We start from the raw sequence: 144,179 nt of genomic DNA on the forward strand, positions 1-144,179 counted from the left end.
GCCGAGTCTGTCCGGCTTTCTCCTCCTCTAGCGGATCCAACTCACCACCAGGTGGTGATCAGTGGACAGCTCAGCCCCTCTCTTCGCCCGAGTGTCCATAACATGCGGTCGAAGGTCTGATGATGCGACAACAAAGTCGATCATCGACCTCCTGCCTAGGGTGTCCTGGTGCCAAGTGCACTGATGGACACCCTTATGTTTGAACATGGTGTTCATTATGGACAATCCGTGACTAGCACAGAAGTCCAATAACAAAACACCGCTCGGATTCAGATCGGGGAGGCCATTCCTCCCGATCACGCCTCTCCAGGTGTCACTGTCGTTTCCCACGTGGGCGTTGAAGTCCCCCAGTAGAATAATGGAGTCCCCGGGAGGGGCACTATCAAGCACCCCCAACAGGGACACCAAGAAGGCCGGGTACTCCGCACTACCGCTCGGCCCGTAGGCCGAGACGACAGTCAGAGTCCTATCCCCAACCCGAAGGCGCAGGGATACGACCCTCTCACCCACTGGGGTAAACCCCAACACGAGACGGCTGAGCTGGGGGGCAACAAGCAAACCCACACCAGCCCACCGCCACTCCCCGTGGGCCACTCCAGAGTAGAAGAGAGTCCAACCCCTGTCAAGGAGATGGGTTCCAGAGCCCACGCTGTGCGTGGAGGCGAGCCCGACTATTTCTAGTCGATATCTCTCGACCTCCCGCACAAGCTCAGGCTCCTTCCCCCCCAGCGAGGTGACATTCCACATCCCTGGAGCCAGCCTAAGCATCCGGGGATCGGGCCGCTGAGGTCTCCACCTTCGTCCGCCACCCAATCCTCTTTGCACCGGTCCCTCACGGTTCCCCCTGCAGGTGGTGGGCCCACTGGGGGATGGCCTCGTGTCTCTCATTCGGGCTTGGCCCGGCCGGGTCCCGCGAGGAGCGACCTGGCCACCAGGTGCTCTCAGGCGAGTCCCGACCCCAGGCCTGGGTCCAGGGTGGGACCCCGGCTCCGCCGTACCGAGCGACGTCACGTGCCTCGATATGTGTGTCCTCATGAGGGAGCTTTAATCATATTAATCATAAATTCTCAACAACATTGCAGCTGGTGAACAAAAAGGTTAATATCAAGCTCTGCTGGTATTTATGGCCTAAATTATTCACCATATTAATTATCTTTTTAAAGTAAACTGTCATTCAAGGATGATTTCTGTCCTGATTAGGAGTTCAGTGTCTATAAATTATATAACTATATTTTATTTGTATTTCATGTGGGATTTCTAAATTAAAGCCTCATACACATCATATGTAACACATCACTGTATTAGAAATACTGGATCAGACGTTTGATGCTTTAATTTGTTTTTAATAATTAGACCAGCAAGTCTGTCAATAAAGTTATTTATACCCATAATCAGTTATTTATACAAGAGTAGACTGATTTACCACAGAGTGAATCAAAATATTTCATCTGCAGAACCAGAAATCAGGAACTAAAACTACATGTTGACACATTTTAACCTCATTTACAGAGAAGATCTACAGTTTGGATCATTGTCAGAACCTTATTGTTAATTCATTAAGAATTTAAAGTTTCTTGTTTCTATCAGTTTGTTAAATTTAATGACAAATGACGTATCTTAGAAATCACTATCATCATCACTATTATTAGTATTATTAGTAGTAGTTACTCTACTGGTACCAAAAAGCAAATAAAACCTTTACTCTCACCTCCTTTCCCAAATACTGCAATCAGAACCAGATCATAGTTACAAAAATAGAAAAATAAATCTCATGAAAACCAATTCAAGCAAGCTGGACCTTTTTCCTAAGACGACACCAACTTTGGGTTTCTTCCCAGCTCTACAGCTCCTTTCAGGACGGCTTCCTGGGGTCTAAGAGGACACAGAACTTTATACTGAGGTCCAAACTGATCAGTGATGTGCTGACGTAGTATCTGGCTCTCAGCAAAGCCCCCCACTAACACAATAGACCCAATGTTGAGATCTTTATGTAATTCTTCTCTGAGACTCTTGGTGATGCGCTGCAGACTCTCATCAAAGAAAGATCTCAGTTTCTCTCTGGAGATTCTGATGACTCCTTCATCCCAGGAAGCTCCTTCCACCGAGTCAAAGAACGTTTCAATCTCTTTCTTTTTCTGAGCCAACATTCTCAGGTTATATGAGCAGCTGATCTGAACATCTTCATCCACCTGTTTGAGACGGATAAAATCATACATCATTTTCTGAACCTCACTGGAGAAGTTTTCTTCATATTCTTTCCAGACTCCATCAGAGAAAATTTCTTCCAGGAACTGTTTGAACTTTCTGTCCACAGTTTGTCCTCCCAGACCAAAATAAAACTCCTGGTGCAGCTTCTTCAAGGTTCCTCCTTCCAGGACGTCAAGAACAGTGATGTCTATATATCTATCTTTTGACAAACAGGAAGAGAATAAAACAGAATAAAGGATAAATGTCAGAAAACAACTTATTGCACATTCAAACACATTCAGCAACACGAATCAAAAAGATGACATCAATCCACATTTATTGGTTCTCTTGGTGTTTGAACACAAAGATTTTAAAACTCGTATCTTGATAAACATTTGAATAACCGTGTGTAACAGTTACCTCCACAGTCCACAACAAGGTACCGTTTTCCGTCTCTGTTTTGGGTCTCCAGCAGGACTTTGGTTTCTTCTGGTTCCTTCTCAAAGTGTACTGCCACCTGACTTCCTGGTGGATCTGAACAAACACAGAAACCTCACTGAGTGATTCTCTGAAAAACATTCAATGGTACAACCCCTGGTAGAAATGATGGAATCACCAGTCCTGCAGGAAGTTCATTCAGTTGTTTAATTTAGTCTAAAAAAGTAGATCACAGACGTGACACAAAGTGGCAACATTCTGGCTTTAAGAAACACTAAAAGAAATCAGGAAGAAAACTGGTCGTCAGTAAAAGTCACTATTTTAGCTCGAACACAGAGAAAAAATTATGGTTTCATTCCTAAAATCTAACACCAGGCGTGGCGCTGGTGGTTTAGGGGTTAATCGCACCTCCATATATATCGAGGCTATAGTCCTCGATTCGGACATCCCGGGTTTGAGATCCGGCGACCTCTGACGAATGTCTGCCTACTGTCAAAAAATTGAAAAATATCTTTAAAAACTAACTACTGCATCTAATCTGGTCAAAGTCGAGGCTCCAACCTGCAAAACTGACCTGACAAAAGCAATCAGAGAAAGTTGGAGCCAGACTGATGAAGACTGATTGTCAGTCATTGAGTCAATGCCTCAGAAACTGCCAGCTGTTATAAGCCAGAGGTGGTGAAACAAAGTACTAGTGGTGTTTTGTTTGTTTCTTTTTCATTATTCCATTTTTTGTTTCTTCAAAATTTAGTGATTTCATTATTTTTTGACCTGTTTGACCTAAAACAGTGACGGTTACTGACTACCTTCAGATTCAGTTTATTTGCATTTTGCAGTAAATAAAACCTCATGGAAAAGAGGTGCAAGTAGCTCAGGTCCACGGTTTGACATTCACACAAGCAGAGAGACAAGAACAATATCCACCCAGTCAGAAACAACAAGAGGGTCCCATGAATAATAAAAAAAAACTTTTAAATGAGAACTAGAACCCAAATAAAACAGAGAGCCAAAAAGTACTAGTTCCAGTCATCATGAAGTCTTCGTGTTTAAAGTTATGGAAAAAGTTGTGAAAAAAGCTTTTATTGTGGTGCGATGTCCCACGTTTGATTGCTCGATAGCGCCTTCTAGAAAGGAGAAATTCAGACAGGTTCCTGGCAGGATGCAAAGTGTCCTTAATGTTGGCTGAAGCCTGGGAGCAAAGTCTTTGTTGGTGAAAGTCCTCCAGAACTGATGAGTCGGCACCAATAATCAGAATCAGAATCAGCTTTATTGCCAAGTTCGTGCATACAAACAAGGAATTTGACTCCGGTACACTTTGCTCTTTTGTTCTGTTTTTGTATTACAGAATATACAAATTTACAATTTACAATGTACAATATACACATATCTAATAGAAAAGGTGCATTTGCAACATTTGTATGCTGTTGTTTTGTACTCTATTGAATGTTCATCAGAGAAACAGCCTGGGGGAAGAAACTGTCTCTGTGGCAGCTGGTTTTAGTGAACAGTGCTCTGTAGCGCCACCTGAAGGTAAAACTCTAAACAGTTTATGTGCAGGGTGTGTGGGTTCTGCAGAGATTTTAGCAGCTCTTTTCTTGACCCTAGACCTGTATAAGTCCAGGATGGAGGGAAGGTCAGCCCTGATTATTCTCTCTGCAGTCCTGATTATTCATTGCAGTCTGGACCTGTCCTGTTTTGTGGATGAGCCAAACCACACTGAGATGGATGAAGACAGGACAGACTGAATGATAGCAGTGTAGAAGATGACCAGCAGCTCCTGTGGAAGGTTGAACTTCTTGAGTTGCCTCAGGAAGTACAGTCTCTGCTGGGCCTTCTTCTGAACAGTGTCTATGTGTGAAGACCATCTCAGGTCCTCAGAGATGGTGGTTCCTAAGAAACTGAAGTGGTCCACAGCCGATACAGTGTTGTTTAAGATGGTGAGGGGGGTGTATGGATGTGGTGTTCTCCGAAAGTCCACCACCATTTCCACAGTCTTGAGTGGGTGGAGTTCAAGGTAGTTCTGACCGCACCAGTGTTACTGGTTACTCCAAAAGACCTCAGTCTTCCCAGAAGATGGAGGTGATTCCGTCCCTTTTTGTACTGGGAATTAATGTTGTGAGACCAGTTCAGTTTGTTGTTTAGGTATTTGAAACTGTCAACTGTCTCAATGTTTTTCTCTTGTACTGTAACTGGTGAATAAGATGGTGTTTTCCTACTGAGATCTATTATCATCTCCTTCGTCTTGCTGGTGTTTAAGCACAGATGGTTGTGCTCACATCAGTCCACAAAATCCCTGATAACCGATAACCGCTCTCTGCAGCAGGTAGCTGACTGCGTCCTCCACTCCTACGATGGATCTGTAGGCAAACTGCAGCGGGTCAAGGGTGGGATCACCACACTTTTGAGGTGAGTGAGGATAAGCCTCTTCACATGTGTTGATCTGGGAACCAGAACTAAGCAGGATGTTTTCCATAAAACAAGGACTTTTTCCAGTCTGAGACTCGGGTTGTAAATATAGCTGAGGATATTACAGAGCAGGTCAGAACATGACCTCAGCAATCTAGGGCTGGTTCTGTCCGGTCCAGCCGCCTTCCTCTGCTGTTGTCTTTTCAGCTCCATCCTCACTTGTGCCCCTTTTCCACTGGCTCGTTTCAGGCTGCTCCGCTCTACTGGGTATGGTACCAGTTGTGTTTCCATTGACCCACTGAAGGCTGAAGTAATGGCAGCTGAAGCTCCACCTTCAGCTGTCAGTGTGGTGCTCAATACATTTCTGAACCAAACACGCTGTTTCATGATGGTTTTGTGTGTTTTGGAGGAATTGTTTGTGCGTCTGAACAGCAGATTTTATGTGTGATCAGCTGGTTTAGGATGTTATTAAATACAGCGCTCTGCCTGCGTGTAATTCAGAAAGATGATGTGTTATTTTTCTTTTCTTTCAGCCTTCAGGCTGGTTTATGATTTGTAAATAGTTAAATTATATTTCAATTTGATCCACTGCGGCCATTGTGGTCCCTTAATATTATTGTAGTCACTCTTGCATTTAATTAACTTTTCCTGCACTAAAACCTTCTCATTTCTCCTGGTCCCACAGCCAATCAGTGAGCAGCAGTCTGTTCACGTCACATGTAGACCCAACTCTGCCCCGGTCGGACCTGCTCAGGAGCAGGGACCAAAAAACTAGGTACCAGTACAGAAAAAACAGTAATGCAAAGCGAGCTGAATGAAGTTGAGTAGGTCCAAATCGAGCCAGTGGGAAAGGGGCCTTGGTTTGGTGTGAGGAAGAGGAGGTAGAGCTCAGAGGGCTGCGTATCCCATGTTGTTGGACCCGTTGGGGGGAGAACTGAAGCTATTAAAGTAGCAGTTTAATTTATTGGCCCAGTTCTGGTCACCGTCTGCTGTTCTACTCACATTCGGTCCAAAGCCAGTGATGTTTTTAAGTCCTCTCCATGCATCACAAGCCTTATTTTGTGTCAATTGTTCCTCTATTTTCTTTCTATATTCTTTGTTGCATTTCCTAATCTTCCATTGGAGTTCATGTTGTATTCTCCTTTCTTCATCTCTGTCTCCTGATTTAAAAGCCCACTTCTTCTGGTTCAGGTGGGTTTTAAGCTCAGAGGTCAACCAAGGGTGGTTGTTGGAAAAACGCCTTATTTTCCGGGTCGGCACGGTACTGTCCACATAGAAATGAATATAATCTGTAATACAATCAGTCAGGCCATCAATATCATCCCCATAAGAGTCGCACAGCATATTTCAGTCAGTGGCTTGGAAGCAGTCCTGTAGTCTCTCATCAGCCTCCTCAGTCCACACCTTCACAGAGCTTTTAACAGCTTTCTCCCTTTTAACTATGGGTTTGTATTGTGGGGTCAGAGGGGTTAGATTATGGTCCAATCTCCCAAACGGGGGAGTGGGGCAGAGGTGTAAGCGTCTTTTACATTCTCATACATTAGATCCAAGGTCTTCTTGTTCCTAGTGTGACATTTCACCTACTGTGTGAATGTGGGAGAACATTTGAGGGGAGGTGTGGTTAAAGTCATAACTACATGTCCAAACTCTCTCTAGAGGTACGTCCTCATCCCAACTATAAGCAATTCTCAGTCCAGAGTTCATACTTGCTCCTTCACATGTGTTTCTTTACACCACTTTTCATTCCCATGTTTTCATTCAGCCATGACTCTAAAGCATAAGATGCTACTCTCTTTATTGTCTCCGTATCGCATCAGTGCTGCCAGCTCAGCAGTTTTGTTGGAGGTGGCTTTACCTCGTCTCCTTTTCCTTCTGATGTCGGCTGGGATCTCCGGTTTTTCTGCGTGCAGGAGGGATGGCCACGTAGTCCTAGGAGCTGGTCCTGTGTATAGGTAATGGGAGCCCGCTTGAAGTTGTGAGGGTTCCCCAGCGCATTTTCAAATAGTCCCAAAAACATGATAAATCTGAATATTACCAGGGCGAGGGAAGGCCTTCCGTACGCCTTTTTGTACGGTCTTACGAATCCACTAAAGAAAAACAAGGATCTAAAACTAAAAACACATAAAAATAGGAAACATAAGAAGAAAGAAGACAGAGGTGCTGTAACTGGCGACCGTTCACACATCGCCATCTTGGAAGAAGGTTAAAAATGTAAAAATCTTTTTGCAAATGGCATCATTCAATCCAAGTGAAGTGAAGCGCTTGGATTGAATGAAGCCATTTGCAAAAAGTAGGAGCATGTCGGCCGAGCGCAAATGGAGAAAAAGAGCAAAAACCATTTCTGAGAAATGCTTTTTTTCGACAAAATGAAACAACAGAATGAACATCCTCAGAAACTGCTGATTCCATCATTCTTGTAGGGGTTGTAGCTTCAGGCTTAGCAGGAGGTTTTTAGGCCGGTTCATTTATCACCGTCTCTGCCTCCATTGTTTGTGATGCTGGAAATCTCTGGAGAAGTTTCCAGATTAGTGATGACCCTGTGTCAAAGCAGCTCCCTCAGACCATCTTAGAAGGTCACCAACAGCAATAAAAATGGACAGTGAGAGTCTTTTCTGTCTGAGAGACGCGTCTTTGACAGATACTAGAGTAGAACTGATGCTGAAGGTGTCATGATTCAGTGTTAGAGGTGGAGATGTTACGTCTGGTGATGAAGCCCTGAGACCTGAGTCCAGCAAAGTGGACGTGTCCACATGAAGCCTGATCTTCAGGATCTTCAGGATCTTTCCAGTATCTGGAAATCATGTCTCTAAGACCTCAGTGATCCATCATCCTTCAACTGATCATCTTCTGGATGCCAAGTTTTCAGCTAATGGCTCTTTGGACCTAAAATAGGTTCTGTATCAAACTGTTATGTTTTGTATTTTATCAGAAGCAGGTTATTGATTATCACTGATGAACATTTCAAGTTTAGGGGCTTTTTCTGCTGGTCAGAGTTAAGCTTAAGAAACAAAGATAAATTCCTCTGAAATGGTCAGATAATGGAGTGAAGGAGAGTAAAAACCACCAAAGTCTAAAACCTGGAGCAAACCTGGAGATCTACTGATCAAGACCACAGTTGGAGCTATTTGGTCTTTATAATTTTGAATATCGTTAAAGTTAGCGGTGGTTATTTTGGGTTTATTTTTTGGGTTATTTATGGGAGTTATTTGTAGGTTAATGATTATTTAAATACTTGTTTTGTTTTGTTAGCTATTTTTGTTCGTCAGCTAGGAAGAACTCTGGGGCCATTTCCTATAAGTAAAGGAACTGGTATAGGACCAGAATGCACTGGGGTGGGCCTGTGGTTTTTTACCAGAGCAGGAGACAAACAAAAATGGATCTTTGTTTATTGGTTGCCAAACTGAATAAATAAACCGTAAACGGCAACCTTTCAAAGTGTCGGACATCGACTTCTTTTGCCTGCGTAAGAAATGGACCCACAGTGAAGTCGAGGCTTGTTGATCTTTGATGTTGAATGTTTGGTTTAACAAACAATGGAAACGCCACTAAAACCACTTTAGTTTCTCCAATGTGAGATCAATAAAGTCAATCTTATCTTAAAATAAAGTCTGGCCTTGAGGAGGAGGTTTAAATCCTTAGTTAAGGTCAGAGTTCATGATCCAACAATTAGAAAGAGAAACTGGACCAAAATGGGCTCCATGGTAGAATTTTAAGGTCAGAACCACTGCTGACCAAATTGTATGACAGACTTTATAGATCCACACAGTACCATTACAGCTGGTACCAGCATCTGTTGGTCCTGGAGATTGATCCTGTGAGTCTCTGCTGTGGTTCTGTGTGAAGAAACCATCAGATGGAAGCTTCAAACACCAGGTCAAAGCTGCTTCTGGTTCCAGAACCAACATCAGTTTGCCTTTAGTGTCTTCTGTTACAAGACCAGCCTGGAAGAGAAATGAAAAGTCTGAATCTTCTGAACATCTCAGAGCTGCTGTCCTCTTTAAAAACATGATGTTACCTGAATAGCAGCTTCTATCATGAACCCTTTAGCAAAATCATTCCAGTGGGCAGGAACAGTCAACACCCAGGTGAAGTCAGAGGCTGTGAACTTTCCACCTGCTGGATGAACGTTGATGGTTTTCAGAGCATCGTCCTTCAGGAATCTCAGAACCTCTGTTAAAACCTTCAGGGCCTCCATTGACTTGTTGTTGGCTGCATCGATTCTCTTCCCCCAGTAGTACTGGAAACAGGTTTCAGTTTGTTAGTTTGTATCCAAACTCAGGTCAGTTTGTCAGGTTTACTGGTGGTAAACTACTGTCGTCTTAAAACCAGTCCAAACAGAAACTGGTATTTTTTCCTCTGAGCTTCTCTGTCTGAGTGACGGATTTAAAGATGAAGTAACAGATTTTACTGGTTTGAAAAACTAATCAGAGCTGGATTCTCTTTGTATTTTCTTTGATTTAAAATACTAAAGTATTTAGTTGTAGATGTCTTTATGGTTCAGTTTTAGTTCAGAGGTCAAATTTATCTATGAAGCTCATTTGCAAAGGAAGTTCCTGCTTTTCCAAACTGTCGTCCACAGGGTGAAAGAAACACAGCAAAGAAGTGGATCTTCAGCAAAGATTGAACATTTTCCAGGGTCTGAGCACCTCTGATATGGAGAGGCAGAACGTTCCATCATTTAGATGCAGCAACCAAGAATAATCCTAAAGGTTAAAGGTCATATAAACACCGGTTCCTAGTTCAGTGATGTGACCTGTCTGTTTTGATGCCAGATGCAGTCCTGATTTAATAAAATCAATTCAACAACTAAGATCCATCTCCAGGTCTCCTTTCTGTAGAGCAGATGTAGACAACCAGCTTCTTCATGCCTGAAATGCCAAGACAGGAAATAAATCATAAAATATAGAAGCAGTGACCAAAACATTATGACCACCTCTTGTTTCTCATTTAGAGGCTGGGACTTCCAGCAGCAGCTGAGATGTTGACCTCAGAGCTCCGACCAGAACATGATGTTGCAATAAATCTTATTTCTTCATGTTTGTTTCTTGAAAACATTTGCTGCACATTATATCCCAACACCAACCAGAGGACATTGTCAGTTAGATGCCAGAGACGTGAAGGAAACGTGGAGGTTTGGTCATTTTTGACTTGATCTGGAGAGTTTATCAGCAGCCACACCTTACCAGCTGCACAGGTCCCCATCACCATGATGCTTCAATGAGATAATGAGGACATTATTTTCCTCCACAAAGTTATTACTGATGCCTGAGCTTTGCTCTTGGAGTTGTTCTCCAAACTACACTGAATGTGAAATGAGACAAACGAATGAAGATAGAAATCCTCCATGAGTTCTCATGTTCATGAAGATGTGGTCAGTAAGCAGAGATGAAACATCAACAACTAGAAGCTGTAAAAACTGCAGCAGCTCAACAGGATCAGTCCTGGTCCAGAAGCTCATATGGATAAAACCTGTTTAAAATCCTCATTTTGTCTCAGACCGTCGCTGCCTCACAATAAATAGATTAGATGGAGGTTTTTCTGATGGATCCATTGAACTGAATTGAAACTGATGAAGCAAAAAATAACAACAAAAAAGAAACAATAACCAACAGCTGAAAATAAAATGAACAGAACCAGAAACTGATTGAATTTACTAATTTTGTAAAGAACTAGGAGGAAATTAAGGATTATCTTGTCAAATCATTTTTACTTTGTATTAATTACACTAAGTTATATTTTTAGTTGATGGATTGCCATGAAATTAAACATTCAAATTAAAACAAATAAATGATAATCACCTTTCTTTTAAAGTAATTTTAAAGTGCACCTTATTGACAAACAGGTCTTTAAAGCCAGTCATACAAAAGCTGAATTTTACTGTATCTGTATTTATGTATATCAGCAGGGCTTGACATTAACTTTTTTGTTCACCAGCCACTGAGGCTAGTGGTTTTCCAAAGTTACTAGCCACTCTGCATTTTCACCAGCCACAATTTTGTTGTTGAGAATTTGTTTAATATGATTGAAGCTGACTATAGCGTGCTAAAGTTTACTTTAACTAGATTTACAACATTTGTAAATGTAAATGACCCTTTTACACAATCATATCAAACTACATAAAATGTTTACCACTTCAGGTCATTATCAAGTATTTAGCTCAGGCAAGGTTCTGTTTTATATGAAAATGTGCAGTGATCAATGTTGCCAGGTCTTGTGAGAGAAACAAGCAACCAGCTCTATCAAAACTAGCCTAAAAGAAGCACAACTGGCTTTACATCACTGTGTAAAACATAGGCGCTTGTAAACAGCATAAATGTATACATTTATTATGGCATTATACAAAAGCAACAGCAAAATTATTATTAACACTTTTACCATAAACAGTTTGAATAACTTAAAATTTTGAATAACAATTGATCAAACAAAAAGTGCATTTTGCATTCCTAACAAAATGACAATAAACAGTCAAGAAAAAACTTTCTTTAATGTCTGTTTAAAAGAAAAGGCATGGTGAGCACATATTAATCTCAGGTCAGATCCAGTCTTGCAGTGCGCTCTCTTTCTCCCACTCTGTATTAAAATGTTTCCCATATTTTCCCCATTTACTGCATCTCATTCTGACGCTGTCTCATCACTCGGTTCCGTCACTCTGGGCTCTAGCGTGAGTGTGTTTGGGGTGTTCCGTCAGCTGTGTTGGGAGCTATAACCAGGAAACAATGACGTGGAAAGGACAAACTATCTACCACCTGTGTTTTGCTTTATTGTGGGAGCTGGCAGATAATTAAGGGGTTTCACTCGGAAGGAATGCCAAGCCCAAACTTCCCGTTCAAAAACAAGCCCACAAAACCGCAACCCACGAGATTTGCAAGTGACTTTAGAGAAAAACAAGCCCAAAGTCACTTATAATAAGCGGACTTGGCAACACTGGCGGTGAACAAAGTAGAAACATTACCGCCCCCACCGCTTCACTACTGTGTTCTCCACAGGGACCGTCTGTCTAAAGCAACGTCGGTCATGAACGGACCAGAGAGCAAACACTGTACGCAGGCAGTGCTCATGGGAGTTGTAGTGTCGTAGTGTCGCATTTCAACTTGCTTGTTATTTCGGATCCCATTTGAGAAAACTACAATTAAAAACTGTATACATAATTCAACCCGCCAAAGTGGCTAGTCGGAGTGGCTGTTACCCGCCACTGATAAAATTCACCCGCATTTGGCGGGTTGGCGCATGTTAATGTCAAGCCCTGTATCTGTACTGTTGAGGTATGGAGGACCAATGCTGCTATAATTAAGAATATATACAGAAAAAAATTAATGACTCAATAAAATAATTACTGGGCCAAAAAGAAGCCAGGGAGCGTTGTGGACTTGGTGGTAGATAGCACTGTTAGTCGGGATAGTTTACTGCAGCAGTCCCCAAAACCCAGACAGCGTTTTATCTGGACTGCAAAGCATTTTCTCATTTACTACGAAGACATAGACATTTTATTCCTGCCTGCTACTGCGTCTGACTTTTGAACCGGCGCAACGGGCAGCTATATGGGTCAGCGACATTCTGGTCCACACTCCAAGCCAGCTGGTGGCAGTAATGCACCACACTGCTGTATGCCAACCACCAGAAAACAACAAAGAAGAAGCAGCTATGGGGTCCTTGAACACTGGTTACTAATGACCCTTTTCCACTGGCTCTGTTTAGGTGGTGCTGCTCCGCTCCACTCGGTCTCTCTCTATTCGGTACGGTACCAGTTGTTTCCACTGATGGCTGGAGCTATAGCGCCTGAAGCTCCGCATCCAGCTGTCAATGTACTGGTCTGTGGCGCTGTTAACATTTCTGTTAATAGCTGCTAAGTTACTAGTTGGGGAGCTTATGCTTGCTCACAGAAGAATGTGATAAAAATCACATTTAAAGATGAATGGACAGAAGCACACATTTTCCTTTTAACTCCTGTCAGGTGTAAGGCCAGTCTGCCTTATATATTCTGAATCAATTGGACTTATAAAGAGACATTTATGACACCAAATATAAGAACTTCAACCAAGCCTGGGTCTGATGGTAGGAAGGAGAAAAAATTAATTGAGTGGACAGTATGAGTGAGCTACATGGCTGCTAACAGTCTCTTACAACGCAGCAGCGAGCATACGAGAGTTCACTGGGTACAGTGGATTTTAGGAAAACACAAAAAGGCCCGACTAGGAAATGATCAATGAGGGCATGGAAGCTGTGGCAGAAACACTTAGAGATGGAAAAGGACAACCTAAGGTGACAGTGAAGCAAATTGCCCTGCCTGCCACAAGCACAAGGAGAGCAGAATAGTTATACTAAGATCTACAGACCCAGGTTGATTTTGCCGTTCAATTCAATTTAAAAATACTTTATTCATCCCAAAGGGAAATTAACTGTTGTTGTAGCTCATATTATACAGGTTTCTTCAAAGAGCCGTTTTACAACCCCTGGCAAAAATTATAAAACCAGTCTCGGAGGAAGTTCATTCAGTTGTTTAATTTTGTCTAAAAAAGCAGATCACAGGCAACTACCGTCATTCTAAGTGGCAACTTTCTGGATTTAAGAAAACCTAAAAGAAATCAAGAAAAAACATTGTGGTGGTCAGTAACAGTCCCTGTTTTAGCTCAAGCAGAGGGAACAAATTATGGAATCACTCAATTCTGAGGACAAATTTATGGAATAAACCTGGAAATTTTCATTCCCAAAAACTAACAGCTGCATCAGATTAGATATGCTCATTAGTCTGCAGTGAAAAAAGAGTGACACACCTTGGAGAGCTGTTGCACCAAGTGGACTGACATGAATCATGGCACCAACACTAGAGATGTCAATGGGGGGTTTCCAAATGACCAAACAATGTCAATTGACTGAAGTGGGACAAACAGTGCAGTGCCCGGGTGGGTGTGGTCTCTTGCAATGTGTCTGGCTCTATGGACTTGTGCTGCATAAATCAAGTCCAGATCCGGTAGACGACATCCCATAATCTTCTTAAAGAAGGTAAATCATCATGCAATGTTGCAAAAGATGTTGGCTGTTCACAGTCAGTTGTGTCTAAAATCTGGATCAAGTACAAACATCATAAAAAAGTTGTTAAAGGCAAGCTTACTGGTAGACATCAAAATGTCAAGACAGAAAACTTAAGCGATACGTCTTGAAAACAAAAAATGTTATGAGCTGGACAAACTGTTGCGCGTGCGCGTGCTCAACGTGCACTTTAATTTTGTAAGTAGGGCCAGGCGGCCAGGGCCCCTGAAGTGTTCCCATTGGTTTATACAAAAGGGCGGGCATGCCCTTTGCGATAGCTGTTCTTTAGCTAATGAGGGACTGATACGAAATATAAATACAGTAGGCTACTAATGATGAATCGTGTGGACTACTTAACGACCGTTCAATTTTGCACCTTGCCATTTGAGGAGAAATTGGAAATTAAACGTTTGGGACCACATCGACCAGATGACTTTACCATTTTTCAAGAAGGTAAAGATAAAACAAGATCCTTTAACCAGGAGTGGTTCAAAAGGAAAACGTGGCTAACGGCTAGCATTTGAAAAAATCCCTGTTCTGCTTTCCGTGTCTTCTCTTTGGAGGGGAAACTGTCTGGACGACAACCGGATTTAAAGATTTAAAACATGTGGATAATGCTATCAAGTTAGTTTTACTAGGGACAACGAATGTTGCATCGCAGCTTGACAGTGCATACCAGCGTGGTATTGAACAACATAACCGACAGACTGAAGAAAACAGGTATGTTCTCAGCTGAATTATAACCTGTATAAAACTTTGCGGAAAGTGTGAGATTGCCCTGCCTGGACATGACGAGTCTGCTGGTTCCTTAAATCCTGGCATTTTAGATGCATATTTGAGACGATGTGCGAGGGAGACTCCAGACTCAGGAGCCATTATGATGCTCAACCCTATTTTAAGGGCACCTCAGCAGTCATTCAAAATGAACTTTTGGATTGCATGTACAGTGTTTACAAGGATGAGGTTTTTCGGCAGGTGACAAATGCACCCTTTGTTGCCGTGGAGGCAGATGAGACAACCGATGTGTCTTGTAAATCACAGATGGTCATCGTTCTGCGCTATATGGTAAACGGCACAGTGACAGAAAGGTTTTGGGAATTTATGGAGGCGAAAGACAAAATGGCTGCTGGTTTATCAAATGCCATATTTTCGTCTCTTGAGCCTCTGAACCTGACTGACAAGCTCATAGTGCAAACATATGACGGGGCTGCAGTGTGAAGGAGCGATACCCAAACGCCCATTTTGTGCACTGTTACGCGCATCAGTTAAACTTAACACTTCAACAAATCTGCTCAGCAAGGATTTCTGAATTAAAAGTGTTTTTTGCTGATCTGTAAGCTTTCGCCACCTTTTTCTCTTGTTCACCCAAGAGAACAGCTGCTCTTGCCGAAACATCAGATAGGCGCATCCCCAGACCTCCAGAAAGCAGAACTGTTAATGCTGTGTGGGAATGCCATGAAGAGATTAAGAAGTGTTTGGACCACATTCGCACAACAGAGGGATGGGACAGGGTGACCATCAGCGAGGCCTATGGTCTGTCTATGCACCTGCAGGAACCAAAGTTTCTTCACTTCTTGCAGTTCTTTTCCGAGCTCATGCCAGAAGTGGACATATTTTACAGTGTACTGCAAAAACGGGACATTTATGCACCTGGCATCAACCACGCTATGAAAACCTTCAACAGAAATGTAGGACGTCTTAGGGAACGAGCTGATGTGATTGTGCAAGAAAGTAATCCAGAAGGAAGTAAGAGGAGGAAAACCAACACGGCTACAGTCATGAAAGAGGCCTGCGACACTGTGATGAGTCAAGTGGAGGAGAGGTTCTCTAGGAGTGACCATTTGATGGCAGCAAAACCCATTGATTGCACACTTTTCTCCAAGTTTGTGCAGTCATTTCCAGAAGCTGAACTGGAATGTGCCATTAAACTATGGCCAATAACAAATAAGGCAAAGCTGAAAACCGAGTTGATGTCCCTATACCAGCACAGTGAACTCAGCAAAGACAACACTGCGCTTTCTTTATTGAAGTCCATTAAAGAAAACAACCTCCAAGAGGCCTTATCTGAAACCGTGACACTTCTCCAAATCATCATCACAACACTAATGACAAGCACTGAATCTGAGAGAAACTTCTCCACTCTAAAAAGGATAAAAACATTTACACGGAATACAATGGGACAGCAAAGACTGAATGCCCTGGCAATGCTGTCTATTGAAAATGAACTTATCCATGGACTGTTGGACTTTAACAGCAAGGTCATAGAGAAGTTTGCACACATGAAGGACTGCTGGGCTTCCTTCCTCTTCAAGAAGTGAACCTCACTGGTGAGTCTAATATATTGTTATGCTTAATTATCAAATGTTGACTGCTGCAGGGGTTAAAGCGATTTTTCAGAATATATGATGTTTTTTCTATCAGGGTCCTAATGTATCTTTAAAATACACATTACTTTGTTGCTGCTGGGTTTATTGTTTAATTCAATTAATCAAATCTTCCAAATGATGCAGGTGATGCGTTCAGTTTCCAACAACACAATGGACAGCAGCATTGTTTGTTGTGTGTGCTGTCAGTGTTCATACGACCATTTCATATGGTTCTGATTGAACAATCTGCTTGCAGTTGTTAGTTAGTAAAAAACGTGGATTCTTAAACACTTTGGTACTGTTGATAGAATAAATTATGTAATCACATCTTCATTATTGTGTGATTACGCACTTTGTGCACAGCAAGTTGTATTTGTATTGAGGGTAAGGTTCAGTGTTATATGTTCATGTTTGGATTATATTATCAGATTTTCTGGTATGAATAGCCTGGGCCCCACCAGAATTTCCATACCAAAATCTCCACTGCATGTAACTATATTTTATTTGTATTTCATGTGGGATTTCTGAATTAAGGCATAAAGATAGGAAAATTACCTCAATCAGCATTTTTTAACAAAACAGATGTGTCTTCCAGGACGATTTTTGTCTCAATTCAGAGTAAACAATTTATACACCACAAATTAACAAGTCATGGTTGGGGCTGCATGATATCACTGACGTACCCTTGTGTTTTTAGCCTCAAGCTAGCAGACTCTACATATGATAACAAAGCAATATAACTTGACCTGTTTAACATATCACTACGTGCTGCCAGTACATAAACACACAAAGAGATGGCCGTACAGTCACTGAATATAAACATGTTGCTAACCTTACAGAAGCATTTCTCTCCATGTTTCAGACAGTCACTCAAACATGAGTCAATATAACAACACATCACACTTGCTGCCTGGTCAAGTTTTCCTGCATATTCTACACACAACAGTAACACACATGAGCTAATTTAGCAGCGTTAGCGCAACCGAGCTAACTTTGGCCTGATGTTAGCAGCCTATTTACACCAGAAGTTATGAGGAAAACTTTAAGCTTCTTATAAAATGTATCACAAGCTGATTGTATTTATCTGATTGGTCAACAGGACTTATTGTAACTCAGGGGCGACTGTGGCTTAGGTGGTTCTTCCTGTAACCAGTGGGTTGTCGATTAAAACCCCCCATCTGTCAGTCTCAGTCGTTGTGTCCTTGGGCAAGACTCTTCACCCGCCGTAATTTCACGGAACGACGGAGCGCGCGTCCATCGGCGTAGCAGTTCTGAGCAGGAACGGAGGATGTGGAATCTGGGGTTTAGCCCCTGAATGCTCCCCGGGCACCGCACAATGGCAGCCCACTGCTCTCTATAAGGGATGGGTTAAACGCAGAGGACAATTTTGATGGAACAATTGCTATGACAAAATAAAGATTATTCTATTCTTACCTTTGAAATAATATCAGAGTGGTGAGCCTTCAGGTGCCAGTTCAGATTACTGATATTTTCCCATCTAGCTGTGGCCACATTTACCGCCGTCTACCGCCATCTCCCTCTTCAGTACATTTGGATTTTCTTTCGGATGGATCATAATAAAAATAAGTCCACAGATCCTTTCATGGTTTCCTTTAGAATGTACTGTGACCCTTATGGTCCATCAATGAATTAATCATCTCAAGATGGTGGTGGTGGGCGTGTCCAAAATAGGTGGAGTGGCACTGCTGATACTTCTTAGCTTTTGACTGATGTTTTACATGGACAGTAGGCAGAAAAGTCATGCATTTTGAACGTCTGACAGAACATCCACTTACATTTTCGTCTGGTCTTGTCAACGAAAACTCACAAGTCTCATCATGTTTTAGTCATCCAAGAGCCACGTTTATCTCGTCATCGTCTCATTATCATCAGGAAAATAGGGGCGTAAATGAAATATTTCATCATCGTTAACGAAAACAACACTGCTGGAAAGTTTTGTTTTTAATTCTGAAGTTATAAAAATACACCTCTAGTAATGACTCAAGTTGTTGTCATAGGATTGATTTCTGTTTTCATGCCTCCAGGCTCTTCCTGCATGTCTCTCTGCTTCAGTCAGCCTCATTCAGCCCACCTGTGTCTTGGCTACTGTCTCTCTGGTTCACCTGAGTGCAGCACTACATAATCTCTCTCTGGTCTCTGCCTCCCTGCCAGATTATGGACCGTCTGGTACCAGCAGCAGTCCAGAGGTTCTTCCTGCTCTCGTTTGTCTCCTTGTGATCGGCCTAGTTCATACCCTGGGATTATTTCCTCCTTGTCTGTGACGGATCTCTGCTGCTTCTCTGATATCTGGACATTGACCCTCGCTCTGACGTCCAACATCTGATTCTCACCTGAACCCAGTTGTGTGAAATTAATCTGAATGAATCTGTTCCCCTGACGGCTCCACAGCCAGAGAGGCAGAGTCTACAGTCTGCACATCATTTCTGATCAAGTTGTTGGTAAAACCACAACATGTAATCTTTCATCGTGTCCAAGTTATTTTACCTTTGAACCTGCGGTTCCCTGTAAAAAAATAAAACATGTTCTGGTTTTTAAAACAGTTTTTAAACAGTGGTTTAAAAATCCTGTCAGCTTGGGAAATTTCCTGATCACCTCTTCATTGTGTTCCCCTTTTTCTTTCTTTCTTGTTATCCAATGACATGTTTTCTATTGTCCGCCATTTGAGGAACTAATTACTGATGGAGCTAAAAAGATGGCAGCCGAGAAAATCAGAGAAATGTTTGGGTAGCTGCTACCTTTAAATTATTTTCTATCCCTAAAAACATGTTTTTTCTTCATGCAAACAAGTTCATTCAGAATCTAACAGCACAACAGCTTGATATACAGACATAACCAGGAGGATAAAAAAAACAACACAACACACAAATGAGATGATCACTATGCTAGTTCTGCCCTGGAGATCTCTCTGCTCCCTGATTCAGCTCTATGTTCACCTCTGATGAAGAAGGAGAAAATAAAGCCGACGTTCTGAGCTACAAGATGACATCATGAGTCTGGAAGCTGAAAGATTGAAGAAAGTCCTGAAAACCTGCTGCAATGATCAGAAGAAACGCTGACACCATCGAGGATCTCAAGGAGGCTTCAGAAGTCTTATTCAGAGAAGTCCTGGATATTAAAAATGATGCTGCAGCTGTTAAAGATTACAGTGATGATCACCAGAAGGTCATAACGTTCTTGGAAGACAAGGTGAATGAGCTGGACCATTAGAACAGAAGTTGGTGCAGGAAGGAGGTAAAACAATGAGTAAAAAAGATGCAAAACCATAGCTCCAGACATTAGACAAGATCCATGTGTCTACATTGAAGTGAGTCACCAAACTGGGTGGAAAGAAAGCAGCAAGAATCGGCCAGCGATAAGATTCATGGAAATCTGCAGAGAGCTCTGAGTTCCTCAGAACGAGAAATTTAAAATGTGGTGAGGATGTAACCATCAAAGATAAAGAGTTGTGCAGCAAATTATCGCCACATATTGGCCCGTTGGCGCCGACTGTTTGGCAGCCTCGCTTCTGTCAGTCTGCCCCAGGGCAACTGTGGCTACAATGTAGCTCACCACCATCAGTGTCGGTATGAATGGGTGGATGACTGATTGTAGTCTAAAGCACTCCAGAGTCCTTGGACTAGATAAAGCGTTATACAAGTGCAGGGCATTTACATATTGATGAGACACGCAAACAGGGGAACAGGGGCTCCTTCTTCGTTGGAGCCAAGGCCTTCACTGATGGGAAGGAAATCAGAGTGGATAAAGGAACTTCCTTGTCTTTTAAAACTTTATCTCTGATTTATGCAAGTTTGTCAGTAATTCAACTGTTAAGCCCTGAGTGGTTTCAGAGCAATTTCCACCTGAAATTACATAACATAAATAAATCAAGTATAACTCCACAGTTATAAAATCTAAATGCAAACTTTTGGTACCTGTGTAAAGGTAAGATATCAAAGAACATTTTTCCAGTGGAACCACTATTGCAAATGTTACTATGTCAGATTTAATTGTGATTAATCAAAGAAATAAATTAAATTTTTTGAGCCTCGTCAAAGTTTTTCACTAAAGGAAAGGTGCAAAACACCATGAAAATCCTTTTGAAATCCTAGGAGAAGCCTCAGGTTTTATCAATCAACATCTTGACTATAACTGCAGCAAATTTGGACTGAATCAGTTGAAGCATATTTGTTCCACAAACGTTTTAGTGGGCAATGTGGCAGGTGGAGCTGGCATTTTATCACAATTTAGCCAAATGTGCCAAAACTGTGCCAAATGTGTTGTTCACTTCATAAAAGGGAATCTGGTCAAACAAAAAAAACTGATTTCCATTGTAATAATCCTTCTGTATATGACATAGCCTTTGGTCATGACATTTATCCTGTGTATCATCAAAATGTTCCAACAATATAATGAAAATAAATCAAACTAAATTACATACTATTGTCTCCAGCTGGAGGAATTTTCCATGAAAATCCATGAAAACCTTTTACAAACCTTATCCATGATTTTGTTTACAGATTTACTACACAGCAATAATTACAAACATACAAAAACTTAAACACGGTTCAAATAGCAGACATGTAAAGTAAATCTGCTGGAAATAAGAAGAAAGACCTTAACTGACTTATGAAGCAGCCCCCTCCTTCCTGAGTCTAATCTTCATCATCCTCATCCTACCGACGCAACACGACAATATTCACTACACTGTAACTAAGGTTGATGGAAAACATGTTGACCTTGTTGATAGTAGAGGGCAATCTATTAACAAGGTCAACATTGATCACCTCTGTCACAGCAACACCACCACCTTCTGATGGTCCAGCAACGACACCACCTTCTGTCATCACAGCAACAACACCACCTTCTGATGGCACAGCCACGACACCACCTTCTGATGGCACAGCCACGACACCACCTTCTGATGGCACAGCCACGACACCACCTTCTGATGGCACAGCAACACCACCACCTTCTGATGGCACAGCCACAACACCACCTTCTGATGGCACAGCCACAACACCACCTTCTGATGGCACAGCCACGACACCACCTTCTGATGGCACAGCCACGACACCACCTTCTGGTGGCACAGCAACAACACCACCTTCTGATGGCACACCCACGACACCCACGACACCACCTTCTGATGGCACAGCCACGACACCACCTTCTGCCATCAACGCAACACCACCACCTTCTGGTGGCACAGCAACAACACCACCTTCTGATGGCACACCCACGACACCCACGACACCACTTTCTGATGGCACAGCCACGACACCACCTTCTGATGGCACAGCCACGACACCACCTTCTGATGGCACAGCCACGACACCACCTTCTGATGGCACAGCCACGACACCACTTTCTGATGGCCCAGCCACGACACCACCTTCTGTCATCACAGCAACGACACCACCTTCTGATGGCACAGCAACACCACCTTCTGATGGCACAGCAACACCACCACCTTCTGCCATCACAGCAACACCACCACCTTCTGATGGTCCAGCCACAACACCACCTTATGATGGCACAGCCACGACACCACCTTCTGATGGCACAGCCAGGACACCACCTTCTGATGGCACAGCAACACCACCACCTTCTGCCGTCACAGCAACACCACCACCTTCTGATGGCACAGCAACACAACCTTCTGATGGCACAGCAACACCACCACCTTCTGATGGCAAAGTCACGACACCACCTTCTGATGGCACAGCCACGACACCACCTTCTGATGTCACAGCAACAACACCACCTTCTGATGGCACAGCCACAACATCACCTTCTGATGGCACAGCAACACCACCACCTTCTGATGGCACATTCACGACACCACCTTCTGATGGCACAGCCACGACACCACCTTCTGATGGCACAGCAACACCACCACCTTCTGATGGCACAGCAACAACACCACCTTCTGATGGCACAGCCACAACACCACTTTCTGATGGCACAGCCACGACACCACCTTCTGATGGCACAGCAACAACACCACCTTCTGATGGCACAGCAACACCACCACCTTCTGATGGAACAGCCACGACACCACCTTCTGATGGCACAGCCAAAACACCACCTTCTGATGGCACAGCCACGACACCACCTTCTGATGGCACAGCAACACCACCACCTTCTGATGGCACAGCCACAACACCACCTTCTGATGGCAGAGCCACGACACCACCTTCTGATGGCACAGCCACGACATCACCTTCTGATGGCACAGCCACGACACCATGTTCTGCCATCAAAGCAACACCACCACCTTCTGATGGCCCAGCCACGACACCACTTTCTGATGGCACAGCCATGACACCACCTTCTGATGGTACAGCAACAACACCACCTTCTGATGGCACAGCCACAACACCACCTTCTGATGGCACAGCCACGACACCACCTTCTGTTGGCACAGCAACACCACCACCTTCTGATGGCAGCCACGACACCACTTTCTGATGGCACAGCAACATCACCACTTTCTGATGGCACAGCCACGACACCACCTTCTGATGGCACAGCCACGACACCACCTTCTGCCATCACAGCAACACCACGACCTTCTGATGGCCCAGCCACGACACCACTTTCTGATGGCACAGCCACGACACCACCTTCTGATGGCACAGCAACAACACCACCTTCTGATGGCACAGCCACGACACCACCTTCTGATGGCACAGCCACAACACCACCTTCTGATGGCACAGCCACAACACCATCTTCTGCCATCACAGCAACACCACCACCTTCTGATGGCACAGCCACGACACCACCTTCTGATGGCACAGCAACACCACCACCTTCTGATGGCCCAGCCACGACACCACCTTCTGATGGCACAGCAACACCACCACCTTCTGCCATCACAGCAACAACAACACCTTCTGCCATCACAGCAACCCACCACCTTCTGATGGCACAGCAACACCACCTTCTGATGGTACAGCAACACCACCACCTTCTGATGGCACAGTCACGACACCACCTTCTGATGGCACAGCCACGACACCACCTTCTGATGGCACAGCAACAACACCACCTTCTGATGGCACAGCCACAACATCACCTTCTGATGGCACAGCAACACCACCACCTTCTGATGGCACATTCACGACACCACCTTCTGATGGCACAGCAACACCACCACCTTCTGATGGCACAGCCACAACACCACCTTCTGATGGCAGAGCCACGACACCACCTTCTGATGGCACAGCCACGACATCACCTTCTGATGGCACAGCCACGACACCACGTTCTGCCATCAAAGCAACACCACCACCTTCTGATGGCCCAGCCACGACACCACTTTCTGATGGCACAGCCACGACACCACCTTCTGATGGTACAGCAACAACACCACCTTCTGATGGCACAGCCACAACACCACCTTCTGATGGCACAGCCACGACACCACTTTCTGATGGCACAGCCACGACACCACCTTCTGATGGCACAGCAACAACACCACCTTCTGATGGCACAGCCACAACACCACCTTCTGATGGCAGCCACGACACCACCTTCTGATGGCACAGCAACAACACCACCTTCTGATGGCACAGCCATGACACCACCTTCTGATGGCACAGCCACAACACCACCTTCTGCCATCACAGCAACACCACCACCTTCTGATGGCCCAGCCACGACACCACTTTCTGATGGCACAGCCACGACACCACCTTCTGATGGCACAACCACGACATCACCTTCTGCCATCACAGCAACAACACCACCTTCTGATGGCCCAGCCACTACACCACCTTCTGTCATCACAGCAACAACACCACCTTCTGATGGCACAGCAACACCACCTTCTGATGGCACAGCAACACCACCACCTTCTGCCATCACAGCAACACCACCACCTTCTGATGGCCCAGCCACGACACCACCTTATGATGGCACAGCCACGACACCACCTTCTGATGGCACAGCCACGACACCACCTTCTGATGGCACAGCCATGACACCACCTTCTGCCATCACAGCAACACCACCACCTTCTGATGGAACAGCCACGACACCACCTTCTGATGGCACAGCAACACCACCACCTTCTGATGGCCCAGCCACGACACCACCTTCTGTCATCACACCAACAACACCACCTTCTGATGGCACAGCAACACCACCACCTTCTGCCATCACAGCAACACCACCACCTTGTGATGGCCCAGCCACGACACCACCTTCTGTCATCAAAGCAACAACACCACCTTCTGACGGCACAGCAACACCACCACCTTCTGATGGCCCAGCCACGACACCACCTTCTGATGGCACAGCCACGACACCACCTTCTGATGGCACAGCAACACCACCACTTTCTGATGGCCCAGCCACGACACCACCTTCTGTCATCACACCAACAACACCACCTTCTGATGGCAGAGCCACGACACCACCTTCTGATGGCACAGCCACGACATCACCTTCTGATGGCACAGCCACGACACCACGTTCTGCCATCAAAGCAACACCACCACCTTCTGATGGCCCAGCCACGACACCACTTTCTGATGGCACAGCCACGACACCACCTTCTGATGGTACAGCAACAACACCACCTTCTGATGGCACAGCCACAACAACACCTTCTGATGGCACAGCCACGACACCACTTTCTGATGGCACAGCCACGACACCACCTTCTGATGGCACAGCAACAACACCACCTTCTGATGGCACAGCCACAACACCACCTTCTGATGGCAGCCACGACACCACCTTCTGATGGCACAGCAACATCAACACCTTCTGATGGCACAGCCATGACACCACCTTCTGATGGCACAGCCACAACACCACCTTCTGCCATCACAGCAACACCACCACCTTCTGATGGCCCAGCCACGACACCACTTTCTGATGGCACAGCCACGACACCACCTTCTGATGGCACAACCACGACATCACCTTCTGCCATCACAGCAACAACACCACCTTCTGATGGCCCAGCCACTACACCACCTTCTGTCATCACAGCAACAACACCACCTTCTGATGGCACAGCAACACCACCTTCTGATGGCACAGCAACACCACCACCTTCTGATGGCCCAGCCACGACACCACCTTATGATGGCACAGCCACGACACCACCTTCTGATGGCACAGCCACGACACCATCTTCTGATGGCACAGCCATGACACCACCTTCTGCCATCACAGCAACACCACCACCTTCTGATGGAACAGCCACGACACCACCTTCTGATGGCACAGCAACACCACCACCTTCTGCCATCACAGCAACACCACCACCTTGTGATGGCCCAGCCACGACACCACCTTCTGTCATCAAAGCAACAACACCACCTTCTGACGGCACAGCAACACCACCACCTTCTGATGGCCCAGCCACGACACCACCTTCTGATGGCACAGCCACGACACCACCTTCTGATGGCACAGCAACACCACCACTTTCTGATGGCCCAGCCACGACACCACCTTCTGTCATCACACCAACAACACCACCTTCTGATGGCACAGCAACACCACCACCTTCTGCCATCACAGCAACACCACCACCTTCTGATGGCCCAGCCACGACACCACCTTCTGTCATCACAGCAACAACACCACCTTCTGACGGCACAGCAACACCACCACCTTCTGATGGCCCAGCCACGACACCACCTTCTGATGGCACAGCCACGACACCACCTTCTGATGGCACAGCCACGACACCATCTTCTGCCATCACAGCAACACCACCACCTTCTGATGGCACAACCACGACACCACCTTCTGATGGCACGGTCTTCACATTTAATTAGTTTTCATGTTCAGGGGCTCGGTTGAAGCGGGTGCTTGTAGCTTTAAGAGGGTTTTGTTGTGGCTAGGTGCTGGAGGGGGTGGGTGCTCAGTTTTTCTGACCGCTCTGAATTGATAGTGTAATAATAGGTTAGTGTTTTTGTGGCTGTGTTGAGCAGAAAACGTAAACAGTCGAACATCTTGGTTTTTTGCTCAAAAGAACTAAGAAGACTAATTTTGCGTGGACACATTTAATGAAACGCACGTCAGTCAAATGCTCCACTGGATGGTTTTATTGGAAGACTAATCAGGGCAGATCAAACATACATTGTTATACAGTCTTACATCAGTGTCCATATTGTCCAGTATTGATGGTTTAAAACTAAGCAATATTTTGTCCCAATAATCTTGAATCTTTTGACATGACCAGAATACATGTAAATAGTCTACATCCATCAGTCCTCATGCTCTCCATCATGGTTGCTGGACAGCATGTTCCTAATTTTGGGAGTCATAAAAAATCTGGTCATATTTTTCCAATTAAATACTCTCCAGATCCTGGAGTTATTAAACCACTGTGTTATCAAACCACTCTTCCTCAGTTATTTGTTCATTTATTACTTTTTCTCATTTTTTTTTTTATATAGAGGGTAGAAGACTTTCTACTCGACATCAAGCTTTTGTATAGGACAGAGATTGCTCTGCACTTCTTCCCTTCATAAGCTTTCTGAAATTCTCCAACAACTTCATGTTCAGTGATAGTTTTTACCTCCTTCTCATAATAATCCCTAACTTGCAGATATCTATATTGTTCATGTTCCTCTAATCCAAATCTATCCCTTAACTTCTCAAAACTCTTCAGCTTACCCCGTTCAACCATTGTACATATTGCTGTAATTCCTTTTCTCACCCATTGCTTAAACCTTTTCTCATTTATCCCAGCTTATAGCATCCAATTGGTTGCCTAATTTTCTCCTCTGTGACAATTACTCCTAAATATTTTATCGATTATGATTACTAGCCCTTCCACTGTAGTATAACATAAACACGTCCATGAACAAGAGTACAAACAAACACAAAAACCTGAACTCTCAAGCAAATGAAGGCCCTGTTCCCCATAAGCCCTGTCTCCCTGTTGGTGGGATGACCTTTAAAAAACAAAGGTCGTCCCCCCCCCAACCCTAAAATAGGTGCTCCCATCCTACTAATAAAGTCCAACAGTTGATCTCTTGGTAGCTCTCCTTGTCAATTATTATAAATAGTTGAGAATTAAAATCATTTAGTTTCATACTATGTGTTCAGTCTGCATGTTTAAACATAAAACTGAGATTTAACATGTATAAGCCTTAGGGAGAGAAGTCACAGGGTCACAGCAGGCTTCAGGCTGGAGCAAGGGTGAATCCCAAGTTAGTATGTTCCCAGCAGCTGTAAGCAGTAAATGTCGGCTGTTGGGCATAGCTAATTTACAGCGCCGACACAGACTTCGTAAATAATTCTTGAAGGGGAGGGTCAGTCAGTAAGCTTTGAAGTAAAGGTATAAAATGTTTTAACATTTAGGGTAAGGCAAACCACTCGGTTGATAGAACCTCGCTTTGTTGACCCGAGCTCTCCCTAAGGCCTTAGGTAATTTTCTTTCTTTGTATCGTTCTTTATGTATTCATTTTTGCATTAAAAATCATTGGACTTATTATTTACCAAATTAAACTTGTGTTAATCTTAATTTCCTGCTCTTCACCTGTTCTTTCTCACGACATCCAGACTGGGTGAGGTTGAGGCTGCAAGGATATCGGTGATATTATTATTTTACCTCAACAATACACAGAGAAGTCTCATTTGTAGATGTGGGAGACGGGGGTGGTTCCAAGATTCTCCACTTTTTAGTCCCTCTTAGTGAAATCCTTTCAGTTGTTGTAAATAATATTTAGAATATAGTAAACTCACGTTATATATAAAAATAAAGGTTATCTGATAATGTTGGTGGCTCTACTTACTCACCCAGCAAGCCTTCAGCTTAAAAACACGAGACATTTACATCTTCTGGGTTCCAAGAGGACTCTTCTCCACTTTCCGACTAGTAGATCCTTATCCAACTCAGAGGCATCTAAAAGTGGATATTTTTTTCTTTCAGAACTTTTTCAGAACTATGCCGCCATGGATTAAAATCCTGCAGCGCACACAAGGTTCCCTGTTCAAGTCAGAGCATGTCCAGGCCCGTCTGAAGTTTGCCAGTGACCATCTGGATGATCCAGAGGAGGAATGGGAGAAGGTCATGTGGGCTGATGAGACAAAAATTTAGCTTTTGGTCTAAACTCCTCTCGCTGTGAAGAAGGATGAGTTCAACCCCAAGAACACCATCCCTACCGTGAACCATGGAGGTGGAAACATCATTCTTTGGGGATGTTTTTCTGCAAAGTGGACAAGACGACTGCACCGTATTCAGTGGAGGATGGATGGGGCCATAGGGAGATCTTAGCCAACAACCTCCTTCCCCCAATAAGGGAATTGAAGATGGGTCTTCCAGCATGACAACGACCTGAAACACAGCCAGGGCAACTAAGGAGTGGATCCATAAGAAGCAGCTCAAGGTCCTGGAGTGGCCTAGCCAGTCTCCAGAACTGAACCCAATTGAAAATCTTTGGAGGGAGCTGAAAGTCAGTATTGTCCAGCGACAGCCCCAAAACTTGAGGGATCTGGAGAAGATCTGTATGGAGGAGTGGTCCAGAATCCCTGCTGGAGTTTGCAAACCTTCTTCAAGAACTACAGGAAACATCTGATATCTATAACTGCAAACAAAGGTTTCTACACCAAATATTAAGTGTTGTTTTTCTGATGTATCAAATATTTATCTCATGCAATAAAATGCTAATTAATTATATAAAAATCACACAATGTGATTTTTGTTTTAGATTCTGTCACTCAGTTTAAGAGAACATATGATAAAAATTAAAGACTTCTAGACTCTTTGCAAGCAGGAAAACCTGCAGAATCAGCAGTGTATCAAATCCTTGTTCTCTCCTCTGTATCTTTGATTCAAGCAATGGAGGCCTACAGAATGGAGACTGCAATGACTCTACTCAGAGAAACAAGTATGTTTACATTTTTATAAACTACTGCAGAAAACTCCAGGCATTTCTTAAATCTAATATGTGCAGTTATAAACATGAAACATTAATGATAATATGGTTTGTTTGTCATGCTTTACTTTTTAAAGGATAACATCGATATTAACATCAATTTTAACTGAGGCCTATGAAGGTCCCTTGCTGATGCAGTACTATGCTTTACTTTCTTCACATCGTCTTTTGAAAACTACTTTACTGTTGACACCAACTGTAACGTACAACAGCAGCTTATCCAAATAAAAGATTGAAACATTACCAGACTAAGTTCTGCATATTATGAATAGTTACACTACTTTTTGTTTGTCACAAGACCAAATAATTATAATCCATATTATATCTGAACCAGATGATCTCAGTATGTTCTGCCACTACTGCAGAGAGGAAGAGGAAGAGGAGTCCTGGGAGACACAGTGACTGGGTGAGGTATTACGATAGTAAGATTGTGGCTGTTTATTTATTTGCATTAAGGGCTGACCCAGAGTAGTCTTCAGTTCTAGAGGTGAGCATTTAAACCTTTGTAAAGAAGACGTGATGAAATTAATGTTGACTTTTGTTAGACCAGAAATGTCTTAGTAAATACACACCAATATCTAATCTAACTTTATTATTTAAAATGTTTAGAAAAACGGTTTAATCAGTTGTGTGAGTATGATGAAAATATATATATATATTACAATAAATATGGCATGTCAGACATTATTTATACAGTATTTAATAATTAATATAAACTTCCATTGAGAAGAAACATGTTGGTTAAATTCTAAGAATATTTTAATAATATTTTATTCTAAATCTTCAGGATGATGAATAATTTAGGGCATAAATGTTAATTAAAATGTCAATAAAAACAACATCAGACTGCAGCTGTAGATAGACGATCTTCTCTAAAACTAGGAGCAAAAAGCTGCTTTGGAAATAACAGAAAGGTCAAAGTTCAGCTTTTTAAAGCTGTTGTACAGAAACCAGTTCAAAACCAGTCAGAGTGCAGCAAGAAATGAAAGAGGTGTTCATTAGGTTTGCTATATAGGGACCCACAGAGTTAAAACCTGTTTCCATGACTACAGGAGGAAAGCTGTGAAGGAGGCAAAGAGCAGCTTTAAACTATCTCAGATAATTCAGATGGAGACACAGTTTCAACCTGAGAAGACAGGTGAGTTCATAGAGGTCACAGCAGGACCCAAGGAGGAAGAACATCTGCTGATCTTTACTTTACTTACTAGGTAACGGATTCTCCACTTGAAGTCTTCATAGAAATAATGTTTCCTAGCTTCTTCTCTTCTCATCTTGTTGTACGCTGTTTTAGCTTCATAACCAAACTTCAGGAAGTTTTCATCTTCATCCAACAGGATGCAGGTTGGAGTCTCTTGGGAGTCCAGTCCCAGTTCTTCACCCCATCTCTTTAACTGGGTCCCACCTCCTTCCTCTCTGGGTCTGACATTGAAGGCGTAGCCACTGTATCCTGAACCAAAGTCTATGGCTATGATAAAAGAGTCAGCTCCAGCTGGTTGGAGAAGAGAAGAAAGTTAGAATCTGAACAAAGAGCCGTTACTGTTTTTACAAGAACAAGTTTTTACTGAAATAAAACCACAAAAACAAATATATGTTTCTATAAGTTTATCATTTTAACTCTGCCACTGAAAAACTAACCTGAAACAGTAAAGTTTAGTCATTTAATATTTAATTTTCCACAGATTCTACTGGTCCAGCTGCGCTGTGATGGACTGGTGACCAGTCCAGGCTGGACCCCACCTCTCACCCAATGGTTCTAGGCACCAGCCCCCTCCATGCCATCCTGAACGGATAGGTGGGTATGGACAATAGATGGATGAAAGGATGGATACTGGTACTCCTAAATATTCAATCATTTCATATAATACCAGGAAATACCTTTTGTTTCACAGCATCTATTATGAATAATGTTTCTATTCTTTATTACATCATTTTCTTCAGTATTAAAGATTATATTTCTGTAGCATGTTTCCTCATTCTAACCTTCATATTAATAACTCAGAATAAAGACCAACTCCCCTGGTTTTATTAAAGATATCATGAATAAAATGTGACTTTTATTTACAGTACTGACCTTTGACATTGAGCAGCACTTGTTTCTTAGTCAGGAATTTTCTGCTGTAATTGTAGACGGTGCAGGTGTAGATGTCTGTGTCTCTGTCTGTGGGGTTCTTCAGGGTCAAACTGAAGTCTCCAGATTTTAGTTTTTCCTTCATCTTTGTTCTGTTTCTATACAGCCTGTGTTCAACCCTGTAATTACTGTAGACCATCCTACCATAGCTGTTTCTCCACGTTACTCTGACTCCTTCAGGTAGACGGACTGTAGTTTTAAAGGGCAGCAGAACAGACTCCACTCCTGGATCCACCTCCACCTTGTAGACTGAGAAACAAACAGATCAGCTGCACTGACAGCAGTAGAACTGATGATGTTGATGTTCACAGTAATGGTCCTCAGTAATATTCCAGGAGAAGACCACCTCTTCACAACGTGTCACTCAGGGTTTTGTGACCATGCAGATGCAGAATGCAGCTGACAGAGCTGCATGTGATCAAAACTTCATTTCAACATAGAAGAAAAGACTCACTATCATCCAGATGTTTATTCATGAAGAGAAATCCCTCCAATCTGTTCTACTTTTTAACTAACAGATGATGAACCACATTACTGCTGCCTCCTAGTGGACAGGAGTGAAAACAGTTGACTGATGAGTCAAATGCAGAGAAGTGTTTCCAATGACCTCCAGGTCATCACCCTGTAACCTGGGATGGATTTGTGTTTAGTGGTGAGAGGAAGCAGCAGTAATATTCAGCAGGACAGTCAGAACCTCATGATGGTTCTGGTTCTGGGAACTTCACAGTGCTTCTCCTTTTATTAAACTCACTCTTCATCAACCTTAGAAGGCCCGGTTGGACGGCTTAAACATTACCTTTGAATTAGAGATTAAATGATAAAAGTCTGACATTCAAGTTTTAATTATTAGTGATTATTTCATCATTATTTTATTTGATGGTCATTTGATGCAGCTCATCATGAATTTATTTATTTCTCAGCCTCACAAATTAAATCACTCATTTATTCTAACACTGCTATAGAAAATGTTATTGGTCTGCAGCTGAGCTGCTGTGCAGGTTAACCAATCAGATGTTAGACTTTATTTAGCCACAAACAGAAGTTGTTTAAAGTATTTCATGATGTATTGTAAGAAGGGAATAAGAAACTAATGGAGAAGAGGGAAGGAGGAGAACTTTCTCCATCAGGGTATCTGGTCAGAGATGATGGGAAGATGGATGGAGCTAAAAACAGGACTGGAAGGAAACCAGTTAGAGGCTGAAAAGACTTGAGACTGGGAGGAAGTTCATGTTCCAGCAGAACAACGACTCTAAACATAAAACCAGAGCTACAATGGGATGGTTCAGATCAGAGCATATTTATGTGTTAGAATGGCCTAGTCAAAGTTCAGATCTAAACCCAGCTTGGTTTCTGTAGAAAGACTTAAAACTTGCTGATTCTAGACTCTGTTCATCCAATGTGACTGAACTTGTTGAAAAGAAGAATGGAAACATTTGAGTCTTTAAATGAGGAAACCTGGTAGAGACACGTCCCCAAAAGGCTTCAGGTGGAACATCAGAGAAAGATGGTTCTACTAAATATTGACTCAGAGGGGCTGAATACAAATACATGACATACTTTTTATACTTTTATTGTTTTTAATTTGGAAAACAATCATTGATTTCCTTCTACTTGTTAAATATGCACTAATTTATGTTGTTCTACTGCCTAAAATCCCATTAAATGTATTTATTTTTATAGGTTTAAGTAACACAATGTGAAAAAGTAAAGGGGTGTAAATACTTTAGCAAGGCACTAAATCTGTTTTAGCTTTGATAAACGCAGGTGAAACTGAAGAGAGTTGCTAGGAGGAAGGACTCCATCTTCACGACAAACGATGGATGAATGGGTGGGTTGCTGGAGTACTACAGTAGTACTACTGTAGTACTACAGTAGTACTACAGTAGTACTACAGTAGTACTCCAGTACTTTCCATTATAAACTTGGACATTCTTTGTATTCTCATTCACCATAAAGGTATATTGGGGTTAATCTGGGTTCAGTTTCTGATCATAGAAACACAGAAAACTGAGCATGTCAGGGGATCCATCCCATAATAGTAAAATGATGACTATGAAACCATGGCAACCCTGAAGCTTCCTCCATCTTTCTGCTTCAGCTCATGGTTCAGTGACTGAAATGGTCTCAATGTGTCGAATGAAAACTGTTAAAACCTCAGCATGTCAGACATCAGCATTGATACGGTTGTAAAAGGAACTTACCTGACATGAAATAAAGTCTGAAATGAAATAAAAGGCCTCCAGAAACAGCAAGAAGAACCAGCAGAACCAGTAGAACCAGTAGAACTTTGGCCCAAGCTGGAAATATTTCTATGGAAAAACATAAAGATCAGTTAGATCTTAGACATGAATGTTGTTTTATATGGTCTTAATATAAACGTGGGAAAGCATTGTTCTGTGGGGGTTTTGCTTTTTGTGTCTCCTTCATGAAATAACTTTAAATTAAGTTTTAAATGGTAAGAAATAAAGTATTCAAGTGGAATTTACATAATTAGAAAACCACATTTTGTCCAAATAGTTGCATTTTAAGAATTCAATTCTGGTATTTATATAATGTTGACTGACAACAAATATGTTTCAAGTCAGTTTGCAAGAAGAAAATCCAGTTTATATAAAGAAAGGTTACATAAGGTCAGATACTTTATTGTCCAATAATTGTACATAAAATGAAAATATTTTTTTAGCATCTAGCAAGAAAAGACCAGAGAAATAAATCCTACATTGCACAAAGAAAAAATAAAAAGTTAAGAATGTAACCCTAAATATACACAATGTAGTCGTATTCGTTGTCTTCTGCTTTTCTAGGACCAGGTCACGGGGGCAGCAGTCTCTCATCACCATAACGGACTGGTGTAGCATCCGCAATACTGCTGCAGCTGCACCGATCCGTTTGTCAATGTCAATTTAACCCTTACCCCGGGAGCTTTCTGGGGCTCAGGGACCCAGAGCTGCAGGCTGTGGGATTCGAACCAGGGTATTTGTGGCTTCTCCAGGACAATAATGCCCTCCTCTCTAACCACTAGGCCACCACTCCCCCCATAGAGTCATATTTAATGGAATAAAATGACAAGAATATAAGACATGTGGGAGACTTCCGGTTTGACGAGTGAGGCGATGGCAGCATAGGAGAGTGGCTCCCAGCATTTGGTGAAGAAAATTGTCCGCAATAACCTGAATATTAAACTAATGAAAGTATAATTGATAACAAGAGTGTGGGCCTTGAGAATGCCTTAAATATAAGCTGAAAAAGTCGATGCAGTCGGAGTTTACAGAGAGAGCGAAGTTAGTCAGACGCCCCGCGCTAGCAAAGAAACGGAGGACATGGACTCAGACCACAGTCAGGAGCAGATGGAAGATGTAGGACCTGGCCTTATCCTGAAAGAAACAAGAGAGTTCAGGAATGACAATAGTCAGCAAATGAAAGAGATTCGCGAAGAAAAAAATAAAACAAATACGAGAATAGAGGAGGCTGAAAATCGGATCGGCCGAAAATAGAATTCAAGTGTCAGAAGAAGCGGTTTCTGAGCTCCTGAAGCTACAGATTCACTTGGACACGAAGCTGATGGATTTAGAGAGTCGCTCAAGAAGAGATAATGTCAGAATCCACGGTGTTAAAGAAGGCACAGAGGAGGTTCTCCATCAATGATAGTTTTTGTTGAGCGTGTGCTTGGCTCTCCAAGGCTCTTTTGAATTACGAGAGCACCATGCCCTGGCACCAAGCCGCCAACGGGAGCCCCACCAAGGTCCATTGTGGTTAAATTGGCAAGCTGCAGGATGAAGGAGGAACTACTGAAATTGGCCTGGCAAAAGCGGGGATTTCTACTCCACGGGAAAAATGTTAACCTTGATCATGATTACGCACCAGAGCTGCTGAAAAAATGAAAGGAATACGCTGAAATTAAGTCGGTACTGAGGGAGAGGAGAATCCGATTTCAAACCCCGTTCCTGGCCCGGCTAAGAGTGTTTTATCCGGAGGGGACAGTGATGTACGGATCAGCTGAAGAAGCGACAGGAGACGTGGTAAACAGGGGTTTTCTGGTGCCAGTTATTAAACAACCGGAGTCCCTGCTGGAGCAGATTTAGAGGTTCACATGGCGTACGAGTGGAAGAGCGGGGAACCGTGGAGGAGCAGGCAAAGCAGTGAGCTATGTAGAAAAGTTGCTTGCCTTCAGACGTCAGGACCCAGTATAAACGCAGGGGGTTGGTAATCCCAGAGAAGGAGCGGTGAGGTCTCTGTTATTGTTTTCTTTTTTTCCTCTCTTGACGAGGCGTTCTTGGGGCAAACAGCTATTAGAGAGGAAAAGATAGACTGCAGACAAATTCTACATGTTTAAGCTCTATTTTATAGGCTAAGACTGAGAGGTTACTGTAACGTCGGGAAGTTGGTCTCCTGTCTTAAGTCACCGAAAGAAAGACAAGTACAAAGGTCTACAGATGACTGAGGGCCCTCATACTCTTGTTTGTGAGGGATGTTTCTCCTTCAAGGCCTCCTATCATCAGGGCTTAATAAAGGTCAAGATAGAGACCCCACTTTTGGAAGTCTTCTTATTTGTTGTTACTGTGTTTTTGGTGTTGTTTTTTATTAATGTTTTGGTGCCGTTCATTGCAGCTTTTGGGATGTTAATTGAAATTCGTTCGGTTATTAGTAATCATACAGGTCGAGGTGGGAAGATTTTCTCTCTCAATACAGGTCAATAAATGCAAGCAGTTAAAATAGCAACTTATAACATAAATGGCTTAGGCAATCCTATCAAAAGAAGTAATATCTTTACCAAAATGAAAAAAGAGAAAGTTGAGGTTGCGTTCTTGCAAGAAACCCATCTCTCAGATACAGAGCATGCTAAATTAAAAAGATTAGGCTTTAGGTATATTTTCTCATCATTATATACAACGGGGGATAGGCGAGGGGTGGCAATAGTAATCTCCAGAAAATTAGCTTTGAACCCGTTTTAGAACAGAAAGATAAAGCAGGAAGATACATCCTGGTGAAAGGAAATTTAAATGGATCATTGATAACTTTACTAAATGTATATGCCCCCCCCCCCAATTCAGACTGGAGGTTATATAGATAAATACTTGACTTGGTAATAGTGGACTCAGAAGGGGTATTAATTTGTGGTGGGGACTTCAATATTAGATTGAATCCTAATCTTGACTCTTCAAACATACGGTGGCCCAGTCCAATCATGTGAACAAAAAGTTCAAAATTTTTACAAGACAAAAATATTATGAGGGAGGAGAGAAATCTAGTAAATTGTTAGCTTATAGGCTTAAAATGCAACAGGCAGAGAACTCAATCCGTAAAATTAAAAACCCAATAACTAATATAATGAATTATAAATATGAGGATATACAAAATAGCTTTGAAATATATTTTCAAAAACTCTACTCTAAACCCAAGACAGATGGAGTACAAATTGAGGATTTCTTTGAGAAAATTCAACTTCTTAAATTGACAGATGAGCAGAGTAACCAACTTGCGATAGAGCTGTCAGATAAAGAAATTAGAACAGCTATAGTTCATCTCAAATCAGATAAAGCTCCCGGACCAGACGGGTTTCCTGCAGAGTGGTACATGGTGATGGGGGATTCATTGATTTCCATGTTGCAATCTACATTTAATTGGGTCTTTAGAAAGAATATAATACCCCCATCTTGGAGAGAAGCAGTAATATCACTAATTCCAAAAGAGGGGAAGGACAAATCTGAATGTAGTAATTATAGACCAATTAGCGTGTTAAACCAGGACTACAAAATCTTTACATATATACTAGCTAAGATAATAGAAGGACTGTTACCCCAAATCATTAGCCTGGATCAGACGGGTTTTATACGTCAAAGACAAACCCAGGATAATATCAGACGTACTTTACACGTCGTAAACCAAATAGTAGAACAGGACTTAGAAGCAGTATTAGTGAGTTTAGACGCAGAGAAGGCGTTCAACTATGTAAATTTGTCTTTTTTGTTTAGGGCGCTGGAAAAGTTTGGATTTCACAATCCATTTATTAAGACAGTAGAGACTCTATATGATAGCCCAAAGTCTAGAATCAAAATTAATGGAGTTGTTTCAGGATCCTTTTCGTTGGAGCGTGGAACAAGACAGGGCTGCCCAATTAGTCCCGTCCTATTTGCAATTTTTATTGAGCCCTTAAGTCAGTTGAATATGCAGAACAAGGACATTAAAGGAATTTATATGAAAGGAGAACAAAAGATTTCCTTGTTTGCAGATGATATATTGATACAATTGTCTAGTCCAGAACAATCTCTTCTACTATTATTTTCAATTCTGGATCAATATGGATGTTTCTCAGGATACAAATTAAATGTTTCAAAAACACAGATTCTTGGTTTTAATTATAATCCCCCAAATAATTTGAAGGAAAAGTACAAACTGAACTGGGAGGCTGAATTCATGAGGTATTTGGGGGTCATAATACCAAAAGACTTGGCAACATTGTACTCACTTAATGTCTTCCCCCTGAACAACAAATTAGAGAAGACATAAGAAAGATGGGACTGAGTGCCATTTCTCAACTTTGGTTCCCATATTGAATCTGTTAAAATGATGATTCTGCCGAGGTTACTATATCTTTTTCAATCCCTTCCAATAGATATACCTGATCAACAGCTCCATGAGTGGGAAAAACTCATATCGAGGTATATTTGGAAGGGATGAAGACCAAGAATTAAATTTTGCAATTTACAGTTGGCAAAGAAGGAGGGCGGTCTAACGTTCCTTGCGTCAGAGATTATTATTATTATTATATAATAATCTCTTGCTTCAAAGATTACTATACAGCTACGCAGCTCAGATCATCAGCTTGTTGGTGCAATCCAGAGTATAGGGCTAGATGGATGGAGATAGAGGGGGCTATAATGTCAGAGTTTCCAATTCAAGCAGCTTTAGGGGATAAGGGAAGGATGTATAAGTTAACTAGTCTGGGAAACCCATGGATTGATCTATCAACTAGGACATAAAAAAGGGTAATAAATACAAATCATTTGACTGAGGTGATAAAATGATCGAGATGGTGCTTATTTGATCCAGACTTTAGGGCTAGAAATATGAATGCTAGATTTAAAAGTTGGAAAACTCGAGGTTTAACAGCGTATTGTACTTTTTTGTGTAAAGGGTCGGTGAACAGTTTTCAAAGCCTTGAGGGACAGTTTGGTTTAATTAATGCTGATTTCTATAGATTCTTACAGGTTTGTCACCGTATTGAGCAAATCAGGAAAGAGATTAAATAAGAACACTGGGATAGTGATATATTGAAAATATTTATGGATGCATACGCTTCAAATTCAGGAAAAAAACGTATTGCAAATGTCACCCTTTTTAACCGAGTAGTCAAAAAAAAATCTTATGATAATAAAATATCAAAAGTATCAAACAGTGTTATCTTCAAAAATCAAAATCAAAATGTCAAAATCTACTCACTTTGGGTTCAATTAGATTCGTAAGGAGATGGCAGAGGTAAACCACTAAGTGAAAGATTATTCCAACCAAAATGAGACACTGACAACCATTTAAAACTTTTGAACAATTGCTATAAAAAAGAACATTGGCACAAACACTTTAAATTCACTTTGTTCACTTTTCATTTCAGTAACACCGTCCCTCTCTGTGTCCACAGGTACACTAAATAATACTGTCTGTTTCAGCTGAGTGAACTGTTCCTCACTTTTTGGTTTGTATTTCAGTTGAGTTTTTAATAATTCTGATGCATCAGTTTTTGTTTGTGGTATCAGATCTGACCCAAAAAGTAGCAACAAAAAATTGTCTGAGATCTAAAAAAAACCAAAAAAGTAGAAATCCGTGGAACAAATTTTGTCCTATCACCCTCCAGGGAACCAGGAGGCCTTCACATTGGAGACGTCCTACGTCAACATCTCAGGTGGTTCCTAATCCGGTCCGTGGAAGGAACAGCTCAGGCTGTAGCAACAGATTCTCAATTGTGCAAAGCAATCACTTCAATTGAAACATACATCATGTAATCACCCTAAATTAAATTGGTTTTTTATTACTTTCGTACAGAAAACATAAAAAATAAATACATCAAACAAAAAAATGATCAGTCTCAAAGTGTTGTCTTTCATTATCTATACAGTCATGGTCAATAATCAATATTTATACCTCAACACAAATACAATCCAGGAGACCTGTGAATATGGAAGCAAATAGTTACCATATTTGAAATAAAAAAGCATTTTCAGAAATGCTTTTTCATTTTAAGAATGTTGCTGCATTATTTGACCCATAAATGAAATTAGTAATCAATCATCCTATTTGCATTTTCTTCTTCACGACTGCACATGTTATGCCTTACTCAAAAAGAAAACAAAGCAGACATTGCTTTTTCGTTTTTGTGGTCTGCCCGCAAAGTACTGCCCAGAACTTGAAAATGAAAAAGCATTCTGAGTGGCGGGCGCAGCAGAGTGACGGCTTATTATCGTTAAAATTGTATGGCGTTTATAAAACTGACAAAGACAAATTAAGGTTATAAGATATATGCCCTTCATTTTGTGTTTATCAATTGTATTAAGCCTTATAAACTGATGTGGAAAGGGGAATTAGATTTTGAAAATGGTATCTAGGGTTGAGATTTAAAGCTTAAGTTCACAATTTAATGAATATAATAGTCTGACCCTGATTGAATCCTGCACCTTAAAACTGACTAATTGAGATATGAAAGATATTAAAACAATAGCAGCTAATAAAACTAGTTACCCCACTCTTACAAAATAAGGACTAACAGCATTAGGAAAACACAGATACAACTAAATAAGGCTAAAGTTGAATTAAAAACATCCAGAGTCCTTATAATCTTACAGATGGAAACAACTTGAATTGTTATGAAACCAGATGATTAACAGAGAACAGTTTTATCATGGCCAGATGAAAATGATTGTAGAGAGCAAACTTCATGGATAACCCCTTGAACTACACAACAGTGATACAAATCATGCATTTTAACACACACAGACACACACACACGCACACACACACACACACACACACACACACACATTAACAACACACTCAACAATCACGCACAGTACACTGCATGGTACTTTAACACACAAAATAAGGCAATACATTCTGATACAGAGAACTTTGCACATCCCTGTTAGGATTCAGTCCAGAATAGATTAATCTTCTTATTGAAAGCAACAGCAGGATGTTTTACAATAAGCAGCTAAAGACAACTTATAGATATGAAAAGGGGTACATGAAGAGGAAGGTTACTTATTTCAAGCTGATGAAACTTTAAACTGAAATACATTAGGCAAAATTTCTTTCCTTTAAATTATTGTAGCAGGAAACAAAAAGATAACTGATCAGTATTTCTCAGTCTACATTCTGAACAAAATGGGAATAAAATATTGTTTTAGGTATGAAAAAATTAGGAAATAGAGACATGTAAAAGTAAATAACCAATGAAGTTTTTTTTCTGATATAGAGAGTTAACCAGTTCAAGGAATCGTACCGTAAGGCGGTGATGAGTCCTAAATAGACAACACAAAAAATAAATCTACAGAGACTATTATATATACAGGGGTTGGACAATGAAACTGGAACACCTGTCATTTTAGTGTGGGAGGTTTCATGGCTAAATTGGACCAGCCTGGTAGCCAGTCTTCATTGATTGCACATTGCACCAGTAAGAGCAGAGTGTGAAGGTTCAATTAGCAGGGTAAGAGCACAGTTTTGCTCAAAATATTGAAATGCACACAACATTATGGGTGACATACCAGAGTTCAAAAGAGGACAAATTGTTGGTGCATGTCTTGCTGGCACATCTGTGACCAAGACAGCAAGTCTTTGTGATGTATCAAGAGCCACGGTATCCAGGGTAATGTCAGCATACCACCAAGAAGGACGAACCACATCCAACAGGATTAACTGTGGACGGAAGAGGAAGCTGTCTGAAAGGGATGTTAGGGTGCTAACCCGGATTGTATCCAAAAAACATAAAACCACGGCTGCCCAAATCACGGCAGAATTAAATGTGCACCTCAACTCTCCTGTTTCCACCAGAACTGTCCGTCGGGAGCTCCACAGGGTCAATATACACGACCGGGCTGCTATAGCCAAACCTTTGGTCACTCATGCCAATGCCAAACGTCGGTTTCAATGGTGCAAGGAGCGCAAATCTTGGGCTGTGGACAATGTGAAATATGTATCATGGCATTCCCTTGGCCCAATACTTGTGCTAGATGGGCGTGTCACTGCCAAGGACCACCGAACCATTCTTGAGGACCATGTGCATCCAATGGTTCAAACATTGTATCCTGAAGGCGGTGCCGTGTATCAGGATGACAATGCACCAAAACACACAGCAAGACTGGTGAAAGATTGGTTTGATGAACATGAAAGTGAAGTTGAACATCTCCCATGGCCTGCACAGTCACCAGATCTAAATATGATTGAGCCACTTTGAGGTGTTTTGGAGGAGCGAGTCAGGAAACGTTTTCCTCCACCAGTATCACGTATTGACCTGGCCACTATCCTGCAAGAAGAATGGCTTAAAATCCCTCTGACCACTGTGCAGGACTTGTATATGTCATTCCCAAGACGAATTGACGCTGTATTGGCCGCAAAAGGAGGCCCTACACCATACTAATAAATTATTGTGGTCTAAAACCAGGTGTTTCACTTTCATTGTCCAAACCCTGTAGCATTGAGAGGATGAAGTTAACATTGACATAAAATAACATGTGTCTTATAGATTTTGCAGGATCACTTGTGTAAAAACTCCTTTATGAACTGGAAGGAAAACGATAATGTAACGTAGTTAAGGTGACAAGCTTACAGATGACATTAAGATTTAGGATTTCAGCACAACCAGTTAGCCTTTAGCTTTGTCCGAATCCAAATGTTGGGTTTTTCAAAAACCTCACAACAAATAATTACAGTAATTAAACTTGGATAAACTTTCACCCCTTTAAGACTTACAGATAGGAGGACAAATGCTGTTCACTCTATAGTTTCAATAAGAATATATGAACCACTGCCTTCTGATCAGATTAAAAATAATGTTATATTTAAGACTTGGTTGTAGGTGCATCAAATGATACATTTGATTTACTTGATGGCATGAAAAACAATTGCACAGATTATTTATGCATAAAAGGTTAATTGTAACAGGTTTAAATATGAATTAATTTTTTAACTTTCACTACTTGACGACGCCAAAGGGTGACGAGATGCCACTGCTAGACAGAATAACCTTTTTCCTTTTCTGATGACAGTGATTCCCTTTATAACTAATCTATCTGTATCCGACATTCTAACTTGAATGTCAATAATATTTGTCTACTTTACATGTGGTAATACTGGAATTAACCATTATAATTACGTGTTGTGAAATGAAGAAGGGGAAAAAAGAAAAAATGCTGATTTCTCTACCCAAGTCCCAGTACAAATAGTTGTACTGGGATTTATTTTCAGGCTTTGCAGGTCACAATACTCAACAGTTAATGATTTTTCTGGAAAGTTTAATAAAGAGTCGTCCCATTATATTTCCTGATGATATGAGCGATAACCCTAAACATATAATTTTCTCCTAGGTAAAAAATGGTAGGTTTTAGTTTCTTTGAGCTTATTATATGTTTTGGGTTTTGATTCATAGTTGTGTTTGGACAACGAATGAACGTTTTGGAGTGAACCAAGTTCTGTTTTTTCTGTAATGTCGGTGTTGACCGTATGTGTTCAGATGCTCACAAGTTGAAACAATTATCTGGGTTTTAGTTTCAGAGGGTGAAAATGTAATTTGTTATGAATTTTCTCAAGGTGAAATTGGATCTAAGTGGGAACAGAACCCAGTAGAACCTCTCATTCTGCCATAGCATTCCTCCGAGGAACCATGTCACAAATCCAAAATTGTACTGTTGAACATTTAACCTGTTAACAGAACTTTCACATCTTTACAAACTCTATAAATACATCTGCACATATTGTTGTATTTTTTATTCTTTTTTTCATGTTGTTGCTTCAGTTTCAAGAAACTAATAGAATAGGGAGAGCTTCGACCAGATCCCGGGGGATGTTGGAGTCATAGAGTCCGAGTGGACCATGTTTTCCGCATCTATTGTCGATGCTGCTGTCCGTAGCTGTGGCCGTAAGGTCTGCGGTGCCTGTCGCGGCGGCAATCCCAGAACCCGGTGGTGGACACCGGCAGTAAAGGATGCTGTTAAGCTGAAGAAGGAGTCCTATCGGCTGTGGTTGGCTTGTGGGACTCCTGAGGCGGCTGACGGGTACCGTGAGGCCAAGCGTGCTGCGGCCCGGGTTGTGGCAGAGGCAAAAACTCGGGCCTGGAAGGAGTTCGGTGAGGCCATGGAAAAGGACCACCGGTTGGCCTCGAAGTGATTCTGGCAAACCGTCCATTGTCTCAGGAGGGGGAAGCAGTGCTTCGCCAACACTGTTTATAGTGGGGGCGGGAGACTGCTGACCTCGACTGAAGACATTATCGGGCGGTGGAAGGAGTACTTCGAGGATCTCCTCAATCCTGCCATCACGCATTCCGTGGTGGAAACAGAGGCTGGGGACTCGGGGTTGGACTCTTTCATCACCCAGGCTGAAGTCACCGAGGTGGTTAAAAAGTTCCGCGGTGGCAAGGCTTCGGGGGTGGATGAGATCCGCCCTGAGTACCTCAAATTTCTGGATGTTGTTGGGCTGTCATGGTTGACACGCCTCTTCAACATTGCGTGGTAAAAGGGTGGCTTGTCCTCTTCAGGTTGGAGGGGAGTTCCTGCCTCAAGTGGAGGAGTTTAAGTATCTCGGGGTCTTGTTCACGAGTGAGGGAAGAATGGAGCGGGAGATCGACAGACGGATCGGTGTGGCTGCCACAGTAATGGGGGCGCTGTGCCGGTCTGTTATGGTGAAGAGAGAGTTGAGCCGAAAAGCAAAGCTCTCAATTTACTGGTCGGTCTACGTTCCTACCCTCACCTATGGCCATGAACTTTGGGTCATGACCGAAAGAACGAGATCACGGATACAAGCGGCTGAAATGAGCTTCCTCCGTATGGTGGCCGGGCACTCCCTTAGAGATAGGGTGAGGAGCTCGGCCATCCGGGAGGGGCTCGGAGTTGAGCTGCTGCTCCTCCACATTGAGAGGAGCCAGTTGAGGTGGCTCGGGCATCTATACCGGATGCCTCCTGGACGCCTTCCTCGGGAGGTGTTCCAGGCACGTCCCACCGGGAGGAGGCCCAGGGGACGGCCCAGGACACGATGGAGGGACTATGTCTCTCGGCTGGCCTGGGAGCGCCTTGGGCTCCCCCTGGAGGAACTGGAGGAGGTGTCTGGGGAGAGGGACGTCTGGGCGTCTCTGTTGAGTCTGCTGCCCCCGTGACCTAGTCCCGGATAAGCGGAAGACGACGAAACGAGACGAGAATAGAATAATCTTTATTTTTGTCATTGCATTTGTACATTCTAATGAAATTTGTCCTCTGCATGTAACCCATCCCCTTAGGCAGCAGTGGGCTGCCATTGTGCGGCGCCTGGGGAGCATTCAGGTCCTACTGATGGTCCTCCTGTTCTCTTAGTCCTGGACACAGAGGCTTTTCTCTGCTGTTTTCATTACCAACCTATCATGATGACACCACCACAGTTATCACCTGCATTATGTTTCCTCACCTTCAGCATCTGCTGACTTTGCTCTGTGGTTTTATGTGACGTATCGATTCATGGCTCAGTTGCTCTCAGTCCGTTCCACTTTGTTATAACACCACTAACAGTAGACAGCAGCATATTTACTAGTGAGGATATTCCATGACTAGACTTATGGTCCAGGTTGCATCCCATCATGATGCCTTGCTGTAATTCACTGAAGCTAAAAGCAGCCGCCACAGTTTCTTCCCCCAGGCTGTCTCTCTGATGAACATCTAACAGTCAGATTGATACCATGAATATTTGTACAATTCAACGTCTTTCTTTTTTGTAAAAACACGGTATATTTACAAAAATGTTTTTATTTCTCTTTTATGTTTCTGAAAAAAAGTTCTCATTAAGAGCAAAGTGGAACCGAATCCAAATTCCTTGTTTGAACAAACCTGGCAAATAAAGCTAATTCTGAGCTTCTGAGAGCGACCCATTCTATCACTGCAGCCTGCATCTCTACCTGCTGGATTTATACACCTGTGGTCATGGAGGTGATTGAAACACCTGAATTCAATAAGCAGATGGAGGGACCTGGAATACTGGAAAATGTTTTATATTCTTCTAGTTGGATTTTCATTTATTGTTCTGAGACAAACTGAACAAAGAAGGAAGAACTGAGTTTCACAAACAGAAGAGAAAATGTTCTCTATGTATGATGATAACACCTGGATTCAATAATTGCTGGGCATGACCCATTACTTTTGCCCATATAGTGTGTGTTTGTGTGTGTGTGTGTGTGTGTGTGTGTGTGTGTGTGTGTGTGTGTGTGTGTGTGTGTGTGTGTGTGTGTGTGTGTGTGTGTACACCAAGGTAACTGACCTCTGACATTCAGCTGAATGTCTGACAACAATATTTCCTCTTTTTCTTGACGAAGGCTGCAGATGTAGATTCCGCTGTCAGAAAGTTGTGGTTCTTTCAGAGTGAGGTTGAAGTCACCAGAGTCTAGAGCATCGACTATCAATGATGTTCTTCCTCTGAAAAGCTGATTTTGTGCAAGTTTGTCGTCTTCTTCTCGTCGTAGATGGACAATATTGGGATCAAGATCCAAGCGGCTCCATTTCACTGTGACAAGTTCTACTAATTCTCGGCTGTACTGGCAGGGCAGCACCACAGTTTGGGCCCCCGTATAAACCTCCACTGTCACAGTCAAAGAATCCTGAGAGGCTGGAAGGACAAACAAACCAAAGATTATATTCTGTGTGTTAAATTAAATACATTTAAATCTAAGACATTTATCTTTTGACCATTTAATCACCTGATAATCCAACAGGTTCACATTTCTCTACATCTCTACTTATGTTTACAGTCTTATGAAGGAATGAGAAAAACTCCAGAGAGTGATTGAAATTCAGAAAATGGATCACAGTTTCTGCAAATCAAGAATATGTAGCCCTTTTAAAATGCAACTGTTAGTCAACTCTAACAGAACATTTCCTTTCCACCACAGCTTACTGGAGGTAAGCCAGGCCTAAAACTCTTATTTTTTCATAAAGCTTACAGCTGGGTAGCCTGACTAACAGGCACCTTGTGACTTGACTAATGGGTCGACGGTGGCTGCAGTACTATGAGCTTGTCCTGTAACGAGTGGGTTGCTGGTTCGAACCCCTGCTCTGTCTATCTCAGTCGTTGTGTCCTTGGGCAAAACACCTCACCCGACTTGCCTGCTGACGGTGGTCTGAGGGCAGCCTCACTTCTGTCAGTCTGCCTGAGGGCAGCTGTGGCTACAATGTATCTCACCACCGTCAGTGTGTGAATGGGTGGATGACTGATTGTAGTGTAAAGCGCTTTGGGGTCTCTGGATACTTGATAAGACACTATACAAGTGCAGGCCTGACTGACTGGACTTGGTCTTCAGGACCATTTCAATAACTTTTGAAACCCTACGGAAATATATTGTGTTCAACAAAAGGACATCAGAACATCACTTCAGGCATATCCAGTTAGTCTTGGGGTCCTTGGCAGTAGAAACTTGAACAGAAAAACCCACTGATGAACAAAGTAAAATAAAAACAAGCTATGGTGATGACAGCAATAATTAACTATACTGTGAAAGGATTCAACCCTGTTTTTATATTTAGCTTCTACAAAGGTTTGGATTAAAAGTATTCTGACATTTTCTGATAACAATTAGATTTTATTAGGTTGCAGTATTTGAAAAGGGGCCTTAATAGAAGTAACTGGAGTTGTGGTCAGATTTTATCATTTGACAAAACTAGTGAACAAACCTGTCATCTGAGACCCTCTCCTTCATTCTGTTCTTCCTGCCGGTCATCCAGTCATCTGTCTTCTCTTCATCTCTGTCCTCCTCACTCTTAGCAATGTTCTCGCAAAAAACCCTAATTAAAAAATTTGAAAGGATTCTGGTAATTTAATTTAGGTCTACAAAGATTTGACCTTGGATGGAAAACAAGTTCGACCCATGAAAAAGGGGTGATGGGGGAGAGGAGGCAGGCAGCCTCAGCAAAGACACAGAGGGTCCAGAGAAGCTGAGTGACTGCAATGAAACGTTGGATTTACACTGAGGTTAAAGTGTGGCTGATAAAACACCCACATCCCCCACTGGTGTCACACCACATGGTTAACTGGTGCTTTATAGACTGAATTAAACTGAATTAAATTTAATTTCTAAAGACCAAAGCCAGTTCTAGACCTGCTAATGAGGGGAAGGAGAGAAACAGCAGAAAGAGAACCTTGTTGTCAGTCAGATACAATGATCCAGTTAACAGAGCAGCGGTGCTGGACAAGGTTTTATGTTTCCACAGTGAACGGATACTTTCAGCTCATTAGTGAGGAGGACTTTTAGTGAGCCTAAGAGTGTCTGAAGCAGAGAAGATGGAGGAAAGACAGAGAGAAAGGAGAGATTTTCTCCTACAATGATCAGCAGTGCATGAATAAAACGCTACCGGCTCCATGGTGCAGAGATCGGCCGTCATATAATCTCTCCAGACACCCAGGACGCACAAAACGTTTTAATGAATGGAGAACCTTTTCTTTTATTAAAGACAATATTCGTTAATATGAAAACTAAAGGAAAAACGGTTGTCATCAGGTCTCCAAAACCTGTTCAACAAAATATGAATTTTTATTTTATTTTATTACTTTTTTGAGTTGAATAAGAAAATATTACATCTGACAAATCATATTTACATAGACGATGAAAACACGATGATTATTCTACCGGTTCGTGTATCAATGTAGCCCTGGTGATTGTTCTATAAAATTGTTGTTAGGATTATTTGTCATATAATAATATTATAACATGCACATACAGTAATATTCAATATTTCCCGGACTATATTTGATCCCAGTTCAATGACGTGCGGTGAGCTCCATGTCTGGTGAAGCCCTGAAGCTTCTCGAGTCGGATGAACAAATATATGAACCCAAAGAAGCCAATAATTAAATATTTTTCACCTCAGTTGAAACATGTAGTTGTTTTATACGGTCCGCAGTACGGAGCATCCAGAAGGAACATGCATTATTTTGGGTTCCTGCCCAAAGGTTGTGAATCACCTTGAGAAATGATGTATTTTGGAACAGCAGCAAACATGACAAACTGCTCAGAAAGAGATTCAAGATTCTTTACGTCATTTGGTCACCGTCAGTTTTGATTATCTAAAACTATTTTTTATTTTGGCGGAACGCGCAGTTCTGCTGATCCTGGGCTCCTGGATGGGGTGCAGGGCGAACAATGACCCGATCCAGAGGCTGCAGGTCCTGCAGAACTGGAGGAAAACCTCAGAGAACGTTGTCAGCCAAAGTATTGCTGAGTACTGGTATGTAAATGTATTTACTAGTAATTACTTTACTGACTGTGAAGAAGAGGAGAAAAGAACATCAGCTGAATAAACTTTAGCTTGGAGAGAGGAAGAAGATCTTACCGTAGAGGAGGAAGACAACCACAGCAAACAGCTCCATCTTCCTATATTTACAAACACCAAATCCTGACCAAAAATTTCTTCATAATTCACTGAAACTGTTTCTCTGGACAAACTGAAAGCAGACTAAAGTTTAACTCTGTTATTAATCTAAGGTCTCCCAGTAGAACCAGTTTTCAATGTTCCAGGTTGGATTAGAGCCGCTGTTGGAATGTCAGGAACCAAGTCTGGACAGGAATGACAGATTAAATGATGGTGAGATCAACTAGTGAAAATCTATGAGCAACACAGATGTTGCTCTATAGATAAACTGATTTAAACTGAATTAATTTCATTTCTACTTCAAGTGCATTAAGCTCTCAGCTCCTGATATCCTAAAATATATTTCTTCCTACACGGTATGAAAATGAATGCATTTTCCCCTCAGGTAAGGTTCTGGTTGGATTCCCAGTGAGTTCTCTGGAAACATAAAGAACAAGAAGAACACCAGAAACCGGATCAGCAGGTCCAGCACACCCACTGTCAAAATAAGGTGAGATCTTTCCATGTAATCCATGCAACATTTAGTAACTGCTCACAGTTAACTCCATAAACGTTACAATAAATATCCTTATATCCTTATATGTAATCCATGTAATAATTATTAAAACACACAGTTGAAGCAGTGAGGAGTGAAACAAGCAGGTTCTCATATTCTGGAGCTGAGAGACTGGACAATATGTGTGGAGCCACATATTATCTGTCTTATCTTTTGTAAAAATATGAACAAGTATATCCAAAGAAATTATGTATGATGATTTTATATTCTTTCACATGTATTGAATAAAATTAGTAGTCTTTGATTAACAAGTTAAAAGATGTATGATTGAAATGTGGTTAAGAACTGAGAATTAGAGGAAAAACATTAAGGTTTGACAATCAGCTATATATGAAAGAAATATAACATTAATCATTTGTAAAGCATGAATAAAAAGAATGAAGTGATGGTTTTGCAACGGTGTTTTAAAGATAATGCTGAAAGCTGAAGAATGAAATGTGTAATGCTGTATAAAGTTTAAAACTGAGCAGATTAGGGAAAGAACTGTAGGATGACAAGGAGTGACGAGAGCCGGCTGCATACTGACAGCGACGGGAGGATGCGTCTACAGACCAGCGTGGCTATTATTAGCATCTCCAAGGCTGAGAAGCAGAATCAGTAGGTCACAATGACCATGACTAAAGTATTCAGCAATAATCAAGAAGCTGAGCTGAATAGGTTGCGCAATAACTAAGAAACCTAATAAGGGCCTGACCGGTGAAGGCATCAAGCGCTATAAAAACAATGATGAGAGCAGAAACGGGGTTGTTTCCTCGCAGAAGACCAGCGAACAAGTTCTGACGGAGAAAATAAGCTTGGATGGAAAAGGACCAGAGACACAGCCCCACTGATCGACTGCATTAAAAAAAGAGGAACAGCTGATTGCTCTAAGTTTCAGGCTTCTGGAAGTCCTGAATCAACCTCATTTATGTCTCCGGGTTTCCTCCAACTCTTCAGCCTCTGGAAACTACTGTCTTCTGAGACATTTAACAACAAAGAACGTGTTTAACCATCGAAGCCTGGAGCATCAGTTCCTTCCACTTAAAGGAAGAAAACTGAAGATTAAGTCGTATTCCCTTCAAGAAACCACTCGTTGTTACCAGAAGAAACATCTCCATCAGGTGCATGGATGAGCCTCCGTCATCAAAGCCTCTTCAAACCCACTAGTTTCAGCATCAGGGAAAGACAGGTTGAGTTGATTGATTCATTACTATTAGTGAAATTATTTTGTGTTGCTGAATTTAAGCTGTTACTGACCCCTGCAAAAGCATTACTAATTTAAGAAAGCATATAAAATTCTAGTTAAATCGTGGACATTCAATTATTTGAGTCACCGTATTGTTGGTTTTTCATTGGTAGTAAAAGTCTTGTTGCCTGGTTCTAAGATATTTTAGGAGGTTTTTATAGGTTGCCATAGCCAAGTTTGTTAAAACAGCGCCCTTGGGACTCGTGCTGAGCTACTAAAATTAACCTAGCCCATATACCAAGAGCCAGTTGTAAATTAGGGAATGAGCAGCCGTGAACAAAAGTGACTGTTGAGGGTGTGGATGACTGCTGTTGGCTACTCAGTCGTCCAGACCTCCAGTTGAAGAAGGGCGAGACTTTTGGATGAAGGCTGTCAGAGGCTAGGCGAGTCATTTCCCAACACCATCTTAAACAGAACTTTCAGTAAACCTGCTTAGTAAGACCTTTCAGGTTTAGGGAAGTCCGGACCCGTTGGACCGGACTTCCCTAAACTGATGTTTCCTTCTTATCGTTGCCAAACTATGACAACTTGATGCCAAACCCTGACCTTAAATCACTTCTACAGGTTCTCACTGAAACCAGCCTTTAACCAGGATTATTTATTAGATGTGATCCGACAGGAAAGCATGTTTCTAGAATAAGATTGTTTTAAATCCAAGGAAATAAGAAAACTCCTTTTAACAGGATGACCTCCTTTTTACACTGAAACATGGCTGTAGAAAGTACCGGGAGTTATTATTAATCAGTTAGAGACATTTTTACAGAGACTTTCTGCTCTAAAACACATTCAGCTCTGATTAATAAACAGTTAACCTGGTAGATGTGGCCTGTTTCCTGATATTTAAAGACTTTTACTGTAGAATAGCTGCAGGGTTGATGTAACGGTGGCTGATAATAAAACAAGTCCTCACCAAGGACCTTTTATTCAACAGAGAACATAGAACCTACATCAGTAGATGCAGCAGAGGGTTACATGTTTATTTATCTGTTCTTCATCTTCATCATTTTCTGAACGGCCCATTCTCTTTTAGACAGCACCCTCTAGTGGTGAAAGATGGTATCTAAGGTTACAGAACAACAGTCGATCCTGATTTTGGCTCCTAGGAACCATCTTTCTGGTCAGATGTTGATGAAGGTGAAGGAGGTCTTCATCTCAGAATCAGAATCAGCTTTATTACAAAGTTTATGCACACAACAAACAAGACATTTGACACTTTGCTCTTAATGAAGATTTTTTTAATAATGGAAAATGAAAAATACCTATTTAAATGTACATATAAACACAGTTGACTTTACAAACGAATATAATGTGAGCTCAGTCCAAGTATGCGTGGTGTGGTTCTGGGACTTTCAAGTGTTCATCAGAGAAACAGTCTGGGAGAAGAAACTGTTTCTGTAGCACCGACCTGAAGGTGAAAACCTGAACAGTTTGTGTGCAGGGTGTGTGGGGTCTGCAGAGATTTTAGCTGACCTTTCTTGACCCTAAACCTGTATAAGTCCTGGATAGAGGGATGGTCAGCTCTGATGATTCTTTCTGTTCATTGCAGTCTGGACCTGTCCTGTTTAGTGGATGAACCAAACCACACTGAGATGGATGAAGACAGGACAGACTGAATGATGTAGAAGATGACCAGGAGCTACTGGGGAAGGTTGGACTTCTTGAGTTGCCTCAGGAAGTTCAGTCTCTGATGGGCCTTCTTCGTCTGTGTGAGACAGTGATCGAGGGTCACATCATTCAAACTTACAGTTGGGCCCAGAAATATTTGTACATTGATACAATCTTCATGGTTTGGGCTCTGCATGCCACCACATTAGATTTGAAATGAAACAACTACAACAGAATTGAAGTGCAAACTTTAAGGTTTAAATTCAAGGGGTTGAACAAAAACAATAAACCAAACCCTAAGTAAAATGTTACTTTTCAATAATTTGTTGAGAATCCTTTGCAGACAATGACTGCCTGAAGTCTGGAACCCATGGATATCACCAAGCGTTGGGTTTCCTCCTCTATGATGCTTTGCCAGGCCTTTACTGCAGCTGTCTTCAGTTGTTGCTTGTTTGTGGGACTTTCTGCCTCACGTTTTGTCTTGAGCAAGTGAAATGCATATTTGATTGGGTTGAGATCTGGTGATTGACTCGGGTTTTAAAGAATATTCCTCTTTGCTTTAAAAAACTCCTGGGTTGCTTTTGCAGTATGTTTTGGATCATTGTCCATCCGTCCAATCAACTTCGCTGCATTTGGCTGAATCTGAGCAGAAAGTACATCCTTATATACTTCAGAATTCATCCAGTTGCTCCGGTCTTTTGTCACATCATCAATAAACATACGTGACCCAGTACCATTTGAAGCCATGCATGCCCATGCCATCACACTGCCTCCACCATGTTTTACAGAAGATGTGCTGTGCTTTGGGTCTGATGTTCCTATTCTTCTCCAAACTTTCTTCTCACATCATTCTGGTACAGGTTGATCTTAGCCTCATCTGTCCAAAGAATGCTGTTCCAGAACCGGGCTGGCTTCTTCAGGTGTTTTCTGGTCAATTCTGGCCTTTCTATTTTTGAGGCTGGTTAATGGTTTGCACCTTGTGGTGAAGCCTTTGTATTTACTCTCATGAAGTCCTCTCTTTATGGTAGACGTAGATACGGATACATCTACTTCCAGGAGAGTGTTCTTCACCTGAGTGGATGATGAAGGAGTTTTTCTTCACCATGCATTCTACGATCATCCACCACTGTAGCCTTCAGTGGACGTCCGGGTCTTTTTGAGTTCCCAGCTCACCAGTGCACTCTTTGTTTCTCAGAATGTACCAAACTGTTGATCTGGTCGCTCCAAACATTTCTACTTTCTCTCTGATGGAGTTTTTCTTGTTTTCAACCTCAGGATGGTCTGTTTCACTTCCACTGAAAGCTCCTTTGACTGCATGTTGTGTGTTCACAGCAACAGCTTCCAAATGCAAACGCTGCACCTGAAATCAACTCCAGACATTTTAACTGCTTAATTGATAGCAGGTTAACAAGGGAAGAGCCCATGCAGCCTTGTTATTTATTTAGTTATTTATTTTTGCAGCCTTCTGAGTCAATTTGTCCATTAATTTTGGTCCCTTGAAAAAGAGGCGGCTACGTATTAAAGAGCTGTAATTCCTAAACTCTTGCTCCAATTTGGATGTGAATACTATCAAAATACAGCCGAGAGTCTGAACTTTAAGCCCATATTGATTCTATAATTGCATCCAGAATATGTTTTTGTAAACAGCTAAAATAACAAAACTCGTGTCACTGTCCAAATATGTCTGGGCCTAACTCTGTACATTTTTCACAGTAGCCAATCAGGTAGCGCAGCTTTAATATAAAAATGTATTCAGAGACACAGACAGATATTATTTAATGAATGAAGACAAGACAAGAAATTTAAAACTCACCCACTGCTCTCTAATCAAGTTCCTAGAAATGAATGACTCATTATAAATGTCTTAAATAAAAAATAACATTTTATAAAATCATACCCATAGCAGCTGCACTGATAATATATTGATACGATCGAGCACAGTAACACCATGGTCATTGGACCAGGTTTGTGGTACCTTCGGCAATGTGGGCCAGTACCAAGTCCTGTTGGAAAAGGAAATCAGCATCTCCATAAAGCTTGACAGCAGAAGGAAGCATGAAGCACCACTAGATGGTATAGTTTCATAAATCACTGACTGTGGGAACGTCCCACTGGACCTCAAGCATCTAGATTCTGTGCAGTCAACATCTTGTGGATCTCCCCTAAAATCTTGAATGGGTTTTACTTCACAACTCTCTCAAGGCTGCAGTTATCTCCGTGTTTGAGCATATCACACTTTTTCTTTCCCCTAAACTTTCTGTTAATATAACAGGATGCAGCCATCGGTGAACAGCCAGCTTCTTTAGCAACAACCTGAGGTGGTTTACCTTCCTTGTAGAGGAAGTAAATGACTGGACAGCTGATTATTTAGGCCATAACATTTCTGTATTAAAAATCCTTTTTTGGTCTTTAATTTATTTAGTTTAATTTAGTTTCTCACAACATTTTAGGTTTTAATTGCAGTAAGCCATTTTTGAATGTTAACATTGATAATAAAGCCTCCAGTATAATTTATTTTAAATTGAAAATGAAAATATTTGACCTGATTTCCTAACAGGAAAAGGAAAATTATTGTTCTGGTCTTTATATTTCTAAATTATAGCCCCATAAACTGTCAAATGTCCTTCTTTACTCCCCAGGTATTTATATTCTACCTAACATTTGGCTTCAGTATGACATTAGTTAGCCTTTACTGTAACATTATAGAGGAGTCCCAATTATTGCCCATAAATGTTCATTTTATAAATATGGAGACTGAATGATGTATAGGAAAATAAACAATACATTTATTGCATGTTCAACAAACGAAAGGCTCAGAAATTAGTTACTGCGCAGATGTCCTGAAGAGTCGCTGTTAAGAGGAAATAAAACATATTTTCTGAATTTCAAACACCAGCTTGGATCTTCTCAAATCCCAGTTTCATCAGAATCTGCTCGGACTGTCCCTGAGTTTAAATATGATTGGATTATTGATCCAAATGGTTCATTTCTCACCTCTGCAGCTTTTTTTTAAGTCAGCTGGAAAATGGTTCATTTATTTACAGGTCAAATCTGTGCATTTTGTTTTTACAGAAATCCAAAACAGGCTGTATGAATATAAAAAAAACAGCAACAATTCCAGGTGTCTTTTCCATATCTCTAAAACATTTTGTTCTTCTATAACATAATAAAACATTTCAGACATTTTTCCAGAAGTTTTACACATTCAAACACACCAAACCAAGATGTCACAGTACAGAGAAGAGCTCATTCTATTATTCACTGTTTAAATCACACTGACAGAAATGTCTTTAACAAGATACACATAATTTAACAAAGAACAACTGAAATAAACCTCAGTGAGAAAGGATTAGACAATCAGGACTGATTAGTCTCCGCACTGATTAACAGTGATTATTTTAAGTAACTGTAACTGTATGAAGATCCCCTCAGGGAGGTGAGGAGGTCAGATTTCCTGAGAACAACTCAAATATAAAAGTTTACGTGTATTAAAAATCTTCCATCCAGTAGATGAACTCAAACTAACCGAACTCTTGGTTCTTCGAGGTCGTATCAGAGTCTTCCTCAGTCAGAGAAGACATCAGGCAGCTGTAGGGCTGCGACGTGAACTTCATCCAGGACACATGATGTTTTTTAACCTGGAGAAGAACGATGAAGATAAGAAATTCATGTTTAAGGATGTTTGTGTTGTTTATTACCCACAACATCCAGCATGAAGCTCAGAAAGTCCTGTTTTCTTCAAGCCAAACACAAAAAAGTCAAAATCAAAGTTTCGCTGCACCTAAACTAAAAAACCACCAGAGTGAAATAAAATGCAGAATTTTATTACGTTGAAATGATCTCCATTACAGTCCAATAGATTGGACTTCATATTTATTCACTTCTGATCCAGTTTTGCACATTTCATCTTAACAGATTAAAACCAGTTTGGAAAACTGTTGCTTTTTTCTATAAATCCCTTTAATTAAACTCTCGTTCAAACCGGCCATGATCCAGTTCAATCCGATTAATTCAAGCCAATTATGATTCAATTCATTCTCAATAGGCCAAGTCCAATTTAAGAAAATTATATTTAATTAAATGCAACTAAAACACAGTTTAGCCAAATAATTCCACCTTAATGCAAATAAATGCATCCAGATCAATCTAATCAAGTCCAAAACACACACACAAAAAAAATCCTAATTAGGATACTGAGGAAAGCACTTCCAACGTGGCTAAAATAAAACATTTCTGCCAAGGAGAGACGGCTAAGATTCCTGAGTGTGATGTTAAAGACTCATCAGCAGCTGAAATTCAACCATACTGTTTTTCCACTGAACCTCCATCAACGTCCACTGAATAGTTTGTGTCTGTATTCCTGAGCTTAAAATAACGAGCTAAAGCAACAACAAGGTGATCTAACATTTTATCAGCTGACCAGAGATCTGTCCTCTCAGAATCCCGTGAGTTTTTCTTACTTTAAAAGAAAATACAACTAATATTTTCCAACAAAATGTTGCTTGTGTGAACTGACCTGCTTAGGTGTCGTCTCAGTAATTCCAAGCTCACCTTACTTCTGAAGATGACCCGACCCACGACGAGGAACACCACAAGAGTAAAACCCCCAAACAGGCCAAGGACCAGGAACACTGAGAGGGAAGCATGAGACAAGTCAGATTCCTAAAATATTCCCATCGACGGTCCTCAGCTGAGAAAAGACCTGCTTCATTTAAATAAAGAATAAACATTTTACATACAGATACAGTTTTTAAGTGTAACACTGATAGGGGAAAATCAGGGGGCGTACGTATGTGTTGGGGCGGAGGAGGACTGGTGAAGGCGCAGCGTTGTTCACTGGCGACACTTTTGTGGTTTATGATGGACCTGAAGGACACGGAGACGCAGTATTCCACACCTGGCTGCAGGTACGGGATCACGCTCTCATGTTTGTAGGGCAGATTCAGTTTGAACTGAAACACAAAACAGAAACTATAAAATGTCAGAGATGAAGAAGATGGGAGAAGTCTGAGGAGGTGAGAGGGACAGGCAGAAACTCCTGGGAGTCGGAAAATGCAGGTTCACTTCGGTGATTCCTCCTGTAGATATCTGCTCAGAGTGAAGATTAAACGACAGCTGGTTAAAAGGACTCCAAGCTTTTCCTGCACAGGAGTCATTGTAACAATAACAAAGAAGACATTTTCAGATCTTTCTGGCCTTTAACTCCAGCAGATAAGTATTTCTGTCTCTTGTTTGACAGAATAAGTGAGAAATTACAAAGACATGATGACTGTTGAGGAGGAAACTAGACGGCTTTATTATAATTATTATTAACGAAGAAGAACGTGAGTAATAATAAAACCCCAGATGAAGAAAACAATGACATCAGACCAGAAGTTAAGCCTCAAGCAGACAGTCGCTGTGTGAAAACTTTAGGATCTATTAAAACAATTATTGGAGCGTGAGCTTCAGAACATTCAGATGGTCCCACATATAAACGTTCATGTTTTTACAGTGCTTTATGTAGGAGAGATGCCAGATCAAACCAGTGACAGACGGTTATGTGACCTCTGTGCTCTGAGGTGATCTGACAGGAAACTCTAAATGCTACAGCAGTAGGAAATCCATCGCCTAGAAGACAAAAAGGCCCACGTTTTTATGAATAAACTGCACATGTGGAGGTCAAACTGTGGGCGTGAAAGTAGTTTAAAATGGAAAAATAGCTTCAAATGTTTTACAGAGTCAGAATCTAGAGAGACATCTGTGTGAAATCTCCAAATAATCATAAAACTTAAACTGATTGTGTAAAAACTGACATCAAAATGCCAATTCGGTCTGGTGAAGTCCAACTTTCTGCAACCGATTTAAACTTTAAATGATGTTTCAGTTGTGAAGTGTGGCTGAGATGTGGAGATCCAAACTGGGCTCGGTTCTCTCTCTACTTTCACCAAAACCACAGTATTGTCTAAGCTGAAAAGCAAAGCTCTCAATTAACCGGTCGGTCTATGTTCCTACCCTCACCGATGGTTATGAACTTCACGTCTCTATTCGGACTACTTCCCCTGCGACCCGGTCCCAAATAACCAGAGATAACAAGTATGAGTCTATGTGGAAAGTTTTTGTAGATTTGGTTACAAATAATCGCATTATTCCCAACAATTATTTTACATGTTCCATAACCGCATCGGCACCTTAATGAGCAGCTTTCTTCCATCAGCAGGTTTAACCTCCAACCAAACACGTCTCCAGAACATGAAATTATTCTCAAAGTGCTTTTTGAATGAAAGCCAACATAAAATCATTGCATTAAACAAAATGTAATAACAATCTGTCCGGTTTTTTAAAATTGTCTTTTACAAGCAGTTTCTTGAAGTTTCCGTGAAATGTTGGAAATTACAAGAAAAAGGTGCTGTGCATCACTTCCTGCTTCCTGCTGCGGCGCATCTGAGCAGGAAATGTCAAACAGAGCAAGGAGCCTACCAGCGAGGTGCAGACTGAAACTGGAAGTTCAGTTTCAGTTTAATTAGTAAAGAAACGGTGGTTTGAGTTGTGTTTTTAGGTTTAAACCTCTGCAGCAGAAATAAAACCTGCTCAGTTTGGTTTTCTTTGCCTGACCTCATTACGTTTTTCTTATCATGTCAGTGTTTCCTGAACCTGACAGATCTTCCTTTTCTTCTCAGCTGCTTGACTATATCCATGAACGCACTTCCACCATCAGTTCAAAAACATAAAAAACACAGCATGAAGTTGCCTGTTTAGAACGTTTTAAAATGATCCTCTGAACAACATTTATTTCTTGGAGTTTCAGATCATCTAAGATTCGGCAGCTGATAAAAACCATAAACGTTGTGCTTGGAAAAAGAATTTGGCTCGGCTGCTTCTTGTGTGACAGCAATTATTTAAATCCTATTTCAGTAAAAATCTGCAACAAAAGAATCAAAATTCACTTGGTTTTACACTTCAAATGAGTTTGATAAAAGATAAAAATCATCCCGTTAAAGCCAGAGACAAAAGATAAAGAGACAAGATAACCAGAAAAACACCAAAACTAACTGGCTGTGGGTCAGTTCACCCCACACCTCCACCATTCAGAGCCACGCGATGCCGTTTCATCCCAACATGACTTCAAGTGGAAGGAAAAATGAAAAATTACATGCATTTTTATTATGCAGGTACATCTCAAGAAATTAGAATATTTAAAAATAAAATGCTATATTTTTGCCAGTCACCTCAGAAAGTGAAACTTATATTATATAGAATAATTACAGATAGACTGATATATTCCAAGCCTTGCTTCTTGTAATTTTGATGATTGTGGCTTACACCTGAAGAAAACCCAAAATTCAGTGTCTTTGAAAATACTGTGAAAAAGTTCATCATTAGAGACTCATTGTGTCACGCCCTAATGAGCTAATTAACTCAAAACACCTGCAAAGGTTCCTGAGCCTTTAAATGGACTCTCACTCTGGGTCATAGGTTACACAATCATGGGGAAGACTGCTGACTGGACAGATGTCCAGAAGACAGTCATGGACAGTCTTCACAAGGAGGGTAAGACACAAAAGATCATTGCTGAAGAAGCTGATTGTTCACAGAGTTCTGTATCCAAGCATATTAACAGGAAATTAAGTGGAAGGAAGAAGTGTGGTAGGAAAAGGACATCAATATTCCCCTCCTGTGCATGCGGGTCGCTTTGGGGTCGTAACCCGTTCAGACAGAAGTCTGATGGCGGTTGCATTTAAATAGCAGTTTGAACGACTATGCGAAAAACATCAGATTTCAGCAAAAAATCGGAATTGAGCCTCAAGACCTGCAGTGTGAAGGTAGCATTCACAGAGGAAGCTGAACTACGAATAAAATAACACCAAAGTTTTTATCGTTCTCATTTCAAAAGGTTTTTTTTTAAAACTATTTATCATTTTCCTTCCACTTCACAGTTCTGAACTAATTGTGTGGTTCTACCAGATAAATCTTTGAACTCTGTGGTTCTAATGTGAAAACATTTCCAGCTGTTTAGATACGTTTGGATCAATCATTTCCACATTCCTGCAGCAGGTAGATTACAGAGGATTACTTTAAATCACTGGCTGTCAATGCAGGCAGGAAGTAACACATGGTTGGTGCAAAATGTCCTGTGGCAGATGGGTATGAAATGATCCAAAATGCTAAATATTAAACGATGAAGGGAAAACTGACCGGCTGCTGTGCCAATCACAGAGAAGACTAAGAATTAAGACACGCCGAAGGCATCGGTTTAATTCACCAGATCTTACCCCATATCATACTCATGTCCTTCAGCCATGGCCTTCAGTTCATTTTTCTTCCTATATTTAGCATCTATTAACAAATAGTTATAAAATCAAAAATCTAAAATGTTTAATTTGTTGCAGGTTATTCTCTGAAATTACACCCTGTTTCCATTGTGTAGGTTCTGGTCCCATTGGGGCCAGTCGACTCAGCCCACAGATTTAAAGGTCCGGTGTGGAGGAGGATCTACTGACTTCTATAAGCACAAATTACAAAGTGCAACTAACTGGCTGACCTCCAGACAGCATTTTATTTGTTCCTTATGGTGCATCGTAGCGACTGTCATGCAACACAACGGAGGGACCCCCCCAACATATTCACATCCACATTTCCCATTTTAAAGAGAGGAAAACTGCAGGGATCCTGTTGTGAAATGAAAAGTAAACTTGATCTTTGTCAGGAAGTCTCACCTCAGCACCGTCTCTCGTTCTTTTCACATTCAGGTCGAGTCCCCAGAATAGATCCTTCAGCTGTGAGTTGTGTTCAAACTGACGCTCTGAGGCATCTCGGATCTGCAGGATCAAACAATTCCCACAACCGGACACAGAAAATTCAGGAGGTCCCAGCACAGCTGTGGAAAGAAAGACGTCAATCTCTCAGTGATCTGCGGGAAAGAGACGCAGGCTGGATGGAACAAAGATCTGCAGACTTAATGCAGTCTCTAACAAGGGTTAATTAAATAAAAGGTCAAAACATTAAATCCTAGCTTCACTTTTCAGTCAGCAGTAAATACTGTTGATTAAATACATGTTTAACAGAGTTTAATGTGACTGACTGGATGAACGACAGTAAAAATGTTGTTGCTACTGTTGTAAAAAACTTAAGTCAATTGGAGCTAGAGAGATAACGATAAAATCTGCAAACAATGGATTTCTTTTTATCTTCAAATTGCATTTAAGGTGACAGAAATTAATTTTAATTATTTCATTGAACTGGCTTGAATTAGAGCAATTGGATGAAACTGGGTTAAAATCGGATTAAATATTGAAAATGAATTGGATCAAATTCTGGTCTCATTAAATTTCAACCTTTCTTCTTTTCTTTGTAGAAAGCGTAAGTTTGTAACGTTTAAATATTTCACAAAACATACATTTATTTTAACCAGGGGAAAAAAATACTGACAGTATTCGTGCTGAAATGTTTGAATTATGGACAGCTAATTATTGTACTGACGGATATTTACTGACTTAGAAGAGTAGCATATTCCTGGACAACCAGCTTGCTTAAAAACAAATATCAGTTTGAACAGATAATTTACTGAATGTTACCTAGGGGTACCACAGGGCACTTTGTTCAGTTCAAAACATTTTACATCATGCTTAATGACATACATAATGTTTCAAATACACTAAAAGTTTCTGCTGATTAAACCATATATTGCTGCTCTGGTAAGTTTGGAACAATAAAAGAGGAAAATAATTTTTAAGAAATGGAAATAAGAAACTAACACTAATCTCTTTTCATACTCTATTCAGAAGTAGAAGAAAGTAAAGAAAGAGAATGATCTTACAGGAAAATGGATGTTATAAAAACTAAAAGAAAGGATGAATAATAAACAAGGTGTTGAGGGATAAATTTGTGGAACAAAAACAGCCTTGTTACCAACAGCAGGTGTTCAACAAATATGCAAACAGGTCATTTTTGATTTGTCCCATAACAATGTCTATTTTCAACATTATAATTCTGTTTTTAATTAGGTTAATCTCTTCTTTTCGCTTTGTTTTTGTAAAAAGAGCTATAATTTATGTCACACATTCAATAAAATAGTGTAATAATCTAATGTGCCTGACTATAATGTTTGTAATTCATTTCTGCTCATTCACCTATTGTCCTAAATACATAATGGAGGGTTCCCAAAGTGGGGGTCGGGACCCCCGGGGGTCGCAAGACACGAAGTGGGGGGTCGTGGGAGGATTTTCAGAATCATTGTGACATGACCTCTGAAGGGTATGGAGGGCCAAAAGGGACAAAATTGAATAAATAAATAGATCATGAAGTAAAGAAATGTACCATTAAATGTCCTATTAATAATTTACAATTATTCATAATTTATAATAATTTACTATTATTTATTAATAATATTCCATTATTATATCAATATTAATATAATATTTTATTATTATATATTATTATCTATATTTATTTATTAAAATTATATAGAGTGAATTAATTCTATGTGTTTTTTGGGGTTTGCCAGGGTCTTCTACTGTTATTTTGGGGGTCACAGGTTAAAATGTTTGGGAACCCCTGACATAATGCAACAACAGGCTTCACTGTCTGATGTTTTCTGTGTTCTGCTAATAAAAGACCCGCTTTATGTGTATCACTGAAACCTTTCAGGTCTCCATATAACGTTCTGTTAGTGTTGTTTGTCCCTCACTGTCTGTCAGAGGCTGGAACTCCCTCGATTTGATCCATTTGGAGGTCTGGTTGGTTCTGAAGGCCCGTGCTTGGGCCATGTAGTGGTCAAACACGTCATTTAACTTGTTGGTTAAATTGCACGTCTGTCCAGCCATCAGCGCCGCACACCAAGGCACAGTTTTCCACTGCTGCTTCCTACAGGGTGAAAGCACAAGCGATCAGAGTCGAGGACGGACCGGTGTGTCACAGATATTAATGTTTCATAAACGCTGAGACAGACGCAGGAAACTCAGCTTTTATGTAACTTTCACAATCACTCAGAAAGATAAGTACTCATTCAGAGAAACCTCCATAAACAAAAAGGAAACTGTTGAACGGCTCTGTGGACAAATAACGGAGCAACAGACATACTCAGTTGTTTCAGTAATCAACCAACTGCTTTACAGAGAGATAAAGGTGAAATTAAACAATCCAGACTAGTTCCAGTCCACTGAAGGATACTGCTGTTTATGCTGATGTATAAAAGGTTATTCAGCTCAGTAAACATTTACCCATTCACATGTTTGTTTGCCTTTATTTCCACTAAAATCCATCTACTGCTTTGCAACACTGAGGAGAGCAAACATCTACCAGGTTCACTGTTAGTAATGTTGGATTAGCTGCAGCACAGATTATCCTACAACACATTCACAAAAAGATAATCTATTTTGGCTGCTTTTCGCTCCAGATTATTACACATCTTCATTTAAAAAAAAAAGCCAAATTTGTTTTGTGGACCACTTCCTAATCTGACCCACAATCACACGTTTAAGCTGCACGTCATTCTCCAGAATAAAAACTGGCTGCGTAGATAACGTTAAGAAAGTCTGCTCTGATTTAAAAAGATCCCCAACCTTAAACCGTGCAGCTTGTAATGTACTGGTAAAGACACTAAAACAAGACCAAGATATCTCATAATAAATGTTAAAAAACATTCATCATGTCTATTTATGTTGATTTTCAGATCAACACAAAAACCCAACATCTGCTGGTTTGAGGTGAGCATTTCTCATTCTGAGTTTATTGGAAACCTTCTGGATGGCCTAGAGATGATTTGTTTCCTTGAAAAGGTTCTGTCTAAATAAACCGGGTTGCTGGGTGACGTAAACCATCTGTGATACTGCTGAAGGCTGATTGGTTGAAACCAAAACCAAATACAACACAACTCATAAACCTCAGATATGACACCTGGTTAAATGTGCAGTTTTCAGTGTGAGCGCCTAAGAACGCAACAAAATGATAGGAGAAACAGCCATCATACACATTTCTTCTTCTATCAACATTTCATTCAAAAATATTCAGCAGTTTCAGTATTTCAGCCTCAGTGAGACAGCTGAGGCAAACTGTTCCCACTTTGTAATGTTTACTTTTCACTGTTTCTTTACAGCATTACACCAATTTAGGACTTAAATAAGGGAAAACAGGAAATTATATAATGAATTCTTACTAATAAATCTTAGATTTCAGAAATAAAAGCAATATTTGGCAAAAACAACAGATTACGTCTCTTTCTTTTGCTAGAAAATGACTTGGAGTCAACAATATTAATGGTGATCATGTTTTTTCAATGATGTGATCAATTTTCAGTCTGAATGCTGAACTGATAAGATCTAATGTGTTTCTTTTTATCCTGTTTGGATTTTTACGTAATTATTCCTCCAGCTCCCACGTTCACCTCTTAACCTTTGACCCTCAAACAGACATCAGGCAGACGTTTTGACAAAAAACTTCACAGTGGAGCAAACTATGGGTGAAAAAATGAGAAAATGTCTACAGTTTGATAAATAAACTTTACATGTGGAGATGAGGCTGTCTACATGACAGATGTTTAAATGGGAAATCTGGAATACTTCAAAGGATCAAACTATAGTTTCTTCCCTTCCCTGACCGGGTTTTCCCAGTGCATCTTGCATAAATTCCTTAACAGTGAAACTTTTTTGAAGTTTTTTGCAAATTACGTAAACATCGTTTCATCAGTAGCAGAAGTCCAAACACAGCATTCCTTATCCAGCCGCATGTTTTCATGTATACTTTGTTGCATCACAAAAGTTTGTCATGACGTATCTGAATCCAACGAGTGTTTTACAGTAGATGGTTGGGAATTCATTCGGAAAAACAGAGAAGCAGCGTCTAAAATTAGCTCAGGAATGAACCTTCTCCACCTATCTTACCTGGCAACTGTTGGTGCAATAAAAACAAACCACATCTAAACAGGAAAAAAAAGCAGGTCTGAACTTCTGCAAATTCCAAGTACGGCAACACCTTTACACATTTACAAAATAAGTCTTAATTAACTATGAAACCTATTTTCCAGATCAGAATGAGCCATTCTGCAATACATTTCCAAAGAATTACAGGAAGTAAATCACTAAATGTATTCAATGTTAAGCAGTTCCTGTTAGAATTCAGACGATCTGATTGGTTCTTCTGATTCTCCAACATAAAAAATCGACATATAACTAATATGAGGTATTATCTATAAATAAATACTAAGTACTGCGGTGGTACCTGGAGTTGCAGATCTGAACGGTGAAGTAGGCATCTGAGGGGGTCCCAGGTCCTGGAGAGAATCTGAGGATGTGCTCCATGTTGTAGGAGGAGATGGAAACATTGGATGGTGCTGGGAGGGAAACGCAAACTGCTGCAGAAGGATGGAGAAAACAGGAGTGAAGTCTTTAAACATCTACAAGACTAAAGTCAACTTCTAGCAGGACTTCCTGCAGCCTGAGGACCTGCTGCACCTTAATCTGATCATAAAGGTGGAAAAAACTAAAGAAAAACATAAGTATGAAGCATTAAAATACATAAAATACATAACCCCCCCACCACATGAACATATCTGAGTTAATTTAATCTAGAAGTATCCATAGACACCTTCTCACTGGGAGGCAGGTAACATTACCCAGGTGTAAATGCAGGAGAAGCAGCGTCCAGAGCCCCATCGTCCCTCCATAGACGTTCTGCCGGCTCACAGATGACACTAAGCAGCCAGAGCAGGTTTGTTGTTGTGTCAGAGCAGAGAACATATAGAGGGAGGTGATGGGGTGGTGGTGGAGGAGGTGTGGGGGCTGGGAAATGAAGACTGTCACACACAGTTTCTGTTTCCTGAGAAGTCCCTCCCTGTGTGTCTGCAGCCTGAACGGACGTTTCCCTCCCAGCACCACTTGGTTCAGAGCTCAGGCACCTTTAACTGCAACAAAATCAGACGGAGGAATGAATCGACATGGAGCAACAAGTAAGACTCTGGGGTTTATGAGCATTTCTGATCATTTCTCTTCATGTCAACTCCTGTGGTCCAGATGCTCCTGATCAACAGCTGTCCAGGCTTTCTGAAGGACTTTCAGAGTTTTTCTTTTCACCCAGTTTCATTCCAGTAGTCCAATTAACTCTGATATATGAGTCATTCCACATGAAAAGGATCCTTACCTGAAGAGATAAAACCTGATTCAACACAAACATAAAACTTACTGCAGGTCCAACAAAGTCAACACATAAAAACAGCGCCTGCATTTATAATCCTTAAACCTCTTCACATTTCTCATATCTCAAGATGTACTGGGATTGTTTGTTGTGAAGTAGAGGAAAAATGAAACGTTTGTTTTACTAATAAAACCCTGAAAATGTGTTTCATTTGAATTCAGTTCCCCTGAGTCCATATTTAGTAAAACCCTGTTTTACTGCGATTACAGCAACACGTCATCCAGCTTCCTACAGACCGAAACGTTTACCCATTCATCCATGCCAAAATACCACGAACTCAGTCAGACTGGAAGGTGAGCTTCATTTTGAGTGTTTTGGTAACTTTCTGAAACTGGATTTCATCAGGACTTTGACTGGGCCATTCTAGCTCTGGCTGTATGTTTAGGGTTGAACCTCCACCCTGGTCTCCAACAGGTGTTCTTCCAGCACTGTCCAGCCCTCCCTGCAGAAGAAAAGCATCCCTTCAGCATGCTGCTGCCACCACCATGTTTCACTATGGGAACACTTCACCTCCAAAGTATTCATTTTAAACATTTCTCTCAATGTGTGTCACAGTTTCTCATGTTATTGAGTAAATTTAGAAACTTTTTACCAGATTTTTATTACATTTCTACTTTAATGGAAGTATAAAATATCTTAGTGTTGATCCTAAATAAATCTTAATCCTGGAAGACATACAGGAAACCACTGCCCTGCTCAATGGATCGGTAAAGACTTCATCCTTCAGACTGATCTTTGATAGTGAGAATGATGCATTTACAATGACTGTTAATTTAGCCTTACATCCTTTCTTTGTGCTATACATTTCTCCACATATTGCTATTATAAAAACCCTTTCTTATATTAAGAGATGCATCATCCTTCCTCCGCCCGAGGCGTGAAATGAAAGAGCCACAATCAAATCAGTGGTTTTGAGAAAAAGAAGTTTAGTTACTCCAGAAAATAGTCTGAATACCACAAATAACTAAAATTTTAAATGTTTGGTCCGAAATGTCATCAAAATATTTACAGAAATAAGTCTGAGGCTAAATCCAGCAGTGAAACACGGTGGAGGTCCTGTCATGGTAAGTGGTGATTGTTGTGCTGGAGATCTTGTTGAATCGTATGGAATTATAATTATTAAACAAATGAACTTCCCCACACAATAAATCAAACCAACTGAAGGAGCAGCAGGGAGACATCATCCATCGGGTCTGGAAAAATGTTCCTGAGGAGAACGAATAACACGAGAGGCTGTTTCAGGTTCAACAAAATACAAACCGTCCTTTCTTATACAATTTATTTTCATACATCGGTTTCCTGTTATCAGGACAAAATACAAAAACTAGAAAATCTGCCTCAGATGGCGTCACATGCGGCGTCATCAAACCTTCACAGGAAAAAGATTAGTTGAACAAAATGAGGCGATGAATGCTTGAGCGTAACGTCAGGAGAAACAAACGGAGCTTTCTTCGACATATAATGGATCTTAAGCTACTTCATTGGGTTTATTTAGCAACATGTGAAGTGAAGGTAGTTCTGGATGGGACATGGCTGTTCTTTCACCCAGTTTACCCGGCGACACGAGGAGGTTTTGGTAAACCTTAATGGATCCATCTGTAAATGTACTGAATGAGCCAGAATTACAGAGGAGACAGTCAGGAGTTTGTTTCTGCTGAGGACTGAAACATCTGATCCACAATAACTACTAGAGACGCAACCATCAGGGGTTTTCCTGCCCAAAACCAACTTCTGGTTTCATCTGAGGTCTGAGCTCCATTTTTCCACTTAACAGAAATAAATGCAGCAACAAAAACAAAGAATTTTCTTGATTTCTACATCTTATCCTCTGTCCCTAAACCTTACATGATTTTAATTAGGCTCATTAAAATGTACATGTTGTTGGTTGATGCGTTTATAGACCAGAAATGATTCAAGTTCTTGGCTTTGATGCATTTAAAGACGAGCACAAACACAACAGAAAGGACTGGAGTATTCAGAGCACCGGATGGTTTTCAGTTTACCGTCACATGAGGGAAAATGATGCTTCTTGTGCAGCTGTTCATGATTCATTATTTTAAATTCCACCCGGGAACAAAAATCACAGATCTGGCAGCAAAAATATTTCATTTACCAGCAAAAATATTAAACCTTTATAAAACAACCAGAAAATACCGCAATCAGTGAAGCAGGAACAAAACATTTTCATTAACGGCTGAACATCAAGGCTTTGCACAAAATAAAATACCCAGAAAGTACATTAATCTGTCATTACTGGCCTTTTGGCATCAAGTAAATGTAAAAAAAAATAAAAGCATTGAATCTGAAATCAACTTGCTTGGTGCAAACGTGGAGATGAGCGGTTAAAGTGAAACATGAGGCAATAATGAGCTGCTGCAGCAGACTGAGAGGAAACAAGATGGCCGTTCCCATCGGCTGGACCTGAACAGATCAAAACATCCAAGCCGACCAGAGAAAACTCAAGAGCATGAAAGGCAATGAATGAGAAAAGGACAGAGGCAGAAATCTGTGTTCGGGATCAAAGTTCACGTGGAGGAGGAGCAGCAGCTCCCCTCTGACCTGCCTCAAACACCCGACGAGAAGTTGTGGGATCTCGTTCCTTCAGCCATGATCCAGGTCTCCTTTTCTCCTCTTTCACAAGTGGAGCATTGCGGCGAACGCTTTAATGCTCTGCTTGATATTTATAAAAGAAACTTTATTAGAATCTGCTTTGGGATTATTTCAATTGCTACGGACACGGAAACGAACAGGAAAAAATAAGAGGCAAGAAAGAGAGATATTGAAATTAGGATTAAAGACGTGATAAAAGACAGCTGTGACATTAAATGGGCTGGTCCCACCAAGAACAGCCAGTTGTAGACAGATTATTTTTCGGCAAACTGCTTCAAACAAGAAACCTCTGAATTCAAGTCCAAGTTCAATAAAAGTCCAAAGCTACTCATTCTGTGGAGGTTAAACTGCTTCATTTATCGTTTTATGCATCCAGATATTTGAGTGCAGCAAAACTATATTTGTTGCTTAGTTTGGTGCATTTAATGTTTAATGGCTCAGTTTATAATACCTTAGTAAACCCAGTAACTGATCAAATGTAAACCACTGCTAATATAACACATCCATATATAAATATATGTGTGTATTTATTAATATAGTGATATCTAGTCCATCTTTAATGAATTATTTTGAAAATCCGGTTGTTGTGCTGGTTCTGTTTCCTGGTGGTGCGGTTTGATTCATGCATATTGTAGCTTTGAAACTGCGACCCAGTTTCAAAGCTACAGCAGCGCCTGCAGGTTTTACCTGAGCAGACGCCCCAGCTAACCAGCTGTTAGATAAAACAGCCAGAAAACTACAGCAAACCAGCAGACAGGAGACCTCGCCTAGATAAGAGAAACCAGGACACCCTCCTGGATCGGACCTGTGGGGAACCACCAAACAGACGGAGACATACTGAGATGGGTGCAAGGCTTGGTTCATCATATTTAAGTAAACGTGAACCCAAACAGGAGGTTCTTATCCTTCAGATGACAGAGTGTTCATGTTCTAGGCAGAGGTTCTGGTTGTCCTCTGTTTGTGATTGTGGGCTGCAGTCTGAGGGCAGAACCTGAACAGACTCCAGCCATGGAGATCCCGTTGGTTGGAGGTCTAGAAAGCAGTTTAACTGCTACCAGAGAGAAGGTTTTCACAGGAAACTGTGCGGTCATGTACCGAAATGTCTGCAGGGGTCTATGGACCCACTGGAAAGAAACAATCGGTGAATAAAAATGAGTTTCTGAGCTGTGTTGAAACCAGAACTGAGTCAATATAACTGAAAACGGTCCTGTTTGTGTGGCGTGACGGGCCTCGCTGCTCCAGGCAGCTTCAGCCTGGTCTAAGCATGATCAAAGCGCATCAAACGTTCAGAAACATCTGCAGAAGGTCTGTTCATGTATTTATAGTCTTCGTATGATTGTAGTTCATCATCAGACGTCCAGGATGACGCTACAGCAGCAGGTTGTGAAGGCAGAACCAGAGGAAGATCAGGAGCACTGAGCTCCTCTAGAACATCTGGAAAGTCTTCCTCCTCATTCTGCTTCTCCGGCCAGCCGAATGTTAAAGTCAGGAGGTTCACGCCCTGTTCAACCATCTCACCCTCGTTCTTCTCCTCCTCGTTCTCCTCCTCCTCAGTTCTCACACTTATTAAGTTGTCAGATCTCAGAGGGTTCTGCTCAGCTCCAGCCTGGGTTTCTGCAGCAGCTGGAGCTTCAGGCTGCAGCACTGAGCTGTCTGGTGTCTGGTTGGAGCAGGAACTGGAGCTGGGTGGAGGTTTACTTTTGGAAGACAAAGATGATGAAGATGAGGACGAGGAGAGAAGGTTGGTGCCTGGCCGCACAGTGTAATTTGCTCCTGAGGAGTTCCTACTAGAGGTCTCTGTACCACTCTCCTCATCACGCTCCTCCGTAAACAAGTGGCTTGAGCTATTCCTGCCAACAGGTGGCGCCACCAACCTGATGTTTAGCAGAGAGGACAGGGAGGCTCTGCAGGAGGAAACTCTGACTTCTTCTAAATGACTGATGGAGGTCTGGTGGAGAAAGAAAGAAAACTGAGTTCATTTGAGGTCAACAGGCATTTTCAGTTAAAATATTTCACTGAGTGCATCAGGAACAAAAAATTATCTACAGGATGTTTCCATTTGCTAAGGAAAACTAATGCTGGCAGAATAAGATGTTTCATCACACCATCTGCAAGTTCAGATCCCTCCCCATGAAGCCACCCTCCCTGCTTCATCAGTCCATCCTGCTCTGTTGTGCTACTTGCTGTTTCGCGTTGCTTCCTCTCAACAATAAAAACTAAATATTAAAGGCTCAGGCATGTTCCAAAATAACAAGTCTTCCTATCTCCAGTCTGCCTTCCCCTGCTGATCAGTCATCATCCGCTACATTCATATTTCACAGTCCGCCCCTCTGGTCGTAGACACCAGCAGACATCCTATAAAACATCTTCCTCCCCTCTGACATCACAGCTCAGTGATGCTGAATAGAAATAGAAAAGAAAGTGAAAATCACTGAAATTCTAATAAAAATCATCTTGGTATTTTTCCCTTCATGAAATAAATATAATGACAAAAACCCTCTTGTTAAATTTACGGTAAATGACAAAATTATAAAATCAGGAATTTTGTCAAAGGTTTTTAAAACCAAAAATATTTCCATTTGAACCTGTAAGATGCGGCCAGAATGAATTAGAAATCTGAAGAAGAAGCTGATGCAGAATATAAATCAGCTGGAATATTGAATTTTAAGAAGAAATCTGCTGAAATTTAAGCAGAACGAACAGCTTACAGAAACTATTCTGTGCAGCTAAATGCATGACAGCATTAGCATATTACAAAATAAAATGCAGATTTGGATCATTGTCCAGTAGAGTTAGTTAAGCCCTAAATAGGGAGGTCTCCCAGCTTTAAAGACTGGGAGCTCTGGAGTTAAGAGAAGGGTTGGATTGTTGTGATGCCGTTAAAGATTTTTCTCTGATTTCTGTTAGGGGTATGAATAATTATGGGCTTAGCTGTATAATTGTTCAGCTTAGTCTCTAGTTCACACCAGCAGGCAGACTGTTCAGCTATCTTCAGCCAATGAATGCATATTCAGCTGGAAAGCTACGAGCAGCACGTCTGTAAAGCAGCGGAGCGCAGGCTGGCTACTAGAGCAGACAGACTCATTATTTAACCAGATTAAAGCAGCTTTAACATATTTAGAGGGTGTTTATTCTATATTTATTCTCAACTGTTTCAACATCTCACTGTATCAAAATAAAAAAACAAAACTAAAAACATTATCATACATGTAATAGTCATTATTTTAGCAGCAGAAGGCATAATTGTTGCTTTTCTATGTTAAATAAAAGCATTTAGCATTAAAGGCATGTTAATTTGTATTTATAAATTATGTGTTGATGTTTTAAAATATCTTTTTTTTTTAATACTAGGAGAGTTTTACACCAGCCTATACCAGAGTAACGGCCATCTATTTTAACCTGAGGTATGTGAGCGGCATGACTGTTTCCAAAGGGGAAAATAATACATGCAAACCTAGCATGAAGCTTTCAGCGGAAACTGCAAGGTCTCTGCAAATAGACGTTTTTTTGTGTCAGTGTTGCAGACCACAGATAAACCACAACCAATGCCAACTTCAGTTTCCAATCTGAGAGAGCCGACAAGCTCGCTAAAGCTTCTTTCCTGTTATTCTCGCTCATGTTCAGTATTTTATACAATTTGAAATTCATGAAGGAAGGCAGTAAAATAAGCTGAATGTAGCGGCAGGCTTTTCCCTGGTGACTCCGTATTACGAGACAAGGAAAAGGAAGTCCAACAGCTACATCATCCAGTCATTCCAGAGTTAAATGAAATATTTTTCACAGCTCACATAAATGTGGACTGCAATGAAAGTAAACCCTACTCTATTATCTCAACACCTCAACCACCTTCCCAGCAGATACACTGATCAACTGATAATGATTTGAGTTCGCACCTCGATGAAAGCAGGAGCTGACAGACGAGTGCTAACACAATGCCAGGGTGGAAAGACACTAGCGATGTCTTCTAGAGAGGCAGCTGTGGCAGCTCATCAGTCTGGGAAAGATTAGAAGTACAACAACCATCTAATGGGGGAGCCGTAACTACCTGAAACCTGTTGCTGTTTGAGCTTTCTGTAAGAACAGAGTCATGTTTGCTTTCCTCGAGGTTAGCTTCCTGTCAGAAACCACGGCTCTGTTTTTATTTTTTCACAGAAACATGAAGCGGTTTTCTGAGAAACCTTCTGATGTACCAACTTTGTTTTCTTAATCCAAACAAAGGCTTAATTTTCACTGGGAAAATTATTTTTTCCAGAAGCTAAAACATTTCACAACAGTTTTCATCTGAAGAATATCCAAGAACAGCTTGAAAAATTAGAACATCGTGAAGAAGAAACTCTTTTGTCACTCATTTCAGAAAGTGAAACTTGTATTGTGTAAATTGATTACACATACAGGGAAAATTTCAAGCCTTTATTTCCTGTAGTTGAGTAGATTGTGATTTGGTACCTTTGGCATTGGGATCAGATACCAAGTCCTGCTGGAAACTGAATTCAGGATCTCCATAAAACTCGACAGCAGAAGGAAGCAGGACATGCTCTAAAATGTTCTGCTAGATGGCTGCTTTGATTGTGGACTTCAGGAAACACAGTGGACCAGACACCAGCAGATGACATGGCTCCCCAAATCATTACCGACTGTGGAAACTTTACATCGGACTTTAAGCAACGTGGTTCTGTGGTTCTCCAGCCTTCCTCCAGACTCTGGGACCTTGATGTCTAAATAAAATACAAGCTTTAGGTTCATCTTCAGAGAGGACTTTGAACCACTGACTAATGGCCCAGTTGTTGCTCCTCTAATTTTCTGAAACACTGAATTTTAGGTTTTTATTATCTGCAAGCCATAATCATCACAATTACAAGAAATTAAGGCTTGAAATATTTCAGTATGTGTAATGAATTTTTATGATGTAGGAGTTTCTCTTCCTGAAATGAGAGACAAAAAGCATTGACCTTTTTCTCCATTTTCTAATGGTTTTAGCTGTAATCTTGTTACAATCTTCAGCACATTTCCAGATCCTAATCCTGTTTTCCATGCAGATCCTAAATGACGGCCGGCTCACTGCAAACGTATTTCCTGATTATGAGCGAGCTGCTGCCATCTCATACGTCTGTCTGCGAGCGTTTCACTCACCAGGACCGATGGCATCGGCATCCCTTTCAGGCAGATGAAGCCGGTCCAGAACAGCAGAGCGAAGACACCAATAACAGCCAGCGCCATTAAACACACCACTGCAGAGACTACCGGGTCTGCAAGGAGGACACATTATTTTACCTGGTGAACACCTTCATCATGGTGGATACAGCCTGGAGCTTTTTCCTGTCGAATTCAGGATAATGGTTGAAATATTCTGAATTCCTTTTGACATAAATAAGGCTTTTATTAAAGGCTTAAATAAAGAGTGGAGCTTAATAACTGATTAGTTGAAAGTTTCAGGTCAAATTGACAGAAATAATTTAAAATGGCTCCTCGGGTATATCAGCAGGTTAAGAAACACAACAAATGAATTTTGCACAATTTATCCAATAAACTGGTGAACTGTATGAAAACAGAGGCGTGGGAGAGAAAGAAGCACAAGAACCACCTGAAGAAAAGATTCCCGGGGTGGAATGGCAAACAGGTTGGCTGAAGTCGGAGGTCAAATTAGGCACGCTGTCTGCGAACCGGATCAAGAAGCAGTACTCTCTGCTCGGAGCCAGATCCGTTATGTTCTGGGTTTTTAGGGATGGGTTGGTCAGGTCCTGCAGACAACAGGAGGATGAGATGCATTAGACTCTGAAAAGTCTGGATGCTGTCAGATACAGAGGAACTAGAACATGCAGCATGTGAAGGTAACTGAATCACTCAGAACCTTTAAAGTTTTCTGTTATTGTTGCTCCAAACAGGATTACCAACAAGATTCCAGTTCGACTCACTGACTGATACCGGTCCATTGTTTTGAATAAAGGTGGCGAGTCACGTTCTGGGGCGACTCTGCTGACACGAGTCAGATAAAGGGATAGTTTAGGTCATGATGCAGAGCTTTGTTCTGTGGATACATCTCAGGAAATCCTTTTTTCAGACGAACAGACACATTTACATTTCTGTCTTAATGAAACCTTTTATTGGACACAAGGCTATTTGTTTAAATGGTTCTGGATGTCTTGAAATGAGGATCTGATAAAAAAAAAAGCTTGTACCTGTAGAGGATTAACCCGCTTGGTTTCTACATTTGGTATAAATCCAGGTGAGCTGGACCTGGAGGATGAATTTAATGGCTGATCCCAAAGAGGCCAGCATCAAGATTTTTTTTTTGCACTAGCTGAAAATAACACCAAGCCTACAGTGAAGCATAGCGGTGGCTCCGTCATGCTCTGACGCTACCTGCTCCCTCTGGCACAGAAACCCTGTTAGAAAATCTCAGGCAGTCATGGAGAAAACTGAAGCTTTGGCTTCATTGGACCTACAAACAGAACAGTGATACCGAGCATACCCGAGAGTCCAGTAAAGCCTGGTTTTAGGAGCCCTGGAAGATACTAGAGTGGCCGTCATTTCCACCTGACCTGAACTCTATAGAAACTCTGCTGCTGTCTGCTATGAATCATGTTGGCAGCAGGTCAAAGGTCTACTCTGCAGAGTAGAGTGGCTCAATAAGTAGATGTGTTTTTGCAAACAGCTGCTAGTTTCAGTTTTTTTTCAGTGAACCTAGTTTGCAGTGAGGGTCTGAATAATTTTAGATGCTAACTTGGAGTCTCCTCTCCAACAGACAGTCTGTTCTTCTGTCTCTGTGGGAATTATTTTCTTTTTAAAATTGGGGGAAAACATTTGTATTTGAACCTTGAACTTGCAAACAATCCCTCATCTGTCTCCTTAGATTCTGTGCATTAATAGTTATTTGCAGCAAGAAAAATAGCTCTTGTTCTGGCTTGCCGAATCAAACCCGTGGTAACCCCATGCTGGTTTTTGCCCAGTGAGATGCCACCTGCAGATACGGAGCCTGACCTCCATTACAGAGCTCCTTATACAGGCTGCTGCAGTGTTTCTTAACCACATCACATGATGATACTGTGGTTTCTGCTCAACGTCCCAATTCAGTACAAACAGCTGCGAAGCAGTGAGTTTTATATAATAAAGCAGAACTGTAAAACGGGTTTAACTTGTGGGTTTTATTCAGACTCATCGTCACTGGAGCGGGAGAGCATCTTCTCACCTGAACCTGTAACAACAAGCTCGCAGGAAGCATCCAGGCTGAAGTGTTTCTTTAAAAGCAGGTTGAAACCTGCTCGTTATATAAAGCGGATCAACCAGAATCCCGTTTGGTACCTTGACTTCTTTGTGACCGCCGCTCCAGATCTGAAGCTGGTAATGTATGCGATTATAGGTCTCCTGAAGGTGTTTGTATGGAACCAGAAAGTCCACGCAGAGGTTGGAGCTGCAGGGCGTGACGTTCAGCCGGGGCAGAGGCAGGTGGGCTGGGAGAGCAGAGACACAATCATATAAAATGGAAACTTCAGCCTGCTGGGAATAAAAAACATCAGAGAAGCACAAACATGCTGAAAAGTTAACCATAAAACTCTCCTGTGGCTACATTTTAAAAGCATGGGAACACATTAAAGGAGTGGAGAGCTTTTTATTTCCCACACAGCAAAACCAAACATCTGAGTTAAAGAGAAAGTGAAGAACAGGTCTGATGACAAACCCAGATCAAAATTTAGATGGACTGCAGAAAGGAGGGAACGAATTCTCCAAATCCTAGGAAACGAGATCAATCTGTTGGAAAAACCCCAGGAAATAATCTTCTTAAAAAAAAAAAAAAAACGTACTTTTATTGAAATAAAAAAAAACTCCTTAAAAAGTCTTGAAAAGTTCTGGACAGATGAGACCGAGTGTGGAGACAGAAAGAGAGCGGTGAAGATCCAAAGCAGAGCATCTCTGTTGAACATGGTGGTTTAAGGGGTTACACTTAAGGCCTTCATGGCGGACAAAGAAACTGGAACATTCACATTCATTGATGCAGAAACTGATGATGGCACAGTGACTTCTGAGAGAAACATCGGATCTGTTCTGGTAAAACAATCCAAACTCACTAGACAGAGTTCCTCTGGCAACAAAACATTCTCCTGAGGAAGCCCCGAAGTTTCTCACAGCTAGAACATAGGAAATCCTGCAAAGGTCCGTCGATTTAAAGCCATCTCAGCCGACCTTTCGCCTCATGAAGAAGAACCTTAAAGAGACACGTTCTCAGAACGAGGAGTAGATGATCCTGAGCTCCTGCTGACGTCTGAAGCACAGACTATAAGCAGTAACTGCATCCAGGACGTCTTTAATATTTTAACATTACTTTGTGCCAAACACGATGAAGCTCTGAAATGAGCGAGCTGTGGAGAAAAAGTGTTGGATTTTCTGCACGGAGGAACGGGAATATCCACAAATCTAGAAAGCTCATTTTAAACGTGTCGGATTTGAAAATAACACACAACACAGAGACTCACCGATAGGTTTGTATTGTTCAAGGACGGCTGCCTGGGATGTCTTTTTCCCTAGGTGAGCTTTCACCTGGATTTTATAGGTCTCCGTTAGGTCTGTAAATACCTCAGTCATGTTGCAGACCAGCGGATTCTGGACCTGCTTGCAGCTGGATACTGGGATCTCCTTGGGTTGACTTGAGGTTCTAAGGAGATCAACCACAAAACAACAGGTGTTAGGTTGAAAAGGTGTATTGAAATAATTCTTGATAATAATCTGCTATCCTGTGTCAATGTTGTCCTAAATCTTTAAAATCTGAATGTTTGCATGACCCATAAGTCATAAAACCACAGAGTCTAGTCTGAATGTCTGTTGATAGATGGTTCACATAAGAGACACTTTTACATCTTTTATGAATGTTTTCTCACTGAAGGTGAATCTCTCTTTTCAGTGATGAACGGCTTCAGGCATCAGATGGTACTGACTGTTTATATTGGCTGTCTAGTGCAATATGAACTACTCATTTCCTGTGTCTGTTTCTGATTGGCTGGTCAGGCCCTCATGGCGGCTCCTTCTCCAGAAGTCTTGCTTCTGGCTAGTTCTACATTTCTTCCCCTCCACCTTTCTGCTTCTTCAGATGCGTTCTTCCCCTGCTCTCTATTTGCTTGCATTCTTTGACTATCAACGTCTTATCTCTCAGCCAAAAAATACAGAAAATTTGGACTATACTACTTTTAATCAGTGACGCTAAAGGATTTTTTTTTCAAAGATTTTTTGTTTTAATCGCTTTTGAGAGAATGACCAGACGATGCTAGGAGCAGCTGCACTTTTGATGGCAGAACAAGCTAATCAGTACAAGATGTCTCCCTTTCCACAGATGTCTGGGACAAACTTCTCCAGAAAATAGCAGTGATGGAAATGGACACTCTTCAGCTTGAAGTTAATTTGGAGGTAAATGCTGGGTATGGAAACGACCCTACCGATGACTGTAAACAGTGATAAGACTAACAGCTAACTAGCAGCACCAGGAAACAAAATGCTGATGTAAATGAGATTAAATCAACAAAAAGTCCATCTTGAAACTCTCTCGTCTCAGAGCCAAAGGATGAATCCCTTCCTTCAGATCTGGGCTAACAGGAAGAACCCTAGATGACTCAGCTTGGCCGCCAATACAGAGAAACGTCTCTTCAACCCCAGCAAAAAGGAGAAACCAACAGCAGATTGTTCTCCTAACTAATGACAGGAGCAAACCAAATGAAAACAGGAATTCTTCTAGAAAACAGGTTTGATCCACTTCTGCAAGACTCTGACCCCCCGAAGGAATCATCTCATCTTTCACCAACGAGAGGAATGAGAACAGATCCTTTAAACATCTCCTAAACATCTTCAGAAAGTTCCAGCCACCAGACCACAAACCCTAATAGTGGGTGATGGAGTCGTAAATGAAATTAAACAGTTTTACAGCAAGAAAAACATGTCTGATCTCTCAGAGAAAAACCTCATCATTCACACTGAAGCTCTTGATGTTGTGAAGCAAAACTTGCAAATCTTGATAGAGGATTTTATTCAGTTGCAGAACAAAGTTTAGGGTCTCAATATGAAGGTGTTTTTCAGTGGACCTCTACCAACAGTTCTGGGTGGAGATGAGAGATTCAGTAGACTGCTGATGCTCAACGAATGGCTTGAGAAAACATCTGTAAACTTTATTGAGAACTTCAATATTTTCATGGACATAAGGCAACTTTTCCTTTGTCTTAATAAATCTGGAGTCCAACTCTTACTTCCAACATTTTCTATTCTGTGAATCAGATGCCAGCGGCGTCAGCAAACAGGAACCAAGATATAGATAAACTTCCTCACTCGTTTACATTGTCCTGAAGATTGTTCAATGGGAAGTGAAATAATTCATCCTTCAGACACAATTTACTCGATTATGGGACTGATTATATAAATTATTACACTTTAAAGTAGCTGTTTAACTACTACACAAATCAACCGTGAGACTCTACAGTTAATTGTTAAGATGAAATGACTGATGAAGTCCTCCCTGCAGACAACTGTGATCTGGTCCCAGTTACAATAGCTTTAACTGATTTATTTCCATCTCCAACTGGCATATCTGAGCAGAAAACAAGCTATAACAACTGTTTACAGAGTTAACGTGCAGCAGAAAGTGAAAATAATTGACTTTTTGATGTTTGGAGGATACTTCTATGGAGTCTGATGGCTGAAGGTTTGTTGAGGAAACATTTTCTCCTCAGGAATCTCCAGCTTTCTCTCTGGGTGTGAGTTTCTGTACAGTGACTCATCTATATTGCTTCTCCCGTAGGAGCTGAAACCACAACAGCCTGCAGCATGTTCCACTCAGACTGTTGGTTTGGATGTGGGAACACATCACCAGGTGAAACCTACCTACTGGTTGTAACGCTGAATGACGTTCCAGCGGGGGTTCCTGCTCCAGGTTCCCATCTCAGGATATAACCCGTATGATCTAAGGTCACTGTGACGTTGGATGGTGCTGGGAGCTCAATCATTGCTGGAACACAAAAGGTCAGAACAAGAAACAGAAGGGGTCCAATCGCATGATGTTATAATGATAAATATATTTTCAATCAATCAGTCACAGGAAACATAAAGGCAGTGCTTCTTCAGCTTCAAGGTTTTACATGACATCATCCACCTTCGTTCAGTTCCAGTAAGTAGCTTCAGCGAATCCAGGATATTTATGGATGTTCTTGTTTAACTAACCCTGAACATGGCGATCTATTTGAGTAGAATTGGTATCAGAAGATGAATTACAATCATCAGGCAGCTAATGAAAAATGCATCTAAAGAGTCTGAGGTTATGGCTTCAGAAGGAGGAGGAATACTGCCTGATGCTTGACCCAGTCTGTTGTGGTGAAGGAAGACCGGAGCTGAAAAGCGAAGCTCTCAATTTACCGTCCATCTAGTTTTCAGTCCTGATCTATGGTCAGCATTTAAGGACAGAAACAACAAGCTTCTAAATATATCCTGGGCAGAAGCTGCTGAAATGAGATTCCTCTGCAGGGAGGTCAGAAAGCCCCCTGGATGCCTCCTTTTGGAGGTTTTCTGAGCACGTTCCACTGTTAGGGAACGCCAGGCCATATTGTGGCTTATTGTTACACCCTTTTTATTGTTCAATAAAAAGGTTCAACAATAAGTCCTTACTTTCTTTGAAGGCCAGTTAACTAGAAAGTCCAGAAACACTAAGTAAACAAAACAAACCCTTCACTCAACATCTACACCAATAAAGAGAACAAGAAGCAGTCAGGTGCTGCCGGCCAAATGCATGAATTATGTTGCATTTAACCAGGATCGATTCTGGTTTTCTCCTGATTTTAACTTCACAAGCTCTTCATTAAATCACATTTTATCCTGGTTTTATCCTAATCTTTGCCTGAATTAATTCTAGTTTGATCCTGATCCTAATCTTGGGTTATTACTCTGGTTTTCTCCTGATTTTAACCTCACCCACTTTATTTTATTAAGGTATTATTTTAGATTCATTGTGGATTTCACCCACTTTATCCATGTTAAACAAATGTTTTTCTGATTCATTTCTTCTGAAATATTGGTTTTATCCTGGATTTAAATGACATTTGTTTCTTGGTATTATTATGGTTTGATTGTGATTTTATCCTGACATTATTTTAGTTTTAGAGCAATGATCTCAGTGACGCAACTGTTGCTGCAAATCAATCTGGGTTATGAGGTCCTTTCTGAAACATTTAAAGTCCATCATTCTACTGAGAGAAAGATTATTCAGTAAAAACCGTTTTAAAGAGCTGTCAATCTTCTCAGGAGCGGACGTCTCGGCAGATCTACCTCAGAATCAGACATACAAGGCTTAGAGAAGCAACAGGAACCCAGGAGCAACATCTCAGACTCCGCAGGCCTCAGCTAGCATGTTAAACGTTAAAGCTCATGACAATAATTTTAAAAAGACTGAATGAGGTTATGTTTGAATGGGTTAAAGGACAAATCCTCTTTTAAAAGAACATGGCTGCTTGACTCGGGTGCAGCTGAATAAACTCCATGACGTCAAGAACGACGTCCTAGTTTGGACAGATGAGACCACAGTGGAGATGTTTGACCATAATCCACAGAGGCATGCTTAGAATAAACCAAACAAAGCATTTCTGCACACAACATATCATAGGTCGCCCTGCAAAACTGTTCACGTCCTTTGGACTCGTTTACATTTTGTCTTGTTACAACCTCACAGATTTTATTCAAATTTAATGTGAAATACCGACACGAAGTCCTTTCAACACGTTTAACAAATGAAACGTGTTCGGTGTGCATTTTATTCAGCCCTCGTGAATCAAGACTGCTTTTCCCGGTTGATACCAGGTCTGTTTAAAGAGAAAGCAGATTCAAATCCAGCAGAAAATGATGGAATTACAGGATTATTCCCCGTATGACCCCTAACCTTTCAACTCAAAACAGCGCGAGAGGATGACGTTTCCCTCAACCTTTGAGAAAGTACATGGAACACTGCAGGTAGGGCGACGATGATGGATCGTAAACAGCTCACCGTTATTTTTATATACTTGCTGAATTTCGCCACTAATAGAATCAAAGTTAATTGATTAGTACAGTCAAAATGTCTCTGACAAACAGGAAGTCAAATTACTGAAAGAGACTTCTGAAGACTGAATGTCCAGATCATCATTAGATGAAAAACGTCCCGTTTAATCAAAATGTTTCTCTCTCTCTCTTTCTTTAAGGATTTAAAAACCTAACCTACCGTTAAAGGAAACGTTTAGAAGAGTTACAAACAAGAAATTCAAAGGGAGGAAAGCCTCTGATGTAAATCAGCCTCAAGCAGAACCCAGGAGGAATGTCTGCTGTTGGGCCAGACGGCTGTTTACTTTCCCGGAACCAAATTGGGCTTCTGCTCCGGGTTTCGTCAGCTCCGGGCCCTGTCTCTATCTAAATCAAGCCAACCTGAGATTAGTTGGCTGTTGGAGGACATGGAGGTCCTGATGGGTCTTCCCTCTGGACTCAGAACCAAACTGTAACTTATTTGGAACAACACTATCTTGCAGGATTTGCTCGGTTCCGGTCTCTTCCACCAGTGCACAAAAGGAAAAACAATGCTTGCTGAAAGACAGCTAAATCCGCACGCTGATCCGGCCCAAAATGAAAACCTTCTGATAGTACTGTGTGTTTCTGTCAGTCCATCATAACTGACCCACTCATCTTCCTGCTGAGATGCTCCTGAGGCTCACTGGCACCACCAGAGGAATCTCAGGTTAGCCTGACCTGCTGCATTAGATCACCGTTTGGAAAAACTGATTCTTCAGAGGAAACTGAATTCCCTAACAGTGATAAGAATGTCTTTCTGGATGGAGGAGGAAGTCTACCTCAAGGTTACCAACGTGCACTAAGGAGCAGAAGAAATCCTTCACCTAAAAAGCCTTCTTTGATGTGATGACAAGCATCTAAATAAACCGATCATCATAACAGTCAAAAACATCGGGTTGGACTTCAACAACTGCGGTAATAAAAAAAAAAAAATCAACTCAGTGTAATATGTTAAGTGTTTACAAGCTGACATGCAGATACAAGCAGATAATCACATTCCAAAGAGTTGTCAAAGTTGACAACATGAGGATAATATGTCTGCAGAAAGCTCTGAGGTCTGGGCGCCTCCAGGACTTCAACAGAAAGGTGACAGATTCCAGCTTTGTGGAACATTACTGCAGCTATGATGAACCTCTGGAACATCTGGATCTATACAGAGATTTAATGACACTAATGGACTCCACCTACTCATTAAGAGACTTCTGAAGGAAAGGGGTTGCTCTACATTTTATTTTGGGGTATCAAAAGGGGGTTTGATTACAAATGTACACTTTTCAATTTATTAGCAGAAAAAAACTAACTATAATTTTCCTTTCGGTTACAATTATGCGTTGCTTTTGGTAGTCCGTTAAGTGAAAACCCCTAAAACGATACTTCCAACTTTCTCTATGAACCAAAGAGACTTGGCCCAGACTGGGTCAATAAGCAATGAGGCAACACTGGAGAGCAGAGTGGGTCAGAACCCCTCCATAATAATGTGCCAGTCTGATAGACATGATTACTATATCACGGAGTAACTTACTGGCTCTGCATTTAAAGAGGATTTATTTACACTGAACCCGATGAAAACGGATTAGGGTTTTACCTGGTGGGAACCAGGTAAACAGTTAACTCACCTGTCAGGACCAGAGGCAGGCAGGTGAGAATCCACAGCAGTTCAGTCATGACTAAAACATCTCAATCCCTTCTTCTCCTGGACTCTGCTGCTTTCATCTTCCTTCTTACATCCGTCTCCCTCTTTTCTCTGCATTAGTCTTTAAAGCTTAGCATAACCACCGACCCCCCACAAGTCCAGTAAACTTCTATTATTCGAAAGGTACCCTAAAACGCCCTCATCCCGTTCCGGAAATGAGTCGCTAGCTTAAACACGGACTAGCACCGTTCGTATCCAGTAAAACTTTAAAATTTAACTCGGAAACTGGCTGTCTGTTTGAAATGGAAGCAGAAACATTCCCAGTCTCGTCCATTAAGCAGGAATCCAGGGGAATCCTCTCACCACGAAGAGAGGTCAACCAGACGCGGTAACAGTTAATGTACTCCTACCACTGATGCGTTCAAAGACATTCGGTTACTTTCAATACTCCCCTTTCGTGTGCTCGAACGTCTTCCGAGCCAGAATAGAGACTCAAGAAACCACTTTATTGTGATTCTACCGTCCCAAGCACACATATACATATATATATATATTTCTCATGAGAATTAAAACAATTCTTTATTCTTTTTCATCGCCTCTTTTAGACCGCATGTTGAATTCTATTCAAATGTCCGTCTGATCATGAACGTAACAAAACATGAAGCGGTTGATGGGAAGTCACGTGACTTACCCAACCTTTTACATGAAGAACTAAACAATTTAACTTTAAATAATTTAATTTACATTCTGAACAAAGTTTAGTTCTGGCTCAGCTCAAAAATGAACAGTAAACAATAAATTAAACGCAACTCATCTGTAAGGCAGAACCATGAGTGTCTTCTATGAGGCAAACTGTTTTTAATTGCTAAAATACTGTCAACAGAAGTGCCAAAATAAAATAAAAATAGATCTATTGGATCTTTTAAACATTATTAAGAAACAACAGCACATTCAAATAACAAACAAGTAAATACAAATAATACTAAAATAAAAATTAAATAAAGGTGTCAGACCTAACAAAGGAAAACAAGACTAAATATAGAATAAAAATAAACTAAGAATAAATAAGGAAACAAATCCAGAGATATATAAATAAATCTGTTAAACTCTTAGAAAATAAACTAACACAAAAAACCTGTGGATGAAATAAAAAATAAAGTGAAACTGTAAAAATATACATAATAAATAAGAAAGAGCTAATTTAAATAAAGTAGAAAACACATTATTCAAAAGTTGTGAATATAAACAAAGAATTGAGAAGAATTAAAGTTCAGATATTAAATAAAAAATAATAGTAAAATAAAATGAAGTAAAAGTAAATAAATTAAAATATCTACAGCTAAGAAAACCAAAGAACCCCCAAAAATGAAAAAAGATAAATAACTCTTAAGTAATAAAATGAAAATATAAAATAAAATACAAACGACAAAGATAAATACAAGTGGAAACATAAATTCTAAATTACTTTTGATCCATCCATCCATCCATCCATCCATCATCTTCGGCTTATCTAAGATCGGATCGCGTTGGCAACAGGACCAGGAGGGAAAACCCAGTCATCCCTCTACCCAGTAAGAATCTCCAGCTCATTCTGGGGGATCCCAAGGTGTCCAAAGGCCACCACAGTGGGGTTCTCAGCAGGCATTATGATTAGATGCTCAAACCAGCTCAACTTGTTCTTTTTGAGGTAAAATAGCAACAACATCCTTCTCCAAGCCCTCCTCAGATGACAGAACACCCCACCTCTTCTGTGAAACCAAGTCCAGTTAACTGACAAAAGAAGCCAATTTCAGCTGCTTGTAAACAGGGTCTTGTTTCACTGGTCATGAGATTACGTTGAGGTAATGTACACAGACCGGTAGATTGAGAGCTTTCTTTTTGGCTCAGCTCTTTCTTCAGTATGACAGACCAGAGTAAGCAAGCACTGATGAACACCCTTAAGAAACCTCTAAATTCCTCCCAAAACCCAATTTTTGCTTCTGGAAGCAGTTGCAGTTCTTTTGTTATCTGGTAACTGTCTGCTGCTTTGGGTATCCCCAGAAACAACGATACCCTGAAGAAGGCTTGCTTCCTCAGCTTTAGAGCTTCTGTCACTGCTGCTGTTCACCATGGGACCAGCTCTTAGAGGTTGCATCTGCAGCGGAAGTCCTGAACACGGCCCATTCAGAATCCATGTCCTTAAACTACCATGGAACAAGAAAGAAACTCACCTGGAGGTGAATATCTCCTAAACATGATCCTGTGTCAGATGTTCCCATTTAACCCCTTCCAGATGTTTGGGTCTGTCCAGCAGCCGTCTGCACCACTGGATCCAACCATCTACCAGCTTGTGATCAGCTGACAGCCCTGTCCGAAACACAACAGCTCAGGGCTGATGATGCGATCACAAAAAAATCAATCCTTGACCTTTGGCCTACTAAGAAATTGGTGGTTGGAATCAGACCTGAGGAGCTACTTTTTCCCAATTACTCCCCTCCAAGTGACCCCATTATGTAAATGTAACCTAGAAAATTACATATAAGTTATTTAGAAAAACATGTACAAATATGTGAAAAATATATTAAATGAACTTTAATGTGTCTTTGTTATGTGATTTACAAAAGCTAACTCATCTGAAAGAATAAAGTATCCATTGATTTATCCTTTACAGACATTTGCTCCATTTCTTCCCACTCCAGCCATTCAACACAAACACTCTGAACCCAGATAATAACAAATTATTATTACATACTTTTAACAATTCAGACAGGATTTCTGGAATAATTTCAGGTCTACACAAAATTACAAAACATCCAAATGTTTTTAATAGCCTGAACATTTGAGTTGTTGGGTTTATGCTTTACTGAACTGCCCCTAATCCATGTCCACTGAGAGCAGAGCACCAGAGCACTTTTCCTTTTGGTTTACTTTCTGGTGAATAAATAATAAAAAAAACCTGATGTTTCATGTTCTGTGAGTCATCTAAAACCAAAGGTTCATCTCTGTTACATAATAAATCCTTCATCTAAAACATCAGGAAAGAGTCTGAAACATTTTCCAGTTGCTTCATGTGAAAAGTTATAAATAAATATAAACAAATTATTAAAAGTAAAATTTTTATTTGACCATTTTTCTTCTTATTGGAAGTAAAAGTTACATTTTCGATTGGCCGAGACCAAGTACTGACTGGAATCTGATAGAGAATCTGTGGAGACAGCAAAATATTAGGGTGATGGGAAGGGGGCCTTCCAACATCTAAGACTTAGAGCTTATTTTAAAACATACATGGTCACAAATACCAGTGGAGACATAAAATAACTTGTCAGCAATTATATCAAACGTTAGATTGCTATATTTCCAGGGAAGGCTGTCCACTGTTTGCTCAGAGGGGATTAAATTATTTTCAACATGATCATTTTATGTTAAAATGTTACTATTCATTCATTGTCCATTACCACTTATGTTTGCTGGGTTCCAGGGAGAGGTGGAGAGTATGAGGGATGATGCCTATCTCCAGCGATCACTGTGTGAGAGGCGGGGTACACCCTGAACAGATTGCTTGTCCATTTCAGGGCAAAATGGAAACAGACAGCACAAATAAAAATGGACATATTTACTACTACGAGCAACTTAAGAGTGCCCAGTTGACCTAACAAACATAGTGGGAGGAGGCTGGAGTACCCAGAGAGGACCCATACGTGCTCCAAAACAGGGGTTCCCAAACATTTCAGCCTGTGACCCCCAAAATAACAGTACCGGAGAATCGCGACCCCTGATTCACTCTTTATTTATTTAAAACAGAAATATAGAGTTTAATAATTGAATGGTATATGAAGTCAGAATTCTGCCATAAAGGCACACGCACAATAAATACTCATATGAGCAGTTTTATTTAATTCACACGCACATAAACTACTTTCCACATGCATTTTAAACATTTTACGCACGCAGGTTTAGTACCATGAGGCCCCAATATAACCCACGCATGAATGCTCACTCCTTCTCTGCACTCTTAGCCCCTCTCACATGTGGACCTTCTTCTTTTTTAGAGTTTATCTGGTAGTGTGCAAACCAACGTAAGGTGCATTAACCGCCATCTATCGAATTGGAGTGTGGACATCAGAGATCCAACTTAAGGGCCTGTTTCACTAGTTTATCAGCCTCTTCATTTCCCTCAATGTCTACATGAGCAGGGATCCAAATGAATTGAACATTCGTATGATTATTATTTAATTGGAACAATATGAATTGCAGTTTTTATCATAAATCAAGTCTACACGATTTACCCGATTTAATGCTTAATAACGTTGCTTGACTGTATGGTGCAATAAAAGCTTTGCTAATGCCTATGAAGTTATTAACAAGTAACTAGTTAATGCTATTAAGATAGCAATAATTTCGACACTGCAAGATGATCTGATGTTCTTATAATCATAACATTATATTCCGGTATATATACTGCAGCCCCTGTCCTGCCACTGTTTGGATCTTTGGACCCATCCGTGTACAACACAAGGCTCTCTTCAAATTGAACATGGTACTGTTGAACTGTACTGAAACTGTGACAAACCTATATTCTGAGCCTTTACATCCCCAACCCACCCAAAACTCCTGATCTTCCTAACAATGCTTCATCACAGCCTTTCAGTTGATGATTTTACTTTTCAGGAAATCTGGTCTTTTACGTAATTCTGTTCCCCTGCGAAGATGTGTTCCCCCGAAACAGCTTTTCTGATCGATTTGTCAGTAAAACGATGAAACGTAATCATGTCAATGTTGTTACTTTATTTTTTAATCTAAAGCTCTATATCCATATTCTGACTTCTTATTGGTATATTTAATGATGCAATAAATAAATAAATGGTACAACAAAAATATTTAATAGGACATTTAAAGGTTAATTTCTTTATTTAATTATGCACCTGTAATGGAAAATTCTTTTATTAGTGCTCTGAAGTTTTCTAAAGTTCAATTCAATTCAATCCAGTTTTATTTATATAGCTCCAATTCACAACACAAGGCACTTCACAACAGTCAGGTTTATACATTCCAATTAATCCTAATCATTGAACAGTGCAATCAGATTCAGTTATTTATTCAAATTGGATAAAAAGTTTTTCTATCTAAGGAAACCCAGCAGATTGCATCCAGTCAGTGACTTTGCAGCATTCCCTCCTCCTGGATGAGCATGTAGAGACAGTGGACAGTCACTGGCGTTGACTTTGCAGCAATCCCTCATACTGAGCATGCATGTAGCGACAGTGGAGAGGAAAAACTCCCTTTTAACAGGAAGAAACCTCCAGCAGAACCAGGCTCAGTATGAGCGGCCATCTGCCACGAACGACTGGGAGTTTGAGAGAACAGAGCAGAGACACAAAAAGAACAAGAAGCACTGATCCAGGAGTACTTTCTATGGGAAGGAAAAGTAAATGTTAATGGATGTAGCTCCTTTAGTCGTTTCACCTAGAAAGAAAGAACAGATAAACTCTGAGCCAGTTTTCAAGTTGAGAGTCTGAAAGAGAGCACATATAATTAGTTACAGTTAAGCTCAGTCAATCGCCATGTCTAGGAGAGAGAAAGGGTTAAACACTAAAAGGCAGGGCTATGTGGATCATTGGTAGAAGGTGAGCATTAAGTTGTTGCCAGCAGAAGCTCGGACGATTCCCCTCTCCAGGAAGGTGTCACAGGTAGACACAGAGTTAGCTTCTAGGAAGAGAAAAGAGAGAACAAAGTTAAAAGCTGAAATAACAGCAAATAATGCAAAATTGGAAAGTGGAGAATGTAGCGAAGAGGGTGAAAGTGGTCGTTATGTCCTCCAGCAGTCTAAGCCTATAGCAGCATAACTACACAGATAGTTTCAGTTCAGATTATTTAGTTAAACGACGCTTATTTACAACAATGTCGTCTCAAGGCGCCCCACAAAGGGTCCCTCTGATGGTCATTGTTATACTAAAAACCACAAGGATTGGGATACCTCTCTCTGTCAGACTGATCATAACCATTGGAAACCAACAGAGAGTGAGGAAGGCTCCCTCCCTGGTAAACTAAGCCACTCTAACTATAAGCTTTATCAAAAAGGAAAGTTTTAAGCCTAGCCTTAAAAGTAGACAGGGTGTCTGCCTCACAGACTAAAACTGGGAGCTGGTTCCACAGGAGAGGAGCCTGATAACTAAAGGATCTGCCTCCCATTCTACTTCTAGAGAATCTAGGAACCACCAGTAAACCTGCAGTCTGAAAACGAAGTGCTCTGTTAGGAACATATGGAATAATCAGATCTCTGATGTATGATGGAGCTAGATCATTAAGGGCTTTATATGTGAGGAGGAGAATTTTAAATTCTATTCTGGATTTAACAGGGAGCCAATGAAGGGAAGCTAAAATAGGAGAAATATATATATATCTTTTAAATTTTCATCAGAACTCTTGCTGCAGCATTTTGAATCAGCTGAAGGCTTTTAACTGCATTTTGTGGACATCCTGATAGTAAAGAATTACAAAAGTTTCACAAAAAAACAAAGTGGATAGAAACAGTTTTTAACCCGTACTGATGGAAATAAAAAAGTTATATGCAAACAATTCCCAAACTAAAAAGGTTTTGTGGTTAAAATGTTCAGATTTTATATGGCAGGAAATAACACTTTTGAACTGATACCAATCTGAGCCTACAGGGAGGTTATCCCAGAACACATTTCCTTTTGGTTTAGTTTCTGGCGAATGTATAACAACACATGGTGATGTGTCATGAGCTGTTTGTCATCTAAGGTTGAAGGATTATCCCAAGGCCTTCTGAGGAATATATTGGTTTCACAATGTAATGGTTTCTTAACACAGGTTCCCTCGTTTGAATATCTGATAACATTCAGATACATTAAACCTTAGATTTAAGAAAGTTCACTGATTCTTTAAATCAACAAATCTCACAAACAATAAGGACACACTGGACACGGAGTGAAAACTTTCACAGATTTTTAATTTTGCATCTTAGCACATTTTCACCTGTAAAACAGGTGAAGCAGATAAACATTTGTCTTATTTCTGAGGCACTAAGCAGGTTTATTTGGTCACAACATAAACTAGCTGATCCTAAAACATGAAATATGAACAAAAACATGAAATGAAGGACAGGAAATACAGACACTGATAAAACTTGGAGCACTGATGCCCATCCGAAATCCACATTGGATCCGTTACGGCTGGATTATGTGTTTGCACAAATGTATCATCAGCATAGAATCTGACAAACTCACTTTAGATAATGCTCCTATGAAGAGTAGTTTAATGGTATTTATGGTAGATGTCTGTAAAATTACCTTTCCTCATAGATCAGAACACAGACCTGAGGACCACGTCACAACCACCTTATTGGGATGGTTGGTTTTTGTATTGGGGTTCTGTGTGGTAGTTAACGGAAGTCAGTGTGTTACCCGTAATAGACTGAACACTTGTTGAAGTGAGGTTGAAAAAAAAAAGGAGAAATTCTAATAGATCAGATGTCAGCATCTTTCTTACCGAGGCAAGAAGTTATTTTAGCTCATTGTAAACCTGTTTCTCAACTGAGTTACTACCTAAAATTAAGCTATATGAGGCTGTTTGATCAGCATCATTCTCCAGGTGAACCTCCAAGCCCATGAAGAGTTTAGTAAACTTTGTGCACCTTCTGATGCTGGATGTAAACAAGATGTTTGCAGCTATCATTTGTTTATCTTCCTGGTCGCCATATTGGATTTCAACACTGACATAGGTGGGATTCCAGCTGATTTTCCTGACTCTTAGGTACAGATGGCTTGCAGTAAGAGAGCAGGAGTTAACAGAGTAAATATGAATGCGCAGCTGTTGGCTGACTAAATGTGAATTCAAAGACCTCTATCTTAACATGCACCTGTTAGATGAAAGCCTCCTCAGAGGAAAATAACCTCAGTTTACACTGATTGAGGACCCTGTTACTCTCTCTAGGGAAGTTTTGTTAATGCTTAAAAACTCACATTTACAAGAGAGACCACTGCTTTTTCAGTACACACATAAAGACCTTACAGAGACCACAAACTACCATCCATGTTTTGGATAACTATTTCAGACATCATACTGTGGACTTCGTCAGTTTGAAAGCACACAAAGGAAAAGAAATGACTGCAGACCTTCGTCCAGTGCTTTGGTTCACAGACAAAGTTGTAGAAACAGAAACGAACCTTCAGATCTGCTACTGTTACAACATACAGTACCACAGATGTTTTATTTGTGTGTCAGATACTCAGATAATTCCTCCTCCTCCTTGCAATCCATCCAGGAGTCTGCACATTTGCCATCATATCCAGACTCTGTGAAGTTCTCCTCTGAGGCATGCCTTAATGGTGCAGATACCGGATCATCCTGTTCACACTGAGAATCCATCTGGCTCAGAGGTTTCAGGGTGTATATTCTTAGGAAGTTTGTGGAAGAGTTTTCTGAGTCATCCTCCTCTTCTATCTCACCTTCATCACATGTGGCCATTGAGGCGAAGGTGACCGAGAATAGGTTGACATCCCCAGAGACGTCCTGAGTCCCTGTCTTCATTTCCTCCTCTTGAACCATCACTCGTACCTGAGGTCCAGATTGATTTCCATCGTGCATGAAGGAATCCTGCACTGCTTTGGCCTCACAATGACCTGACTCCACCTGCTGTTCCTCCAACACTGCAGGCTGCTTCTCCGTGAAACTACCAGAATCCATCCTCACATCCTCGCCCGGGTTCACACTAGCATTAGCAGAGTCCTGGTGGGAACCTCTACCTGAAGAAAGTTCTGCATTTCTGTCCATGTACAAATTTGCTGCATCTTCCTCTTCACCATCTTCGTCCTCTGAGTTAGATGCCCCGTTGGAAGGATGAGACATTATTGGACAGTTCCTAGATTTTACTGGTTGGGAGATGATGGTGACCTGGTTCAAGACCATGTTGTTTGGGGTTAAGACGTAGTCTGGGCACAAAATGAACTAAAGTGAGAGAAAGAGGAATAAGAAAAGGGAACTTTAACAAGAAGCAAACTGTGGTTAGACATTTGGGTCAGAGCATCTCCGCAGATGTGGTTCTGTGGGATGTTGTTGTTCTGCAGTGATCAGCGGGTCAGCTAAGGTGGTTTAAGGTCATAAAACAGGTAAATTAGAAACTGTCATGGATGACCATTTGGATTATCATTAATGCCAACATTTACCAGATGGTTCGACAGACTGTAAATAATAAATCAAACCTTATTTTCTCACAGTTTGATACTAAATCAGACAAAACCATTAAAGGTCAGACAGAGTTACCAGAATTGTTTCATTTTCCTAAATGCCAGAATAATCAGAGACTTTTAAGACATTTGTTATTACTTTCTTCAAATTCTCAAGTTTACATATAAGATTATTATGCTTTAAAGTGCCTGTGATATAAAATTTTAATAAATCCAATCACATTTATGGAAAGGAAACATTGATAAAGTATTTAAAAATGTATAATTATGCTGCTGAAATGAACAGTTGTTGAAATAAATGGTCATAAATGTCACTAAAAAGGCATTTCCAGAGTACTCCTTTGTGATTTTGTTGCGCTGTTTTATGACGTAGCAGGGGAACCCCCTCACGTAAACTGACCCCTGCTACAACGGCAGCAAAACAGACAGCATCGAAGAATCTGATATTTCTTTTGATATAATTTCAGTCACTATCAGAGAGACGCAGAGTCAGGAGAAGAAAGTCAGCGGTCATCAGATGACAGAGCACCAGTGCTGTGGCGTGCGGACTTCCACCTAATTGGACCAGAGTCTATTTTTGCCAGGTGCCGGAGCACAGCCAGAGACAATATACATGAATCAAACCGCACCACCAGGAAACAGAACCAGCACAACATCTGGATTTTCTAAATGATTTACTAAAGATAGATTAGATCTCGCTATATTAATAAAGATGCAACTGTGAAGCCATCTACAAGAAGGGACAGAGCAGACTGTACTTCTTGAGGAAGCTTAGGTCCTTTGGTGTTTGCAGCAAGATGCTGCATATCTTCTATAAGTCTGTTGTGGAAAGTGTGATCTCTTCTACCATCATCTCCTGGGGAAGCAGCATCAGAACCAGGGACTTAAAAAAGCTCAACAAGCTGATAAAGAAGGCTGGTTCTGTTCTGGGGACTCCTCTGGAACCTCTGGACATCATTGTGGAAAGACGGATTCTTCATAAAATGAAGAACATTATGGAGAACCCTGAGTATCCTCTTCATGAGACTGTCCTACAACAACAGAGTGTCTTCAGTCAGAGGATTCTTCAGATCTGCTGTAAGACGGAGCGCTACAGGAGATCCTTCCTGCCCACAGCCATCAGCATCTACAACGGCTCTTTGAAGAAACACTCATAATATGAGCTACAACAACATTTAATTTCCCTTCGGGATTAATAAAGTATTTTTGAATTGAATTGAATTGAATTGAAATACACACATATATTCATATATACATGTGTATAAATTAGCATTTAACATTAGATCAATTAGATCAGTTACTGGGTTAACTAAAGCATTATAAACCGAGCAATTAAATATTAAATACAGCAAACTAAGCAACAACTAACGGCTGATGTTGTAGTATTGCTGCCACCACCAGCAATGCAAAGTTTCACCATATTAACGCTGTTTTTAACGCAACTTGGCTTCTATCTGAACCGTTTATTATTGATGCTCACACAATGAATGACAGGAGACTTCCCCTTAGAAGTAATTTCGAGCAACTTTGGACTTGCAAAATTTAACATTGAAATATGCTTATTTTGTGTCACAATTGTCTTTTATCATGTCTTTAATCCTAATATCATGTCAATTACTGCAGTTCCTTTAATATATACATGCTTTCTTTGTATTTCTACATTTGTGGAAAAAGTGTGTGACAGGCACTTTAATAATATTGATGATGATGTCATGGCTTTGCAAACTTCTCATACAGGTCCTTCTCAAAATATTAGCATATTGTGATAAAGTTCATTATTTTCCATAATGTCATGATGAAAATTTAACATTCATATATTTTAGATTCATTGCACACTAACTGAAATATTTCAGGTCTTTTATTGTCTTAATACGGATGATTTTGGCATACAGCTCATGAAAACCCAAAATTCCTATCTCACAAAATTAGCATATTTCATCCGACCAATAAAAGAAAAGTGTTTTTAATACAAAAAACGTCAACCTTCAAATAATCATGTACAGTTATGCACTCAATACTTGGTCGGGAATCCTTTGGCAGAAATGACTGCTTCAATGCGGCGTGGCATGGAGGCAATCAGCCTGTGGCACTGCTGAGGTCTTATGGAGGCCCAGGATACTTCGATAGCGGCCTTTAGCTCATCCAGAGTGTTGGGTCTTGAGTCTCTCAACGTTCTCTTCACAATATCCCACAGATTCTCTATGGGGTTCAGGTCAGGAGAGTTGGCAGGCCAATTAAGCACAGTGATACCATGGTCAGTAAACCATTTACCAGTGGTTTTGGCACTGTGAGCAGGTGCCAGGTCGTGCTGAAAAATGAAATCTTCATCTCCATAAAGCTTTTCAGCAAATGGAAGCATGAAGTGCTCCAAAATCTCCTGATAGCTAGCTGCATTGACCCTGCCCTTGATAAAACACAGTGGACCAACACCAGCAGCTGACACGGCACCCCAGACCATCACTGACTGTGGGTACTTGACACTGGACTTCTGGCATTTTGGCATTTCCTTCCCACAGACTTCCCACTGAGGTGCCTTGATACAGCACTCTGGGAACAGCCTATTCATTCAGAAATTTCTTTCTGTGTCTTACCCTCTTGCTTGAGGGTGTCAATAGTGGCCTTCTGGACAGCAGTCAGGTCGGCAGTCTTACCCATGATTGGGGTTTTGAGTGATGAACCAGGCTGGGAGTTTTAAAGGCCTCAGGAATCTTTTGCAGGTGTTTAGAGTTAACTCGTTGATTCAGATGATTAGTTTCATAGCTCGTTTAGAGACCCTTTTAATAATATGCTAATTTTGTGAGATAGGAATTTTGGGTTTTCATGAGCTGTATGCCAAAATCATCCGTATTAAGACAATAAAAGACCTGAAATATTTCAGTTAGTGTGCAATGAATCTAAAATATATGAATGTTAAATTTTCATCATGACATTATGGAAAATAATGAACTTTATCACAATATGCTAATATTTTGAGAAGGACCTGTAAGTTGATTCACAATTATGGAGTTAAATTCTTCCTTGTTTGACATCATGGACCAATCTAAATAAACCAGCTAATATCTCTGAAGGAGAATCGTTGAGCTCCACAGGTCTGGTTCTGCCTTGGGTACAATTTCCAGATTCCTGAAGGTGCCACCTTCATCGGATCACACAGCAAGTATAAACAGCATGACTACAGACTGAATTTAGACTTGACTTGGACTCGTGGTCTGAGACTCGAGTCTCAGTAACAGTTTTAATCTCATGTACTGAAGAATGAAAGGAAGTCGGTTTTAAGCTTCAGACTGTAACTGCTGTGCATGTTTTACTGTGAAAGGATGCACTTGATTATTAGCCAGTGACGTTGGTGGCTTATTATGGGATGTAAAAGATTGAATGATAAATATTAAATGTTCTTTCAATAATTTGGTTCAAATGACAATCAGTAAAGGGTTGGATTCCTAACCTACAGAAATGCAGAGTTAGAAGTGAACTATATGTTGGGGATTTGATAAGAAAATGTTTATTTTAGTGGCTACAGACTTGACTTGGACTTAAAAGATGACTTGTGAACATCTCTGATCCAGCCATCATCACCTGTCCTGCTCTGACACAGGCTGAAAACACACTAAGAGAGGACGAGGAGGAGCAAAGAAAGAGATTACAGTTTGTAAATACACTAGTGGACAAAGACATGTCCTATGGTCTGAATAAACTACAATTTATATATTTGGCCTTAATGACCTTCATTACATTTGTATGAAAAATGTGGACGAATGTAAGACTGAAAACCCCATCCCAACTGTAAGGTACGGGGGTGACAGCATCACGTAGTGGGGTGTTTGCTACTGAGGAGACCAGTCCAATAAAGGAACGCACACAGCTAAATTAGTTACAAAGTTGCTGAAGGACAATTAAGTCCATTATTCACAAAGACCTGATCTCAGTCCCATAGAACATTTGGTGTGGAGCTATAAAAGTGTGTGTGAGCCTAGAAACCTGACCCAGGTACACCAGTTCTGTCAAGAGGAATGGGCCGAAGTTCCAGCAAACTCTTGTGAGAACCTTGTGGAGGGTTACCCAAAACGTTTGACCCAAGTTATATAGTTTAAAAGGCATTTCTACCAAATACTAAGGCAATGTATGTAAACTTCTGAATCTGAAGAAAGTAAAAAAATTATATTTTCACAAATCCTACCTGAACTAAAACAGGAAAAGTTTGGTCCTATTAAATGGAACACAGTAATCAAAAATGGGCTTCAGCCAAAGATATAGTCAGATTAATCATTATCTCACCATGAGGGCTGTGGGCATTTCCTTCAGCTTACACAGGAATCCGGTGTAGTGCAGGCAGAAGATTCCCATTGTCAGGACAATCAGCAAAAAAATCAAAAGAGCTGTTACGATGACTAAAACCAACATTCCTGAAGGCAAACACATAAAACGACGAGGAATTCTGTTAGACTGGAAATGCCAGATTGATGCTTTCACATCACAAAGGGAAGGGTTTTACTTTTATTTTTGTGCTCTAATCTGAATGCCTAGACACCTCATTCCAACAGAAGTCAAGCACAATCACTCCTGGAGGTCCAGCTTACCAGTTTTTGGTTCTGGAATGCTGGTGAAGCTGCAGTTCCACCCAGACGGCAGGGTGTTCTTGTTTACACGAGTTTTGATGTCCACCTGCACGCAGTACTCCACATCTTTCTCCAGGTTCTCGAGATAAAAGCTCTTCTCACGTTTTTCCAGCTCCTGAAAATAATTGAGACATACCTTAGCTAAATCCACACCTTTCCTCCTTGTCCGGTTCATCATAGCTGAGTCATGCTTTCTGTGTCTGCTTGTACGCTTGTACGATGTACGCATGATCATAAATCACTGGTAATGACTCATTCATTGTGTTTTACAAACTCACGCCCTACAAAGTATTTGCCCTGAGAGTTCACATTGTGACTTGATCCAAATGAATTTACTACAAAGTACTTCATAATCCTTTAAGATTTGCTGGACTACAACCCACTAAAGAGAATGTTTCATGTAATGTAGGCATTTCCATGGAAATGCACATTATAGATGGCGAATAGTTACCATAATAACTATCAATATGTGTCAATGTTAGGCTGAAATCATGGAGCCATTGGAAGGCTTTTCTTCATGCTCACACAAGGTCATAGGGTGAAAGGAAGCGGGAAGACACAGCACATCTGCTATAGCTGACATAAAAACCACACGGAAGGAGTCCAGTCAGTCTAATTTAAGCGTAATGTTGACAACTTTCAGCGCAGTGGTCCACAATGCTGAACTGCGCTGGTGAGAACCCTGGACGTTGTTTAGATGGCAGCAGATGTTGCTCCAGAACCGGTATGTACCTTTCAACATTAATGGTGCCTTCACAGACATGCCAGGTGTCTTAGTGCCCATACCATGGGCACTAAGACACCATCACAGATGATGGCTTTTGTAACTTTTTTTACCGTGTCTTGTCCGGCAGAGAATCACTCAGAATTGTTGTCTGATTGCCAAGAAATTGCCCAACAGATTTACTTTCCCAAGCGGAGCATCACAGCTAATGCTTTAAAGCTCTGCTTGATATTTATAAAAGAAACTTTATTATAAACGTCTTTGGGAATATTTCAATTGTTACGGACACGGAGACTGAAATGAAAAGGAAAAAAGAAGCTCGAAAAAGAGAGAGATGGGGCAAAAGGGAAAAAGGGGACAAAAGGAGGAAAGAGTGGAGGAGAGAAAGAAGGATGAAGAGAATACAAGATTACACCCTGCTTGCTTATACACCTGCAGCTGTTTTTTTTAACAAAATAGTACACGGTACTTATGAATGTAAAATGTACTTAGTGAGAGGTGCAGCCTAATATAGAACATCTGTGTATCTGTCAACACCTGAAGCTTAACACCTGTGAGTATGGGTGTGGACGCGCTTTTGTATACAAGGTTTCTCCACAAAAATATGCAATAGGGAGTTTGAGGACCCACAGACCTGCCCCATGGTCCCTGGACGGACACTGAGGAGATCCGAGCCACAGACATCTAAAGGCCCCCCAAAGCACAGGAACACCAGGGGAACCACCGCCGGGACCCTTTCTCATTTAATGGTTTTCTTTATTTCTTTTTACTATTTACATTGTACGTAGATTCTCACTGAACGCATCAAAACTGTGAATGAACACATATGGAATTATGTAGCAAACGAACAATTGTTAAATAGCTTTAAATATGTTTTACATTTCAAAGCCACCCTTTGCTGTGGTGACTGAATTATTAACCTTTGGCCGTCTCTCTGTGAACCTCTGGGAAGTTCTTTCAAGACTCTTTGGAAAACCACTTCAGGTGACCACCTCATGAATCTCATGGAGAGAACGCCAAGAGAGCAAAGCAGTGATAAAAGCAATGGATGGCTACTTTGAAGAATCTAAAATATAAAATGTTTGGAGTTATTTCACATTTTTAGTTCACTAAATAATTCCATGTGTGTTCATTCATAGCTTTGTTGCCTTGGGTGAGAATCTACAATTCAAATATTCATGAAAATAAAGAGACCCATTAAGTTAGGAAAGTGAATCTAACACTTCTGACCGGTAGTGTAGGTTGAAAAAGGATTTGGAAATCATTGTTCGTTCGTTCGTCGTCTTCCTCTTATCCAGGACCGGGTCGCGGGGGCAGCAGACTCAGCAGAGACGCCCAGACGTCCCTCTCTCCAGACACCTCCTCCAGCTCCTCCAGGGGGAGCCCAAGGCGTTCCCAGGCCAGCCGAGAGACATAGTCCCTCCAGCGTGTCCTGGGCCGTCCCCTGGGCCTCCTCCCGGTGGGACGTGCCTGGAACACCTCCCGAGGAAGGCGTCCAGGAGGCATCCGGTATAGATGCCCGAGCCACCTCAACTGGCTCCTCTCAATGTGGAGGAGCAGCGGCTCTACTCCGAGCTCCTCCCGGATGGAAATCATTGTTTTCTGTTTTAATTTACGTTTTACATAACCTCCCAGCTTCATTAGAGTTGGGGTTGTTCAAAAGAAGGGCAGGTGCCTTTGACACCATTGTCCTCCTGTGTAAGCAAAGGTTTCGTCCAACGACAATCTGCAGCTTTCATCACTTCACATCAAAATAGCCTCACATGCAGGAAACTGAATGGTGAAAATGTTGCAGCTGAAAGAACAGTTTCCTGGATCATCACGAACTTCATGCATTGAGGAGAAGGCTTCAGGGTGTCCATGAGGGTGTCCATGAGGGCCCAGAGAGAACCTGGAAAATCGCCTTCTGATTAAAGCCGTCCAGAATGGTGTTGCCACCAATGCAGAGCTTGCCAAACATTGGCAGCAGGTTGGTGTAAGACAAGAAGGACAACCAGGAAGGAACTCCCGCTCAAGATAAACATTAAGGACAGGCTGCAATGCTACAGAAAGTATAATAGAAGCAGCTTTATTGGCCAAAAGTATTCACACAAACAAAGAATTTGACTTTGATTCCTATGCATCCCACGAGGGGACATGGGGGAATTTTTTTCTATTGCGTCCCCACGCAATACATTTGGGTTTGCTCGCAAAACTTGTTAATCACCTTGAGAAAGCTGTGCATTATGAACCAGCAGCAGCAGATGACAAACTGCTCACAAAACAAACAGCACTGATATCGCATTGGTATGGTTTATTTGTCATATGCAGGTTAACATGCAGTCAACAATGCAATAAAATGCTCGGAATAAGAAGAACCGTTCAAATCACTATAAAAACAAAAGCACTAATGGCGTGCAAAAAGTACACATCATGCAGCAATCAGTCTGTTCCATTTTTGCAGTTATCTGGTTTGGAAACTATCCCACAAAGTACTGTGAGATAACACAAAGACTATTGCGTGAGAACGCAAAAAGTATTGCAAGCGAACACAAAAGAAAATAAAATTCCCCCATGTCCCCTTGTGGGCTCCGTAGGTTCCTCTTGGTCTCAATGTACAGACATTTTAATGAATATCTATTGAATTTATATGAATATCTAAAAACTGGTGGGAAATATAGTTTGTTTTTGTAAGTATGTATATGTAATGTTTTTACAAAAGTGGAAGACAAGGTTGAATCAGTGCAAATATGCCTGCTATGGATCTGAGTACCCTGACTGTTCATCAGACAGCCTGGAGGTAGAAACCGTGTCTGTGGTGGCTCGTTTTAGCAAACAGCGCTCTGTAGCGCCGACCTGAAGGCAAAAATCGAAACAGTTTGTGTGCAGGATGTGTGGGATCTGCAGAGATGTTAGCTTCCCTTTTCCTGATCCCAGACTTGGACAGGTCCTGGATGGAGGGAAGGTCACCTCTGAGGATCCTCTCTACAGACCTAATTCTTCGTTGCAGTCTGGACCTGCCTTGTTTTGAGGATGAGCCAAACTACACTGAGATGGACGAAGACAGACACAGAGAGAATTAAGTCTCTGCTGAACCTTTTTCTGAACATTGTCCATGCGTGAGGACAACTTTAGGTCCCAAGAAAATACAAGGGTGGACAACAGAGGATTGGTGCCAAGTTTTCTCTGATGACTCCTGTTTCTGATTATAATCCCGAACACATTCCCTTCGCCTTAACTGCTGGATTTCTAACCTTGGAAACATATCACTCTGAACCATGTTCTAATTTCAGTTTGGAAAAGCAGCAAGATTTCATGTGGTGCTCACTGACAAAGCTCACTGTTATAAGCACTAATCGGCTACAGACCTATGAAGAGCATCCACCTTTTGATTAGACATAATCTGGACATCTAACTGACACAGTTATAAGGAAGTATTAGTAACCAATTCACTAGAAAATCTTAAGATGGTCGCAGATACTGGTCGCAGATACTGCCCGCAAATCCAAAAATACATCAACTTCCTTCCGTTAGCCCTGCTAGGAAGTTTCATGGAATAACATAAAAAAGAGGAAGTTTTTTCTGATGCAAAACAAAGACACACAGTAAATTGCTGCTATGATTACTACCTCTTTTTCCAGGAAGCAGAAAGAGCTCACAGCACTATTTTTGTTATGAGACAACCATTTAAGCCTGAAACAGTCGCAGTGAAGACTATAAGCCTTATCAAACCTTAATAAATCTGACCCTGAGTAGAACCTGCTGGTGGTCACACAACACTACAGTGTTTTATGTCGGGGTATGACAAGTTAAACAAAGAAAGATGCAGAAATGAAATATAAAGGGAGCTTAGGTGTGAGCGCTCTTGGATGATTTGACTAAAAAACACATCAGTCCTACGGCTAAATGTGGTTAGACTGGGTGAAAGTTTTGATGAATGAACTGCTCATGTTAAGAAGAAACTGTGGGCTTTTTCTGAATATTTCACAGCGTTGCAATCGACAGCTTGTGAACTCACACTTTGAGCTCAACATAAGAAGGTAAAATCTAAAACATCCAAACATCTAAACAATTACAGGTCCTTCTCAAAAAATTAGCATATTGTGATAAAGTTCATTATTTTCTATAATGTAATGATGAAAATTTAACATTCATATATTTTAGATTCATTGCACACTAACTGAAATATTTCAGGTCTTTTATTGTCTTAATACGGATGATTGTGGCATACAGCTCATGAAAACCCAAAATTCCTATCTCACAAAATTAGCATATTTCATCCGACCAATAAAAGAAAAGTGTTTTTAATACAAAAAACATCAACCTTCAAATAATCATGTACAGTTATGCACTCAATACTTGGTCGGGAATCCTTTGGCAGAAATGACTGCTTCAATGCGGCGTGGCATGGAGGCAATCAGCCTGTGGCACTGCTGAGGTCTTATGGAGGCCCAGGATGCTTCGATAGCGGCCTTTAGCTCATCCAGAGTGTTGGGTCTTGAGTCTCTCAACGTTCTCTTCACAATATCCCACAGATTCTCTATGGGGTTCAGGTCAGGAGAGTTGGCAGGCCAATTGAGCACAGTGATACCATGGTCAGTAAACCATTTACCAGTGGTTTTGGCACTGTGAGCAGGTGCCAGGTCGTGCTGAAAAATGAAATCTTCATCTCCATAAAGCTTTTCAGCAGATGGAAGCATGAAGTGCTCCAAAATCTCCTGATAGCTAGCTGCATTGACCCTGCCCTTGATAAAACACAGTGGACCAACACCAGCAGCTGACACAGCACCCCAGACCATCACTGACTGTGGGTACTTGACACTGGACTTCTGGTATTTTGGCATTTCCTTCTCCCCAGTCTTCCTCCAGACTCTGGCACCTTGATTTCCGAATGACATGCAGAACTTGCTTTCATCCGAAAAAAGTACTTTGGACCACTGAGCAACAGTCCAGTGCTGCTTCTCTGTAGCCCAGGTCTGGGGAATGCGGCACCTGTAGCCCATTTCCTGCACACGCCTGTGCACGGTGGCTCTGGATGTTTCTACTCCAGACTCAGTCCACTGCTTCCGCAGGTCCCCCAAGGTCTGGAATCGGCCCTTCTCCACAATCTTCCTCAGGGTCCGGTCACCTCTTATCGTTGTGCAGCGTTTTCTGCCACACTTTTTCCTTCCCACAGACTTCCCACTGAGGTGCCTTGATACAGCACTCTGGGAACAGCCTATTTGTTCAGAAATGTCTTTCTGTGTCTTACCCTCTTGCTTGAGGGTGTCATTAGTGGCCTTCTGGACAGCAGTCAGGTCGGCAGTCTTACCCATGATTGGGGTTTTGAGTGATGAACCAGGCTGGGAGTTTTAAAGGTCTCAGGAATCTTTTGCAGGTGTTTAGAGTTAACTCGTTGATTCAGATGATTAGGTTCATAGCTCGTTTAGAGACCCTTTTAATGATATGCTAATTTTGTGAGATAGGAATTTTGGGTTTTCATGAGCTGTATGCCACAATCATCCATATTAAGACAATAAAAGACCTGAAATATTTCAGTTAGTGTGCAATGAATCTAAAATATATGAATGTTAAATTTTCATCATTACATTATGGAAAATAATGAACTTTATCACAATATGCTATTTTTTTGAGAAGGACCTGTATTGTGTAACATATTAATCAAACTAACAAAGTAAAACCCAACTTGCTGTTACTTGTGAAGTACGGCTGAGCATTGAAGTTCCAAAGAGGGCTGGGTTTTTCACTGCATTTGTGGCCTTTATTTTGTCATTTTTCTTTGAAAGTAGGCAGACAGGAAATGTAGTGAAGGGAGAGGGAAGACTTGCAGCAGACGTCGCCATGGCACCAGGGGACAGCCACATAGAGGGTCGAAGCCTATCTATGGATGGGCCGCGTGCTCTACCGCTGCGCACATTTGTCACTATTTTTCACAATTATTCTAAGCACAATAGAAAATCTTGAGCAAAAAAGCAAGAATAAGAGAAACATAATAAGAGGGATCCTCAATAATGTACTTATTCTGACATTATACACACGGGAGGCAAACAGAAGAAATGCACTGCTGTAGATAAGAGAGATTAGATGTAAAACATAAATCTTACCAGTATTTCTCCATCTTTTCCTTTTCTCCACTGCACTCTGTAGCTGCTGTCATACTGCCTCTGGATTTCATCCGGCAGTGAAATGTTTATCTGGATACACGATCCGCATCCAGCCAGTGAAAGCAGTGGAGGACCTATAGCTTTTTCACCCAGGAAAAAACAAAAAAAACAACAGCTAGTTTTAGCTCCGCTTCATTAGGCACGTTTATCTGTGATGGTTGCATTAAAGCATGCTGTTAAACATTAGGTGAAACATAAAAGTCAAACTGAAACACTTCCTGTGGTTTCAGTCCTAACTGATCAGCAGTAGGGGAATAAATCAATAAAGAATTTGGGTAACTAACAATCTGAGCTATATTTATATATTTTAGTACAGAGGGATAATCAGAGCCTTTGTGTGACTCCGAGTTCCTCACGTTGACGTACTGCTGCACAGGGGTTCAAAGGTGATCTTGTCAGAAAGAGGAGACCGGGTGTTATTGTAGGACGCCTGGACAGCCAGCTCGTATTTATCCATGATTTGCAGTTTCAGCTTAGAGGACGTTGATGTTGTTGGTCTTCGAACCGGTTTCAGGTTTCTGCCAAGAACCCTGAAGAAAACAGAAACGACTGTTGATTTCATGTCTGTGCAGCAGAACGCCTAAAGATGATGTCCCACATTTAATTAATCAACAAGCATGGGTAGAAGAAACAACAGAGCAGATATCTGAAGTTAAAGCTTCACATTAAGTTGATGTTCATTCCAGTATCCTTCCACCTAACCTTAGGAGTGAGTGTGCACTGCCCACCAAACAAAAAAAGTTCATAAATAGTACAAATATTGTTGAGACTGATTCCACTTTTTTGCTACGTGTAATTTAAAATCAAGATCAAATTGTACATTTTCTCATTTATGTAAACTACACAGCCCTCACAAAGGGAGACTTGTTCCTCAAGCTTTGGTGGCGCACAAACAGCGATTTTCTGCCACAGCTGGCGTCTGATTCTATAAGACCAGTGCTGTTTGTGATAGAAACATAATTATGTAGTGTCCTCCTCACCAGTGGTCATTAGGAACTTGCTGGACTCTTTTGTGAATGAGTTTAATGTAGAATATGATCTTTATAACTATGAAAAATATGACCATATGGTGCTTTACATGCAGATCCCAACAAACAGAAGTCAGATAAACTGTAACTAAGACTCAACCTCACTATGTACCATGGTTATGGATTACTCTGAAGAGTCTGCTGAGGATTAGGAGAGTCTCAATGCTCCCTGCAGCGGGACGTTTGAGCAGTGAGGAAAGATGTTGGCAAACTGTTCGTTTTGTGAATCAGACACTGCGAAAGAGCACAGTTAAGTAACATCCATTCTTAGTGGATTAAAGGCTAATTGTCTTGATCTTTTTATGTGTTTGTTAACTAGCTGACACACAGTATTGTTTTATAAAATAGCTTACAATTTCTTCCCTGAACAAACATCTTTCTACATCCCAGAGCAAACCCGTCTGATTCGTTACATTATGGAGTTCAAATATAAAGCAAAAAACATGTTTAAATGCTGAACTGGGACTTAAGGGTTTGTTGATTTTTATTACAAACACCAAGAGTTTGTTGAAAGGAAGAACTGGCAGTTCCAGCTTAATAATGCAACATTAATAGCTAATGGTTGAGATACACAAATAAACTCATTCTAACTTAAAGTAGAAGAAAACAAAGAGACTGAAAGAAAGTCCACACTGTGTCTGTGAAGATGCATCTGAGGTGCAGATCAAATATAGTACTGTTGCTGATGTTTCATTAACTGATGATAGAGGAAACTCTTAACACAGTAGAATTGGTGGATCTGTGGTGGATTGGTGTTCCAATTAACTCAAATTATTTGAAGACTTCTCTGGGTCTCCAGAGATACCAGTGTTGATAGTCTTCCTGCTTTATCCAGGCTGTGATGGGATACCAGCTGTTACAGGCTGAGGGGTCTGGTGCCATGGCTACCGCCCGTCTGTCAGAGGGAAAACTCAGGAACAGAAAACCGGATGTCAACGTCATATCTGTGGCTCGTTTAGACCCATATTGTCCTTGGATTTAGGAAGGAAACCACAGTGGAGATAATGACCTCCAACACAGAAAGCAGATTCAACCAGTAAGCTCCTCAATGTGAGTCAAAAAAAAGAGGAAACCTTCATTCCACACCTGCTTGTTAACCATTCAACTGCTGGGACAAAAATGTTGAAATCTTTTGCTTTCAGCCTTTAAACGTATAGCCTGATTAGTGAGGAATAAAGAAAATAACTTGACAGACGAGCAGACAGGCCTGAGTGAAGCAGCCAGGGATTTTAAAACAAGAATTGGCTGCATACGTATGAATTTATTCTGGATTTGCTCTAATCCACACAGGCTCATATATATATATATATATATACATGCCCACTAATATTTACCTAGAGGTTTTTTTGCAAGTTGCACCTCGACCGCCACAGTATAATTCTGTCTGGATATTTCAGAGCTATTCTTCATAGAACTGATAGAGTTAATCTATAAACGGTTTTATCTTGCAGACATGAACCTTGCTTTTGAGCGTAGGTCACATGTTTTCTACATGGTGGAGCTCTAGACTTTCCAGAAGCTAAACGATGACCCAAAAACCTGATTTGATGTGTTTAGGATCAGCGTCCTGTCTAAATATGGGTTATAATATAAACCTAACAACAGTAATATTAATGTTTTTAAATTACATGATGCAGGTTATTAATACAGAAAAGTTTAAATAAGGAAGTTCTCCAAGGTGCACTTTATAAAAAGAAAATGAAAGAAAATCCCTGAAACAAAATGTATCAAGAAACTCATCAGTGAACTGTGACCATCCTGGTTTTCAATAAATATTTGCTATAAAGATTTTTATCTCAAAGATGAAATAATTTCAAGTCCTTCAAACCCACACATTACCAAGTTTCAGCCAGAATTAGTACTTCTTCACCACTGGCAGCAGCACAGGCCCACAGCATGATGCTGCTACCACCATGCTTCAGAGGGTACCATGTTCTTAGCTTTGAAAGCATCATCCTGACGCTTTCAAACACCTTTCTTGTTTTTGCAGCTCAGTTTCTGTCTCTTCTGACCATATATCTTTTCTCCACACAGCATTTGGCTTGTCCATCCATGGAGCTGTACATTTCGGTCCAGCTTGAAGGTACCAACTTTGGATCAGGAGGTTCTTTCCTGATCTGAAACTCCTCAGGTTCACCATAATGACAAACTGGCTCAGCTGTGGACAAGGACATTGATGTTCCAGCAGCTTCCAGTTCATGAAACGCTGAAACCTCGGTGGTTCCTAGGCTGTTTCTAATCATTCTAACAAATGTTCTTTCATCTGAGGGGGACAATAAGGATCACATGGTTGAAACAAAACAAGATCCTCATTTGATGATTTAGGAAGCAGGATGATGTCTAGGGAACTGATGCTCCTTTAACTCGTCAAGGTCAAAACCTGCAGCAAAATATAATAAAACCTCTGATATTTACTTTTTATTTCAATTTAGCTCCACCTAAGTGCATTAATTCGGACTGGATATAAGAGCTATTTTCATGTAGGGCAAAAAATTATTAAAGACAATCTGAATCAGTAATGCTGAAAAGTAAGATTTTTTTTGGAAAAGTCATTCAGACCAGTCACATTCAAGAAAAAGGTTAAAATGCCACATTCATAAATGTTTCCTTGTAAAATGAATCATATGTCAATGTTTTACATAAAATGCAGCCGGTAGACCTAATGCGAAGCCTCATAATGCAAAGGGCGAGATGATTGAAACTGAAAGACCCGCACGTGAGAACAACCGAAACCACGTCCAGGTGCTTTTTCAGAGAACGCGGGGCCTCTCTACGGTCGCAGCAACAAAATGAGGCGCCTCAGGGATGGAAAAAGTTCTCAAAGCAGGAGGGACGCCTCAGAGGGAGTCAGAAACTAACCACCATGTGTCAGATGTTCCATCAAATGGGTTTGAGTCAACCGCATGTTTACAGACCCATTCTGCTCTGAGTGAAAACGTGACCGGATTAAAGGTCGCAGCTGATCCTGGAGAATCCCTGCCTGAAAACTCACAGATATTAAAAATACAAACAAACTGCATCAATATTTATGCAGAATAGTGGAAATATTGTTTATCTAATAAGTTTCTAAGCTGTGGTCGTCCTGGAAGCCTGACAGGTTAAACTGTAAACCACAAACTGAAATACGACAGCTTTAAATCAATCAGAAAACATCTGGTGTGGACCAGTGCTCACCTCTCACTTCTGCATTTTCTTCTTAAAATAAGAACAAGATGTTTTGAAGGTTTAACCTAAAGCATCATGTGGAAACTGGATTCTTCACCCTGAGTTGATCACCATTCCTCTGCTCAAAAAATGGCTCTGCGGACGCGTTACAATGGTATTAAACTGGTTTGTGGTGATTTTATCAGATGAAGCGGCAGAGGTTAACACCATATCTAAGAGCCGAGCAGAGAAGCAGAGAAACGTTTCCTCTGACTTAGCTTCACCTTGTTGCACCACATTCTGGTGAGAATTAACCATCAGATGAAGTTATGTTGCACAAACAATAAAAAAGAAAAAAATAATCTTGGGAAGATCAAACTGATGTCAAACTGCTGGTCTAGAAGATTTTAAAGGTTCTGAAACCATCATGAAGCAGATATTTATGATTCCAACCATAGTCTGAGTCAGACCTGTTGGACCACTTGCTTGCTGAATATTGGACCATCTGCACATTGTTGGACGTCACTATGCCTTTCCAACGGCATCGGCCATTTTGTATGCAGGACAGTCCGCTCCTACATATCCTGTCGGACATTGCGACTGATATGACGAGGCGCCCCAAGTCTGACGTCACAGGACGCTATATATGAAGGCGCCCAGTTTGAACATACGCTCTCACCTGGAGACTGTGATACGGTCACCAACATCTGAAGTAGCACCTGGAGAAGAGTCCCGAGTGGATTTCATTTATTCTCTCTCGTTGGCTAACGAAGAATTCATAAAAGAGGTTTCTGGACTAAGAAGGCCAGAAATTTCACTTTGCCGATTGAAGACGTGAGCTTAACACGTAACTAAAAAACCACGGAGTTTCAAGGAGCCACCTTGTTTTGTCCTAGTCGACTGTGATGGTCAGATCATATTTTCCCTTTCGCCAAGGAGGCCAGAGGACGAAGATTGACCGCTTTTCCTGAAGTTAACTGTGGACGCACAGTAACTTCCAACTCCCCCCTCCATTCGCTCTCAACTCCGCTGAGAAAGAAGGCTTCAACAAAGTAAAACCCATCCTTTATTTTTATTTATTTCTTAGAAAGTCTGGGCAGGGTACAGGAGGTTTTAGTGCAATGAGATTCGCTAGTTAGAATCTAATGTGTCCTGAATGATATGTGCATGTAACCTTGTTATTGAAACCTTGATGTGCCGTGTTGATGTCTGGAGGCAGCTGCGCTCCCATCTTTGTGTGTGTTTTGCGGGGTTGTTGGACACCTGAGAACAAGCGCAGGTGCGCTGTGAGACTGGACTGTTAAAATAACCTCATGGTGAAATTCCCCATTTTCTTTGTCTTCAACCTTACTGCTTGCTAGCTTGCCGCCAAAAGCTTTATAACTCTTTGTCTGCTCACCTCGCAGAGTTGGGGAAAGTTTTATGACTGAGTATAACTGAGTTACAGTGGAGCTGCGCCCCTACATCCTCACCCCCACACCCCTTTTGTCATATTATCATTTTTGCCATAACTGCTGGTTTGATCCCACTGCTGTTTTGCTTTATTTTGTTCAGTTAGATATTTTACCCCTTTTATGTAGAACTTTGCATGTTTGAGTAGGTGAAGATTATTAAAATAGAAGAACGGATTGTATCAGGCTGTGATTTAATAAATATTCACATAGATAAACAGAAGGCGTTTCTGGGTTTATTTTGTGCAAGAGTGATTCGTCAGTCAAGATAAGGTTAAAAGTTCCACATGTTTCGGCAGAAACGGTCGATTAAACAGTGACATCTTTGGTAATAGTTATCAATTATTGCTGAGTATTTAACGGTTGTAATTATCAAAGGCGTTGAGCCACAATTACAACACCAGAAGACATCTCTGGTCTCGATTCATAAATGAGGATTTTGGTTAAGAAATTAATTTTGTCAAATTATGATTTTTAATTATAATTATTGATAAAGATTAATTAATCAATAATCATAATTCTAACAGACCTCAATGACTCCTGACCAGGTACAAATCAGGATCATTCAAGTAAGGCTGGATCAGCAGAGTAAGGACATTACAGGAGGAATGCTATTTGTTTAACGCCCTGGAATCCCTTGTAAAAAAGGTTCCACTCATCTGATCAATGCAGGCAGCACCAGGAGGACAGTTTGTATTTCTTATAAAAAAAAAACACTTTTGACATTAATTTATCTCCTTCTTACCAAGATCCAGACAATAATATGTAGATGCACACTCAACCCAACTCCAAGAGCCTACAGTCCAAAACCCTTTCTGGGTGATGCATAACGTTTTTTCTGGTTGACACGTAGACAAAGAAAAAAAAAAATCAGTTCTCCTCTGGTTCAAAACTGCAAAGAAGATACTGAACAATGTTTAATTTAAGGTTTCAGTTAAATCCACGGTAAAAACTTGGACAAAGTCGCAGCTCAGCCTTGATATTTATTGAAAAAATGCCTACAATTGAGAATTCTTCAAGGCTATTGGTGTTTATAACAGATAAGGTAAATCTAATGTAAAATGAAGACATTTTAAAAAATAATGCCTGTTTTTGTATGTGTAGCCTTCTGAGTTGTATTGCTAGTGCAGTCTATCGGCCGGGCCAGCTCTAGTGGACACTGCAGGTCTGAGTTTCACACCTTTAGTGTACATAGATCCCAGGAAGTTCTTAAATCACCTCGCTGTTCCCTGGGCTGCCTATAGCTGTAGCAGTGAAGGTCTGTGGAGAGTGATGTAAGGGCTGCAGCGACATGCAAAAACATGGTGCAAATAATGGGATCTTTGCTTATTCATTTGTATGCATGCCATAGAACAGAAGGGCTACAAGGCAGCAGATCTCAGCATGTAGACATCTTCCTTCACAGGATGTGTTAAACACAGGAACAACCAGACTGTTGTCCTGCAGCAAAAACAACTCAGAAAAAGAAGTGCTGCCATTTTCTGCAAAAAAAATATTCTGCACATAAATATGCAAACTTTAGACAATCTTTTTCATAAAACCCTACTACATTTTTTTTTTTTTTTTTTTTAACCAATTTCTCATCTGTTTCATAACATTGTTTGTTTTTTAAAGGATGGAATCAAGGAAACAACAGAAACATTTTGTTTTACGGTTAGGGAGAGATAAAGTTCCCAAACCACTTCCTTTACAGATACTGGACTCCACGCCGTTTGGAGAAGTGACAGACTGCTCCACGCCTCCTTACAGGAACATTCTGCATCACAATCAATAAAAAATGTTTCTTTAATGTAACCACAGTGGCTTCAACATAGCTGAACAGCGAGGGGATTTATGCTGTGGGCGAACCTGGCGTCAACTGTGACATGAAGCGTCTTAGCTGGTTCTTCTTCATTTCCCAGGAGCTCAGACGTGTGTACGTTCTTAGAAAAAGAGGAAATCTGTCTGTTTATGAAAAAGAAGCTTACAGCAGTGGAAATTCCCTCAGAAGGACAGGGTGGGGGCCGGGTTCAGAACAACGAAGAAAAATAACAGCAATCTTGAGATTTTGTTTTGAGGTTTAGTTCTGTTTCTGTAGAACTACGATGCGTTCAACATTGAGGCAGTCCAGCGGTGTGGAGGTGAAAACGTAATTTAGTTTTTACTTGATGCTCTGGGAGGAAATCCGTCAGACCTTTGGTGTTTCCTGTAGCAGAGCTTCATACTAATCAAAGGCAATTTGTTGGGAAATGAAAGACAGCAAAAAATTTTTTATTTTATCAAGATGGGAAAACGTGATTGAACATAAAAATTCTGTCATTTCCTGCAGACGCTTTAACAACACACAACCTAACCGAGCAACATTTACAACAATAAAATCAACTGTGCAAATAAATCCAGACTGATCCGTTCTTTTCCTGAAGGTGCAATCAGTGTAGGGCTGCAACTCACGATTATTTTCCAAATCCCTTCATTTTTTCCAATTAATCGACTAATAATCGAAAAACAAAAGGAACGTAATAGAAGATTTTTTTTTTATTGAATCTAAACCAAGTAAAGCTAAAACTACACCACTTGAGCTCTGGATAGAGCCCATTTATTGACAAGTTTTTTTTTTTTATCTTAAATGCAAAATATATAGATTTCTGGCAACAATTCTGGCCTAATTACTGCTCTGAGTGTGTTGTTCTGTCAGAAATGGCTTGCTCTAAACCTCCAGTTAACTATTAATCAGATTCATTGTTTTAGCCCTAAATCAGTACACAGCATATAGCTGCAAGATTGGTGGGGTCAAAACTATACATACACCCTCACTAATCACTGGATAAATGTCGCCCTAGCAAGTTCAACATAAACTGATTTTCTGGCATTGACTCTGCTTTTAAACACAGTTCAGCATTTTTCAACAGGGTTGAGGTCAGGGTCATTTTAAAAGCTTAGTGTGAGCCTGCCATATTTTCTCCAGAACCAGCTCAGAAAACCTATTTTAACCATCAGAACCAAAATGTCACCTCTAGATTAAATGAAATTGGTGAAGACGTTTAGGAATCACGAGGGATCAAGCTGACGTGTCTACAGTGCAGCTATTTTAACGTTTCTTTAACAAATCTACTGTTAAAAATGGGACAAAACAGGATATTTGAAACTGGAAACTGATCCCAAACACACATCCAAACTGGTTTTAGAATGGATCTCAATATCAATTTGTTAATATAGCACAAAAGAACAACAAAAGTTGACCAAATCTAACTGTCTTGACTGTCTCAGCGGTCCGTGTATGAAAAGATAAACTGTTCCAAAGGTTTGGGCCAGAAACTGGACAGGCCCGATCACCTCTGAATTTCAATTTGGATCTAGGAACAGATTAGAGAAACTGGTTGGTTGACCAAAGTGCTCTTACTGAAGCATATATGTTAAGGAGATCACATAGGTATGATGAGACCAGACCTTCTAAATCAGTCCTAAAACTAACAGGAAGCCAATGCAGAGAAGCCAGAACCAGAGATATGTGTTGATGGGTTTTAGTACCTGTTAAAAGGTGAGCTGATGCATTTTGGACAGTTAGTAAGCGATGCAGAGATGATTTATCTAACCCAACATACAAATAGTTAAAATCATTCATCCGAGAAGTAACAAAAGCATGAATCACTTCAAGCTCCTTGGTCTGGAGAGATGACTCCACCTTAGCAATGAGTCTTAGGTGCAATAAACTTGATTTCACATTTGCGTTTATCCGTTTTGTCTGATTTCAAAAATATAAAAAACAAAAAACATCCAGATTCCTGACAGCAGAGCGACTGTATGAAGCCAAGATTGTCAAGAAAAATATATTTACCAAAGCTGATGACTTCAGTCTGACTTTCATTTACATTCAGGGAAGATTTGAATGTCATTCAGACAGCTCAGGAGTGGTTGGAGCGGACTGACCGTGCCTGGCTTAATGGGCAGATCAAACTGAATATCATCAACAAAATATGGTATATTTTCTGGCTAATTTCAGACTTTACCTCAACCCAAATTAAACTTAAAAGCAAACAAGTTTAAATGAGTTTTACATTTCTGATAAAACTGTGCAGACAGAATTATGCAGATTTCTCTGGAACGAAGGTGAACTGCTCAGGTGTAGCTATTTATCTGAGCCTGTATGCATAACTTTGACGGAGTTTGGATTAGAGAAAACCTACAATACAGTTAAAATGAATTTATTATGTCCTCATCCCACTGTGAAAAGAGAACAGCATCATTAAAAGCTCCAAAGTGACTTACTTGTTTTTGTATTTCAAGTTTTTTGCTTCTAATTAACTTTTTCCTTTCCGTTTTTCTGTCTCTCTGTGTTGCAATGAGGACAATTTCCTATTCTATTCTATTCTATTCTATTCTATTCTATTCTATTCTATTCTATTCTATTCTATTGATTTTCAGTAAAATACAACCGTTTAAACCAAGGAATGATGCCAAAATTAATAATAGAAAATGTTACAATCAAGACTGGCTCAGACTGTTTCCAATCATAAATGTTTCCATCATCTTGTGCTCATTTGTATAATTGTTAACTGATTATTTAAATTCAAAAACGTATTATTTTATTTCTAGAAAGAAATGTAGCATAAATAATTCAAACTCTGAAGTTAAATATTTTCTTTTTATTCTGAAATAAATGAAATGAATTCATTGCCTAAAAACCAGCTGACATGTATTTTTTTTTTATTGCCAAAAACATGAATCTGCACGTAGGGTGATGAAAGAAACCTGAAGTCCATTAGACTTAAAGCTGTTTCTGCATTCTTCACATTATCTCCAAATGTTCCTTCAGAATGGATCAATATCTGAGAATAACTGCAGCGCCAACCCATGACAGAACCTCTACCGTGTTTAACTACAACTAGAGACTCTCTGGTCAAAGTTTCCTGAAATGCACGTTTTTTGTCAATCCTAAAATCCCTTTTTTGTTTTCTTCATTTGTCAGGAAACTCTTTTAAAGATGCATGCACCAATATGACGTCGATCAAACTAAAGACATTAGAACAAACCAGTGAACTAACTAGGTGAAAAAAGCCTGAAAAAACTGTTGATTCGGACCATTTTAAAGGATAACATGAAAATCTGAATCACAGGAGGAAAAATAGAAAGCAAAGAGGATCCATCACGTGGTGTGAAAGAATGTTTGGTGGAGAAATTACCCCTTAAAGATCCAGAACTGCGTCCCTGGGGGGCTGCCGGGCCCCGGCTCCCAGTGGAGGACATGATGGAGGTTCAGAGATTTGACGTTAAGGTTAACTGGTGCAGGCAGGGACCCAAGAGCTGGGGACAGGGATTAAACTTGTGATCAGGAAAGGCAGAGACAAATGTTTTTACAGAAGGAAAACAATAAAAGAAACAGCAGCTGAATGAATGTTTGCTTACCCAAAGGGAGCTGAACCAGCAGGTAAATAAGAGGCAGAGTGTGGATTCTGCAGCGCTCAGATAGCAGCAGAAAGAGAGTCTGATCACACTCCAACATGATCTACAAACACAGTCAGGTTCACAGAGAGTTCCCCACGTCACAAATAAGACTTTAACCAGCGGGGCGCACCTTCTTTAACAGCTGATTTCAGTCACATCATGGCAACCTGGAGGATTAAACTGTCTGAAGGTCCACCAGAACAACGCCGCGCACAGACACTCAAACAGAACCGGGTTTAACCAAAAGATCCCCTTAAAGCGGGACCAACCCACAGAGGTCACATGTTTCCACAGTCCAGAAGGTTAAGAAAGAAAAACGAAATCATATCCCAACAACAGCCGCCTCTGCCAGTCTGAAACATAACCTATAGTCAACCTGAGTCCATCCGCACGGCTGCTTCCTGGCACACCTTCAAAGTAAAAGCTTATTTTAGTCACACCTCATGATGACAGGTTACATCAGCCAGGGGTCAGCAACCTGTGTGTAGGGCAGGGGTCAGTGGTCCTGCACAGAAATGCTAGAAATCTGAGCAGCATTTCTGCATATAAATATTAGGCTAGGCCTAAAACTTTCCTTTTTGATAAAGCTTATAGTTAGAGTGGCTTAGGTTATCCCGAGCTATCTCTGTACTTATGCTGCTATAGGCTTAGGCTGCTGGAGGACATAATGACTACTGTTCTTCTCTCTACTACATTCTTATACTACTCTGATTTTTTGTTGCTGTTATTGTTATTATTTTTTGTTTGCTGTTATTTCAGCTTTTAACTTTATGTTCTCTCTCTGTTTTTTCTATTCCTAGAAGGTACACCTGGCCTGACTCTGTGTTTAGCTGTGGCACCTTCATGGAGGGGGACATCAGCTGAGCTGCTGCTGACAACAATGCAATGTTCTTCTTCTACTGATGTTCCACTTGGCCCTGTCTTTCAGTGTTTAACCCTTTCTCTCCTAGACATAGCTACTGACTGAGCTTTTACTGTGACTAACTGTATGTGCTCTCTCTCATACCCTAGACTTGAAAACGGGCTCAGAGTTCTTTCTTTCCTAGATGAAGCCACTAAAGGGGCTACATCCATTGACATTTTATGTCTCTTTCCAATAGAAAGTACTTCTGGATCTGTGCTTCTGTGTTCTTTTTGTGTCTCTGCTCTATTTCCTGTTATAGCATACTGAGGATTAAAACATGCTGACCATGTTAAAACATACTGAGCATTAAAACATGCTGAGCATGTTAAAACATGCTGAGCATGTTAAAACATGCTGAGCATTAAAACATGCTGAGCATTAAAACATGATGAGCATGTTAAAACATGATGAGCATGTTAAAACATGCTGAGCATGTTAAAACATGCTGAGCATTAAAACATACTGAGCATTAAAACATACTGAGCATTAAAACATGCTGAGCATTAACACATGCTGAGCATTAAAACATGATGAGCATGTTAAAACATACTGAGCATTAAAACATGCTGAGCATGTTAAAACATGCTGAGCATTAAAACATGCTGAGCATTAAAACATACTGAGCATTAAAACATGCTGAGCATTAAAACATGATGAGCATGTTAAAACATGCTGAGCATTAAAACATACTGAGCATGTTAAAACATGCTGAGCATTAAAACATGATGAGCATGTTAAAACATACTGAGCATTAAAACATGCTGAGCATGTTAAAACATGCTGAGCATTAAAACATACTGAGCATTAAAACATACTGAGCATTAAAACATGCTGAGCATTAAAACATGCTGAGCATTAAAACATACTGAGCATTAAAACATACTGAGCATTAAAACATACTGAGCATTAAAACATACTGAGCATTAAAACATACTGAGCATTAAAACATGCTGAGCATTAAAACATGCTGAGCATTAAAACATACTGAGCATTAAAACATGATGAGCATTAAAACATGATGAGCATGTTAAAACATGCTGAGCATTAAAACATACTGAGCATGTTAAAACATGCTGAGCATTAAAACATGCTGAGCATTAAAACATGATGAGCATGTTAAAACATACTGAGCATTAAAACATGCTGAGCATTAAAACATGCTGAGCATTAAAACATACTGAGCATTAAAACATGCTGAGCATTAAAACATACTGAGCATGTTAAAACATACTGAGCATTAAAACATGATGAGCATGTTAAAACATACTGAGCATTAAAACATGATGAGCATGTTAAAACATGATGAGCATGTTGAAACATGCTGAGCATTAAAACATACTGAGCATTAAAACATACTGAGCATGTTAAAACATACTGAGCATTAAAACATATTGAGCATGTTCAAACATACTGAGCATTAAAACATGCTGAGCATTAAAACATACTGAGCATTAAAACATGCTGAGCATGTTCAAACATACTGAGCATTAAAACATACTGAGCATTAAAACATACTGAGCATTAAAACATACTGAGCATTAAAACATACTGAGCATTAAAACATACTGAGCATTAAAACATGCTGAGCATGTTCAAACATACTGAGCATTAAAACATACTGAGCAATAAAACATACTGAACATTAAAACATGCTGAGCATGATAAAACATACTGAGCATTAAAACATGCTGAGCATGTTCAAACAAACTGAGCATTAAAACATACTGAGCATTAAAACATGCTGAGCATTTTAAAACATACTGAGCATTAAAACATGCTGAGCATGTTCAAACATACTGAGCATTAAAACATACTGAGCAGGTTAAAACATACTGAGCATTAAAACGTACTGAGCATGTTAAAACATACTGAGCATTAAAACATACTGAGCATGTTAAAACATACTGAGCATTAAAACATACTGAGCATATTAAAACATACTGAGCATTAAAACATACTGAGCATGTTAAAACATACTGAGCATTAAAACATACTGAGCATGTTAAAACATACTGAGCATTAAAACATGTTGAGCATGTTAAAACATACTGAGCATTAAAACATACTGGGCGTTAAAACATGCTGAGCATGTTAAAACATACTGAGCATTAAAACATGCTCAGTATGCTCACATAAACTGAATCCGACTGCACTGTTTGATGGCTGCTCACGCTGAGTCTGGTTCTGGTTCTGCTGGAGGTTTCTTCCTGTTAAAAGGGAGTTTTTCCTCTCCACTGTCGTTGCATGCATGCTCAGTATGAGGGATTGCTGCAAAGTCAACGCCAGTGACTGTCAACTGTCTCTACGTGCTCATCCAGGAGGAGGGAATGCTGCAAATCTCCGACTGGATGCAATCTGATGGGTTTCCGTAGATAGAAAAACGTTTATCCAATTTGAATAAATAACTGAATCTGACTGCACTGTTCAATGGTTAGGATTAATTGGAATGTATGAACCTGACTTGAAATCTGTCTGATTCAACTGAATTGACTTTGTAAAGTGCCTTGAGAAGACACGTGTTGTGAAATAAAACTGAATTGAACAAAAATGCTTCTTTCAAGACTTTTTCTGTCAGTCAGTCATTTTCTACCGCTTATTCCATAGTGGGTCACAGGGGAGCTGGTGCGTATCTCCAGCAGTCTATGAGTGAGAGGCAGGGTACAGGTTGCCAGTCCATCACAGGACAACACACAAACAACCACACACAGACACACCTAAGGGCAATTTAGAGTTACCAATTAACCTAACATGCATATCTTTGGACTGTGGGAGAAAACTGGAGTACCTGGTGAGAACCCATGCATGCACAGGGAGAACATGCAAACTTCATGCAGAAAGACCCCAGGCTGGGAATTGAACCCAGGATCTTCTTGCTGCAAGGCAACAGTGCTACCAACTGCACCACCGTGCAGCCCTAAGGTTGATGGGTCCTGGGTCTTTTTCTAAAATCCAAAATAAATTGTATTGTGAATTTTACTTACCTGCTCAACAATAAACTGAGAATGCAATATTTTAACAAATAAAGTAGTCTGATTTTTGCATGTTTGCCTTTATAATGAGAAGCATTCAGTTTGCAAATCGTTTTGAATTTGATTAGAAAAAACTGTCAATTCTCATTAACAAAAACATTATTGGAGACAATCTTTCTTGAAAATCTGTATTTATCCAGGTTTAATAAATTAATTACAAACAGAAATGGGTGCACTGAAGTCTGCTTCAGAATAACAGTAACTGTATTGCTGTGGTCCTATTTACTATGAAAGTAAAGCAGCTAGTTATATTATTCAGCTATATGGTCATTTAAATAAGAAATTGATTGAATGCATAAAAATGTTTGTAGAATATAGGATGTAATCTCTAAGTGGTTAATAGATAAGAATATTTGTTTTGGCAGCTGTCTTTCTATCTTTGCAGTGACTTCCATTCGTTTCTATGGTCTAACCATGACTATAACCGTAAAGCCAAATGGGCAATGTGCCTTACACTGTTACAAATGTTAGAACACACACCACACACACACACACACACACACACACACACACACACACACAGTTTGCGACTCTTTGCAATAACTTCTTTTTAGGTATCTGAAGCCATACTTTCCATGCCCAAAAAAAAAGGATATTAAGAAACAAAACAATCAACCATTAAACATGAAGTATTCACGTTGATTTTTCCGTGTATTTTTCAACACGGGGCTGAGTGACGGATTTTATTGTCTTCATTTTACTGCCTCCTTCTGGCGCCAGCCGTCCACTGTGTCCTGGAAAGATGGGAAGAATTTATTTTCTTAATTCTTGAGCGCCCCCTGCTGTTACATGACGAGAGTAAAGTGATTCGAAGGAACGTGTCTCTTTGAAACCCTTGAAACAGAAACATGTTTTGACTTTATTAGAAAATCTGGAATCCAGAGATCTGTTCACATTATTTACGTTTTAAAGAGCCGTATTGCTTTCCAGATGTTTTCACCGCCTTTCTGTGTTTTTTATTCAAGAAAAAGGTCTCACCATCTTCTCTAACACCTCCAGCTAAAATTTATTCACGACTGAGGAGGCACAGCAGATTTCTCTGGAGGCTCAAATCACTTTTTGTCAGAAATCAGATCAGCTGGGAAAGTTTTCCTTTTGTTGATTATTTTGGGATTATTTTGCGACATCTTTGTTGATGTGTTGATGCACCCTGAAGCCTCCTCTGTCCAGAGTTCTAGATGTGCCACAATTTACTATTTACACTGCTCTAGTTAATATCATTGGTTGGAAATGAACTTACTGTGCAGGATAGCTAATCAGATGTCAGGATGTATGAGACAGTAACAATTTAATTGTGCACCTGTAATAGTTGATTGATATGATTTACATAATTAAATAACTGCTGATTTAATTATATATTTAATAAATAATTTACACTTAAATAGTTTTAGGGACATTTATTTATGCATCCAGTTTTATTTAAAATATGTACTGGTAAAACGTTACTGATTCATTCGTTTCTTTGATTTTGGCCATGAAGACTGGAAAACATCTTCATGTCATGATCTGTGGTTCAGAAATCTAATGCAGGGACTGCATCCAGGCAGACAGGAACAACAAGGAGCAATGAAATCAAAAGTATAAGCCGTTTGTCCCAAAAAGAACCACCGGCCATCTTGGAGAACAAATAACCAGCGTAACCATGGTAACACATGCAGGGCTATTGGGGAAGGTATTACAAACAGTTATTAAAGGAAGACAAGGTGGTTTTCAAAGAAAATTCAGTCATACTCAAAGAAAAACATGGTTTTCTTTACCAACAAGAGAAGATTTTTCCTTTTTTTAGTTTACCCGTTGGCAAGCTCTACCACTCACGAGCTTTATATCTGAAAACCTACAACTCCTCTTCCCTGCAGTAAGCTACATCAGACATTTACCCAGCCTGCTTAAAATGTTCAAACTTAACATTGCTGTCTACATTTTTGTACATGATGTTAAAAATGAAAATAAGCCTCCCTTCAGGAAATATGAGAGAACAGTAACAGCATCTAACCTGATATGACAGCCAGACCATCGCTCTGTCTGGTTACTGCTCTGTTCTGGAGGTCCTCCACAGAGGCGGACAGGAAGTGGACTCAGGTTCTATTGCAAACAGCCTTTCTGTAGACTGAGGGGAACAGATAGGTTTGTTTCACCAGATGTAAAATGGAAACAGGAAGTAAATCTTTCTGACAACAAATGGTAAAACCTCATTACCAGTACAAATAAGGAACTTTAAAAATCTAACTGATAACATGTGGAAAGAAAACGTGACTAGATCCCATAACATTAAAAAAAACCCCCACTAAAAGTCACATGTTCCATGTCCTACCACTTCAACCTCTGGGTGGCGCTACAGAACTGTAAAAATCATTACCTCCACAGCTGACAAACTATATCCCAAACAAATCCACATAATCATAATTTTTTTTTACGATTTTAACTTAAGCTTTTCTCTGTCTGTTTCCTGCAGAGAGAGGAGAACTTCATTAATTTAAATGTACATTAACGTGTCTGGTTCCTGTTCTTCATACTTCAGCTCCATTACACAGACAAAACAGAGTCAAAATGAACAGAGGTGAACTGAATCAACTGGTAGGACTTGCTGTTACATAAGCAAACATGGTTTCATTTAAGAAGAAAAAAGCATGTTGTGAAAAACTGAGCAGATGTTTGGTTGCTTCAAAGTCAAACAGAACATTCATGTGGTAACGTGTAGACAGAGCACTGAACAATCCAGAGTTTAAATAGAAAAAGTCCAACAGCTGTATGAGAATCTCTTTTAGTATAACTGTTGTTGTGTGAACAACAGATCAGTGAGTTTTAATGATCTAAAAACCACTAAAACCTAAAGGAAAGTTTTTAGCAGTTCCATGGTTTCCTGTCATTAAACAGCATGTTGCAACATGAATGTTTTTTAGTGCAGGTTAATTCTCATCCGACAAAATAAAACTTTAATTAGATCATGACATTCTGACCACAGGCAGGTAAACTGTCTCCTCTCGGTGGGTGGAACATATCAAGCTGCAGTATGGCAGGGTCAAAGCATCTCCACATCTGGAGCCCTGTGGGATGGTCTGAAGCTGCAGGGGGTTAGGACCTTCCAAAGGTGGTCCAGGGAAGGAAAACTGGAGAACTGGAGATGGAATAATGGCTCATTGGACTATGAAGCAATGAAAGAGACCTGGTCTTATGGCTCGGGTGTTTCTTTCCATCAAGCTGACGATTCTCATGGTCTGTGTGTGTCTTATCTGGGTAGGACGTAGAGCCAGGATTCATTATAGTAGGAAGGACCACAGGTGGGTGCAGTGTGGTGCTTTAGACAATGGTTTGCTGAGATTTGCTGCCCAGCGAGCGTCCGACCTTTTATCCTTCTTCACTGACAGCCTGAACAGCATTCGATACGGCCCTGTGGTGCTCCGCAACCCACCTTCTATCCTTTCTCACCACAACAGACTGGAGCAATACCCTTGTTCTCCCTAGTGGGCGCTGATCAACCAACCCACCTTCTGTCCTTCTTCACCACAACACACTGGAGCAACACCTTTTCCCGATGGGAAACCGTGTCATATTTATGGAAACAGTATTCCCAGACCTCTTTGTACGGGAGAAATCTCCCTGCCGTAAAGTCTCACTGCAGTAAAGCTTCCAGACTTGTCAAAGAGACCCTGCATTCAGTTTAGAGTGTTGACTCACCATCCAAATCATCTGGATCTCTACTCAGTCCAGCGTCTACTGGATGTTCTCTACAACACGTGTGATCTTTAGAAACTCCAAGTCCCCGGACTTGCTGCTGATGTCTCAAAGTCAACCACAACAGGAGACCTATAGAGGTACAGAGGAGTGCATGATGGGTCGGTTTAGCTCATTTTACTATCTTGGGGTTGTAACACACTGCTTCGTCATGGTGTAAACGATCTTAAGAATAGGTGACTACATTTAGAAAAAGTGATGCATATGTTCATGCCTGCAAAGAGGTGCGAGAAGCATTTTAAAGAAGGTGGTGTGTCGTTTAATGTTTCACCAGCCTGTCTCAGAGCTGTGATAATCTGCAGAGGATGCAGTGACGCTACACAGCTCTGGCTCCTGTTTGTCAGCAGCCTCTCGCAAGAAATGAGCTGGAACCAGAGAGTGAAAAACTGTTCCAGAGTCAATTTTCTGTTCACCCTGTCATTAGGTTAAAGTCTGGCAGCCAAAGGCTCAGGAACAAAGACACATTTCAGATGTTGTGACTGAAAGCTCCAGATTCTTTAACTTCCCGCTCTTCCACCACAGAATTCCAGTTAGTCAGAGCTGGGCTCATCCAGCCCAATTTGGCACCGTGTCCCAGTCTTTGTTTTGATCTAGAGAGAGGAGGAAATGTTGGCTCCTAACCCTGGGACTGTGTTCAACCTGTTTCAAAACAACTTGTTTTAATAAGCCATCTGCAGTCGGTACGTCCAGCTGGAAAAACGCAGCAGCCTCCGAAGCAGAGATCCTACTGAGCCGAATCCTTACACACTGTCCCATTCCTCTACTCTTCCTCTTTCTCCTTCAGTCTTTTATTTGTCTGTAAAAGGACTTTATCTGAATGTCACAGCAGGAGAATGCTGTAAATCACTTTATAAATGCAGATTTTGTCTCCCAGACAGAATAAACTGCAGCAGCAGACTCTTAGGCCACTCCAAAGTCAAAGGTTTTCCAGCAGCATTCAGTTGCTATGGCTCATCGTGTTTTCATCAGGTGCAACACAGTCCACAGAAATGCTATTGGAAGAGATGATTATATGATGCAGATTATAAAAATGCTTCATGTTTTAATAAAATTAGATCATTAGATTTTAGATCATTTAGCAATATTTTTTATGAGAGAAAATATTTTTTATTAACATTAAGACTATGATCTCTTTCATGGAGAAATAATATGAAACAGCATAGCTATCCTTGACTTTGTCCTCATTGTTGCATTAAAAACTGTACAAAACACAAACCCTGTCTGTTTATTTGGAGCTTGTCAGTTCAGATAAAAGCTCATTTAGTTAGATGTTCCGGTTTAAAATGGGTTCCCAGGAACAAAATTGGAGAACAGTCCAGCCTCTTTATTTTCCTTCAACTTTTACATTAAATCATTCCGTATTCACAGAAACTGAAAAAGCGAACTCCAAACTTGATTTACTCCAGCTATCTGCTTTGATGTTGGCGCTGGTGGTGTAGGGGTTAAGCGCGCGACCACGTGCAGAGGCTATGGTTCTTGATGGTTCTAGTGCCGCAAAAAGTAAAAAAAAATTTAAATAAATAAATAAAATTTCAGGATTATTTATATGGTTAAAAACTATCTCCATGGATGCAAACGCTGCAGCATAGAGAGGAGGAGAGAAGACAAATGGCCAGCAAAGCCAGGATCAGCTGAGGAGACAACTGCTCTAAAAGTTATAAATGTAAATCTATTCTCACTTTTAATTTTGCCATGTATAGTGTCATGAAAAAGTCTTTGCCTACTTACACATTTGTTCTTTTTGCTCAGTTTTCATCACACAAAGATAACCTGAGTAAATCCTGAATTCAGATTTTAAATGATGATTTGATGTTGTGGCATGACCCTAGAGACCGTTCATGTACGAAAACTCTCCAAAATGATTGAATTTAAACAATTTTGCAAAGAAGAAAGGGCCAAAATTATATTAAAAAAACTAATAATAAAAATAATGTGAGTCATACGTTTTTATCTGTGCTATATTCTACCATTTGATTTGCCATAAAGTTACTTTTTGTTGTAAGATTAACCTATTTTTTTCTTTTCTCATACTTAATGTCTGCATGACTTTCTTTGCCCTAAACCTAAATGCTCTATAAACAATATGAGTGAACCCAAATGGTCAAGGTATTATTAACTGCATTAATAAAAAATATAGGTAAAGCTGCCATTAGTTGAAGCCACTCAAAACATTCAGCATTCTGAGGTTTGTTAATCTCCATCAGCAAGGCATCTTGATTCTGTGGTGGTCGATCAACATGTAAAAATCCAGACTCATACTCCCTGTACCACCCGTATACAAACTAATGACTCCTGGTATTAACATCTTGGAATATGCCTATACTATTAAGGAAACATAAACTGACTGATGGAATAACTTGCTCATTCAGTATATTCAGATAGTCTGCTGACCCTTGCAGATTTCTTTGCAGATAATACTGCTGAAGCTAGACCTGAGCCACCTGAGATCATAGAACTGTCCCCACTAGGTATGATGGATGTATCACTTTAAGCACCTCTCTGTTTCCCCGGATGCACTCATCAGTCTGGGACAGGATAAATATGGACTTATCAGACCACTGTCTTCCATTGCTCTAGAGTCCAGTCTTCATGCTCCATAGCAAATTGAATACTTTTTTAGTAATTAGCCTCATAGATCAGTGGCTTTTCTTGAGGCTACACAGGTGTTTAAACCCAAGAGTTCCCTTTGCATTCTGTTGGTAATGTTCTTACTTACTCACTATTGAACATAGCCATGTTGGATCCAGCCATGGGATGAAACACGCTGCATGTGAACATCTTGATCTCTCTGGCTGAAAAGACTGCCAGCTACTAAAATACTTTATCTCCAATGGTCTGCTGTTCGTTTATCTATGGAGTGTTTACAATTACAAAGAGGTCTGAAACAGACGGCATTTACAAACTGCAGCTCCACACGCCTGATACATGCGCCAGTCCAAGCCCTTGCTTGACCCCTGTGGCTAGGTCGAGAGCAACCGTCTTGTCCTCTATGTTCATCGGACCTGCTGAACTCAGTGTGCTCTCCTGTTTATAAGAACGGTTGACCGGAAAAGGTTGTGGGCAAAGAAAATTTCTTAAAGATAAAGCATTGAAATTTAGCATATTTCTTGTGTTTTGCTGTGTTTGAGGTGCCTAACTGTCTGCGTGCTAACAGGCCACTGAGCCTGATTCTACAAAATTTGTTTTGGGTTGTGCTTCAAAATCGAAACTTTATTTCAATGAGTGGTTTAAACACTGATAGTCAGGTAACATGAGCTTGTTCAGTTTTATCGGTGATTCCACTTCCTCCCATCTCACTAACCTGCATAAAATATGTCCGCGTAGTCCTTACAAACATGCTAAATTGTGTCTCCAGAATCTCAGCTGCTAATCCTAAAGCTAAAAGTTCTGCTAATGTTAAGACGGTAGCCACCATTAGTTCTGCTGTGTTTATAACACAGCTTATTCTGTTCACACTGTGATCAGCTTGTAGCATGCCGCCATCTTGGTAGTCCGTCTCTTCACTCAATTTGTCACTGTTATAGGTAGTTAAAAAAACATTAAGAATCAGTTTTATAAAATGTTAATGATTGCTAATTCAGCAAATTATTTTTTTAAGTATAATTTTTTTAAATAGTTTTTTTTCACCTTCAGCATTGCATTGTGAACTGGTTGATACCCAAAGCAACTAGTTGATCACTTAGCAACTGCTGTTCTTTGTTAGCTTTTAAAGCTAATTTGGCCTCCTTTCCAATTCCTCAAAACAAAGTCACATTTTCACACTGAACTTTGATGTTACTGCATTGTTTTATTGATGTATTTGATCCTTTTTACTATTTTGTTTTTGAGTTTATTAGTTTTCCTTATTGTTTTCATTTCTCATTAGTAGTTTAACTGGAAGTTGAAATATTCTGTTTGTAAAATTTTGTGTTTGAAAGAGAAGTTGTTTGTGTTTATTCTGTTTATGCATGTAGGGCTTGCTGTTTGAGAACCCCAGTGTGTGAGCCCCCTCCTTCATATAATAATTCAATTCAATTCAGTTTTATTTATATAGCGCCAATTCACAAAACATGTTGTCTCAAGGCACTTCACAACAGTCAGGTTTATACATTCCAATTAGTCCTAACCATTGAACAGTGCAGTCAGATTCAGTTATTTATTCAAATTGGATAAAAAGTTTTTTTATCTAAGGAAACCCAGCAGATTGCATCCAGTCAGTGACTTGCAGCATTCCCTCCTCCTGGATGAGCATGTAGAGAGAGTGGAGAGGAAAACCTCCCTTTTAACAGGAAGAAACCTCCAGCAGAACCAGAACCAGGCTCAGTGTGAGCGGCCATCTGCCACGACCGACTGGGGGTTTGAGAGAACAGAGCAGAGACACAAAGAGAACAAAGAAGCACTGAACCAGGAGTACTTTCTATGGGAAGGAAAAGTAAATGTTAATGGATGTAGCTCCTTTAGTCGTTTCACCTAGAAAGAAAGAACAGATGAACTCTGAGCCAGTTTTCAAGGTTAGAGTCTGAAAGAGAGCACATAGAGTTAGTCACAGTAGAAGCTCAGTCAATCGCCATGTCTAGGAGAGAAAAAGGGTTAAACACTGAAAGACAGGGCCATGTGGATCATCTGTAGAAGGTGAGCATTAAGTTGTTGCCAGCAGAAGCTCGGACGATTCCCCTCTCCAGAAAGGTGTCACAGATAGACACTTAGTAAGGCCAGGTGCAGCTTCTAGGAAGAGAAAAGAGAGAGAACATAAAGTTAAAAACTGAAATAACAGCAAATAATGCAGAATTAGAGAGTAGTGTGAGAATGTAGCAAATGTACCACACCTCACATGGCAGGTATTCATAAAACATAACTGACAGAGACTGAGAGCTGCCTGGCTATTAATTCCTGATAATCAGGTTGTGCCCCGACTTAATTTACTACAATTACTTTGTTAATAATGACACTTAACCAAACCTGTTGTGCAGCCGTGAGTTCATTGCTTTTTCTACGTTTGATTTCACCAAATGTTTAAGTGATTATCGAACATCATTTAATATTGTTGCCAGATGACACATAATCAAACATGCAGTAATCATCCAACATGTTACCCATTTGCCTTTTTAAATCCAGGTGGTGAGTGTTTTTTGGACAGGCGTGGAAAGTGAGGTGACGGAGCGGAGAAGCACATGCTACAGAATTGTTTTGACGTGTCCAAAACAATCTGTCATCGCCTGGCCTTTTCGGAGATCAATTTATGTATGTTACAGTATATTTCCCAGAAAGGTAAGTGCCTGGGCACTATTTAAAAAACACACCATATCTTTGTTTGAGTGCAAGGCAATGCTGTGGCAGAGTATTATTGCACAAAGGACCCAAAGGCAAGGAAGGAAAGGAAACCAACTTTATTAAATGGTAAGAAAAATATAAGATACTGCAAAAACAGAAAATCCAGAAACAAAGATCCAAAATTAGAAACTGAAAACACAATGTGTCAAGAACAAACTAAAGACAGCACATCTAGAGCTGAATTATCAAGAAGCAGATTGCAAAGAGGAACTGAACTGAGTCCGTTTTAAGAAACCAAGCAAAATGATAACGCTGGGATCCATCCATCCATCCATCCATCCCCACCTAATCCCTGGTGTCTATATGCAGTGGTCAGCAGGCGAGGCATAAACCAATAAACCTAAAACACAGAAAACTTGGTAGTGCATGACAAAAGACAGCAAATAAACCCCTAACTCGTAAACGGATAAACAGAGGCCAAACAGATGCATGAGGGAGAAGAGTGAAACATGATTACACACAGCAATGGGAGCAAAGATGACCAGGAAGCACTGGGAAAGATTTAAAAACCAGTGTACTCCTCTACATTACAACATGATTTAGACTTCTGTTAAGCTGTCTTTCAGACATCTTAGGCAAACTCAAGATGGGATGCATGTAAATGCTCGAGCTTTTTTATGTCGTACCATAGAATTCACATATGCAAAGCACTGGCTATTAGCAGAGGAAAGCAGTTTAAGCATTTCAGTTGAGCTTTGGTTTAAAAATGACAAATAAAATTATGAAAGATAAATAAAAACCTGCAACCCATGGAGAATATTTCCAAACTGATATTACTAGAGGAAGAATTTCAGTTATTCCTCTCTGAAAAAGGATGAATGCATGTAAAAAAATAAAAGTCTAATGATTAATTAGAAAAAAAAATGTCTTTAAAATGCCCTTTAAAGCAGATTTCTACTAAAATGACAGTGAATATAAAATATTCCAACCACTTGTGTACACCATCTTCCTTTCAAACTAATTCCCATGTATAACATCTCTCTGCAACTCTAACTGCAGCTGCAGCAGCGTGAACTGCCCTTGAGTCGGTCTGTTGATGAGAACGTTAGTATACAAATGTGATTAATGTCTTCTGTAAAGGTACTGAAGTGTTTTCCTTGGACTCCAGTGGATCATCAGAGGCATCAGAAGATGTCTGAGTTAATGGGAAAACCAAGTGTGGGAAGAACTGGGAGAAAGTATGGAGAGGTGGTCCGATAACGCTGTATGCCTTCAGAGCTGAGAGTCCGTTCAGCACTTCGACATCAACAAAAGTCATGTGGAGGGAAGGGGAGGAGTCCAGCTCCACTGCAGTGCCTGCTGAGGCTGAAACTCTGATTTCCTGGTTGGGATAAGGAGCTCCTGGAACGTCGCTGTGAACTCTGAGGGTCTGTAGACCAAGCAGAACAAGCTGCTGGCTCTGCAGGGGCTTCATTCCACAGAAGGATAACTGCAGATGAAAAACCATGCTGCTGTTCAGCAGCTCCTCCAACACCCAGAGGTCCCTCACCCACACAGTCACACCTCCTGGCTGCCTGAGGCTGGAGCGGGGAAGAGCCGACCGTGGAACGGTGTGGCATCGGCAGCAAGAGTTGGCCAGGGCCACGTCACAGCTCTGGATGGTAGCCGAGCAGCTGCAGTTCCGGAGGCTGGATCCGCTGTCGAACAGCAGTGTGGTGTTATCCTGCTCAGGAGCACCGTACAACGGGGCAGAAACCATCCTCTGACAGCGGGAGGTCAGCACGAACATCAAACACAGTGACCATGGCAACAAGGCAGAGCATGCTGTGTTTGGAGACATCTCCATGGAGACAGAGCTGACTACATCTTTACCGACTGGAAGCAGCTGAGCGTGGAGGGATGAGCCGAACTGGAAAGAAAACAGAGTAACCTTGAAGAACTTGAAAACTTGAGAATTTAAAATTTTAGAGCATATCTCAGCATAAAGAAGCCTTCTGTAACTTGCAGCAGCGTCCAGGCTGTATTTTACAACATGTGGCGACCAGCTCCAGATTAGTGTTCCTTTTTATTTCCCATCCAGCTCCGGCCCTCCATTTCACACATGCACACACACGTGCACACATAATTGAGCCACTTATTTGATTTTAATAGAGACCAGTCCTAGGCCGAGTTGCTGCCGCTGGCATGAGTTGGTGTGCCACGCTGCACATCAGCCAGCCACATTAACTGCCGCAAGGAGACTAAAACACAGGCTTCATTCAGGGAAAGTGGAAAAGGGGAGCGGCGAGGACACTGCTTACTTTTCCATGGTCTCTTTTTCTGTGAGAGGAGAACTTTCCAGTCTCCTGTTAATCCAACTTTCCCTGATTCTTAATGATGATCCTGTGTCCCTGTTTCAGTGTTTAGCTCATGTCTTTACCTAATGCATGTTTGTTATTCTGATTAAAGAAAAGAGCCTGATTACTTGGTAGCATTATTTTATACATGTTTCTGTCAAAGTTCTGACCATCATAGCAGTCTTTGGTCATTTAATAACTAAATGTGATTTTCTTGAGTCGATGTTGGGGTGTCTGAGCTGACTCTGCCCTAACAACCCTGTCATTAGATTTTAGACCTCCTCGAAATAAAAATATCTCACCCATAGATGTATTTAAATGACCAGAAGGAAAACTATACTAGCTCCCGTTGTGATTTACCACTCAGCTTTAACTTCACATCATGATGCATTCACTGAACCCCTTAAATGGGATATTTGGGGATTGTATGTGACAATTAAATTTTGACGTCTCAGCAAATTAACCCCAACATCAGAGAAATTAAAAGAAAACCCAAAAGTTCCACTCGAGACACCAGTCATCAGTTAGAATGTTAAATGTTAATGTTTCTGACAGGAGACTTAGAAAAAGTTTTAATATTTTCACTTGTTGAAAAGGGTAGAGAGAGAAAGTCTGACTCAGATTTACAACAAGAGTTCTGGAATAACTAGTTTGGACAGATGAGACCAATGATTGGCTAAAGTGCATAGCCCCATGTATGGAGAAAACCAAAAATCATACAACTGCCAGGTACGGTGGTGGAGGGTTGATGATCTGGGCTTGTTCTCAGCCACCAGACCTGGGCACCTTTCTGTTATTGAGTCAAGAATTCCTCTGTAGAGTTAAATGTGAGCTCATCTGTCGGACCACTGAAGCTTGGCCCAAAGTGACGGATCATTGATAGCCATCCAGTGAAGAAGGAGCACAGCTGAAGAGCTGAAAGTTCTTGATTTCCTGGTTCATCTACACCCCAACTCTCATCAGTGGTTATTGGATGCACACATTCCAGATTCTGAATACATTCACAACTGTAAACACGTGTTTTTATTCAAGAAATGCCATCAAGAACACAACAAGGAGGAGCTCAAATATCTTGATGTCTTCTTGGTGACTTGCTTAGTTCCTCTCAGTCTGAGGCCATGGTTCCCAACCAGAAGAAGAAAGTTTAATGGTGCCTTCAGCTCAGGAATGTGTCTCTGCCTCAGGAGTAATGTCAGGATGTAGCATTAGAAGAAATGATAGCTGGAACTGATCTACGTCTCCATTAATGAAACCATTGCTCCAGTCTGTCATGATGAAGACGAAGGTGAGTGAGTTTAAAGATGGTCCAAATACGTCCCTACCCTTGGCCGTGGACATGGGATGTTGATCATAACTGACAGAACAAGATCCTTGATACAGTCAGCTGAAATGAGATTCTTCTGTTAAGAGTTCTGCTTTAGAGAGGTGAGCTAAATCATCCAGCAGAACTTGAGCTGAGTAGAGCTGCTGCTTTTTTACATCCAACGAGATCATCTGAGGTCATTTGAACACCTTCCTTTAAAGGTTTTTGAAATATGTCCAACTAGGAGTAGATCTAGAGCTCACTGGAAACACTTTGAAATCCCCCAGGAAGAACTACAGAACGTCTGTTGGAGGAGGGATGTCTGGGTTTCCCTCCTAAACATGATACCTTTACAGCCCAAATTTGGATAAGCCAAAAAATACAGTTCAGAGAAATCTTTCGAGTCTAAAACTAGTTTGGAACCTGTTGGAGCTTCCATGTTGTTTCCATGTAGAACTGTGAAAAGGTCCGGTTCTGTGCTTCTGTTAAGAATTTTGAGTCTTTTCAACCATTTTTGAGGAGATTTAGAGAATTAGCTTTCAGAAGCGATCAGAACCGGAACATTTACTGCAGATAGTTCTTAGACAGGGCTCTCTTTTAATTGACAGAAAGGGGTTTGAGGGTATATTTACCAGAGTTTAATAAGAAAGTAAAATGACTGACTTGAGGCTAAATTAAAGGTTGCCATCTAATTCCCAGACCTGGAAGCATGAAGCAGCTTACCGAAATAAGTGTGACCTCAGTGAGTTTGGTTTACAGAAGCAGCTGCCCCTCATGCAGCCAGCCTCGGCCGTCTTACCTCACTGTTGATGTTAGTCATCGTCTTTTCAGCTGTTCCAGGGGCCGGGCTTTCCCACACTTTATGTCATTAGCCTTCACTTAGCATCTGTTATTGTTGTCTCTACCACTCCCCTTCATCATCTTCTTCCTCTCTTTCTAAACTTCCTTCTCTTCATCTCATCTAAAAGGATTCTAAGGGACTAACAAAGATTAAAAATTGACAGTGTTTTAGTGACATCCTGATTACACGCGTCCCTTTTATTTTATTTTGAAGGGGCTTGGCAGAGAAAGCTTTAGTTGAAATGATTGCTGACATTATTCAGGCTGGTAGAAATGTGTCGAACATCAGACACAGATGGAAAACAGGTGAATGAAGAGTTAATCAGACTGTGATGTGGCCGGTCCTCTACATGCTCTCAGCTTGCTAAAGGCGAGGCTTGATGCATTCCTGTGACATCATGCTGCACCACAATCACCCACTCTAATCCTCCTTTCGTCTTTGTCATTCTCAGCACCTTTGGTCCACCATTTCCATCTGTTTTCACACCCATAATCCCAGCTACATTGAGGTTCAGGTCCTGGTCCAACCCTCATTTCTTTCTGTTTCCCTTCCAAGCAGCCAGATCTGCTTGTAATATGTTAAAGTAGGATTTTGTTTTTGGATTCTGGCTATGGTCCAGTCCTTGTACTGATCCATTAACATCTAGCAGTTTATTTCTCAACCCAACTCAAGATCAGTGGATGTGATGCTGAGTTCTGCATCAGATTTCAAACAGATTATTGGTTCTGGACCTGACTCCTGAACAAAATAATGTTCTGAACAGATTCCCAGAGCTGAATAGAATCCTGACCTTGAACAGATTCCTGATTCCCAACATATTCCACACTTTGAAAAGATTTCCAATTCTTACCTGAATCCAGATTCCAAACCGGTTTCTGACCTTGAGAAGATTCTTCACATAATTGATTCCTGAACTCTTTCTTGTCTCAAAATAAATTCTTTATTCCTAATTCTCACTCTGAACGTATTCCCAACTATGAACACATTCCTGACCAGTTTCCTGAATCTAAACAGAAGTTCAGCTCTGAACCTGTTCTTTAGTCTGAACACTCTTGATCAGCAGCTCTTCAGGCTTTCTGGACTTTTTTCACAGGTTTCCTTTGGAGTTTGGCTGCTTTTTCACTCAGTTTCACAACAGTTCTTGTTCATGGGCACTTTCAAAGGAGCGTTTGTTTGTTGGGTCACTTTGACCTATGAATCATTCTCTCAGAAAAAAACGATGTTTTCACCTGCTGCTCACGCTCTCGGACCTCACCTAACATCTTTTTTCATTAGTCCTAATCAGTCAGACTGCATTTGAGTGTCACTTTGAATGTTGCAGCTGCAGAAAATTAGGTTTTTATAAAGGATGGTCCAATGTTTGCAGAATTAAATTAATGACGGAATGTAGGAAGCACCGATTATACTTTCATTAACATTTACAAAATAAAAACATCTCTTTTTAATGCAGTTAAAGAGTAAAAAAATTGACTGCACGTTCCTATGATGTTTTCTTCACAGAAGCAGTTAGCTGTATATTCTCTATTCTCTCTCACTTATTCTGCCGAACAGCAATGAGGATGATGCTCTTTGCCTTGAGAACCAGAAGGTTTAAACAAACACATTTGTCTTTAAAACAGGAACATTTCTGAGCTAAAGGTCTAATGTTAATGGTAGTAAAACTTACTCTGCTGGCTCAGGATTGACTGTTGCAGCCATCTGCTTCCAGGCAGATCTATCCGGCTTCCACTGGTGCTGAGAGCAGTTTCCACATTTTTCCAGGGTTTGGCTGGGGAAAGTCATCTGAACGTCTGCAAACACAAACAGAGGAGCTGTTCACAACAAAGGAAGGCGGAGAGAGCAGAAAGAGGGAGAGGATAAAGATGTTTTACTTTGTGAAGCCGGGAGAGAAACATTCCTGACCACATGTGTCTGTATGGAAAGCTTTCTTTCCATTTTCTCTGCTGCCCTCTGTTTTTTCACCGCCTTTTCTCCTCCTCTTTTGGGAGACACCTCCCATCCTCCAACCCAGTGATTTTCTTCCTCCGACAGTGAGAGTTTCTTTTGAATGCCATCTGGTGGAAGGAAATTTATTACCGTGATAATTTCTGCACACTTTTATGTGTTCCAGGTGAGATTCCTTGACGAGGAGAAAGTGATCAAAAGGGGGAGGAATGTGGTGAAATTTCCAGAAAACCTTCGTATATCAGTAAAAACCTATGAACACATCAAAGAAAGTGAAGTGAAAACAGGAGATGCTCAGAGGCACAGAAATTTCTAAAAAAATGTCCATGGTGGTGTAGTTAACACTGTAGCATTGCAGCAAGAAGGTACTTGGTTCAAATCCCAGCCTGAGAGGGTTTCTGCATCGAGTTTGGATGTTCCCTCTAAGCATTTCTGGGTTCTTTAGCTTCCTGCCATTGTCCAAAAACTTGACTGTTTGATTAAAATCTACTTTTATTTACTGTTAATTGCCCTAAAGTGCTTGTGTGTGTATGTGCATACATGACCGTTTGTCCTGTGTGTCTCTGTAATGGACCAGGAGCCTGTCCAGGGTGACCTTGCTTCTCACCCAGTGATTTCTGGAGACCCGCGATAAGACAAGCGGGTCTAGACAAAGGAAGGTAGAGAGAGCAGAAAGATGGATGGATGGATGGAGGGATGTCCATCCAATGAGGAACACTAAAAACGTCCCTAAAACCTGCTAAAACAGTGCTTTTAAACCCTGGGGCTCACTTTGTGTATCTGCTAGAGCCCAACTGATTCAAGTGTTTGCGCTACTTCCTCAGCATGCCATCAAGTGCTGCTGATGCCTGGTAATCATGTATTTATTTAAGTCAGGTGTGTGGCATCAGGGAAACCTGCAGGACATGGTACCCTGAGAACCAGGAGTAAAAACCACTCTCCTAAATGATACAAAATCTGTTTAGATTCAGATTTCTCTTAACATGAAGAGGAATCCTGTAAACACATCCATGGTGTTGAAGGAAGAGATATGAAAACAGTTGATACCAAGAGTCATAAATGAAAGTATGAGACAGAAACCCTCACTGTCTAAGCATTAGGCTGCACGGTGGTGCAGTTGGTATTACTGTTGCAGAAATAAGGTTCTGGGTTTGAATCCCACCCTGAGGTTTGTCTGTATGGAGTTTGCATGTAGACAGACTGTTAGCTTAATTGGTTATTACTTAGGTATGAGTGTGTGCATATGACTGTTTGTCTCTGTAGTTGACTGGCGACCTGTCCAGGGTTCACTCCGCCTCTGACCCAATTACCTCTGGAGGTAGGCACCACTGGGCCTTCACTGCCATTTTATGTGACAGACCAACACAAAGTAGTGCATCATTGTGAGGTGAAAGAAAAATGATTCATGGGTTTCAAATGTCTGTTACCAAAAACAAAAAGCTTTGCATTTGTATTGAGTCCAACCATCTTTTGAAAAACAGCTGCAAGTCTTTTAGTTTGTGTCAAGCCATTCCCCTGTAGCTCTGGTTGTAGGTTTTCCTCCAGAGTTGTCCTGTATTTAGCTCCATCCATCTTCTCATCAACTCCAACCAGCATCCCTGTCTGTAATAAATAACAGCATCCCTACAGCATGATAGTGTCACCCTAATATTTCACCTTGAGAATGGTGTGGGGATGTGCAGTGCTGGTTTTCCTCCAGAATACAGTTTTTTTTTTTTTACTCAACAGGGTTGGGAGAAAGTTCTCCACAACGTTCTCCCTGACCTATCTGCTGTTCCCTTTTCTTCAGGTTTGTTCTCTAATATTTGCTAACAAACCTCCAAGGCCTTCACAGAACAGCTGGATTCATACAGAGATAACATTACACACCACTGGGCCCTTATTTATTAAACAGATCTGTGTCATTTTTGTTCCATTTCACAGTTCTTCACCTTGTTCTGTTGGTCAATCATATAAAATCCCAGTCAAAGGCATTTAATTCTATGGTTATAATGTGATAAAATGTAAAAAACATTTAAATACTTTTGCAAGGTCTTTTTTCTGTTGTTAAAGCTCATTTTTCTGTATTACACCATGACCTTTTGAAATACATAACTTCATATCAACAAACCATTGTTTTTTTTTATGAAATACTGGCCTGTTCTAGTTATAAAAGGTTCTTTTAGATGGTGGTCAGCTTGGAGCTTATGAATCCAAAGTCCGCTCTTGATCCTGGTTCCCATGTCTGCACCAGCATTGCTCTCTGAACCGCAAGTGTGATAATCCCAAACTGAATGAAATCTGTGAGCTGTGGTACGGATGGCGCTCAGGCTCCTGTCGGCTCTGATCCGAGAGATGGGCCGGATTTTGCTATTTGGATGACCTGCCTGTAAGTCTGTGTGCAATTTCATTAAACCTCAATGTACTCACCATGCGGCCTCCTTGCCATGTTCTGTGCTCTGGTCCTACCTCCAAATCCTCGACCATAACAAGGGGACTAAAACTTGCGGCTCTTCTGACTTTCCATAAGGGCTCTTCATCGCTTTGGCTAAATAATAAAGAATCAAACTACACAAAAAGATTCTTGGAAACACAGTTTCAGAACCAGTTTTTCAAAAACACTGAAAGAGGAACAAGTGTTTTTTTGCATTAGGATGGTGATATTAATCAGCCATTTTTTCCCCCAAGTCAGTCTCAAGTCTCATTTTCTCATCAAACCCATGACATTCGTCACCTCTCACCCTGCATCTCTGTAGCTTACTGTCACCCTTGTAATGACTGCGCTAATACCTGTTTATCCCTGTCTTCATGTTATTACTCCTTTATTAGACACTGCTCAAAGAAATGAAAGGAACACTTTCTAATCACCTGTCCAGGGTGTACCCCGCCTATAGACTGCTGGATATAGGCACCAGCTCCCCCATGACCCACTATGGAATAAGCGGTAGAAAATGACTGACTGACTGACTTTCTAATCAGAGTATGATATCAGTTAAACGTCTGGAATTTTGATCTGGTCGGTTCAGTAGTAGAGGGGGTAGTTAATCAGTGTCAGCTGTTTTGGTGTTAATGAAATTATCAACAGGTGTACTAAAGGGCAACAGGGGCACAACCCCAAAAATAGGAATGATTTAGCAGGTGGAGGCCACTGCCATTTTCCTTAGTAATTTTTGGACTGTTTTTCTGTGATTTTGCATTTGACCAGGGTCAGTGTCACTACTGGTAGCATGAGGTGATGTCTGAATCCTATAGACGGTGCACATTCAGTCCCACTCCACCAGGATGCCACATAGATACATGTCATTGCCCGAAGGTTTGCTGTGTCTTCCAGCACAGTTTCAAGAACATGGAGGAGATTCCAGGAAATGCTGGACAGGGCCGTCAGAGGTCTTTAACCCATCAGCAGGACCGCTATCTGCTCTGAGTCCTGCAAAGTGACCTCCAGCAGGCCTTTAGCATGAATGTGTTGTGCAATCAGGATGCTTATATTATTTAATATTTAATTTAATAACCATTTGGTTGGTCAAGTATTGTCCTGGAAACACCAGCCTAATATGGCTGTGGTTTTAGGACAATAGACGAAAGAGTGAATCAAGCTCTGGCATTACTGAACAGCAAAACTCTGCACACATATGGAACAAATTCACTACAATGTCTATTTAAAATATAAGAATTTATTAACAAAACCAATTCAATTACAAGTTAATATATTTTAATTAAACTCTTTACTAGGCTTGAACAATCCAACTGAAACTACCAAGCAAAATGAATGAATAAAGAAAACTAATGAATTATGTACAAATAAAGGAACCAATAAAATTGATGATATGTGGATATTTATGTTTATAAACCAGGGTTTCTCTTGATGAAGTTGGAAATGAAGTTAAGTTAATTTTAGAACTAATTAAGGACATTAATGGTATGCCTTCAAACAACCAGTTAAAATGCAGAAGGTAAGTAAAACAGTAAGTATTTTAAAGAACTATTTGCCACATTAAAGAAAACATTTTTAGATAATTGATCTTAATGCTTTTTTAATGATGATTAATAGACCCGCTGTAAACGTTTTGAAACAACAGTTTTAAACCAAGTGAGAACATACCCTGAGATGACCACATGGGGGCAGCATTGGCCTGATGAGTCACACCTGATCGCTCTCTGTGTCTCCCTGGGTCTGGGTCTGGGTCTGGGTCTGGGTCTGGGGGTTGGAGTGTTTCAGAGTTGGTGAGAAGTCCTCTGGTGAAACCTTCTCGCTCTGCCTGAAGCATCTCTGCCGTCGCAGCTGCAGGTCCACGGTCTGCAAAGAGCTCAGCGTACTGAACCACACTCAGACTGCTCGGGTTTTAAGAACCTTCTCTGTGTTCCTGTCACCACCCTGCCATTGTCCCATGAACACACACCGGGGTCAGATCAAATCTAAAGCCAGCCATGTATGTTCCCCTCAGATGTTCATCAGCTTGTAGAGAAACTCAGCAGTTTAGTTTTGCGTTTAGTTTGTCGAGGTTTTTAAGTCACGCTGTCCCTGCAGGTTGTTGCTAGTTTAGACTGCTGTTAAAACCTGGGAGAAAGTCAGGAGTGAATAAACTGACTTCTATACACTCCAACAATAATTGGATCTGTGATGTTTAAATAATTCTAAATACTTTACTGCAAAATCTTCCTCCAATGCTAAAAAACTGATTATCTAAAATAATATATATATATTTTTATAAAATGGAAAGGCTTAGAGGGATTGGTCCAGAACATGTCGAATATTTCAGATGAGATATATTACTTTAGGAAATACCCCATTTATCTCATGTTTTAGTTCCTATTGGAATAAATCCACTGGCAGAATAAATTCAACAGGGTCAGTTCTGCACATAAAGTCATACTGGAGCACAAAATCTGAATGTGCGTGAAGTCCTGACCCAAATTCTCTTTCCATCTGGTAAGTCTGCAGATACTCCTGGACAGAAGGTAGGAACACTAATAAAAACCAAAACTTGTTATTCTGCTTTTCTACTGAACTTTTGGTTTAAAACAGGGTCTTCTTCAGTACAAAAGGATCTGTTTGTAAAACCCTGGTTCTATTTGGACCTGATACGCACATTTTAGTTACCAAGGGGACTCATTTTGTTTATATCTGACTCAATGCAATCTCATCTACACAAAAAGTACTTTATTCATTTCTTTAGTTTTCTTGATGCAGTTTATGGAGTAAAACTATGAAATGATTTGGATAAAGACTTTATCATGACCCTATGGAATAATGTTATTTTATAAATATGATGTTGCTCTGGTTTTGCTTTCTAAATGCATGAAAACAGGGATGTCAATTTATATATATTCTGATGCTGTAGGAGGTTAGATGATTTTTCCTGCTTTCTGCTTTTTCTGAGGGGCAGTTTTGATCTATTTTGTTTCATTTTGCCTGAATTTGACCTTATTTAGTAAATACTGACATTGATGTGTGTATGATGAGATGAAATGGACAAAATGAAAATAATCCAACAGAATGAGGCCTGTTCAAAATGTAACCTTTCAACAATTTACTTTACCTAGCGTGAAACCTTAATCTAATTTGAGAAATTAAAACATTAATTAAAACGACCTGAATCAGCTAAATCTCCATGTCCCTTCAGGTTGTAATAAACTGGAATCACTTTTTTGGTTTTCCAGAACATTTTAGGACATTTAGGTTAGCACATTAACAGCCAGGTCTTTTTCAGCTTCCTGACCTTTCGGTGAATGGCTGCAGATATCGGCTGACACCTCTAAACGCATCGGAAGCCCGTTAGCTCCCAGTCGGGTAACCTGATCCCTCTGCATTCCCCTGCGGCTCGAGTAAAAACCTCCATCCAGCCGTAGAAAACAGTGTCTGCGAGGTCATTTTCCTCTAAACATCACCCTAGTCTTTGCCCCCTCCTACCCTCACCCAGGCCGGTGTCACAGGGCCAAATCGATCCACGTGACCCCGGCTTTTCTTTTGCCAATGAACTTTCACCCCGAGCCTAACAAAGCAAGAAAGAAAATAAAAACTTCATACTTGGAGAGTGTTTTCAGTGCTGAGCAAACATTGCAGCACCTATTGGATGGTTTGTGTGCTCGGGTTTAGATAGGGAGATGGATGGCCTCTCCATGGAGGACGTCCCATTATAAACGGACCTGAGAAAGAAGCGCCTCCCGGAACAATAGAAGCAACAGAGATAACGTGAAGGAGAGAAAGGTTCTGTTGTATAAATCTGCTCAGAAATCATGTTTTTTATTCCTCTTCCAAATAATGCAACAAGCATAAACACTTGGAAACTATTTTTACAACTATGTTTAAAAAGTGTGGCTTGCATTTGTAATCACCTCCCTTTACAATGACACCCTTAAATAAAATCAAGTGCATGATCTTCAGAAGTATTTTAATAGAGCCTGTGTGTAATCTAAAAAAATCCAGTTGTTTGGTTTGTTCTATAAAAAATAATTACAGGTTTGTTAGAGAACATTAGTGAACAAACAGCCTCATGGAGACCAAGGAACATAGCAGACAGGTCAGGGAGAAAGATGTGGAGAAGCTTAAAGCAGGGTTAGGTTCTAAAACAATATCCCAAGCTTTGATGAGAGCCCATGGTAACTCTGGAGGAGCTGTAGAGATCAACAGCTCAGGATGGAGAACCTATTGACAGGTTGTGCACCACACAAATATGGCCTTTAAGGATAAGCGGCAAGAAGAAAGTCATGATGAAGTCCTGTTTTCCACAACCAATGTAGGAGATACAGCAAACATGTGGAAGAAGGTGTTCTTTACAGATGAGTCCAGAATTAGACCTTCTGGTTCAAAGGGCATTAATACATTTCATAGGCACTTTAACTGATGATTTCTAAACCATTCTAAACCAACTATTTTACAGTTCATATATCAGAAATAGACCTGGTATCTCCCTAAAGTCCTGAACTTTGAAATAAAAATATGTGGCACCCTGTTAGTTGGTGAATAAAAGGTAAATTAATAATAAATCCCTCCAGAGTCCTCCTACTGTCCTTAAACATCCTGACTGAAGATTCCCAGGAGGCACCTGATTTCTCTGAGTGTGCTTGTGAGAACATGCAACATGAAAAACGTAGCAATCCTAAGAAAAGCTGCATGCAGCTGCTTCACAAAAGCTCAGAGAAAGTGCGACAGAGCTGGGAGCAGCGACGGGCCTCATTCCCACCTGATTCCCCTGCAGGGAAGGAAGAGGATACTAAGATCAGTTGGAAACTGGGTGGAAAAGTGATTCCAGCAGAGGGTACCGGGGATATTTAGCAGTAGGAGAGGGTGGTCAGGAACCAGGAGGAGAAAGAGTAGTGAAGCTGAAACCTTTTGGAAGAATTTATTCAGATGCTTGTTCAATATGTAGCCATGATGTCGGTGTTCTATTTTATATGTCCTATTTTCTCTTTTCTTTGTCTTTATTTAAATGCTTTGGCTTTAAGGTTAAACTTCCTACAGAAGTGGACACAGATCTACGAAATTATGTTTTAATGGATTTTAGGCCTCCAGGGAGTTAGAGAGGAAGTTTGGATGTGAATTATTTCCAACACAATAAACCTTCTGTTTTACCAATTAACTCACTGATAGAGAAGAGAAAACATTTAGATATATAAGTATAGATGTTTGATGCAATTCATAAAACCATAGAAAACGAGCACAGTCACACAAATAAGGGTTCTGTCACATATATGTTCTCTAATGTTGAATCTCTTTCAGTTCATTTTAAATGATTTGGTCTCTGATTGAAAATTGATTGAACTGATTCTTAATTTACTGTTAAAATTTCTGAAATGATCATCAGAAATATTCCAACGTATTGAGAGAAACAGCTTATACAAAAGTATTTCTCCAGCTTGGAGGCTTTCTGAGTATGAACTGTTTTAATCACATCACAGTTGGATTTAAATCCAGACTTTGACAAGGCCACTCCCATAACCTCAATTTTGTTAATTTTCGAGCCCTTCAGAGATGGACTTGCTGATGTGCTTTGGATCTTGCTGCACAACCTAAGTGTGCTTGCACATAAGGTCACAAACTGATGATTTTCTGGTAGAGAGCAGAAGTCATGTTTCCATCAAATATGGCAAGTTGTCAACATCATGAAACAGCACAACAACCCCAGACCATCACACTACCACCATCAAGTTTAACTATTAAACATGGTGGTGGTAGAGAATATTGTTCTTTGTCAGAAATGCTGCATAAGTTTCATTCCAGATGAAAAAAGATGCACTTTTGTCTCATTAGCTCTGAGAACATTTCCTCAAAAGTCTTGTCAAGATATCAAGATATTTTTGCTACATGTAAGACAAGCCTTTATGTTCTTTCTATCCAGCAGTGGCTCTCAGACCTTGGAGGCTATTTTTGTCTCTTTATTTGCTGAATCATAACCACTGACATTCTGCAGTAAGTGAGTAAGTAAAGCTCTTCATTTGCCGGTGCGTCAACGTTCTGACCCTCATATGTGATCATGATATATGGACCATGACTGAAAGAACAAGATCCTGGAAACAAGCAGCCAGAAAGCTTTCTCTGTAGAGTGGCTAAAATCAGCCTTAGAAGCAGGGTGAGGAGCTCCATCAACTGGTAGGAGGTCAAAGTAGGGCCGCTGCCTCTCTGCATCGAAAAGGAGTCAGTTAAGATGGTTCTGGAAAACAATGGATGGGTTTACCAGGGATTTGGAGCCTCCATGCATGGTGCAACAGCTCAGCCTTCTGGCTGTTAAGTTCAACAAATGTAAAAACGTCTCCACTCTCATAGGAATGTTTAAGGAAGCTGGAGAACCTTGCTGTTGTGTTTTTGATGTGTTCATGCACCATTCACTGCAGAATATTCCTGCAGACATCAGACCTACTGTTTCTAATGCCAACCCAAGCTGGATTTTGGAGTTCATGTCCAGCTGAACAGAACTTGCAGAGAAAGTGTAAGCACCCATGGTGTGTGTGCAGAAAGTCTTAGGGGCGTGAATGTGGTCAGTGTTTCTTTTACAGTCTGCAAAGCTTCCCAGGCTCAGCTGTAAAGGGCCAGTAGAGGATTTTATGGCTTTTATGGCTTTGGGTCACTAAAACTATAATAGATCCTGTTAGCTTATACAGACATGTGCCTCATAGAAACAGGTTGAAGGTTAAAAAGATATTTCCAAAAGCAGGAAGATCAAGTACTTTAAAACTGCTGAACTTTGATCTGAATTTTTCTACAAATTAGTGAAATACTTTGCAAAAGATAAACAGGTCAAATCAGTACCCTTTA

At 40.7% G+C, this 144,179-nt stretch overlaps 5 protein-coding genes and 1 long non-coding RNA gene across 13 annotated transcripts; 1 reads left to right on the plus strand and 5 right to left on the minus strand.

Moving 5' to 3' along the window:
• Window positions 1-1,322: 1,322 nt before the first annotated feature.
• On the minus strand, window positions 1,323-49,054 carry LOC124871001 (heat shock 70 kDa protein 12A-like). 3 transcript variants are annotated; one of them, XM_047369916.1, is made up of 7 exons: window positions 49,010-49,054; window positions 45,948-46,292; window positions 33,668-33,775; window positions 31,410-31,715; window positions 30,544-30,827; window positions 2,608-2,721; window positions 2,263-2,403 (listed from the first exon to the last, which is right to left on the minus strand). In XM_047369916.1, exons 1-7 carry the CDS (start codon window positions 49,044-49,046, stop codon window positions 2,380-2,382), a joined length of 1,218 nt encoding a protein of 405 aa, XP_047225872.1. In that variant the 5' UTR covers window positions 49,047-49,054; the 3' UTR covers window positions 2,263-2,379. The 3 variants fall into 3 exon arrangements, with proteins under 3 accessions (XP_047225874.1, XP_047225872.1, XP_047225873.1); XM_047369917.1 differs by having other exon boundaries at window positions 2,265-2,407; XM_047369918.1 differs by lacking the exons at window positions 30,544-30,827; window positions 31,410-31,715; window positions 33,668-33,775; window positions 45,948-46,292; window positions 49,010-49,054 and adding exons at window positions 8,801-8,972; window positions 9,047-9,261 and having other exon boundaries at window positions 1,323-2,407.
• A 1,605-nt stretch (window positions 49,055-50,659) lies between these two features.
• Window positions 50,660-54,328, plus strand: LOC124871274. Of its 2 annotated transcripts, none has more exons than XR_007038991.1 (2): window positions 50,660-50,704; window positions 52,376-54,328. It is a non-coding gene; the product is annotated as an uncharacterized LOC124871274 (long non-coding RNA). The 2 variants fall into 2 exon arrangements; XR_007038990.1 differs by lacking the exon at window positions 50,660-50,704 and adding an exon at window positions 50,731-50,772.
• An 870-nt stretch (window positions 54,329-55,198) lies between these two features.
• On the minus strand, window positions 55,199-67,372 carry LOC124871273 (interferon alpha/beta receptor 2-like). Of its 2 annotated transcripts, none has more exons than XM_047370456.1 (7): window positions 66,023-67,372; window positions 65,629-65,761; window positions 63,101-63,276; window positions 61,131-61,291; window positions 57,224-57,386; window positions 56,986-57,065; window positions 55,199-56,072 (listed from the first exon to the last, which is right to left on the minus strand). In XM_047370456.1, exons 1-7 carry the CDS (start codon window positions 66,144-66,146, stop codon window positions 55,956-55,958), a joined length of 954 nt encoding a protein of 317 aa, XP_047226412.1. In that variant the 5' UTR covers window positions 66,147-67,372; the 3' UTR covers window positions 55,199-55,955. The 2 variants fall into 2 exon arrangements, with proteins under 2 accessions (XP_047226412.1, XP_047226413.1); XM_047370457.1 differs by having other exon boundaries at window positions 56,951-57,065; window positions 66,023-66,858.
• A 490-nt stretch (window positions 67,373-67,862) lies between these two features.
• Window positions 67,863-84,319, minus strand: LOC124871272 (interferon alpha/beta receptor 2-like). Its single transcript, XM_047370455.1, has 7 exons — window positions 83,880-84,319; window positions 80,065-80,188; window positions 77,679-77,857; window positions 76,510-76,658; window positions 74,792-74,948; window positions 74,341-74,456; window positions 67,863-71,158 (listed from the first exon to the last, which is right to left on the minus strand). The coding sequence occupies exons 1-7, from the start codon at window positions 83,926-83,928 to the stop codon at window positions 70,469-70,471; spliced, it is 1,464 nt and encodes a 487-aa protein (XP_047226411.1). The 5' UTR covers window positions 83,929-84,319; the 3' UTR covers window positions 67,863-70,468.
• Window positions 84,320-90,824: 6,505 nt separating this feature from the next.
• On the minus strand, window positions 90,825-121,643 carry LOC124871828 (interferon lambda receptor 1-like). Of its 2 annotated transcripts, none has more exons than XM_047371411.1 (8): window positions 121,535-121,643; window positions 115,570-115,669; window positions 115,347-115,467; window positions 104,931-105,094; window positions 104,505-104,644; window positions 97,659-97,812; window positions 97,357-97,484; window positions 90,825-92,842 (listed from the first exon to the last, which is right to left on the minus strand). In XM_047371411.1, the coding sequence occupies exons 1-8, from the start codon at window positions 121,553-121,555 to the stop codon at window positions 92,105-92,107; spliced, it is 1,566 nt and encodes a 521-aa protein (XP_047227367.1). In that variant the 5' UTR covers window positions 121,556-121,643; the 3' UTR covers window positions 90,825-92,104. The 2 variants fall into 2 exon arrangements, with proteins under 2 accessions (XP_047227367.1, XP_047227369.1); XM_047371413.1 differs by lacking the exon at window positions 121,535-121,643 and adding an exon at window positions 115,739-116,625.
• Window positions 121,644-128,626: 6,983 nt separating this feature from the next.
• On the minus strand, window positions 128,627-139,238 carry LOC124871984 (uncharacterized protein C21orf62-like). 3 transcript variants are annotated; one of them, XM_047371636.1, is made up of 3 exons: window positions 139,029-139,238; window positions 134,670-134,793; window positions 128,627-128,923 (listed from the first exon to the last, which is right to left on the minus strand). In XM_047371636.1, the coding sequence occupies exons 1-3, from the start codon at window positions 139,192-139,194 to the stop codon at window positions 128,896-128,898; spliced, it is 318 nt and encodes a 105-aa protein (XP_047227592.1). In that variant the 5' UTR covers window positions 139,195-139,238; the 3' UTR covers window positions 128,627-128,895. The 3 variants fall into 3 exon arrangements, with proteins under 3 accessions (XP_047227592.1, XP_047227591.1, XP_047227590.1); XM_047371635.1 differs by having other exon boundaries at window positions 128,627-130,432; window positions 139,029-139,179; XM_047371634.1 differs by lacking the exon at window positions 139,029-139,238 and adding an exon at window positions 134,875-135,035 and having other exon boundaries at window positions 128,627-130,432.
• Between the last annotated feature and the right edge of the window lie 4,941 nt (window positions 139,239-144,179).

The sequence above is a fragment of the Girardinichthys multiradiatus genome, chromosome 7 (genome assembly GCF_021462225.1).
Source record: "Girardinichthys multiradiatus isolate DD_20200921_A chromosome 7, DD_fGirMul_XY1, whole genome shotgun sequence".
NCBI classification, from domain to species: domain Eukaryota; kingdom Metazoa; phylum Chordata; class Actinopteri; order Cyprinodontiformes; family Goodeidae; genus Girardinichthys; species Girardinichthys multiradiatus.

What these genes read in the sequence shown, in the direction of transcription:
- LOC124871001 (XM_047369916.1), bottom strand. Translation starts at nt 49,046, where the DNA reads ATGGAGCTGTTTGCTGTGGTTGTCTTCCTCCTCTACG. An exon ending in CAGACTTTATTTCATGTCAG is followed by an intron (nt 31,716 to 33,667) that starts GTAAGTTCCTTT and finishes TTTGTTTCTCAG; the next exon opens with TCTACAAGGTGGAGGTGGAT. An exon ending in CCTTGTTGTGGACTGTGGAG is followed by an intron (nt 2,404 to 2,607) that starts GTAACTGTTACA and finishes GTCAAAAGATAG; the next exon opens with ATATATAGACATCACTGTTC.
- LOC124871828 (XM_047371411.1), bottom strand. Translation starts at nt 121,555, where the DNA reads ATGGTCTGGCTGTCATATCAG. An exon ending in TGGTCTGGCTGTCATATCAG is followed by an intron (nt 115,670 to 121,534) that starts GTTAGATGCTGT and finishes CTGTGTTTGTAG; the next exon opens with ATCATGTTGGAGTGTGATCA. An exon ending in GCTGGTTCAGCTCCCTTTGG is followed by an intron (nt 115,468 to 115,569) that starts GTAAGCAAACAT and finishes CCCTGTCCCCAG; the next exon opens with CTCTTGGGTCCCTGCCTGCA.
- LOC124871272 (XM_047370455.1), bottom strand. Translation starts at nt 83,928, where the DNA reads ATGACTGAACTGCTGTGGATTCTCACCTGCCTGCCTCTGGTCCTGACA. An exon ending in TGAACAATACAAACCTATCG is followed by an intron (nt 76,659 to 77,678) that starts GTGAGTCTCTGT and finishes CTGCTCTCCCAG; the next exon opens with CCCACCTGCCTCTGCCCCGG. An exon ending in GCGGTCACAAAGAAGTCAAG is followed by an intron (nt 74,949 to 76,509) that starts GTACCAAACGGG and finishes TGTTGTCTGCAG; the next exon opens with GACCTGACCAACCCATCCCT.
- LOC124871984 (XM_047371635.1), bottom strand. Translation starts at nt 130,369, where the DNA reads ATGGAGATGTCTCCAAACACAGCATGCTCTGCCTTGTTGCCATGGTCA.
- LOC124871273 (XM_047370456.1), bottom strand. Translation starts at nt 66,146, where the DNA reads ATGTTCTCTGCTCTGACACAACAACAAACCTGCTCTGGCTGCTTAGTG. An exon ending in TCTCCTGCATTTACACCTGG is followed by an intron (nt 65,762 to 66,022) that starts GTAATGTTACCT and finishes ATCCTTCTGCAG; the next exon opens with CAGTTTGCGTTTCCCTCCCA. An exon ending in GTTCCAGCCTCTGACAGACA is followed by an intron (nt 61,292 to 63,100) that starts GTGAGGGACAAA and finishes TTCTTTCCACAG; the next exon opens with CTGTGCTGGGACCTCCTGAA.